At 42.1% G+C, this 123,393-nt stretch overlaps 7 protein-coding genes and 1 pseudogene across 20 annotated transcripts in view; 4 read left to right on the top strand and 4 right to left on the bottom strand.

Annotated features, from left to right (window-relative positions):
* The first annotated feature begins 8,637 nt into the window (after positions 1–8,637).
* LOC139421546 (pyridoxal-dependent decarboxylase domain-containing protein 1-like) lies at positions 8,638–22,661 on the top strand. Of its 7 annotated transcripts, none has more exons than XM_071172554.1 (24): positions 8,647–8,803; positions 10,206–10,282; positions 10,444–10,512; positions 10,661–10,741; positions 11,300–11,449; positions 11,527–11,716; positions 11,870–11,938; positions 14,618–14,696; positions 15,199–15,283; positions 15,394–15,442; positions 15,571–15,672; positions 15,874–15,999; positions 16,107–16,157; positions 16,837–16,917; positions 17,845–17,905; positions 18,107–18,177; positions 18,252–18,357; positions 18,590–18,761; positions 18,930–19,048; positions 19,197–19,318; positions 19,498–19,590; positions 19,707–19,803; positions 19,892–19,990; positions 20,143–22,661. In XM_071172554.1, exons 2-24 carry the CDS (start codon positions 10,206–10,208, stop codon positions 20,421–20,423), a joined length of 2,430 nt encoding a protein of 809 aa, XP_071028655.1. In that variant the 5' UTR covers positions 8,647–8,803; the 3' UTR covers positions 20,424–22,661. The 7 variants fall into 7 exon arrangements, with proteins under 7 accessions (XP_071028662.1, XP_071028661.1, XP_071028655.1 ...); XM_071172558.1 differs by lacking the exon at positions 16,837–16,917 and adding an exon at positions 16,468–16,512; XM_071172556.1 differs by having other exon boundaries at positions 8,664–8,803; positions 11,303–11,449.
* On the bottom strand, positions 13,545–14,231 carry LOC139422635 (uncharacterized; annotated as a pseudogene).
* A 1,215-nt stretch (positions 22,662–23,876) lies between the features above and the next one.
* LOC139421545 (eukaryotic peptide chain release factor GTP-binding subunit ERF3A-like) lies at positions 23,877–40,042 on the top strand. 2 transcript variants are annotated; one of them, XM_071172553.1, is made up of 15 exons: positions 23,912–24,006; positions 24,141–24,359; positions 26,295–26,342; positions 32,219–32,467; positions 32,857–32,890; positions 33,038–33,115; positions 33,230–33,410; positions 33,548–33,702; positions 34,002–34,142; positions 34,934–35,027; positions 35,347–35,427; positions 35,678–35,851; positions 35,986–36,075; positions 36,223–36,391; positions 38,826–40,040. In XM_071172553.1, exons 2-15 carry the CDS (start codon positions 24,167–24,169, stop codon positions 38,876–38,878), a joined length of 1,740 nt encoding a protein of 579 aa, XP_071028654.1. In that variant the 5' UTR covers positions 23,912–24,006; positions 24,141–24,166; the 3' UTR covers positions 38,879–40,040. The 2 variants fall into 2 exon arrangements, with proteins under 2 accessions (XP_071028653.1, XP_071028654.1); XM_071172552.1 differs by having other exon boundaries at positions 23,877–24,359; positions 38,826–40,042.
* Positions 40,043–43,066: 3,024 nt separating this feature from the next.
* LOC139422328 (transmembrane protein 238-like) lies at positions 43,067–44,192 on the top strand. Its single transcript, XM_071173524.1, has one exon. The coding sequence runs from the start codon at positions 43,067–43,069 to the stop codon at positions 43,589–43,591; it is 525 nt and encodes a 174-aa protein (XP_071029625.1). The 3' UTR covers positions 43,592–44,192.
* A 6,767-nt stretch (positions 44,193–50,959) lies between these two features.
* LOC139421544 (zinc-binding protein A33-like) lies at positions 50,960–55,060 on the top strand. The gene is made up of 6 exons (XM_071172551.1): positions 50,960–51,453; positions 52,396–52,491; positions 52,639–52,869; positions 53,013–53,035; positions 54,106–54,224; positions 54,378–55,060. Exons 1-6 carry the CDS (start codon positions 51,052–51,054, stop codon positions 54,917–54,919), a joined length of 1,413 nt encoding a protein of 470 aa, XP_071028652.1. The 5' UTR covers positions 50,960–51,051; the 3' UTR covers positions 54,920–55,060.
* An 817-nt stretch (positions 55,061–55,877) lies between these two features.
* LOC139421543 (long-chain fatty acid transport protein 1-like) lies at positions 55,878–69,443 on the bottom strand. Of its 3 annotated transcripts, XM_071172547.1 has the most exons (13): positions 68,923–69,443; positions 68,338–68,505; positions 67,742–68,136; positions 65,112–65,279; positions 61,433–61,502; positions 61,184–61,275; positions 60,912–61,021; positions 60,550–60,759; positions 60,197–60,323; positions 59,864–60,001; positions 59,536–59,700; positions 58,351–58,497; positions 55,878–58,202 (listed from the first exon to the last, which is right to left on the bottom strand). In XM_071172547.1, the coding sequence occupies exons 2-13, from the start codon at positions 68,502–68,504 to the stop codon at positions 58,045–58,047; spliced, it is 1,947 nt and encodes a 648-aa protein (XP_071028648.1). In that variant the 5' UTR covers position 68,505; positions 68,923–69,443; the 3' UTR covers positions 55,878–58,044. The 3 variants fall into 3 exon arrangements, with proteins under 3 accessions (XP_071028648.1, XP_071028651.1, XP_071028650.1); XM_071172550.1 differs by lacking the exons at positions 55,878–58,202; positions 58,351–58,497 and adding an exon at positions 58,540–58,616 and having other exon boundaries at positions 68,923–69,421; XM_071172549.1 differs by lacking the exons at positions 55,878–58,202; positions 58,351–58,497 and adding an exon at positions 58,743–58,854 and having other exon boundaries at positions 68,923–69,421.
* A 1,106-nt stretch (positions 69,444–70,549) lies between these two features.
* Positions 70,550–71,984, bottom strand: LOC139422327 (prostaglandin E2 receptor EP1 subtype-like). The gene is made up of 2 exons (XM_071173523.1): positions 71,067–71,984; positions 70,550–70,813 (listed from the first exon to the last, which is right to left on the bottom strand). The coding sequence occupies exons 1-2, from the start codon at positions 71,982–71,984 to the stop codon at positions 70,550–70,552; spliced, it is 1,182 nt and encodes a 393-aa protein (XP_071029624.1).
* Positions 71,985–96,520: 24,536 nt separating this feature from the next.
* LOC139421542 (adhesion G protein-coupled receptor E5-like) overlaps positions 96,521–123,393 on the bottom strand; it is a 78,660-nt gene continuing 51,787 nt past the window's right edge. The window contains exons 1-19 of one of the 5 annotated variants that reach the window (XM_071172542.1): positions 117,934–118,332; positions 109,850–109,927; positions 107,936–108,118; positions 106,544–106,696; positions 106,171–106,392; positions 105,726–105,854; positions 105,506–105,549; positions 105,298–105,402; positions 104,321–104,474; positions 103,949–104,068; positions 103,600–103,790; positions 103,219–103,380; positions 102,542–102,736; positions 101,973–102,190; positions 101,763–101,829; positions 101,573–101,664; positions 101,231–101,399; positions 100,816–100,917; positions 96,521–97,532 (exon numbers count right to left, since the gene is read on the bottom strand). In XM_071172542.1, the coding sequence (XP_071028643.1) occupies positions 97,491–97,532; positions 100,816–100,917; positions 101,231–101,399; positions 101,573–101,664; positions 101,763–101,829; positions 101,973–102,190; positions 102,542–102,736; positions 103,219–103,380; positions 103,600–103,790; positions 103,949–104,068; positions 104,321–104,474; positions 105,298–105,402; positions 105,506–105,549; positions 105,726–105,854; positions 106,171–106,392; positions 106,544–106,696; positions 107,936–108,118; positions 109,850–109,927; positions 117,934–117,964 (2,457 nt within the window). In that variant the 5' untranslated portion in view covers positions 117,965–118,332 and the 3' untranslated portion in view covers positions 96,521–97,490. Of the gene's footprint in view, positions 97,533–100,815; positions 100,918–101,230; positions 101,400–101,572; positions 101,665–101,762; positions 101,830–101,972; positions 102,191–102,541; positions 102,737–103,218; positions 103,381–103,599; positions 103,791–103,948; positions 104,069–104,320; positions 104,475–105,297; positions 105,403–105,505; positions 105,550–105,725; positions 105,855–106,170; positions 106,393–106,543; positions 106,697–107,935; positions 108,119–109,849; positions 109,928–117,933; positions 118,333–123,393 lie in introns of those variants that run through there. The other 4 variants (XM_071172544.1, XM_071172543.1, XM_071172545.1 and 1 more) reach the window with 4 other exon arrangements.

Raw genomic sequence — 123,393 nt, 5'->3', positions numbered from 1 at the left:
GCTGCGATTACAGCTGTAAGTCGCTTGGGGTATGTCTCTATCAGTTTTGCACATCGAGAGACTGACATTTTTTCCCATTCCTCCTTGCAAAACAGCTCGAGTTCAGTGAGGTTGGATGGAGAGCATTTGTGAACAGCAGTTTTCAGTTCTTTCCACAGATTCTCGATTGGATTCAGGTCTGGACTTTGACTTGGCCATTCTAACACCTGGATATGTTTATTTTTGAACCATTCTATTGTAGATTTTGCTTTATGTTTTGGATCATTGTCTTGTTGGAAGACAAATCTCCGTCCCAGTCTCAGGTCTTTTGCAGACTCCATCAGGTTTTCTTCCAGAATGGTCCTGTATTTGGCTCCATCCATCTTCCCATCAATTTTAACCATCTTCCCTGTCCCTGCTGAAGAAAAGCAGGCCCAAACCATGATGCTGCCACCACCATGTTTGACAGTGGGGATGGTGTGTTCAGCTGTGTTGCTTTTACGCCAAACATAACGTTTTGCATTGTTGCCAAAAAGTTCAATTTTGGTTTCATCTGAACAGAGCACCTTCTTCCACATGTTTGGTGTGTCTCCCAGGTGGCTTGTGGCAAACTTTAAACAACACTTTTTATGGATATCTTTAAGAAATGGCTTTCGTCTTGCCACTCTTCCATAAAGGCCAGATTTGTGCAATATACGATTGATTGTTGTCCTATGGACAGTCTCCCACCTCAGCTGTAGATCTCTGCAGTTCATCCAGAGTGATCATGGGCCTCTTGGCTGCATCTCTGATCAGTCTTCTCCTTGTATGAGCTGAAAGTTTAGAGGGACGGCCAGGTCTTGGTATATTTGCAGTGGTCTGATACTCCTTCCATTTAAATATTATCGCTTGCACAGTGCTCCTTGGGATGTTTAAAGCTTGGGAAATCTTTTTGTATCCAAATCCGGCTTTAAACTTCTTCACAATAGTATATCGGACCTGCCTGGTGTGTTCCTTGTTCTTCATGATGCTCTCTGCGCTTTTAACGGACCTCTGAGACTATCACAGTGCAGGTGCATTTATACGGAGACTTGATTACACACAGGTGGATTGTATTCATCATCATTAGTCATTTAGGTCAACATTGGATCATTCAGAGATCCTCACTGAACTTCTGGAGAGAGTTTGCTGCACTGAAAGTAAAGGGGCTGAATAATTTTGCACGCCCAATTTTTCAGTTTTTGATTTGGTACAAAAGTTTGAAATATCCAATAAATGTCGTTCCACTTCATGATTGTGTCCCACTTGTTGTTGATTCTTCACAAAAAAATACAGTTTTATATCTTTATGTTTGAAGCCTGAAATGTGGCAAAAGGTCGCAAAGTTCAAGGGGGCCGAATACTTTCGCAAGGCACTGTACTTATTAACACCCTTTATAAAACTGTACAGTCTAACCCTCTTCTTTATAATATGATAATATATGCCATTTATAAAGGCTACTGGTGGAAAACCCTTTCCATTCACTGACTCGTCGACAGTCATTCCGGTTCAGTAACATCCATTTGTTCTCTCTCTGCACTTTATGAACAGCCATTAAGTAAAATTAGCCTTCACTCTGTTTTTATTGCATGAGTTGTAATTGCTTAATGACAGATAGTCTAATGTTCTCTGGAGCTCTTGTAGTGATTAAGGCTGCTGCTCCGTTCACAAGTTTGTGTTTACTTATCTTCCTGAATCTATATTATATTTATTTCATCTACAAACATATAAAATATTTGCTGGATATAAGTTTTGAATATAGCTGCTACCACCCCCTACCTGCCTTTTTATTCTAAGTAATAATATTCACTATCTAAACGTCGTCTTCATAACAGACATCGATGCGGGCGTAGATTGTATCAAGAAGTAAAAAATGGGAGACTAGCGAATGCACTTTTCTTTTTCTTTTTTCATTGCTTGATATTTTGAGGGCTACTGTATTGTATAGAATTCGGGGGGTTGTTGGTCCTGTCTGGTATGAAACCAGCAACTCCCATGCTGGGCATGTACACTACTGTAGCTGCAGTGCCAAGAGGACTAGCCCTCTTGGCAGTGGCCGTAGTATGTGTATCACAGGGTTGCTACAATGTGTTTATTGAACTCTGCGCTACATATACTCTACAAGTATTATGATCAGTATTATTTCTAAAATTATCTATTGTGTATGTGTAGAAAATGATACAGAACTGTAGTTATTGTCTATAGAAATGCATTGCCATGGCATGGTTGCTCGCATGGCACTTTTATTTTCAAGGAAATGGCTATTTACCTTGTCTGGTGAATGTGGTGGATTGGGTTGGCCCAAATGGTATATCTACAAATAAATACATAATTTCAGGATTTTATTGCATGAGGATGCCTGTGCATCTCTGACTGTATATCTGCATTATATGTCAATAAGATGTACAAACTCTTACAGGTACAGATACTGTCATTCTGAAATTGCTACAAATAAAGCTATTTTCAAGTCATTTTTCTTTGCAGTTTTCATTTTCCATTCACTGTCTGTCAAACCTTTCCCACTTATAGGCTTTATTCTATTGACGTAACGAGAATGTTAAAACTTGCTGTATGTGCTCACCCACTGGGCAAACCACTTAATTTATTTATTTATTTAACCAGGTAGGCCAGTTGAGAACAAGTTGTCATTTACAACTGCAACCTGGCCAAGGTAAAGCAAAGCAGTGCGACACGAACAACAACACTGAGTCATTTCAACGTGGAAAATGTGGGTAATTTTTGGATGAGATGTTGATCAATGAGATTTCAACCATTATTGACCCGCTCAAAAAGAGAGCCAGAAGTTTGTTGAATTCACAATGTGTTATCACTATGCATTCAACCATCTAAAAGCACAACCAAATTCTAATGGAAAAACAATGTGGGATTTTTGGTTTAGTTGTCATCTAAATGTGTTATCACTGCACTTTCAACCATTGAAAGGGACAACAAAGTTGAAATGGAAACACAATGTCAGATATTTTGTATTTATACAGCAATGTGATATCACTGTGCTTCATCTAATAGCACAACCAAATGACCTGAATTGCAGTTGAGGTTACATTAAAGTACATAATACAAGTGATCAATGCTGTTTGAGATTTTGTGCAGATATTTATATTGTGGATCTCCACCTCCGACCTTTGCCTGCCATCTTGAAATTCTATGATTACATAATAAGACTTTTATAGTTATAGTACCCGCAAAATGTGGCCACCGTTACATTAGTCTGTATTACAAAAGTCATATCGAATTGTGTTAGGTTGAAAACGCAACTATATATCAACATTTAAAAGAGATTGTCACGACTTCTACCGAAGTCGATGCCTCTCCTTGTTCGGGCGGTGTTCGGTGGTCGACGTCACCGTTCTTCTAGCCATCGCCGATCCATTTTTCATTTTCCATTTGTTTTGTCTCGTTTTCCCACACACCTGGTTCTCATTGTCCCTCATTATGTGTTGTGTATTTAACCCTCTGTTTCCCCCATGTCTTTGTGTGGTATTGTTTATCTGTTTTGATGTATACTCATGTTAGTCTGGCTGCGCTGGGTTATATATACCCGTTTTGTATTTCGTGTTCATTGTGCCGTGTGCTTTTGGTTCGCCTGAATAAAAGGCTCTGTGTGCTACCAAATACCTGCACAGCCTGACTCCCTTGCAGCCACCTACGCATACCTGACAGATGTATCTAATGCTTGGACAGTTACATATGAGCCACTGCCTTAATTGTAGTATTTAACTTACATTTTTTGTTAAGTTGGAGACGTGAATCCAAAATAATTTAACTTATTAACAGGACTAAATCAAACTTTAAATGTCCTATTTAACTTAGATATTTGGTTGAAATGGAGACGTGAATCCAACATAATTCATTATTAACTTAAATTTGACATCAACCAAAGCATGAAACACATGCATTTATTTTTTATTATAACCCTGGTTTGAATTGAAACAAGAGCTGTTGATGACTTGACAAATTCTATATAGGCCTAAATAGTATCATTGACTTATAGAGTATGGTTATATTTTATTTGCTCTATTAAACCTACCCTTTGGATTGACTTCAATAGCAACGTGAATCTATTTAGTTATTAAGATATATCTCTAATCATTCTGATGATAGCATATTGGTAGTAGTCCGTGACAAAGCTAAGCAGGGTTGAACTTGGTTAAAACCCTGGATGGGAGATCAAATTGATAGCGGAAGATCAACTCTCCAGTAGGAGGTTGTGGATATAACATTGAAGATATGACGTGTTTCAAAGGTACAAATCTAACATACAGTATGTTATACAAGATTTGTCTGTTTAACATTTGTTACCATAAGGACAATTCTGTGGTTGAAACAGTTTACGTTGATAACTTTTTGTAAAAACAAATATTTTCCACATCACAATATGTTGACAAATTACATTGAAACAATGTTGATTCATCCAGTTTGTGTCCAGTGGGCAGAATCAATACCTGATACATGTGAGGTTGAGAAAATATTATACAATACAGCTTTATTGGCCATATGTTACAGCAAACAACAAAAATGTGTCTCCTGCTCTGTACATGTATGTGTACATCACCACATACAATTTGAGATGAGCACAGGGTCAAGCTGCAGTGCATCCATCCCTGGATGGAGAGTGAGGTTAAGGACCTTGCTCAAGGGCTCAACTGTAGGGGAATAGCTTGAGGATGTGAACCCAGCAACCCTCCAGTTGCCGGATCAATTCTTCCCTTCTTCCAGCACCCGGCCCGGGATACCAACTCAACACTTTTCGGCTACAGGTCCAACTCCTGCTGGGCTACCTATAACAGTTGAATGAACTTTGGTTCATCTGCATTTGCATGTTTTAACGTTGCAGCTATATACATTCCCCTACATATTTATTTAGACAGTGAAGATAAAACATTTACATTTAGCTCTATACTCCAGCATTTTGGATTACAGATCAAATGTCTTTTTATTTGAGGGTATTTTCAAACATATCTGTTTTACGGTTTAGAAATTATTGCACTTTATATATCTAGTCCCCTCCATTTGAAGGTGTCATAAGTATTTGGACAAATTTACTGATATTGTAATCAATTAACTTACAAGTTTAATATTTCGTCCCATATTACTAGGAGGCAATGACTACATCAAGCTTGTGACTCTACCAACTTGTTAGATGGATTTGTAGTTTTTTTTGGTTGTGTTTCAGATTATGTTGTGCCCAATAGAAATGAATAGTAAATAATGTATTGTGTCATATCGGAGTCACTTTTAGTGTAAATAAGAATATTATATGTTTATGAACACTTCTACATTAACGTGGATGCTGCCATGATTACAGATAATCGTGAACATTGCACACTCACTGGACACTACCCACACATACTTCCACTGACGCTCCAACACACATACACACACTAAATACACTCAAAGACACAAACCCCCCACACACATGCATATTGACGCCCCACATACACACACTGCACATACACTGCTTCTACTCTGTTATTATCTATCTTGATTGCCTAGTCACTTTTACCCCAACCTAAATGTACATACACTATACAGTGCATTCAGAAAGTATTCAGACCCCTTGACTTTTTCCACATTTTGCTACGTTACAGCCTTATTCTAAAATAGACGTTTAAAACATGTTTACCTCCTCAATCTACACACAATACCCCATAATGACAAAGCAAAAACAGTTTTTTATTTTGCAAATGTATTACAAATAAAGAACTGAAATATCACATTTATATAAATATTCAGACCCTTTACTCAGTACTTTGTTGAAGCACTTTTGGCAGCAATTTCAGCTTAGAGGTGGTTGTCCTTCTGGAAGGTTTTCCTATCTCCACAGAGGAACTCTGTCAGAGTTACCATCGGGTTCTTGGTCACCACCCTGACCAAAGCCCTTCCCCCCCGATTGCTCAGTTTGGCCGGGCGGCCAGCTCTAGGAACGTCTTGGTGGTTCCAAACGTCTTCCATTTAAGAATGATGGAGGCCACTGTGTTCTTTGGGACCTTCACTTCAATGCTTCATATATTTTTTGGTACCCTTCACCAGATCTGTGCCTCAACACAATCCTGTCTCGGAGCTCTACGGACAATTCCTTCGTTGTTTTTTCCTTGTTTTTTTCTCTGACATGCACTGTCAACTGTGGGATCTTATATAAATAGGTGTGTGCCTTTCCAAATCATGTCCAATCAATTGAATTTACCACAGGTGGACTCCAATCAAGTTGTAGAAACATCTCAAGGATGATTAATGGAAACGCACCTGAGCTCAATTTTGAGTCTCATAGCAAAAGGTCTGAATACTTCTGTAAATAAGGTATCTGTTTTTTGTATGTAATACATGTTGTAACATTTCTAAAAATCTATCATTATGGGGTATTGTGTGTAGATTCATGAAGAAAATGATCGAAAAAAATATTTTATCCATTTTAGAATAAGGCTGTAACGTAGCAAAATGTGGAAAAAGGGAAGGGGTCTGAATACTTTCTGAATGCACTGTATATACCAATGTATGTGGACACCCCATAAAAATTAGTGGATTTGGCTTTTTCAGCCACACAGCCACGCAATCTCCATAGACAATCATTGGCAGTAGAATGGCCTTACTGGTCAGTGACTTTAAACATGGCACATTCATAAGATGCCACCTTTCCAACAAGTAAGTTTGTCAAATGTCTTCTATGCTAGAGCTGCTAAGGTCAACTTTAAGTGCTGTTATTGTGAAGTGGAAACGTCTAGGAGCAACAACTGGTCAGCCGTGAAGTGGTAGGCCACACAAGCTCACAGAACGGCACAGCCGAGTGCTGAAGCGCGTAGTGCAAGAAATTGTCTGTCCTAAGTTGCAATGCTCACTAACAAGTTCCAAACTGCCTATGGAAGCAATGTCAGCACAATAACTGTTCGTCAGGAACAACATGAACTGAGTTTCCATGGCCGAGCAGCCGCACACAAGCCTAAGATCACCATGCGCAATGCCAAGCGTTGGCTGGAATGGTGTAAAGCTCGCTGCCATTGTACACTTGAGCAGTGGAGACGCGTTCTCTGGAGTGATGAATCACACACTTCACCATCTGGCAGTCCAACGGACGAATCTGGGTTTGGCGGATGCCAGGAGAATGCTACCTGCTCGAATGCATAGTGCCCACTGTAAAGTTAGGTGGAGGAGGAATAATGGCCAGGGACTGTTTTAATGGTTCGGGCTACGCCCCTTAGTTCCAGTGAAGGGAAATCTTACCGCTACAGCATACAATGACATTCTAGACGATTCTGTGCTTCCAACTTTGTGACAACAGTTTTGGGAAGGCCCTTTCCTGTTTCAGCATGACAATGCCCCCATGCAGAAAGCGAGGTCCATAAAGAAATGGTTTGTCGAGATCGGTGTGGAAGAACTTGACTGGCCTGCACAGAGCCCTGACCTCAACCCCATCAAACATCTTTGGGATGAATTGGAACACCAACTGCGAGCCAGGCCTAATCACCCAGCATCAGTACCCGACCTCACTAATGCTTTTGTGGCTGAATGGAAGCAAGTCCCAGCAGCAATGTTCCAACATCTAGTGGAAAGCCTTCCCAGAAGAACGGAGGCTGTTCTTCTGAGAAGCAGCAAAGGGGGGACCAACTCCATATTAATGCCCATGAATGAAATGTTTGATGAGCAGGTGTCCACATACTGTTGGTTATGTAGTGTACTTCTGGCACCTTCAAATGGGGGGACTTGATTCACAGTCCTTTCATTTCTAAACGGTAAAACAGATATATAGGAAAAAACTCAAATAAATGATAACAGTCTGTACTGTTGCCTCATGTTAAATGTTTTATCTCAAATTCAAAATGCTGCAGTATAGAGCCAAATTAAAAGTTCCAGCATTACTGTCCAAATCATTACATAGTAATATAATTACATACAAACATCCATATTCATTATTAGTCATCGTCATCTATTCTAGGGTACTACCACTGAGGTATAATAATAAGAACGTGTACTGCACTCTGGGAGAATCTCAATTGCATTTCTTTGATTATTCACTTCCCCTCCCCTTTGACCTCATCCAATTGGGAGTGGTTTCCACGAGATAACACAAATCTGCTTTTTGGTCTTAATTTAAGGTTTGGCATCAGGATTTCTGTGTTTTTATCAAATTATTTTTAAATGTAACTAGGCAAGTCAGTTAAGAACAAGTTCTTACTTACAATGATGGCCTACCAGAGAACAGTGGGTTAACCGGCTTGTTCAGGGCAGAATTACAGATTTTTGCCTTGTATCGAATTCCCGAGCTGACAGCAATTTTTCAGTTACTGGCCCAACACTCTAACCACTAGGCTACCTTCCATGGTTAAGGTTAGGTTTAAAATCAGATTTCAAGAAGATCAATTGTAAAATATAGCCAATTTGGACTTTTTTGTCTGTTTCATTCTCCCTTTGAAAACATCCTACTGTCACTGAATAATCACTTATATGTCTATGATAGACTGGTGCATTATGCACTAGGGTTCAATGAATGGAGGAATTAATTACTAGGCTATTTCAAAGTATTACAGGGACTCAATTTAACCTGCACTCACTGCCTGTTTGTCAGCTAAGCACCTATCAGCCAATCAAGATACACACAGCACCACATTGGTGGCGTAGCGATACGTCAGCTCTGCCAGCGTGGAATACGGAGCGCCAGTCCAGGAAGTTAACATTTACAGGAGTTAGCTGTTCAGCCGTCAATATTATAATATTCCCCACGTCCATACAGACTGGATAGGCGGCGTATCCTTTTCTCAAGCTTTTCAACTGTCTGAAGGCACCGCGTCACAAGGTAAGCACAAACGAGCTGTCAATCTCGGTGGGGTCCAAGCGGTAACGCTAGGCAAACTATGGCTAGCAATGCTAGTTAGGCTAACAGCACCAACAGCGGTAAGCCAGCTGTCATTGCTAAGTATTACGCGGAACTAGATGTATTTACTTTATTCACGCAATGCAATGTGGCATTTAACCCTTGCATGTCTTTATTTTTTCATGGCTTATGTCGTCAATTAAGAAGCTGCCACCTTCCATTCATAAAACAACTTATCATCGTGATGACGACGCTGCTAATTTATTATGGATGGTCACGGATAGCTGATTGACTAGCGCAGTTGCCGCGTTCAAAACATCTGGGAACTCTGAAATCTCCGACTTCATCGACAACTGAGAACGCGGGGGGGAAACGAGCTTCCGACGCTGTGTTTTAACATTTCAAAAGGTCAATAATCATCGCTTTCAAAACCGGTTTTTGAAACATGCTGATATGTCCCTTTTCATATCAGCAATAAATATAATAAAAATATACACTTACATTAGCAGTTTTCACATACCCACAAGATGTGTGTGCCTCCAGTCGACGAACTACACTTTCCACAGTTACGATTACACACAGATTTGGAGCATGCTAGATGGCTATTTAGCATAGGTGGCCACCTATATCTTGCGTAAACAAGTAATGCAACTTGGAGATATGGCTGTGTAGTATTTTCATTTGATATGGAAGATACGTTCCTTATGTTTCCAAAACCGTACGGCAAGCGATGCGTGTTATAGAGCAAGCGTCAGGGCTCTTAAACTCCCCTGGTCAGAACATACTTCAGTAGGCAGCCAGAGTCATCATGATCAAGGATGTTATTTATTGGTTAACAGACATTTACTGAAAGACAAATATCTAGGCAGATCATAAATATATTGAGTGGTATGTTGTAGAAGCAGAAAATCCGGTTTGATGAAATCAGCCAGGTAATCCAACTATTACATAACAGGTGTATCCATAACCACACCCATTATCATTTCAGACAAATTAGGGCCTTGAGGCACCACTGGTAATGAATAGAAGTTATAGTCAGACTGTATTTACTTTCAACTGCTTCTCCAGTCGCCTGGAATTGGCAATAACATGAGCTAGACTGTGGTAGAGTCTGTTACATCATGCTAATGTCAATATTTGACTAATGTTAACAATTAGATTGACCTCTTTACTATACCTCTGATCCACCTCAACGTGCAGTCCAATAGGTGACATAGGAGGGTAGAGGGAGGATTAGTGTTAAATATAAGGCTTTAGGGGGAGAGAGAACTGAAAGATGTGTTTTTAGCTAGCCTCTGGCAATGGCTCTGTCTAACCCTGAGATTGAATGAGGTATCCATCTGCTTTAGTGTCTTTTTGCTCAGTCTCTGACTTCTGACCGTAGATGATGGTCGACCCCACACTGGCTGAAATGGGCAAGAACCTCAACGAGGCCATGAAGATCTTGGAGGATGGCGGAAAGTGAGCTTTTATGAATTGGTGTTTGTTCATAAAGATGTATTGACGAGTATTACACTGGCTGTTAATGACACGCATCTCTTCACACACTGTATGTTAACACAAGTCCGATGCACACACCTGAAGGACTATCTGACTTGTTGGTTTTGTTTGTTTTTCTCCAGAGCATCAGATCCGGATGCAGATAGACGACAGTTCAGCAGGAGTAGTATCCCTGGACCCCTACAGGGAGAGTGAGTACAGTACATAGCCCTGTTTCTCACTCTCAAACTAGTATATTTCTCTGTCTCTCTCTCTCACACATACAAATGTGGATGTTATTTCACAGAAGTAATGAGTTCCCTCAAGCAACGCGTTGTGTGTTTTGTTCCAAACTTCCAGTGGGCAGGATGTGGCCAGTATACTCCAGCTGGTCCAGAATCTCATGCATGAAGATGAGGAGGAAGACAAGCCAAGCCATCGGTAGGTCTGACATTAAAACACCACTACTGAGAGCATATGTCAGTTGGAAGGCCATCTTAGAATTTTCTTATCTGTATAATAAGAATTTCCATGTGAACAATAATAAGTTGTTGATAATATCAATGAAAAATCTATCCGGTTTATTAAAGTTGCAACAGATCAGAGGCAGAGAAAAGGTCTATCTGGCCTCTTGGAGACAAGCCCTTTATATTCTAATCAGACAGTACCAAGTGCTCTGTAAAAAACCAGCCCAAGAGGCTTGTAGGAAGTCAAAACAAATTGCAGTGACATTGTCAGCTGCTACAGAATCACACCGTGTTTCACAGAATACAGTAATAATCAGTGTCCTTGTACCTCCAGTCTGGCGTCAATCACTATCAACAGAACCTTGCACAAACAGAATGTGAAAACATATAAATATGCTAAGCATTGTGTTAATCACTTTTCACTGTATATGAACTTTATTCATCTTAAATATTCCCAATACAATCAGTATAATACAGTTTATCAACATCACGTCTTTGTGACCTCACTTCCTGTGGGGGTCTTGTCCCCCAGCAGGATGCAGAATGTCGGAGAGCAGGGTCACATGGCGTTGCTAGGACACAGCCTAGCAGCCTACATCTCCGTGCTGGACAGAGAGAGACTCAGGAAGCTGATCACACGCATCGCGTCTGACACAACACTCTGGCTCTGCAGACTCTTCAGGTGTGTGTCTGGGTCTGTCTGTCGAGTGCGTGTGTGTGCTTGTTCCTGATGCTTTGCTAATTTTGATGTCCTGCCAGGTATGAGAGTGGCTCAGCATACTACCATGAAGATGACAGAGAGGGCCTGCTGAAGGTGTGTCGCCTGGTCATCAACACCCGCTATGAGGACTACTCCACAGAGGGCTACACTGTGCTCAACTCCAGACAGCCTGTCATTTACCAGAGCGCCACCTGCAGGCCTGGCCTGGGACAGCACCTCTGCAGCCAAGTAGGTGTAGAAGCAGACATAGAAACGCATTGCGTGTTCTTACATGAAGACACACAGACAGACCTTTTTGATGTTACTTTAGTGTTATAAGAGCAGATATTTCAGAAGTATGTAGATGTAGATTGACTTTAACACAAATCCTCTCTTCCTCAGCTGGCTCTGCCTCTGTCCAGCCTGTGCACCGTCCCCTGCAACACCATGTTTGGATCCCAGCACCAAATGGTACATCAGCCTCATTTAGATAGGGCTCATACAATGTACACTACATTACCAAAAGTATTTGAACACCTTATTCCAAAATGATGGGCATTAATATGGAGTTGGTCCCCCGAATTTGCTACCATTAGATATTGGAACATTGCTGTGGGGACTTGCTTCCATTCAGCCATGAGCATTAGTGAGGTTGGACACTGATGTTGGGCGATTGGGCCTGGCTCGCAGTCGGTTTTTGATGGAGTTGAAGTCAGGGCTCTGTGCAGGCCAGTCAAGTTCTTCCACGCCGATCTCGACAAACCATTTCTGTATGGACCTCACTTTGTGCATGGGGGCATTGTCATGCTGAAACAGGAAAGGGCCTTCCCAAAACTGTTGCCACAAAGTAGGAAGCACAGAATCGTCTAGAATGTCGTTGCATGCTGAAGCGTTAAGGTTTCCCTTCACTGGAACTAAGGGGCCTATTCTGAACCATGAAAAATAGCCCCTGACCATTATTCATCCACCAAACTTTACAGTTTGCACTATGCATTGGAGCAGGTAGCGTGCTCCTGGTATCCTCCAACCCCAGATTCGTCCGTTGGACTGCCAGATGGTGAAGCATGATTCCTCACCCCAGAGAAGGCGGTGAGCTTTACACCACTCTAGCCGATGCTTGGCATTGCGCATGGTGATCTTAGGCTTGTGTGCTGCTGCTCAGCTATGGAAACCCATTTCATGAAGTTCTTGACAAACAGGTATTGTGCTGGCATTCCATCCAGAGACAGTTTGGAACTTGGTAGTGTGTGTTGCAACCGAGGAAAGATCATTTTTAGGCACTTCAACACTTGGTGGTCCCGTTCTGTGACCTTGTGTGGCCTACCACTCCGCGGCTGAGCTGTTGTTGCTCCTAGACATTTCTACTTCACAATAACAGTACTTACAGTTGGCCGGGGTAGCTCGAGCAGGGCAGAAATTTGACAAACTGACTTGTTGGAAAGGTGGCATCCCATGACGGTGCCACGTTGAAAGTCACTGAGCTCCATTTTATACACCTGCTAGCAAAAATAGCCGAATCCACTCATTTGAAGGGGTGTCCACATTCTTTGTGTGTATGTGTATATATACATATGTGTGTGTATTTAAATTCAGCAAAAAAAGAAACGTCCTCTCTGTCAACTGTTTATTTTCAGCAAACTTAACACGTGTAAGTATTTGTATGAACATAACAAGATTCAACAACTGAGACATAAACTGAACAAGTTCCACAGACATGTGACTAACAGAAATTGAATAATGTGTCCCTGAATAAAGGGGGGGTCAAAATCAGTATCTGGTGTGGCCACCAGCTGCATTAAGTACATCTCCTCCTCATGGACTGCACCAGATTTGCCCGTTTTTGCTGTGAGATGTTACCCCACTCTTCCAACAAGGCACCTGCAAGTTCCCGGACATTTCTGGGGGGAATGGCCCTAGCCCTCACCCTCTGATCCAACAGGTCCCAGACGTGCTCAATGGGATTGAGATCCGGGCTCTTCGCTGGCCATGGCAGAACACTGACATTCCTGTCTTGCAGGAAATCACGCACAGAACGAGCAGTATGGCTGGTGGCATTGTCATGCTGGAAGGTCAGAATGAGCCTGCAGGAAGGGTAAAACATGAGGGAGGAGGATGTCTTCCCAGTAACGCACAGCGTTGAGATTTCCTGCAATGACAACAAGCTCAGTCCGATGATAATGTGACACACCCCCCCCCAGACCATGATGTACCCTCCACCTCCAAATCGGTACCGCTCCAGAGTACAGGCCTCGGTGTAACACTCATTCCTTTGACGATAAATGTGAATCCGACCATCACCCCTGGTGAGACAAAACCGTGACTCGTCAGTGAAGAGCACTTTTTTCCGGTCCTGTATGGTCCATCGACAGTGGGTTTGTGACCATAGGTGACGGTGATGTCTGGTGAGGACCTGCCTTACAACAGGCCTACAAGTCATCTCTCCAGCCTCTCTCAGCCTATTTGGGACAGTCTGAGCACTGATGGAGGTGTTGTGTGTTCCTGGTGTAACTCGGGAAGTTGTTGCCATCCTGTACCTGTCCCGCAGGTGTGATGTTCGGATGTACCAATCCCATGCAGGTGTTGTTACACGTGGTTTGCCACTGCGAGGACGATCAGCTGTCCGTCCTTTCTCCCTGTAGCGCTGTCTTAGGCGTCTCACAGTACGGACATTGCAATTTATTGCCCTGGCCACATCTGCGGTCCTCATGCCTCCTTGCAGCATGCCTAAGGCACGTTCACGCAGATGAGCAGGGACCCTGGGCATCTTTCTTTTGGTGTTTTTCAGAGTCAGTGGAAAGGCCTCTTTAGTGTCCTATATTTTCATAACTGTGACCATAATTGCCATACCGTCTTTAAGCTGTTAGTGTCTTAACAACCGTTCCACAGGTGCATATTCATTAATTGTTAATGGTTCATTGAACAAGCATGGGAAAGAGTGTTTAAACCCTTTACAATCAAGATTTGTGAAGTTATTTTGATTTTTACGAATTATCTTTGAAAGACAGGGTCCTGAAAAAGGGACGTTTCTTTTTTTTGTTGAGTTTATGTATTTAGGACACTGGGGTGCCTGTATGCGTACTACCTACCATACTACCCTGATTTTTAAATGGAAAACAATATCTTTCTCCATGGGTGTTTTGCTGTTTGCAGGACATTGCCTTGCTGGACAAGCTGATCAGAGAGGATGTGGAGACTGGGAAGCTTCCATTGCTGTTGATCGCCAACGCTGGTCAGTGGGGAATTCTATCACCTTTTTAATACAAGAAATGGCAGAGAACACACATCTACTCTTTAAAAGTGTTTTATTTTCTCCAAGGTTGTGTGCTTATTGAAAAACCTAGCATGGTGACACACTTTTAAAAAAAACGTAATTTTACTAGTCAGTTAAGAACAAATTAATTTTTTACAATAATGGCCTACCAAAAGGCCTCCTGCGGGGATGGGGGCTGGGATAAAAAATAAAATGTGTTTATGTATGTGTACACACATCACAACAAGAGACAACGCAACACGGAGACAGACCTAAGACAACAACGTAGCATGGTAGCAACACACACAGTTTTACACTCTAAAGTGAAACAATGTTTACCCCTTGACCAACCAGGATGTTATTGTATGACTTACCTGGTCAAATAAAGGTTAAATCAACATGTCAGTCCCTCTATCACTGACATATTGACCAAGACGTACTGCAGAGTGACTCAGAGCGTACTCGCTGCCTGTCTTCCCAGGCACCCCTGGGGCGGGACACACAGACAAGCTGGGCCGTCTAAAGGAGCTGTGTGAACAGTATGGCATGTGGCTCCACATAGAAGGGTGGGTAACAACATTACACATACTTGTAATACTTGTAATATGTCTTTAACCAACCATATTGGAGGGGTTTGTAAATGCTTTATAACTGCTTGGTCTTTTCTGTCTCTCAGGGTCAACTTGGCCACCCTGGCTCTGTGGGACGTCTCGTCCCCCGTGACGGCACGTATAGGATATGCTCTCCCATTCTGTGACCCTCAGAACTCTAAATGAATACACTGTAAGATGCCTGTATAGTACGGTAATGTAATATGTCTACTATGTGTCTTTGCCCCCTCCCCTGTCCCCAGGCGGCCACCAGGAGTGACAGTATGACCCTGACCCTGGGTCCGTGGCTGGGCCTGCCTGCTGTCCCAGCTGTCACCCTCTACAGACACGAGGACCCAGCCCTGGTACGCTTTCTCCTTTCTGTTCTCTCTTCTTTGGTATCCTCTCTTAACTCTCTCCCTGTCTGTAGCTGTAGGGCCTTTAAACTTGCATCCTTTCTTCTTGCCTCCCTTGAAGTTACTAGAGATATGATTTGATTGGTGTAAACTATGTAGTGTAATCTTTGGTTTCACCTATCCATTTGAGTTCTCTCTCTCCTGTCTTAGTCTCTGGCAGCCGGGTTGACCTCCAGTCAGCCAGTAGAGAAGCTGCGTGCCCTGCCTCTCTGGCTCTCCCTGCAGTACCTGGGCCATGATGGGATAGTGGAGAAGATTAGACACGCTGTAGAGCTCGTAAGTACCTTGGGTTAGTAATTACCATGTGGGTTAGCGATCTGTATTCATTTCTATCACCTTACTGCTAACAAACTGACCTGTGTTGTATCTCTTTTTGTCTGTAGAGCCAACAGCTTCTGGAGAAACTGAAGACTCTGGCTTCCATAAAGACTTCAGTAGGTCCACAACTTGCTGTTTAACTATCTACTACTATTAATGTGTGTGGAAAGCATTTATGCATTGAGGCTGTTCTAAGCAGTCATAAGCTGTTTATTGTATTTAATAACGCACAATGGGTGTTAACGAAGGCACTATAAAGCCAGTAGGGGGGGTCATATGATGAAGACCCCCAATATATGAACTTTTGCTTGTTGAGTTTTAAGATACGATAACTTAAGAAAACAATCATAAGATCACACTCAACTCGAACACACAACACACAGCTATAAAGATGCGAGCATCTGACGTCTGTTTTGTCATCATCAGGATGAGCTTGACTCTGAGATCTCTTTCGTCGATGCTTTGACTATGGTAAAGAAACAGCACTGAGCCTCGCTAACAGAGACCTCCGTCATACTGTCGCTAAATGAAGACCTTGTTCACAGGCATCAGCTCTGAGCAGATAGTGACCTTGTATAATCTGAAACAGAGTGTGAATATGATTGGCACATGTAGATTTTGAGATCATTGGAACGGTGCAGTAACTGCTGAAGTTGATCTGGTGAACAAGCAGAGTGTGTGGGTCTGGTTACTGTGTTGATGGTGGCTTTGAGTACCGTTTGTTGTAGTGAGTGTCGTGTGTAGGAAGTGTGTGTATACTGTGGATAGTGAGCTGTTGGGTTGCCTTGGTTACAGGGTGTGGTGTCTCTCTCTCGGATCCCGCCGATCTCAGGTGGCTCTCTACGGGACTTGCTGGGCTCTCTCATTCTGTCTATTGTAGGTGGGACCAACCCTCTTTCCCCTGCTTGCTCCCCCCTTTCTTTCTCTGTTTCACTCCGTACCTGACCATGTTTGTCCACCTGAATGCCCTGAAAGGCACTGTATTTGAGACACCGCTCAAATCGAGGGCATTAATTTGCTAAAACTGCAATCAGTCCACTTCCTGGTTCCAGTCCAATTATCACTACAGGCAAGTTTTAGGCACAGCAGAGAATGTCCTGTCCCCTCACCACCACGTCTTCACAGAACCCTGATGACTCTAAAGTTGAACTTTGGCCCAGGCGTCATCAAAGATGGACCTCACTGTGTTTACATAACTACCCTGTTAGGGTACAACAGTAACAATCCAACATGTCACTTCAACCTGTCAATCCTGCTATGGGTACTGGGTAGTACATACCCTTACTGTGAATTGTTAGAGGTGGGGAGAAATTACCAGAAGGAAAGTAGTATTTTCTGTGCTGAGATTTTCTCCAAAACTAACATTTACCCGACTCAATGATTTTATGTACAAAGTATACACAGTACATACAATAGAATGGTCAGTTGTGGATTTGTCGTAGGTTGTAAGAGTTAGTCATGTATATAAAGTCCATGGAAAACACAGACATGTCCATTGTGAATGGAAGTCATAGGCATTGACATTTATGCCCAAACATTTTACTTTAAAATTATTATTATTTATTTTTTAAAGCTGCATGATTTAACAATCTCCATGCAGACCACTTTGACTGCTCAAACAGAGGATGTGTGTCACAAACCCAGGCATCTCCATAGCATCACATCACACAGCTTCTCCGGCCCATTCTCACACAGTACACCTGTTTGCATGTTAATGACAACAGAGTTTTTTAAAGGTCAAAGGTTATGATCCTGGATGTGTGGAACCTCACCTGTGTGTCTCTCACCTTTCCTGTGCTGCAGGTGGAGGATGAGCTCAACTCTCCAGTAGTAGTGTTCAGGTTCTCCCAGGAGACCAGTGCAGGTGAGTGGTTAACACTACTCTTCCTGTTCCAACACATTTTCCTCAACTAACCAGGAACTCTTATTCAGCTGCATCCAACTTACTTGTAAGTTTGAATGTAATAATGCATTCAAATGAGTATCATGTAAATGTACTATGGGTTTGAATTTGGCATGTTATATGTAATGGGTCATAATGCTATGCCCTCTTCCCTCTACTCAGAATCCAGTGGTGGTTCTGTGGAGGGCTACTTTGCTGGAGAGAGAGAAGTGCTAGATTCCCTCAACAGATGGGTGAGCATTTGTATACAAGTGTAATGGGTGAGACCATGTTGGTTGGTTGGTTGATTGATTGTGTCTGCCTGTAGCTGTGTGAGCAGTTGGCACAGCTGGTGCCCGCCAGCGGGGTAGACATAGTGGAGTTGGAGGACGAGGGCACCTGTGTCCGCTTCACCCCTCTTATGACCGCCGCAGGTAACACACACACACACTCACCTGTAGGACACACACGCATCATAAAGAAAGGCACACACTCACCTGTCAAATAAACATTCACATGTTAGACATACCATAATTTGTATTACACACACTCACCTGTACAGTTAATGAAGAACACCTGATCATTGTCAGTCAGGCACAACTCTCCTTTTGTTGACCCTTTAGCTGTTGACCTCTGAACTCTGCCCTCTGACCTGTTCCTTCCCAGCCCTGGGGACCCAGAGGTGTGACGTGGATCTGCTGGTGGAGCGGTTGACTGAGCTGATTCCTGTGCTGAACTGTACGCTGCGTCTCAGACTGGACTTCAGAGAGGAGGTGTACCGCCACTCTGCCCTCAGTTACATAGAGGACCTCAGCTGGCCTGGCCTGGGAGCTGTCAGGTAGGAATATACTGTTATTCATTCAGTATTTGTATCATTAGTAGCTGTTTAATTACCATTTTACCATGCAATTTCATAGGAAATATGTGGTAATTTTTGTACAGTAAAATAATGTGCAACTGCAACCAAAATGTTTTGTGTAAAGCAATGTGACTTGTATCCACTCAGGTATGAGCCGAGGGTTGAGGAGCTGACCGACAGTAAAAGAAAGCTGGAGGTGGAGAAAATCAACAGTGAGCTGCTGGTGAAACTAGGGGATCTGGATGCAGACCTCATCTTCTCCACCGGTCAGTACTGTGCCTGTCCACAGCACAGAGCTCCTTTTATCACATCTGACACTCAAGGTTTCATTCTTCCCCTCAATTAAAGGAATGATTCAGACCTGGTTCTGCTTCTGCCTGCTTTACCTCTTAACTTCTCTCCCTCCATCCTTAGGCCTGGAGTTCGGACCCGAGAAGGACTGCATATTTATTGGCATGGCAACGGAGGACCTAGACGTGGCAGAGCTAGTGGATACGATAGCCGCCCTGGGGAGGGACATAGAGGAGAACGGCAGGGTAAAGCTATCTCCTTCTACTCTGTTTACCTACAGTCTGTCACTTCCTCCAACATGGCTGGTACTTCCAGATTATATAGATTTTTGATGATAAAATGTAATAATCTATGCAATACTACAATCCTATTGCATTGATTGAGTTGTAAATGACTATTTTCTTCTGTCCCATCTTGTCACTAGCTATTAGAGAACATGACAGAGGTGGTGAGGAAAGGCATCCAGGAGGCAGAGCTCCAGCTCCAGAAAGACAACCAGGACAAACTCATGGAGGAGGTGTGTGTGTGTGCGTGTTTGTATATGTATGATATTAATCAATGTTTTGTATACGTGCACATTTTATGGACTGATTTATATACATTTTTTTGCACCATCATCTCCCTCTCTCTCAGGGTGTGTTGAGACAGATTCCTCTGGTCGGCTCCGTGTTGAACTGGTTCTCTCCGTTCCAGAGCACTGTGAAGGGCAGAACCTTTAACCTGGCTGCAGGTACACAACTGTGTGTGTGTGTGCCTGCTCATAGGTTGCTCCTGTACATCTGCATTCCGATGGTATATTAAGTGACTGTTTCCCATAGGTTCCCTGGACTCCACAGAGCCCACCTACTCCATGAAGGCCCAGACAGGTGGGCTGGCGTCGCCAGAAACCCCTACCTCCTCTGCCAAGAGACTGCCAGGTATGGTCTCACAGAATCTATAGATGGGATATTCTTGTTCTTTCACAGTCATTCTCTTTTAAAATCAAGGGACATATTTTATTTATTAAAAATACTGGAAATCTAAGACTACTATTCTCTGATTCCTCCTCCTTTTCCTCCTCCACTTGCAGGACAGAGGCTGTTCCGGCGCGAGGGTGCGGGTGGCTCTGACTCCCACAGTGAGACCAGCTCCGTGGGCCAGGCTGAGGATTTCTCCAGGGAGAGGTTCCCACAACCCACCACACCGTCCCCTGTCCCAGACGAGGCGGTTTCCGTGGTCCCTGAGAGCCCAGAGATCCCCCAGGTGCCGGCTGAACCCGAGCCCACGCAGGAGAAAGGTGAGGTTGGTACACAAGAGAAGGAGAGACAGCCTGATGGCCAGGACGCACCAGTGGAGGAGACGGGCAGATAGGACAGCCCCCAGAGCAGGGTTATTTGAAACCAGCTCTGAAAGGTTCCAGGCCAGTCCAGCAGGTGTTACAGAGCAGGGATTCATTCCATTCTCAAATAATTCTCCCTTTCCTCTTTTCTTGACAACTGTCTCCTTATAGATCTAAAGGGACTGGAAACTGTGATGAGAGATAATTAGACAGCAAAGGCTTCACTTAGCCTACCAGAAGGGTAGGGATTGCTTTTGTCATTGTATCTCTACTTTATTTTTTCTTTCCAGTCCCTTGATGACTGGAAGAGGTCAAGGACAAAGGGAAGGAACCAGGTTTTCAGAATAGAATCCAGCCTTAGTCTCTAGGGTTGTGTCTGACTGTCTGAGGACTCGATCATTGTGGGTTAATAAATAACTATGTAGGAGTAGGACCTAAGAACTCTGGTCAAGCAGGAACTACACCTGAGGCAGTGAGTCAAAGGTGAAGGGTCGTCTGAGGACTTCCTGGTTCATGGCCTCCACTACTTCAGTCGGTCTCGTCATGGCCCGGAGGTAAAACAGCTTATATGCAAGCCAAGTAACGTGTGACTAACACTGGAAATAAAACCATTTTATTTTCTATGTAATGTATGCGCACCTATTTCTATCCACTCAATCACCATCATGATCAGTAAAACCAGATCTATATAGAGGGAAATATAGTAGGAAAATGAAAGCATACTGTGATATGAATTGAACGAGAGAATACACACACCCACCTGCTTCTGATCTTTAAACACACCCACAGTATATGTGCTCTACCCCAATAGACCCTCCACGATTTGTCAAACACCATACTGTTAATTTTTTCACATACTTGGGTCTGATTGGTGTTTTTTTAAACAATATAAATGTATTTTTTTAATAATATGACCAATGGGGATAACATTTCCTTACATTCACAAGCAAAGTCTTGCTTTACATGCATTCTGAGGAAATTGTTTTTTTCTTTGCCAAAAAATATAGTGGCTGTAAGTTATGTTGATGTTTCCTGTGAGAAATACATACTGTAGCCTAGTAGCTATTATAATGCCTAGACTGATGATAGCATATTTGCAGGTTAAAGGATTTGGTTTCAATGCAGGGCTGTTTAAAAAAATATATATATATATATTCAATTTGTTCTGTCCATTTATTACTGCACTACCTTATTTAATGTTGCACAGTATGTGTTAATCAACTTTTTCAATTCATTTATTTTTTAATTCTCAATAAGTCTATAATTTGTTGCAATAACTACTTTGATGAAGAATTATGATTCCTGACTTGAAATGACAACAATATTTCCATCCTGCTTCCATTACAATCTCTGATTTCACGTACCTTTTCTCTAAGCCCTTTGTCAAGGATCCAGTTTTATGTTCCTTCTATACCATTGTCTTCAAAACAGAAGTTATCTAGAGAATTGAACTATTCTCGACCTACAGCTCTAAGGGGGTTTACGACATGTTTTGTACACAGTTGTAATTATTGAAATGATAGGTGTTACATTCTCGTTGTCCAATCATATTTCTGCTATGGAGTCATAAAAATTGGGAGAACTTTAATGACCTAGGGTGTCAGTAGACTACAGACGTTGCAATGACTTTCAAATGTGATGAATCATTTGCTTATAAAACTGCTTTTGTATCCACTGTACAACACTGTGCCGTTAGACATTTTTCTATCCAAAGCAGACAGAATGGAATGAGCTTCTACTTTTTAAGTTTTTCTTAACTTAGGATGTGCACTTAACTTGAAAATACAACCATAATTGTTGTCTTCTGAATTGATACTATAAAGATGAGCTTGGTTCACTGTACTCTGATATAATTTCCATTTGTTGTATATCTGTTTAATGTCATAAGGCTTTGTTATTATGTCTTTATCACCTTACTTTGAGGACATTGTTTTCGTGTTCATTAAACATGTTACTTTTTATTCCGCTCATAATCAGCAATTCTGGTGCAATCTACTCATAGCAAAGGAGAAAAATAACTGATATTTGTTGAACCAGGAGCGTTATTTTTGATAACTAAATTAATGGTGTTTCTGAAGTGAAAATATTTAATAGATTAATGTGTTAAGGACATAGGTGGTTGAAGTACTGCGCTAGTCTCATTGAATGAAGTGCAATGCCTGTTTCTCAAAGATGTCTGAAAAAACACTGGTCAAATGTAATTTCATGGGATGGAAAGAGGGATGTATTGAAGAATCCAATCAGCTTTATTAAAACATGATCTAAAACAGTTTTGTGTCATCAATCATTTGCAGGGACTCTTTAATTTACAAGTCGAAGGTGTTAATCAAATTGTTAGTTCCCAATTTATTAGTAATTCCACAGTCAACATCATTGAAATCCTGATTTAGTACCAATGTCAGGTTAATGTGTTTCTCCTTGTCAGAAATATCCTATGGAATCAGTATGGGGAATTAAAGAACCCAAATACACACTGCAATGCTCAAACTTTTTCCTCAATGTTGTTTCGCCCTGCCTTCGTTGATGCACCGTTTTGTGCTGCTGGACATTGTGCTAGACATTGTCTCTCTCTAGTGGCAAAACTAGTACTTTGCACCAAGGCCTCAGCTGAACCTCAGCAGTGTCTTTACAGAACAAAATTATAAACGCAACATGTAAAATGTTGGTTTCATGAGCTGAAACAAAAGATCCCATGAATTATCCATACACACAAAAAGCTTAACTCTCAAATGTTGTGCACAACATTTATTTACATCCCTGTTAGTGGGCATTTCTCATTTGCCAAGCTAATCCAGTCACTTGACAGGTGTGGCATATCAAGAAGTAGGAGTATTTCTGTCTATAATAAAGTCCTTTTGTTGGGAAAAACTCATTCTGGTTGGCTGGGCCTGGCTCCCCGGTCACGTTAAATCCATAGATTGGGGCCTAATGAATGTATTTCAATTGACTACTTTCCTTCTATGAACAGTAACTCCGTAAACACGTTGAAATTGTTGCGTTTCTTTTTTTTCAGTATGGTTCACGTTTATTTCGATGGGAATGAAAATGAACTAAACTTGCTTATGTTACCTATGTGAATAGGACTGCAATGCCATTAGATACCCACTGTCGGTCAATAGAGAAGGCCTACACTGTGGAAAGAACTCAGAAACTCACAGATAGGCCTATACAAAAATATCCAATGATCGTTTGTTGCAGATGCACTTCCTAGATTTTTGTGCGAGATGTCAATTTGAGGTAATGAAATTTAAGTTTAAACGGGATACGTGTGTTCTGTAAATAATTATTTTCAGTGTTCAGACTGGCCTTTGAGCGTCTCCTGCAACGTTTGCCGAATCGGAACTAAAAAATGTTGAACCTGCAAGATGGGTCAGCAACGTTGACATAAAAAGTGTGCTTTCCGTGTGTATGGAAATGTAGTTTTCTCGCTTCCTCCATTACGTTCTTCCGAATAACGGCGACACCTGCAATGCACAGCATCTCCCAGTATGCAACTGGATGTCGCTCCCATCGGTTGGGGAGAGTCAGCAGCACACGAGGACTTGCTGGGAGTGCTGAGTCGAATCTTGCTTTCGCGTGTCCCTTTACCGAGAGAAACCGGCTATTTTATTGCAAGTAAATCGAACACATATTAGACATTAGAGAGGGGAAGTTTGATAAATTTTATAGGGTGACCTCAACAACGGGTTAATAATAGGGGTGGACACTAGCCAGTTCAGCAACTGCGTAACGCAAGTATTTATCCACAGTAGTGAACATCTAGCAAAGACCCACGATGGACCCGAGAGACGCTGCCCCTGATTCCTGGGAACAAGAGGATGATGTTGAGGCCCCGGTCGACGGGAAACTCGATTCCGAATTCGCCGCCCTCAACGTGAATGCCAAGCCGTTTGTCCCCAACATAAATGCCGTCGAATTTGTCCCGTCCTTCTTTCAGAAAGGCCCCTCGGAAGATCCTGATTCCGGTGGTAAGTTCGTGGTCACTCACGTTTGCGTTTGGCTAGATGGTTAGCTAGCTTGTTAACTTGCTAACTTAGTTAGCTAGCTAACAAGCTCCACAACACACATGCGTCTACACTTTAGAGACAGTGGCTAGTTAACGTTAACGGCAAGCATGAGTTACCAAATTAACGGTATTTAGCTAGGCTAGTTAGTTACCAACCGAACGTTAGTTTGTTAGTTAGCTAAGTTACTGTAACGTTAGCTGTATTCGGTAGATGGATTGTTAATGTCTTGTTAGTTTGTAGCTAATATTTTCGGTAGGTTTTAGCTAACTATAGTAACGTTATGTTTCTAGCCACTACTTACTAGCTAGTTGCCGGTTAGCTTGCTTTTAGCCAACTGTCGCCGACAGTGTCTATAGTTACATACGTTAGCTAATATTAACTATGTGAGGTTTTGGACATTCGAGGTTTTAGTTAACTAGGTAAAGTAGCAAACGTTATAATTTTAACAAATGTTAGTTACTGCCATAACTAAGTTAACGTTAGTTAGTCTATCCTATGTCAGTCGTGTGACAATGTGTACCTAACGTTGGTAAGACAAACGGTCCCACATTTGTTTTTACTGTCTACGTGGGCTATGTAGTCAGAAATGTCTAGCTAAGACTTTCTTGGCCAATTGTGCTTTTTTGGTCTATACCCTTCCCACAATGTAAGTTAGGATTTCAAGATATGTACCCAACTAGATACTGTAGATAGACAACTAGTAAATATTTGAACGGGTACAACCTTGCCCCTTATAAATTGCAAGACATGACAACTTTAGGAACTGGTAACTAGTGTTGACATTATTGGTGTGACGTGGACGATCTTTCTTTACATACATAAGTGGAAGACAAACTTGTGAACAAAGTGTCCCATTTGAGCAGACCAAGAAAACAGAAATAACTAGTCAGAGCCATTCATAGATGTTACTCTTTTACGTTTTGATGTAATGAAAATGAGCTGTGGCATGTTTTGGTCAGTTCTGCCAAATCGAATATGGAGAGGAATATGTAAGGTGCTTTGTCTTGAAACATAAATTACCATCCTTTCTAGAAAAGCTCTTAGGTCGTGGTGGTTATGCATGATCTATTAGGCAATACTAACTTGTAAGTCATGAGGGGATTCAAATCTAGCTATTTTCCCAGTCTGATTTTTGACCTGCGGCTGTTTTCTTATCCTTTCACCTCAGCTTACCTGTTAACCTGCTGAAAACTCCTGTACAGGCTTTCTGCTGTTGATGGACATCACCAATGTGTGTTTATACTAAAGATATTCAACCGCTCTTTAGGAAAATGGCAGCCCAGTAAAAGTATAGTAAACATCAAGCTGTTGGTGGGTTAACCTCTTCCGGTGGAGTGTTGTTGCGTATGGGTTAGCTGACAATGTCACAAGTGGTTGACGCTTCAATGGCGCAGAAGTCAGATGTTGTGATTCTGGATGGCCAGATGGCTACCAACAATGACAAGAAACTGCCATGTGGGGAATCGTGACTACTGTCAGCCAGTTTCAGCTTGTTCTTGAGACCATGTCTTGTGTTAAGGTGTTTTAACTGATTCCATGTTAACTGAAATTTGCTAGCTAACCAAGAACTGTAACAATGTATGTGAGATCACAAGTGCTGATTGAAGAACATTGAAGAAATATAGTTTACATGTTGTCAACAATCTAAGCCAACCCGTATGTTTTGCCCCATAGTTGCGCAGGCTTTGGTTGTTGCAAAACAACCAACCTGTCTATAGTACATATCGCAAACCAGTTTACTGGGGGAACTGGTGTTGCAGTTTGTTGGCCTCATAAGAACTGATGAGCGCTGGTCGGTAGATTTCACACCAATCCCACCTTACATTTTATTTGATGAAAAATGTCTGATGAAAGAAGCATTAATGTGAATACGCTCTACCTCTTTCTTTTTTTTAGCTGACGTTGAACCAGTTGTTGCCACCATGGAGGTCGCAGAAACTGCAGGTATGTATACGTGTGTGTTTTAAACCTGTGGTCATTTTGCTCTGTTCAGCATTATCCATGAATAGCTTAGCTAGCCTCACAATCTATGGGTCTGGCCTCTAACAAAGACCTCCGTAAATCCTGTCAACCCACTGTTCAATGTCCACCAAGCAACGGTCACTGGTATGAATCACTTATTGATGCTTGTGGGCCTCGGTCTTCTCAATTAGTAGTCACACAGTTCTGGCATGTATCTAGTACAGCTTCTAGAACACATTTTTGTGCACATTCATTGTTGGACACCGATTTGGCCGTTTTTTGTCTTTTTTTCTACACCTTTATTTAACTAGGCAAGTCAGTTAAGAACACATTCTTATTTTCAATGACGGCCTAGGAACGGTGGGTTAACTGCCTCGTTCAGGGGCAGAACGACAGATTTTCACATTGTCAGCTCGGGGGATCCAATCTTGCAACCTTAGTTAACTAGTCCAACTCTATAACCACCTGCCTCTCGTTGCACTCCATGAGGAGACTGTCTGTTACGCGAATGCAGTAAGCCAAGGTAAGTTGCTAGCTAGCATTAAACTTATCTTATAAAAAACAATCAATCAATCATAATCACTAGTTAACTACACATGGTCGATGATATTACTAGTTTATCTAGTGTGTCCTGCGTTGCATATAATCTGACTGAGCATACAAGTATCTGACTGAGCGGTGGTAGGCAGCAGCAGGCTTGTAACCATTCATTCAAACAGCACTTTCGTGAGTTTTGCCAGCAGCTCTTCGTTGTGCGTCAAGCATTGCGCTGTTTATGACTTCAAGCCTATCAACTCCCCAAGATGAGGCTGGTGTAACCAAAGTGAAATGGCTAGCTAGTTAGCGGGGTGCGCGCTAATAGTGTTTCAAACGTCACTCGCTCTGCATGGGTAACGCTGCTTCGAGGGTGGCTGTTGTCGTTGTGTTCCTGGTTCGAGCCCAGGTAGTAGCAAGGAGAGGGACGGAAGCTATACTGTTACACTGGCAATTCTAAAGTGCCTATAAGAACATCCAATAGTCAAAGGTTCATGAAATACAAATGGTATAGAGGGAAATAGTCCTATAATTCCTATAATAACTACAACCTAAAACTTATTACCTGGGAATATTGAAGACTCATGTTAAAAGGAACCACCAGCTTTCATATGTTTTCATGTTCTGAGCAATGAACTTAAACGTTAGCTTTCTAACATGGCACATATTGCACTTTTACTTTGTTCTCCAACACTTTGTTTTTGCATTATTTAAACCAAATTGAACATGTTTCATTATTTATTTGAGGCTAAATTGATTTTATTGATGTATTATATTGTAGTTAAAATAAGTGTTCATTCAGTATTGTTGTGATGGTCATTATTATAAATAAATAATAATTAATCGGTATCTGCTTTTTTTGGTCCTCCAAAAATCGGTATCAGCGTTGAAAAATCATAATCGGTCGACCTCTACTACAGACTCGAGTCACACATGCGCATTTGTCTTTGTAAGAAAACCGCATAGGCCTACACAATGTCTGAGTCATGTTTGCATATTGATTTTACACACACTTGCACTTTTATTTTAGTGATGATTGGGTAGTCGTGTGTTTTTCATTTAAGAAAATACAAAGTGTTGGTATTCCTGATTGTTCTCTCATCAGGTATTATGACTCATGATCATATATGGAATTGGTAACTGTTGGCATTTAATTTTCCGCTTTACCGAACCGTGACCCCAAAACTGCAACACCCATCTAACTGGGTTTGGTGAACCGTTGCAGCCCTTGGCAACAGCGATTTTAATATGCAAACGTTGGCTATTGGGAGGCAGAGTTCTTTATCGGTAATTATGTCGGCATATATCGAAAGATTTCATCACAAAACTCTGAACGTTTTGCGCCAATGCAAAGTGCAGACTACGTCTTGTGCTACAGCAATATGTTACAACAGACAGAGCTTTCATATATATTTTTGGAATGTTCGTTTCAATCAGCTTTCCAGAACTGAGGCAGAGAGACGAGCTACATGTCAATCAAATTGGTTGAGGGTTCAGTAAAGTGTGAGTAAAGCATAGTTTATTTCACTTTTGTATATTATCTACTTCACTTGCTTTGGCAATGTTAACATATGTTTCCCAGAGAGACTTGAATGTGCGTGTGTGTGAAATAAAATGCGCAGAACATGATTCGGCTCATTCGTTTTGAGAAGTTAGGGGCGGGGTGGAAACTGTATTTGTAGCCTCTGCCTATTTCATTTTCCACTTTACCCAAAAGCGTGCACTTAACCTTATGGTGAAGTATAATTAAAGTTTTACTGATGAAACATCTGCATACCAACCATTTGATCACAATCAGTTTCATGAGGATTTTCATTTAGATCTCGAGTTCTACAGTTTGGAAGTAGCCTGCAGTTGTCTAAAATGATGAACAGTAACCAGGTTTCCATCCATTTTTTATTATTAATGTGAGTAAGTACGTCGGTTAAATGTAGTGACAGGCCTGATGGGAGTAAAAAATGTAGGGAACTTTCAAAATATCGACAGACTAACTACGCTAGACAATGTGGGATCTTTTTGTTGGTTTAACTGAATTATATGAAATGTCGTGTGCGCAAATATTGATATAATAACCATCGTAAAGTTGGAGTCAGTTGATGTTTGGTCCTCCCACTACGACTCGTTGGGAAAGCATGCGGTTTCTGCCTATTAGACTACAGATTAAATAAGTTCTGAACTTCACAGGGTGGTGAAAGTAGAAGGTGATGAGCTTGATGCTCCTTTCCTATAAATATTAAATATTCTGGTGACATGATGATCGATGCTTGGTTGCCGTTTTAACAAATTTAAAATGATCTCGCTTTTTTGTCTAAATAATAATATCAGGTAGGCTATATGTGCTCTTTAGCCAAAAGCATGCAGATAGCGCTGTTGGCTAGGGCGCTCGTGCCAATTCCATAACGCAGGTTTTTGTGTGAGAAACCCATCAGTTGAAGATGTGAAGGAAACCCATTTAACTTGTACCGCAAAGGGTATTTTTATGTGCACGGTCATCACGCACAGCCTTATAGCTGCAAGAGGTACATTTGATGGAAACGTATCTCTGGTGGGGAAATGTGCATGTTGGTTTTTATACAGATTTGAGAATGTTAGCGTGAACCTGTGGCCACTTGGATGGTAATCGAGCCAGTGAGTGAAGTTTGGGGCAGATGGTGTTAAGACGCTGTAAAATGCAAAATGACTTCAGCCTTCCTTACTGTTGAGGTCTTACATCATTTACATTAGGCTAAAAGTTGTGAATGTGCAGGATGGAAGAAAGGCTTGCCAAACATGTCCAGGGCCAGGCTGCCTTGGAGCACTCACTGACCTCTAACCCATATTCTACTGCAAGTGTTTCCTGGTCCTGGGGACCCAAAGGGGTAGACATTTTAGTTTTTCCCCTAGCATTACACACCTGATTCCACTAATCAACTAATTTAACCTTTGTTAAACCTAAGTTAACTAAATGTGCAACCCTTTGGGTCCTCGGGACCAGGATTAAATACTACGGATTTCACTGTCTCATAGTTGGAATGATGAGCCATGCTCTCCAAGTGTCAGCATGGTCTGTCATCACTACTACGGTCTTTAAAGCCCGTAGGGTGCTGAATGATTACACTATTTCAGATGTTAAATGGCTTTTTCTAGAAATCAAAGAAGGAAAATTGTATCAATGTTATTGGAATGAACTCTGACCTTATTTGGCATTTTGTAGTTTTAGCTGTAAAATCTTGTCAAAACTGATGCCAGAAGTTTAGCTGTAGTTAACCATTAACAAGCTTTGTAGAACAATACCCTCATGGCTAATTAATATGCTCTAACTGTACTAGAGGTTGACCGATTATGATTTTTCAATGCCGATACTGATTACCGAGGACAAAAAAAAGACGATACAGATTAATCGGACAATTTTTAAAATGTGTGTGTGTGTATACACATTTTTGTAATAATGACAATTGCAACAATACTGAATGAACACTTTTATTTTAACTTAATATAATACATATGGGCTTTTGGATGGGTGTTCTTAAGGTGATTCCACAGGTTGGTGGTATTTTTTTGGTTTGGCCGTTGCTGACCCCATGCTTACATCTTTATCACAAATAAGACACCTTGCTTTCCCTGGTGCCAATTCCATGTAATAGTCCCACACTGGTGCTCTGCTTTTCTCTGCCATCTGTAAAACACACACAGCTCTGAAGTGACAATGACACTGAAGAGTCTGCTTAGAAGACAAATACTCTCAACTGTTTGAATAAAAATAGAGTTTAAGTTACCTGTGATGAATGTTGAAAACAAAAACTAATTTCTATATGCAGGAAATCCTATTTTAATAATGGACATGGTAAGAATTGACGACCAAAGTGCGAGTCATAATTCCCATGACACCTTCTAGCAAAATCTGAAAAGAGGTTCCTTCATTTAATCCATAGGATATTTTTGGATTCACTTAAAATAAGGTCTGTGTTTCGTGTAGGCTTACACCACCTTGCCAATTTTATAACTGTGTAGATATCCATAGGACAATGTAACTCTGATCAATATTGGCTAAATATAAGCGAAGGTCTTTTTTGTAGAGTGGATTTATGAAAATATTTTGACAAACGTTACCTTATCCTGGTGAGATTTACACGGGTATCAAAACGCTGAGGCGGTTTAAGCACGAAACACAGACCTTATTTTAAGTAGATCAAGACATTCTCTATGGAAGACATGAATGGTGAAATAACGAAGGAACCCCTTTCATGTTCAGCCGCAAGTTATTACAGGAATTATAACTTGTCGACTATTTCTCTCTAAACCATGTACCTAAACCATACCTTTGACTATTACGAGCCTACCACCCCTCCGTCAGACTGCTCTATCAAATATCAAATCATAGACTTAACTATAATAAACACACAGAAATACGAGCCTTAGGTCAAATCCGGAAACTCACCTCAAACAAAACGTTTATTCCGTTCCGTATTGTATCTAACGGGTGGCATCCATGAGTCTAAATATTCCTGTTAGATTGCACAACCTTCAATGTAATGTCATAATTACGTACAATTCTGGCAAATTAGTTCGCAAAGTGCCAGGCGGCCCAAACGGTTGCATATACCCTGACACAATTTCACCTTTATAATATTGCCTGCTAACCTGGATTTCTTTTAGCTAAATATGCAGGTTTAAAAATATATACTTGTGTATTGATTTTAAGAAAGGCATTGATGTTTCGGTACACATTGGAGCAACGACAGCCATTGATGGTTTTTTATAAGATAAGTTTAATGCTAGCTAGGAACTTACCATGGCTTACTGCATTCGCATAACAGGCAGGCTCCTCGTGAGGCAGGTGGTTCGTGTTGGACTAGTTAACTGTAAGGTTGCAAGAATGGATCCCCGAGCTGACAAGTTAATCTGTCGTTCTGCCTCGTTCCTAGGCCGTCATTGAAAATAAGAATGTGTTCTTAACTGACTTGCCTAGTTAAATATAGGTGTAAAAAAATAAAAATAAAATGCGCCCAAAAATACAGATTTCTGATTGTTATGAAAACTTGAAATCGGCCTTAATTAATCGGTCGACCTCTAAACTGTACTGTATGAGTACTCTACATCATTGCCAGCCTGTAGTGTAGCCCTAGTTAGATTTTCCCCTTTAAATATGAAAGGTTATGGCAAACTAATTACATGTATTTTATCTAAACTAAAACATTTGTGGAGAAACTTAATTTACCAAATTCTTAGCTACGGTGGTAGCTGTTTTCACATCAGACCTGAGACCAGAGGAATCTATTTTCAAACTCATATCATGATTATTTATTCCACACCACCAATGCTCTGTTCGGTTTGACCCTGGTCAGCCCCGGTGGAGAATGGTGACTCTGAAATGACCACAGAGGAGACATGGGACCTGAAAGGGGTGGAGCCCAATGAGGAAGAACCAGGAGGAGGGCCTGGTGGCGACGGGGGACCAATAGTTGTTGAGGAGATTCTGGAGGAGGAAGTCCTAGAGGAGGAGGAAGACGTGCCAATCATACCTAAAGTGGTCGCCCTCCCACCAGACGCGCCCAAGAAGGAACATGTGAACGTGGTGTTCATCGGTCATGTTGGTGAGTGGGGGCACATCTGCTTCTTTCTTCCTCTTTTTCATGGCTATTGCAGTGGTTTCACATACTATCACTTAGGTGTGTGGGTCATCTCGGTGTTGCTCTGTTATTTCTTGGGGTTTCATTTGGTCCAATAAAACATGTTTATTGGCAGCCCTATATAACATCCATGGTGTATAGTTGTCACTGTCACACCTGGATTGCTGATTGGGGGGTCTGTCAAAGAAACAAATCTAGGGGAAACAATGCTATTGCCTTAATAGGAAACGGTGGAAAACCAGGCAATGTTTTGTATTTATTTTTCATTTAATCAGCCCTGTTACAAGGCTAGACAGCACAGGCCATTTTGTATCTGCTCTCACCACTCCCTGTTGTCCCTCATCTCTCCCTAGATGCTGGCAAGTCTACCATTGGGGGACAAATCATGTGAGTATCTCTTTCTGTTGTGGTTATGATTCATTCAGTCCAATGGGGCTTTTAACACCTGTTGCATTTCTCACCACCCTTCCACTCTTTGCTCCTTCCCCCTCTCTTTTCATCACTCCCTCTGGTTATCCCCTTCCTCACTGGTAGGTATTTAACAGGCATGGTAGAGAAGAGAACTCTGGAGAAGTATGAAAGAGAAGCCAAGGAGAAGAACAGGGAAACCTGGTGAGTTACACTCTGCTTTTTACCAGGGTCTACTGCAAAAAGTATATGAAATGGCATGACTAAAGCCTGTCAGTATGACAAGGGTTTAACCCCCTCCCTTCCTCTGTCTGCCAGGTACCTCTCCTGGGCTCTGGACACTAACCAGGAGGAGCGAGACAAGGGGAAGACTGTGGAGGTGGGCAGAGCGTACTTTGAAACTGAGAAAAAGCACTTTACCATCCTGGATGCGCCAGGCCACAAAAGCTTTGTGCCCAATATGATCGGAGGAGCGTCGCAAGCTGACCTGGCTGTGCTGGTGAGTCCATGGTGTCATGCTTCTGTTTTTCAAGGTGTGTGTGTTTGTTTACTTGATTGTAAATACATTGTTTTGAAATCTACACAGCAATGTCATGGTTCCTTGAAAGATTTTCAATGTGTATTTCTCCTGCCTAGGTGATCTCAGCCAGGAAGGGAGAGTTTGAGACGGGCTTTGAGAAGGGTGGACAGACACGGGAGCACGCCATGTTGGCCAAAACGGCAGGGGTGAAGCATCTGATCATCCTCGTCAACAAAATGGATGACCCCACAGTGAACTGGAGCCTAGAGAGGTGCGCATTTACCACTTAGAGCACAGAAATCACACCAGGCTACGGGAAACTGGTAGTCACGAGTGCGTCCTCCAGTTTACATCAACAAGAAAACACCCATTACAGACAAGATGATCTGGCGATGGTCAAAGCCTAGGGTGGAACCCTTTGTTGATATAGGGTCTTTGTAGAACCTTAACGGAAATCATGCATACATTGACATCATTACAAGATTTACTCGAGAGTTTAACATTTATTCTCATGTATCTGAAATCCAGCTCAAGCCACAATTTATTTTTTTGTTTAACCTGAAACCTCAGGTACGAAGAATGCAAGGAAAAACTAGTGCCATTTTTGAAGAAGGTTGGCTTCAACCCGAAGAAAGACATTCACTTCATGCCCTGCTCTGGCCTCACAGGAGCCAACCTCAAGGAGCCTGTTGAGTCGTGCACTTGGTATACGTGAGTATCACCAGCTTTTACACTGCTGTTCATGGACTGTGTTCATTAGGTACGAAACGGAAGAAAACAGTCCAAAATGGAGAGGTACTATCTGTTCTTATCCAGTAAGAAACGCTCCTTTACTTTACGGAAAAAGCAAACCATGCAAGGAACATGTCAAACTAAGTATAGAATCAATCTTTAGGATGTTTTTATCATAAATCTTCAATAATCTTCCAACCGGAGAATTCCTATGTCTGCAGAAAAGCAATGGAACGAGAGCTAACTCTCTCGTGACGGTCCGTCACGAGCCTGTGGCACTCTGCCAGACACCTGGTGCATTCCCCTCTCATTCGGCCCCACTTCACAGTAGAAGCCTCAAACAAAGTTCTAAAGACTGTTGACATCTAGTGGAAGCTTTAGGAAGTGCACCATAACCAATATCCCACTGTATCTACAATAGGGGCTGAGTTAAACTACAAGCCTCAGATTTCCCACTTCCTGGTTGGATTTTTCTCTGTGTTTCGCCTGCCATATGAGTTCTGTTATACTCGCAGACATCATTCAAACAGTTTTAGAAACTTCAGTGTTTTCTATCCAATACTACTAATAATATGCATATATTAGCATCTGGGACAGAGTAGCAGGCAGTTTACTCTGGGCACCTTATTCATCCAAGCTCCTCAATACTGCCCCCCTGTCACCAAAAGTTAACGAAGCCACACGAAAGGTACTATAACGTTCCAGTGTGAATGGATTGAATATTCTTCTGACGCTACTGTCCTGACCTGTTTATCTCCTCTGTCTTCCAGAGGGTTACCATTCATTCCACATCTGGACAGTTTGCCAAACTTAAACAGAGCGAGCGACGGACCAGTCAGATTACCCATCGTAGACAAATACAAGGTGAAGACGACCACATTATGAAACCTTTTTTATTCTACTGCCATTAATATGGCAACCAACCCATTATATTTAAGTGTTTATTTAGATACGGTTGTCCTTTACATGACAGTACTTTAATGGTCAACAACTGTAGTGAGCCATGTCATTCGTACTGCCCACATCAGCAGCTACACTGTACATGTAACATCCTATTTCCTGGTAATAAAAAGCCTATTAAACCACACTAGTTTTTAACCCTCTCACACAACTGTAGAAGACCTTTTTCCTGACTTGGGTTACTTAATCTGGCCTCGTTCTACTGTTGTTCCCCACCCTATAGGACATGGGTACTGTCATCCTGGGGAAACTGGAGTCGGGCTCCATCAGTAAAGCACAGCAGCTTGTCATGATGCCAAACAGGGTAAGACATTCTCCAGCAGTCTGCCATGGAACATCCAACGCCCATCAGAGCATTAGAGCTATAGCTAATCCTAGGTAATGGGGTGGCAAGTATCTTAAGCCAGAGTTGTTTAGTCATAGGTATTTTTGTCTGTGCCACACGGTATCGCCCTCTTGGTTTTTTTTTTTTCATAAAGGTGTTCGCTCCATCTCTTATTATGAACGTGTGTTAATGGCTACGTGTCCCTTCCTCCTTCCATCCCTCCCTGTAGCACACAGTGGAGGTGTTGAGCCTGCTGAGTGATGATGTGGAGACAGACGATGCTTCTCCTGGAGAGAACCTGAAGCTGAGACTGAAGGGCATCGAGGAGGAGGAGATCCTGCCAGGCTTCATCCTCTGTAACGCTGAGAACCTCTGCCACTCTGGACGCACCTTTGACGCCCAGGTACGCCAGTCACCATGCCACCAGATACTAAGGCAGTTGGAGTTGGACCGTTGTCCTGTCTGAATGTCGCCCTAATGGTAAACATATTGGATTTATTGGTGTTTGTTTTTACTCTGTTTTGTGTGTTCTCACAGATTGTCATCATTGAACACAAGTCCATTATCTGCCCTGGTTACAATGCTGTCCTCCACATCCACACCTGCATCGAAGAAGTGCAAATTACGGTAAAGATACTGTCATAATGCCATAACCTTCAAAAGGAACCATCTTCATTTTGAATCTGCAATGTATTCCCTTTGAGCTGCACCTGACATATAGTGTTGTAAAGACCTGCCAGTATAGTTACTGTGATGGTTCCGCTCCACATCTAGGCCTTAATCTGTCTGGTAGACAAGAAGTCGGGAGAGAAAAGTAAGACGCGACCGCGCTTTGTGAAACAGGACCAGGTGTGCATTGCCCGTCTGCGCACCGCCGGAACCATCTGCCTTGAAACCTTCAAAGACTTCCCCCAGATGGGACGGTTCACCCTACGGGATGAAGGTACGGGGTCTGCTATCACTGGGGCTGTTAGTCGGCGGCAGGTAGCCTAGCGGTGAGCCCGTAAAGGAAAGGTCTCTCGGTCGAATCCCCAAGCTGACTACTTGAAAAATGGCAATTTGAGTAACCCTGATTACTTATGTAATTTGCTCTGGATAAGAGCGTCTGTTGAATGATGAAAGTATATATGTAAAATGTTAGTAGTCCCTAAATGGCCATGCTGGAAGGAACAAATGTAGTCCAAACTGAAACAAAGGTCATCATTGAAAGTAGGGCTGGGTGATATACCGTATTTTATGATATACCGGTGTTGATGCAGGGACCGACCGGTTTGGGTTTTTCTTTACCTTCTATACCGGTATTTGAATGTTTGGTTTGTTAAATGTGATACGCCATGTGTAATGTAATTTTATTTTTAAAATTTTTACCCCTTTTTCTCCCCAATTTCGTGGTATCCAATTGTTGTAGTAGCTACTATCTTGTCTCAATGCTACAACTCCCGTACGGGCTCGGGAGAGACGAAGGTTGAATGTCATGCGTCCTCCGATACACAACCCAACCAGCTTCTTAACACAGCGCGCATCCAACCCGGAAGCCAGCCGCACCAATGTGTCGGAGGCTACACCGTGCACCTGGCAACCTTGGCTAGCGCGCACTGCGCCCGGCCCGCCACAGGAGTCGCTGGTGCGCGATGAGACAATGAGATCCCTACCGACCAATCCCTCCCTAACCCGGACGACGCTAGGCCAATTGTGCGTCGCCCCACGGACCTCCCGGTCGCGGCCGGTTACGACAGAGCCTGGGCGCGAACCCAGGGACTCTGATGGCACACCCGGGAGGCCTGTAAATGTAATTTTTTATAAGTTACTTCACTACTTGTCATCTCTCTCCGCTCTTTCTAGCCACGCCCCCTGTCACTCAAGGAGCGTATTTGATGTTCCTCAACCACTAGACACTTGCGTTGAGTCTGCACGGTCAATGCAGCACATGCAACAATGTTGATGACAACGATGCTGTTTTCACTTTGATTCTTAATATAAATCCACTAGCGTTCTATAATGACACTATTAGTTTGTTTCTTACATCAGCAAACAGCTAGTTTGTCTTTTCGTAGCAAGTTGACCCTAAATCTTGTGAGACACTAATTGTTAGCCGCTAATGCCAATAGCTAGCTAATAAATGTACTGAGTAAGAGCAAACGTAGCTAGCTAATACAGCCTGATAATACCAGCGCTGGTGTAGACCAAAATCAGCATGTTTGTGCAACAGTATCATAAAGCACCCTAGGATCACTCACTACTCATAAAGCACCCTGGGATCACTCACTACTCATAAAGCACCCTGGGATCACTCACTACCCATAAAGCACCCTGGGATCACTCACTACCCATAAAGCACTCTGGGATCACTCACTACCCATAAAGCACCCTGGGATCACTCACTACCCATAAAGCACCCTGGGATCACTCACTACTCATAAAGCACTCTGGGATCACTCACTACCCATAAAGCACCCTGGGATCACTCACTACTCATAAAGCACTCTGGGATCACTCACTACCCATAAAGCACCCTGGGATCACTCACTACTCATAAAGCACCCTGGGATCACTCACTACTCATAAAGCACCCTGGGATCACTCACTACTCATAAAGCACCCTGGGATCACTCACTACTCATAAAGCACCCTGGGATCACTCACTACTCATAAAGCACCCATGGGATCACTCACTACTCATAAAGCACCCTGGGATCACTCACTACTCATAAAGCACCCTGGGATCACTCACTACTCATAAAGCACCCTGGGATCACTCACTACTCATAAAGCACCCTGGGATCACTCACTACTCATAAAGCACCCTGGGATCACTCACTACTCATAAAGCACCCTGGGATCACTCACTACTCATAAAGCACTCTGGGATCACTCACTACCCATAAAGCACCCTGGGATCACTCACTACTCATAAAGCATAAAGCACCTGGGATCACTCACTACTCATAAAAGATCACTCACACTCATAAAGGGATCACTCACTACCCATAAAGCACCCTGGGATCACTCACTACTCATAAAGCACCCTGGGATCACTCACTACTCATAAAGCAAATGTACAACTTTACTATTTTCAAAACTAAAAAGTAATTTATTTATTTAAATACAGTGATAGAATATTTTGGTCATATTGGCCAGCTCTAGATTAGTCTGTTCGCTGTTGAGTTGCATTTGTGGTGAAAAGTACTGTTGGTTGGGGAGTGGGGTAGAGGGGATGGGTCATTCATTGGGGTCCTAAAGAGGGAGAAAGTGTTGGAGGGGGTCGGAGAGTGGAGGGCCTCCACTTATGACGTTTTGATTTTAATTTAAAACTAGCCCATTTGGACATGAGTAGACGGGGGCTTTGCTGTTAACCTATGTCTCTGTCCTGTCCCCAGGTAAGACCATTGCCATTGGTAAGGTGTTGAAGCTCGTTGCTGAGAGGGACTGAAGCGGTTGCATGGGAGTCCCCGGTCATAGTCCGGCACCATGGTGGGGTGAAGAGTGGGGTCAGGGGTCATCGATGGGAACACAGGCGGCGGTGACGGCAACTCTGCTCGCGGCCCTACTATCTTCTCTCCCCCCTTGACCTATCGATGATCAGCTTAAAAAACTTCTCTGATAAAGAAAGCTGTTTTTAAGCAAATGAAAAACGAGATCAAGTACACACGAGTCAGCTTTCTCATATTGAGAGCTCAGCTATGCCATTTTGGGGTTAGGCCCTGCCCCCAAACCCATTCCCTCACACCCCTACTCTGGTCTACTCATGACCATAAAACACAATTGTTTTCTCTTCGTTTTTTATTTTTCTTCCATTGAACGTTTAAAATGGCAGCAGTTATATCTGTAACCAGACAAGGACCAGGATTTGCTTGTAATACAGAAAAATATATTATTTACAAAAAAAAGATGTTTGAGAATTTAACAAGTTGAAACCAAAATGTTATTATCTTGGTTGTATAAAGGGTTGAAAATATCCACTAACTTCCCAAAATTCAGAATCAGGGGGGAATAGGCAGGAAATCCAGAATCCTCCAGTCAGGATTTCTGGAAAACCTGGGAATTTTGTGAAAATTTAATGAATTTTTGCAGCCCTAGTTGTACATGTCTCCCATTGCTTTTACCCACTTTTGGTTTCTCTTATATGGCGTTCTGGCAGTGTGCATGAGCGCCTTCACATGTTATTAAAGCAAACTACTATGACAATAAATTGGAGAAGTGCTAGTTCTTTATTTGTGCTGTTTCACAGAAGTGTTTAACCATAGAGGAAATATATAATTAAGTTCACATGAAATTTCTAATTTTATCTTTATCATGCATACCAATTTTTTTTTAATCTTTGCCCTGTGAGAAAGATGTAATTTAGTAGAGCTGTTTCCTGGCACAAGTGTGTTCAAGCAGTCCTTTTCAAAGCCTAAAATACTTAATTTTAACCCATACAGAATGTACCCTACAGCTGGATATTTGCCTGTGTAATGTTGACCACTTGTGTACCTTTTGTACTGTACTAAATTACATGACCAGTAGGTGGCGCCTCTCTTCTGTCTTTAGAGTTTTACTCTAATGGATATTGTTTTAATCACAGATCAATGTAATAAATCAAACATGACTTGTATTTACTCTAACCTAATTATCCATACACAACTGACATCTGGACCCAATTAGAATGTCTAATACTCTCCCACACCATAAATGACCCAGTCTCCATAAGCATCATGCCCTTTTCAAACTTAAATTCTATCAATTTGTAACATTCAAATGTACAATATTCAATTGATTTTATTTGTAGAATTTGGCCATCAGGCCCCATCAAAAAAAGTCATGATGGCATGCCCTTGCCATAGCCCTTCCATCTGACGTCTTAGAATAATTTTCTGTTCCATTTTCCCATAATACATAGCCTAAAATGCCACGTGGGGAGAATATACTGTATGTAAACAGGGCACAAACTGGAGCAAAGCCGAGATCGTCATAACATGGTGGAGGGACACAGCGGGATAGGGAACTACAGGGTGGGGTCACTGTTCTGTGTGGGCGTGTCTTTGGCCATAGTAGTGGTTTTGACAGTCATCATAGGAGCAGCCAGCCAGCCTCTGACCAACACTGGGCAAAGAGCGAGATAACACAGGCGAAACGCCTAATGGTAAGTGAGGACATTGTTTTTTTTATGGTTTTGAATTAAATTGGAGATTACAGGATTTGATTGATTGTAAAAATGGGGTGGGATTTTTCCGTCTATTTTTATTGCAATTTTAACAAATCAAATCAGATCTGAAATGGTGAGTTCTGCCATGACAGATTGGTTGATAAAATAGTACATCTCTGAATGTATGTCTGTGAAGTATCAGTGCTTGATGAAGTCCTATACTTTTAAGTGGTGTCTGTTCTGATTTGTTATCCCTTCAGCACAACCCAAGGATGCAATCCACGGTGGTCACGGTGTCAGACATGGATCTTAAAACCAGCCGCACCAGCACCAGCCATGAGACCCAGGACACTGAAGCAACGACCCCACTGAACCATGTCCCTGACGGGGTCACCCTGGGCACTAATGTCCCCTGCTGGTACTACTTCACCAGGCCCATCCTGGCCATCCTTATCGGCGGAGTGCTGTTCGGCTTGGGCACGGCCCTCTCCCTGCTCTACTTCACCCAGGTGGGGAACGTGCCCTACCTGCTGGGTCCTGTGTTCCTTTCAGCAGGGCTCATGTTCCTGGTCACGGGGCTGGTGTGGGTGCCCGTGGTGAAACAGAGACTAGAGCACATGGCTCTGACCAAGGTCAATGGCAAGGCGCTCCAGGTGCACAAACAGCACCGAAGAGCCATGGACTCTTCAAGCTAAAACTATGTTGTTGTAGAGTAGGTTAACCGTGTTAGTGGGGTTTTCTCCCAATCTCTCCTTAATTCTGAAAAGCACACTTCCTAAAATATGTATAAATGTTTTTCGTGGGCAGGTGTAACATAACATAGATGGATTTGTATTTATTAAACCTTTATTTATGCAGGTTAGTCTTATTCATATAGATTCCATTTGGCAAGAGAGACCTCTGTGAAATGCACTGTTTATCTTCTGTATGTAGCTGTCCTCGATCTAGGCCCTAATACAAATATGGGATTGAATGACCTCGTCCTGTAAAAGGGAACATCATGTGATTGCTCTGTTGGGGGGTTTTAACATGATCGGAACATGGCCGTGCTGCTGCGGCCCAGGCTATACCATCTGTCTGTCTGATTGTGATCTGTAATAGTTGTTGTTTTTCCACCATAAACTGCTGTTTTCCTTGTAGCTGCTGTTGTAGTGGATTGCTAAATCCTTTAGAAACAGGATTACAGAGTCAGAAAATTCTACCGGACATTATTATAGCTGATTGTTGAAATCATGATGGACAGTTGGACACTGAGTGGTAGTGGGTGCACCCTCGCTCTGTCCCTCAATACTGCTGCTGGATTAAATGATCTAACCGTTTATGTTTCTGGGTCAAAAAGGCTGTGTCCATCTGGTCAAAAGCAAAAAAAATGTTTAAAGGAGGTGGGGCCAGTGGGATTTGAATTCGGTCTAAGTTAGCCAAAATGTTAAAATGTTTACCTAAACTTGAGATGTTAGGTTTACATTGCATTGTGCATTTGTTCATTCGATCATTCATGTAGGCTACTCTGATTCCATGTGATATCCAACCTTGTGAGAGCAGCAAGTCTTCAGGTACCCTTTACCCATCTAAATGTGTCATTTTATTTATCAACATAATGCAGCAATTGTGTAATAAATTAGATTTGATATACTAGTCTTTCATTTTCAATGTACAGTAATAAATTGTATGGGGGCACATGTTTTTCTGTACAAAAGACCACAAAGTGACAATAGGCCTACATGCCATTATTTAGCAGTCAGGTGAGCGGTTGGGTGTAATTACATTATACTAAGGCTGCAGACAGACAGTCCAAATCAGATATTTTTTTCCACTAATTGGCCAATCAGATCAGCTCTGATACGGATCTGTGAAAAGATCTGATGAGATTGGTCAAACGAGTAATTCGTGGAAAAAAGATCAGAATATGGCTGCCTGTGTAAACACAGCCTTAGAGGCTTTTGTGTCTGTCATTGTTTCTATAAATTAATCTGGATGTGAATAGATTTCTTCCATTATGTTCTTTAGAAATGAGGGAGAGAAACACGTAATGAGTCAAATGTTGTCCAGAATGTCATTCCACAGGTGAACAGACATTAGTGTGCCATGTTTGACGTCTCTGCATATTGGACTGATGACCGATATCTAGAAAATCAGAACCATCACGGCTCCTTTCTACAATGTATGTCACACATGTCCTACCTCCTTTACAGTATTAATATGGCTGGTGTCATGCCAGTATCCCGTCTACCCAGCCCTCCCTCACCTGTCTACGGCTACCACGCCCCACCTCTCTGTGCTGTGCCCTGTGCTGTGACACAGGAAAACCTGAATAGGGGCGAGCTTCCTCACCTGTCTCACCTTACCTGTTCAAACAAACGGCTCCGTTTGAAACTCTACCCCAACCGAATTCACTGAATTCCACCAGGAAACCAACCGCAAATGATAGTTAGAAAAGAAAAGGTTGTCTAAACAAAGTATTTGTTAGGCCTATCTCCAAGCCAATTTAGAGACATGGAGCCAACGTATCGCGGTCTAGGTCGCTGTTCCTGCGCCTTTTGGTTGGCAGTCTCCTTCGACATATTCGGGCTGCTCGTTCTTTTGATCGGTGTTTTTGCGGACATATTCTTCTATGACTTTTTAATCTACGCCGGGGCCATCATCATCTTCCTCAGCCTCGTCTGGTGGGTGTTCTGGTACACGGGCAACATCGAGGTCCCCCCGGAGGAGCTGGAGGATGACGTCGGGCTCTTGAAGAAGGAGCGGGGCATCGCAGGTGCGGTGAGGCGGTTATCCAGCCGTCTCTCCAACAGTGTCAGGAACTCTCTGCGGCGGAATGGAGGCCCCCCCCGCGGGGTCGCGAGAAGGGCAGGGACCGGGCTGTCTACGACGCACATGAGGGATGCCCCACAGCAACCGAAGCCCCCGCCAGTCGTATTGACGATGGGGCCGCTTGATGAGGACATGCACACGGTGTCTGCATCCGTGGACACTGACATACCTGTTCCGCACACAGCTACAGAGACCTCGGCCATATGATGCGCAATGCGCACAAGGTTAGCCTATTATTTCCAATCGGTCATTAAGCCATTTAGGCTATAGCCTAGGGATACATTTTGTTATTGGATAGGCCTAACTTTCATTAAACATGTGCATAGATTGTAGGTTTTATAGGCCAACTTCATTCTAGGCTATTGTTTTTGCTTGATAATAGCCCACAACTTTGATCCACAATTCAGTAGGCTATAATGTTCCTTAAAATAAAATTAAATGACAATGTGTTTCAGTGAATGAGGAAAGAAACTGTGTGATCTAATGGAAACGGACGTCCTTTATCTTTCTGTTAACCATTAACGTCATTGAATGGCAGTGCGCGCCTAAAGAGAAGCCCTGCTCAAACAATAAAACCGTTTCTGAGAGGGCGAAGTAGAGCTGCTGCTACATGAAACAAAGAAACCTAGGCTGACCAGTAATTGTCTATCTCAGGAGTTAGGACACATTTTTGACATCGATCTAAACTGATGTAAGCTACAGTATGACTGTATGTTGCAACTATGACATCATGAGGTGACCATATATTTTGTCCACCAGAAGTTAGAGGCTTGGCAGCACTGAACCCCATAAGGACATTTCACTTGTCCATCGCACAATGTTTACAAGTACATTTCGTTTTTAATATTGTCCTATGGGCTTTTTTCTTTGAAACATTTCGTTTTTAAAATCAAATTATGCTCCTCAGTGAGGACTTTTTGTTTGTTTTATGTTAATTTTGTGAATACTTTGTGGATAATTGATGCAATACTTCGATAATACAGAGATTTTTTCTAGCAAATATGTCAGACTTTCATTTTTAGGGCTAAGTGCTACTGAGAAGGTGCTTGTTGTGATCTTGACCTGGCACCTGTATTCTACATCCCTGTCCACAGTGGTGATAAGCAATATAGCACATTAACGACCTTTGTACCCTATGGATTTCCCTACCTTTATTTATACAGACATTACTTTTGTATGTCCATATGACTGCCTCATCATGCTTTATGATTCCGAAGGTGAAAACAAAACCTTTAACCTGTTTGTATTTCCAACTGACAATTCTCAGATTTTTGCCAAACTGTCAAACTTGTCCATTCATTATATAATCCACATAACTATTCACATTTCTTGTTGCTGCAGGATTATTTTCCTGCTGTAGAAAACTGGCTCAAATTAAGATTCTACTTCTGTAGGCTAACCTGCCAAATTTCAGGTGGCTGAAATTTTGGACATTTTACATATACTACATGATAGACTTTTGTATGAAGAAATAATCGCACAGATCTCAAATCATTAGTCACCAAACAAATTATCAATCACAAACAAACACTTTGTCAGTCAGCAACAGTGGCGACCTGTCATTCAGGGCAGGTGGTGCTTTTGAGCCCCACATTTTTAGCAAAAGAAAAGCAGTTTTTTGGGGCGGGGGTTGCCTATTTTGGTATTAATGTGTGTCACATATCAGTTTGTAAACAATGTAAAAAAAAAAATGAAATAATAATAATAATCATTGACTTAATAAAGTCGCATACAAACATGGTCTATTTTTTGCTCTCTGGAGTAAGGCAGCTCCAAAATGCAGATGTTTCAGCCTAGCTCAGTGCATTCTGTGGTGGTGGGGCAGCCAGCGGAAAATACGGAGCATAGGGGTTGGCAGTGTTCTCTAGTTGCGCCTTAATTTGCTCCGTTTTCTGTCACTCATGGGGACAATACGTCACAGCCAACTCTAAGCCCTTTGGGTGCTGCCATAGAGTTACATTAGAAGTGCCCATCCAAGAAGGCTCATGGTCATTGGCCACAGATAAAATGTCAAATCACGTTATATCTACAGTAGCTTTGAATGGACTGATCATGTCAACGTCATACTTTCAAAATCTTAGCTAGCAGTCATCATCATTAATCAAGTCGACAATCTACAGGGAAATCCTTTTTTATCCTTGTCATATGAAGATAAATAATAGCTAAAAACGTATTGGTACTCATCGGACAATGGACATAAACACTACACATCAAGTTGGAAATCACAAATTCAACAATGGTTTGGAAGTGATTTGGAAGGAATCAGTGGCTAACTGCAAGCATTACAAAGCAATCACTAGCAGGCTATTCAATGGAGTGGCTGTGTGGTCCCAAGTCTGGGTTTAAGGTTCTATTTTCCAAGCTTAAAATAAATGATAAACATTCAACATTGGCCATGCTGTCAATCCAGCATGATTTCTGCCGTGCTCAAAACAACTGTTAACTCGGAACTGAGAAATCTGACTTCAGTGAGTTCAAGACAAGTGGAAACTCTGGGGAAAAAAACAAGCTCCGACTGGGAAAATACGTTTTGAACGGTCATCCAACTCAGAATTGTTAGTCGGGAACTCGGGCCTCTTTCTAGAGCTACAACCTGAAGATCCCTGATGCGTTCATGATTCAACCTTGTTTTTTTCTGAGTTCCCAGTTGTCTTGATAGCACCATAAATCCAAAGAATGCCAGACTTTGATGACAAAATTTGCCCACAAATGACCCCTGCGCCACCTTCCTGTTCAAGTGAGCACAGCACAACAAGGTGAGTCCAAAAATGTATTGTATGCTGCTGCATAAATTATGTAATATGACAGGGAGATATGTATACTGTTGCTAAGAAAGTAATATTAAGTGTATGTTGTGTAGTAAGCTGTTAGTAACCCATGTGCCTCACCCTAATAATTTGGTCAATTTTCCCCTCTTAATTTCGCCTACTGTTCTGACTTGGTGGTGCACATGTAGCCTATAGCCTGTTTTAGAGAAATGTAATCATTGAATATTGGAAGAGCTTTCATCGTCTGGTTTATATGTCCCCTTTATTTACCCTATGGTTCTGACTTGTTGTACAGGGAGTACACTGTAAGAACAGCCCATGTTCTGAATTCTGTCATTGTACATTTCAAAAATAGTTATATTGACTATGTCTGTCCTAGCTTTCTCATTAATGTCTTAATTGAAATTACGGATTGCCTCTTATCCGCATGTCGTCCCCTTATGCCATAGTTTGTACATCTCAATTGTCAGTAGAAACCACATTTGTGTAAGCAAGTCAGCCATATCAGCTATGTTTTTTTTAAAGGCAGTAAATGAGGCTGAATGAAATGTTTAGCTGCCAGACAAGGCTCAGCTGATAGCCAGGTGTAGCAGTGGTAAGGTGTTGGGACTGCTGTTGGGACAGATTTATGTAGAACCTAACAGTTTGTGGGCTCAAGAAGAGGCAATGGGTTCAACAAGAGGCAATTATGCTAAGCTTTGGCATGGAATTCCCCTTCCTGAAACTATATCTGGCCTGCCAGCCATGTACATACCGAACACATACAGTGCCTTCGGAAAGTATTCAGACCCCTTGACTTTTTCCCCATTTTGTTACGTTACAGCCTTATTCTAAAATTGATTAAATCGTTTTTTCCCCTCATCAATCTACACAGAATAGCTCATAATGACAAAGTAAAAACAGGTTTTTAGAAAATGTTGCACATTTATATTGTCAGGCGTGTGCGTAATTGTGCTGAAGTGCACACTCTATTTCGACAGGAGAGATATACAGACGGACGCAACCGCATCCAACAAAAACTCCAGCCAACAAGGCAAAGTGTATAATGCGCAAAACAGTCACAACACATCAAATGTATACAAAACAGGCTTCGTGAAAATAACACGGGAAAAACGCACACACGCCTAGTGCGTTCAAAAACACGTAACACACAAACAATCTTCCACAAAGACATGAGGGGGAACAGAGGAATAAATACATGTAGTGTAATTGGGGAATGAAAACCAGGTGTGCATGGAACAAGACAAAACAAATGGATACATGAAAAATGGAGCGACGATGGCTAGAAAGCAGATGATGTCGAACGCCGCACGAACAAGGAGAGGAGCCGACTTCGGCGTAAGTCGTGACATATTGTGGAAGGACCACCAGAGGGCAGGCTGGACTCACGGATAGTAGCCCAACTAGGCATGCGAGTCAAGGGGACCTGAGACAATTAAGCCTAAAATAGATTTTTCTGGAGTTTGTATAATTTGATTTACACAGCACACAGCATGCCTACCACTTTGAAGATGCAAAATATATTTTCTTGTGAAACAAACAAGAAATAAGACAAAAAAACAGAAAACTTGAACGTGCACACTGCCCCCCCCCCCCCCCATTTTTTGCAGCAATTACAGCTGCAAGCCTCTTGGGGTATGTCTCTATAAGCTTGGCACATATAGCCACTTGGGTTGTTGCCAATTCTTCAAGGCAAAACTGTTCCAGCTCCTTCAAGTTGGATGGGTTCCGCTGGTCTACAGCAATCTTTAAGTCATACCACAGATTCTCAATTGGATTGAGGTCTGGGCTTTGACTAGGACATTCCAAGACATTTAAATGTTTCCCCATATACCACTCAAGTGTTGCTTTAGCAGTATGCTTAGGGTCATTGTCCTGCTGGAAGGTGAACCTCCTTCCCAGTCTCAAATCTCTGGAAGACAGAAACAGGTTTCCTACAAGAATTTCCCTGTATTTAGCACCAGCCATCATTCTTTCAATTCTGACCAGTTTCCCAGTCCCTGCTGATGAAAAACTTCCCCACAGTATGATGCTGCCACCACCATGCTTCACTTTGGGGATGGTTTTCTCAGGGTGATGAGAGGTGTTGGGTTTGAGCCAGACATAGCGTTTTCCTTGATGGCCAAAAAGCTCAATTTTAGTCTACTCTGACCAGAGTAGCTTCTTCCATATGTTTGGGGAGTCTCCCACATGCCTTTTAGCGAACACCAAATGTGTTTGCTTATTTTTGTCTTTAAACAAAGTCTTTATTCTGGCCACTCTTCTGTAAAACCCAGCTCTGTGGAGTGTACGGCTTAAAGTGGTCCTATGGACAGATACTCCAATCTCCGCTGTGGAGCTTTGCAGCTCCTTCAGGGTTATCTTTGGTCTCTTTGTTGCCTCTCTGATTATTGCCCTCCTTGCCTGATCTGTGAATTTTGGTGGGCGGCCCTCTCTTGGCAGGTTTGTTGTGGTGCAATATTCTTTCCATTAAAAAAAATTGATTTAGTGGTGCTCCGTGGGATGTTCAAAGTTTCTGATATTTTATATAACCCAACCCTGATCTGTACTTCTTCACAACTTTGTCCCTGACCTGTTTGGAGAGCTCCTTGGTCTTCATGGTGCCGCTTGTTTGGTGGTGCTCCTTGCTTAGTAGTGTTGTAGACTCTGGAGCCTGTCATAACAGGTGTATATATACTGAGATCATGTGACACTTACATTGCACACAGGTGGACTTTATTTAGCTAATTATGTGACTTCTGAAGGTAATTGGTTGCTTCCAGATCTTATTTAGGGGCTTCATAGCAAAGGGGGTGAATACATATGCACGCACCACTTTTCCGTTTAAAAAAAATAATTTTAGAAAAAGTAATTTTTTAAATTTCACTTCACCAATTTGGACTATTTTGTGTATGTCCATTACATGAAAAATTCTATTTAAATGACAGTTTGTAATGCAACAAAATAGGAAAAATTCCAAGGGGGATGAATACTTTTGCAAGGCACTGTAGATATTCACTTGGGCTGCTATTCAATGTCTCTATAAAGTTCACACTTGATTTACAAAGCTTGGAGTAAAATAAATGTCAGAGAGGTGAAGGCTCACAGGCCAGCGTAACCATATCTGAGCCACTGCGGCCTATTATAGATGCATATCGGAGTCCAGCTCTGTGGGAGAATGGAGGCCAACGCTTCCCCTCTCCTGGAGGATGATGATCTCTCCTGTGCTGTATGTAGAAAGGTCTTCTCTGCTCCCGTGGTTCTCAGCTGTCATACCTGTGGCTGTAGCTTCTGCAATCTCTGTCTGGATGAGTTCTGGGAGCAGCAGGGTTCTGAAATATGTCCTCTGTGCATTATCGACCTCCCTGGAGGTCCTCAGAGAACGTGTGAGGAACACAGGGACAAACTGAAGATCTTCTGTGTCACAGACCTGCAGCCTATCTGTGATTATCATTGGTCAGTTGACCATAAGGATCACAAAGTGTACCCAATAGCTGAGGCAGTGGTGGACTGCAAGGTAAGCTGCGACAGCAAATCTATTTAGTGTTTAAATCTATTCCCAGTGTAGGAGTTGATCCTTGTGGGCTAACTCCCACTACCCAAACTATTAGGTTACTATAATAATAGTTTCGGCAACCAGAAGGCACATTCAGCTAAATGCCACTAAACTTTAATGACTTCGTCCCCAATAAATAGTCCCTAAGTGTGCCCAAAAGTGTTGCTGTTCTGATGTTCCTCTTATAAAACCCATGATTCTGATTTGAATGAGAGCAGCAGGCACCAGAAAGCTGGACAGAACAACAAAATGAATACATTAAAGGGATAGTTTGATTTTTTAAAAGTTGGGCTTATTTTCAACTTCCCTAGGGTGTTGTTGTTTCCACCAAACCGTTTTTAAATGAGCTTGCTGGTTATTTAGTAACATTCAGAAACAACAACACCCTAGCTTGAAAATGAGCTAAACTTTAAAAAAAGCAAACTATCCTTTTAAGACATTATAGGTCTTACAAATGCATTACAACCACATCATAATGCATTATACCTGTAGGCTTTGGGTAAAGTGTTACCAACAAATGCAGGTTAGTAATTTACAGTGACTGAAATGGACTTATTTAGGACAAAATAAAAAAAATAGTAAATGATGGCCCATTTGTACAACAATTTAGTATTTAAAGACATTGCGGACCCTGGGCTGTTTTTAGGACAGGGATTTGTCAAATGTTAGACCCAGCACTTAGTCAAGGCTAAGTTGGACTGTGTAAAACTTTGCAGGGGTCAGTGGAGGGGTATTTTCTTACCCTCCTCCCTCCCACCTAATACATTCTCTCCTTCTATTAATACTCACCGTCTTCCCATCTTTTATTGGTTATTGTGTTTGTTCCCAGACATCCCAGATGGAGCGTATCATTCTTCTGGAATACGCTGGCCCCACCAGTCTTGGTTATTGTGTTTGTTCCCAGACATCCCAGATGGAGCGTATCATTCTTCTGGAATACGCTGGCCCCACCAGTCTTGTGACTTTAAATGATCAAATGATTATTGCATCACCCTCATCAAAATGTTATTGGCTGTATAAGGCAGACCCCCTGGCATCATCACTCTGACGTGCCAATCTCCACCTGTCCAACAACACTGATCTCAGAACACTGCGTCAATGAAATGGGACTATCACTCACTCTCTGGTCTTCCTCCAAAGATATCTGGTGGATAGCTGTGATTTATCATGCAGTGGGAGGTGTTTATTTGCATATCCACTACTCAAGCAGATGGAAGCCCTATGGACATATTCATTTCCTTTAAGCATTAAAGTTTAACTGAGGTAGACTCCAGAGATCCCCGGCAACAGCGGTGGGAGGAGCATAGTAACCTTATCTGACCCTGCTGCTGCTCCAGCCCTGTTTTAAAAACCTGACAGGCAGAATGACGTCCAGGCACCGCAAAGACAATCTCTCCTGCCCCCTCTGTGGAATTATCTTCAACCAGCCCGTTGTGCTCTCCTGCAGACACAGGTTCTGTAAAACATGCCTTCAAGACAGCTGGAGTACCCAGGACAGTGAGGACGACTGCCACTTCTGCCCTCTATGCTGCAGACGTTCCTCCATGAATGAGATTGTGGTAAACACCATTCTGGAGAAGACCTGCGAGTCCTTCAGGAAGGAGATGAGCAGCAGGAATAACCCTATGGGGTGTAAGGAACACGAAGAGACACTCTCACTCTTCTGTCTGGACGATCTGCAGCCCATCTGTGTTGCGTGCCAGACGTCGGAGGTACACAAGGGGCACAGGCTCTACCCCATTGGGGAAGGTGCACACGACTGTAAGGTAGGCGAACACATCCTTGGTTGTCTTCACTGTGCCGTCAGTGTCACTGTCACTGAATGTGTCACTCATCCTCCATACCCTCGCTCTTAACTTTGCTTGTCAGAGGGAAACTAACTTTCATCTGTACGTTCAGTCTCATCTAACCTCCAGCTGCCATCCTTTACCGCCCGCATTGTCAAATAACGCTCAAAACCTTCACAAGTTACTAAACCAGCAGCACTTCTTTCATCATGAAAAGGAATATATTACTTTTTTAGTTTTTTGTTTGACAGTTTTGTTTTGTAAAAACGTGTGTGTGTTATAGAAACCATCTTTGACACAGTGGGATGGTTAACAGGGGGGTTTGGAAAAGTCGATCATTCTATTAATACATTCATATGTTGGGTTGGTCGATGCTTGGGCCCCTGGGAGGAATGAAACCAGATCCCAGCTCTCTCAAGTGTACCCCTCTATGTTCCCCTCCTCCCGTGGCCAACCAGCTGTCTTTGACCCTGTTCTAGGAACAATAAACATTTTAATGTTAGAATTGAATTCTCAAAGACAACATCAACAGAGCATGGATCATGAGCTTCAGTGTACCTCAATGCAGAAAACTCCATATCCAAACTTTCTATACATTGTTCTGGCACGTTGACTTTCTGAATCTGTGTGTAGTCTTTTGTTTCATCATCGTCTCCACCCTCGCTGTCACTTAGTCACATGATCCAGACTCTGTTAATGTTGCCGTGGCATTAGCTAGGTCCAGCTATCAATTGATCTGGATCTTCCAGTCAAGGAGGTATTGAGAACCTTTACACTTGCAGCTGAATTCTGTGATGGGGCTGCGATGCAGAGGTACCTGACAGATGAAACCAACACATTGTGCTGTTGACAGCCTGGCTTATGGCCAGCCTGATCCTGTAGTATGTGTTAAAGTGTAAATATCTTGCCATTACATTCCAGGAGGAACTCAAGACCGCATTGACCCCATTGAAGGAGAAGCTGCAGCTGTTCAAGAAGGCTATGGTCGTCTGTGATCAAACGGCAGAGCACATCAAGGTGGGGTATTGTATTTCTAGCACTTTAGAAAGATTTTGTTTGTGTCCTTTCTGGTTCAATACATCTTCTAATGCTCATGGAACCCATCATCAGTAATGTAACCTGGGTTCATGGAGGGTTTCATGTCTTTAACATGTCTAATTTCAGAACCAGGTTGAGCATACTGAAAGGCAGATAAAGGACGAGTTTGAAACCCTTCGCCAGTTCCTGAGAGATGAGGAGGCAGCCAGATGGAATGCTCTGAAGGCAGAGGAGGATCAGAAGAGTCTGCTTCTAAAGGAGAAGATTGAGGAGATGTCCAACGAACTGACATCCCTCTCAAACACCATCCAAACCGTAGAGCAAGAGATGAGGTCTCCGGACATCCCATTCTTACAGGTATACACAGTATGAAGTTAAACCCTACTTACAGTACAAAGGGAATTCCCAAAGCAAAATAAAGACTAAAATATAGAAACATAACATGCATGTGGAATATTGTAGCTGTCCATCTAAAAGTGATACATTTACTTGCTTTTCAGAACTACAAGGATATCATCAAGAGGTAAGTGGAGTCAGGAATAGCCATTCATTTGACCCACGGGTTGATGTCATGAGCTAACAGCAGCAAAATACAAAAATAGACAGAGACCCATACTGCCTCACTATCATGTGCCCATAATATACTACTGAAAACAGTCATCTAGCTAGTGAATGTGGCAGACACATCTAAGGCTAATGTGTGTTTCCAGATTCAATTATTTTCTTAAATTAGGCCTAGAATCAATCAGATCAATCTTTAACCAGTAATAGGCGACACCTGCATTGCTGATGTTTTGGCGGTATCGAAGGTGTAACTGTGTTGGAGCTGTCAAAATGGTGAGCAGATGCTCTTGCTCATAGTTACAAAGCCACACCCCTCCCACTCACGTCGAAAGTTTAAAATGAGAAAGTTTAGGCAATATAGAAATAATGACACTCAAATAGAAAATCATAAAACTAAATAATGAGGATTTGTATCAGCCTAATTGAGGTGTAGATTACATCTCAAACTCCAGTATTTAAAATTGTAACCAAGGCAACTCCGTGCAGCCAATAGCAATGTCCACTTTAGGTGTAATGCCAGGAGCCGCTTGTGTATTTGACAGCTCTAACACAGTTCCACCTCCAACACCGTCAAAACAACAGCTATGCGGATGTCGGTTTAAGAGTAACTGATTGAATAGAGCTTTTAAAGGTAGACTCAGCGATATGAAGCAGGTGCACAAAGTAAACAGCATACAACAACTAAGAGCGTTGAAGCGCGAGGCTATACTTCTGAGCTGTTTTGGTAACTACCACGCTCTAGCAGCATGAAGCGAACCCATGCACATATAGATACTGTGTATGACTGTGTGAAAGTTGCATCTCGCTCATCGCAATATCTGCGGTGCTGCTCGTGGCAATGTCATTTCACTGAGTCTACCTTTAATAAAAACAGATCATCGTGTTAAAATGAACTTTACTTTGACACAAAATAGCAATAAATATGATACAATCAATCATACATCAATTTCAATTTCATGGTAAAAGAAGATATATTTTCGCTGGTATAATAGACAGGATTTGACTCATCACTGAATGTCGTCATTCCAGAACCTGGCATATGCCGCTGGATCCAAAGATTATTCCTGGAACTCTGATTGATGTGGCAAAGCACATGGGTTCTGTAAAGTTCAACATCTGGGACAAGATGAAGAGCATCATTCAATATAGTGAGTATTAATCAAATATGAGTCGGTAGAAGTGACTGTACTGTTTCCTCACAGGAAATAAAGTTATTCTATATATTTAATTTAATCTCAGTTCTGCTCTTTCTATCATCTCTGTCTTCCATTTGAGGCTCATATCTTCCCCTCTCTCCCCAGCTCCTGTGACTCTGGACCCCAACACAGCCGCTAGCTGCTTCATCCTGTCTGAGGATCTGACTGTGGTCCAGTGCTGCTCGCAGGTCTTCAAGCTCCCAAACAACCCCGAGAGGTTTGACATCAGTGCTGAGTTACTGGGCTCCGAGGGGTTCTGTTCTGGCCGCCACAGCTGGGAGGTAGAGGTAAAGGCTAACACATACTGGGTGGTAGGCGTGGCCAGCGAGTCCATCAACAGGAAGGGCAAGCACGTGCTGACGCCAGCCGAGGGCTTCTGGACTATACGCTTCCGCAACGGCGAGCACAAGGCGTGCACGGCACCGTGGGCGCCCTTGACCATGATGAGGAAGGAGCCTCAGGTCATCAGGGTGGTGTTGGACATGGACAGGGGCAAGGTGACCTTCTTTGACCCCCGAGAGAGGACGCCCCTCTATACGTTTACAGACCTCATCTCACCCCGGGTGTTTCCTTACTTCTGCACTGCCTGTAAGGAACACCCACTGAGACTGCTGCCCGTCAGGCTGTCTGCTGCTGTGGTGCTCTAGAGGGCTCCATGGGGGCTCATTACTAACAAGCAGTGGAGGCTCAATTACTTACAGACAGATCCAGTTGAGTTTACTACCTAGTCCACGATGATGAAGGCTGATCACTTGGGACAGTCTGGAATAAAGCATGTAATGGTCTTATGTTTGTGAGTATTATGTGTCTACAGATGATATACACTGAGTATACCAAACATTAGGAACAACTTCCTAATATTGAGTTGCACCCCTTTTGTCCTCAGAACAGCCTCAATTCGTCAGGGCATGGACTCTACAGGGTGTCGAACGCATTCCACACGGATGCTGGCTCATGTTGACTCCAATGCTTCCCACAGCTCTGTCAGGTTGGCTGGATATCATTTGGGTGATGGATCATTCTTGATATACACAGGAAACTGTTGAGCGTGAAACACGCATCAGCGTTGCAGTTCTAAACACTCAAACCGGTGACACTGGCATCTACTACCATACTCCATTTATCTTACCCATTCACTCTCTGAATAGCACATATACACATTTGTCTCAAGGCATGAAAGTCTTTCTTTAACCCATCTCTTCCCCTTCATCTACACTGATTGAAGTAGATTTAACAAGTGATTTAAATAAGGCATCATAGCTTTCACCTGGTCAGTGTATGTCATGGAAAGAGTAGGTGTTCCTATTGTTTTGGACAGCCAGTGTATGTCATGGAAATAGTAGGTGTTCCTATTGTTTTGGACAGTCAGTGTATGTCATGGAAAGAGTAGGTGTTCCTATTGTTTTGGACAGCCAGTGTATGTCATGGAAAGAGTAGGTGCTCCTATTGTTTTGGACAGTCAGTGTACATGTTGACTTGAAAGGTAGCAAGTCTTGAAATAGGTAGACCTGAAACTAGTTAGCAGCCCTAAAAAGGTACAAGTTTGTCCTAGAATGCCAGAGCCCTTACAACTCTGTTCTGAATCACAAAATAAAATAACACTGGTGTCTTTTATAAACCTTTATTTTGAGTTACACCTAAACAAATGTATGAAAATGGAGAGCTAGAATAATGTTCACAATCAATTCTATCTACAATATTACTCTGAGAAATTGCTTTATTACATAATAATAGGGCAACCATGATTGCTGACTAATTGACAGATTGTGAAGATATTGTTTAAATAATGTTCTTTCTTATGCATTGGAGTTCCCTAGTCAGGTTAAGCATAAAACCCCAATAGTTCCAGGACACACAGGGCTTCCACAGGGTTCCCACAAGGCACATAATATCAATGTGTGTGAACCTGAGTGGTCAGTCAGTGCATATCATCCATTACTTCAAACATGTTACGTAATCAGGTTTAGTTTTACATTTAAAAAATGTCATCTCGCAATCGAAGCTCCTACAGTTAGTGTTCGGAATAAGAGGCATGTTCAGCTGTGGCATGTTCTATCATACTACTAACACACAGGTAGCAACACCTCATCCAACATGGACACTCAAGTATTGCTAAAAACCTGTTCAGTATTTTGTTCTTTACATGGTGGCACACTACTATTACAAGGTTGGGAGCAAATAGCCTGGAACACAATCTTCAAGAGACTGGTATCTCAACGACTGTGGTCTATTCAGTCCCAGCTCTCATTTCCTTTACACTCTCATTGTAACAAACAGACAAATGCTGTCATTGTAACAGACATCCTGGTTTCATGTGAAAACTTGCTCTACTCTATGTGCATTGTAGTGTTGAAGGCTTGAACGTTTTCATTTGGCTAAACTAAGAAACAACACAAATGAAGGGGGAATGAAAAGGGGGAAAAAGCCCTCATCCAACCTTGTTATTGGACGTTATTGATAGTGTTAACACATGGTTTTGGAACAGTAAGGTTTTCCTATTGATTGATCAGTAGCCCTTCAGTCCCCTGATCTAGACTAGATCCAGGGAGAAACACTAATACATGGAGACTTCAGTAATAACACTGCTTTATAATGTGTTCTAAGCACAGATGAGCCTTTATAATACTATGTTATTTTTCACAAAATATGAAAATATCAACTGACAAAAAATTGCTGGATGTTTAGACAGGATCATTATGAGTTGATAAGACATTATAAGGGGTCATGCATGCTTATGACAAGTCTTACAATGCATTATAAAGGCATGATAAGGCTTTTCCACTCCAGCATATCACAGTCTCCAGTATCTGACACCTTGACAGTCACTTTCCTAAAGCCGGTGTGCACTACATGACTTTCATGATCCTAACATGGCTGAGCCTCTCGCACTAAACGACTGTCTTTCCTGTAGTATTTTGTTGTCTTGCCAACATAGTGGTGCCACACTAAACCATGTGGCACAGACAGGGCTCACACACTAAACCATGTGGCACAGACAGGGCTCACACACTAAACCATGTGGCACAGACAGGGCTCACACACTAAACCATGTGGCACAGACAGGGCTCACACAGTAGACCATGTGGCACAGACAGGGCTCACACACTAAACCATGTGGCACAGACAGGGCTCACACACTAAACCATGTGGCACAGACAGGGCTCACACACTAAACCATGTGGCACAGACCGGGCTCACACACTAAACCATGTGGCACAGACAGGGCTCACACACTAAACCATGTGGCACAGACAGGGCTCACACACTAAACCATGTGGCACAGACAGGGCTCACACACTAAACCATGTGGCACAGACAGGGCTCACACACTAAACCATGTGGCACAGACAGGGCTCACACACTAAACCATGTGGCACAGACAGGGCTCACACACTAAACCATGTGGCACAGACAGGGCTCACACACTAAACCATGTGGCACAGACCGGGCTCACACACTAAACCATGTGGCACAGACAGGGCTCACACACTAAACCATGTGGCACAGACAGGGCTCACACACTAAACCATGTGGCACAGACAGGGCTCACACACTAAACCATGTGGCACAGACCGGGCTCACACGCTAAACCATGTGGCACAGACAGGGGTCACACACTACAAGATTCCTCACTTGGTCGTGAGGATTGTCCATACCACCGTGTCTCGCAAAAACAGTTATGTGATTAGATTTAACATAGCTACAACAAGCTGTGGCTCAAAGCAGCCTCATAAACGTGTTGTGTAAACCCAGCTTAAAATAGTCCATCATCTCATAGAGCCATTCTACCCTCCACTATAGCACTGTGTAGCTCCTCATTCACAGCCTCATAACGCCCTGCTCTGGAGTTCAAAAAGTAAATCTGGTCGGTTGATAAGCGCGGATCGTATCCCTCCCTCTGCAACCGGGTCTTCTGGATTTTAAAGGTACCTAGGAGGAGGGAAACAAATAAAATAGGTCATTAATATATTTGATTATTTCTTGGAATGAGCATTAGACGTTTCCTGCAAGACCTTATAAAAAAATACAATTGATGGATATTTCACATTAGAATTAGCCTTGTGTCCAGTCCACTCACCTGTGGTGTCTACTTGTGGGGAGATGCGTAGGAACACGGGACGTGCGTAAGGGGGCAGGGCCTGTTGGACCTCTCGCAGGAACGCATCACAGTCAAATGTCCCTGTTGGGTCTGCGATGGCAGCCATCCCTGCCTTCCCTTCCACATCTACGAGGAGACAAACAACACGCCAACCTTTTCACAACACCATGCTGCAAAGTCTTCCTAATCACTCAACCTCCCTGTTGGGTCTGCAATGGCAGCCATCCCTGCCTTCCCTTCCACATCTACGAGGAGTCAAACAACACGCCAGGCTTTTCACAACACCATGCTGCAAAGTCTTCCTAATCACTCAACCTCCCTGTTGGGTCTGCAATGACAGCCATCCCTGCCTTCCCTTCCACATCTACGAGGAGTCAAACAACACGCCAGGCTTTTCACAACACCATGCTGCAAAGTCTTCCTAATCACTCAACCTCCCTGTTGGGTCTGCAATGACAGCCATCCCTGCCTTCCCTTCCACATCTACGAGGAGTCAAACAACACGCCAGGCTTTTCACAACACCATGCTGCAAAGGGCCAAAGTCTTCCTAATCACTCAACCTCCCTGTAGACTGGTCAATTTTAAAATGTATTTAACAGGGACAATGCTGTCAAATCAACATTTAAAAGGCCCAATTCAGCTGTTCTTACATCAATATCAAATCATTTCTGGGTAACAATTAATTACAATAGTGATATTTTTCCATCATTTTTAAAAAAAATAAACAAATTGCTTCTTTTTTTTTTTTTAGCAAAAAACAATTTCTCAAGCAAGAATTTTGCCTGGGAGTGGTTTGAGAGTAGAGGAGACAACTGAAAACTAGCTGTTACTGGCAGAGAGGTTTGGAACTCTTATTGGTCGATTAACTAGAATTACCACCTGGTGATGTCACCAGGCAAGCCAAAACTCCACCCATGCAAAACCAGCCGATTAGAAGTTCCTGTGTCGATTATATTTTCAACCAGCAACTATCAGGAAATAGCACTGGTCAATTTTGTTAACACTTTTACAGAGTTTGTTTCATCAGCTGTACAATGATACAAAACACATGAAAAACAGAATTTTGACTGCACTGGGCCTTTAAGTGGAGAGTAACTCCTGGTTTCAACTCCTGTCACTATCATACATGTAACATGGTGCACATAATGTGAACTTCATCTCACCTGGTACAGCTACCCCATACACAGCCACATCGGCCTGGCCCAGCAGACCACTCAGTGTTCCCTCTACCTCGGTGGTGGAGACGTTCTCTCCTCTCCAGCGGAACGTGTCTCCACTGCGGTCCCGGAAGTACATGTAGCCCAGCTCATCCATCACCAACACATCCCCTGGGAGGAGGCAGAGAGAGGTGAGTTGATGACACATTACATTGTGGTAAAGATAATAAAAAGATAATGACTGATATAATAGCATTAATTCCAAGTATGATAATCAAAATAAACATTAAATCGACAATTATTGTTTAGTCACACTAAGAGCCTGTGGGTTTACCTGACAGATATGCCGAGTCATTTTTCTTGAAGACGTTGTTGGCAATCTTCTTCCTGGTGGCATCCTGGTTGGCGTAGCCATCAAACCTCCGTAGCGGGTCCTGTTGGTTGATCCTTCCCACCAGCAGCCCTGGCTCCCCTGAAGAGAGGAGTCGTACATGGAGAGGTCAATCTATCCAAGTCTAGTTATGAATCCCTTTTTACATACATTTTTCACAACATGCTTTACAGTTACCCAGGTTAACATTCACACAGTTGGTTTTGTAAAAGTCCTATATTTATCGATATCGTGTCTAAAAATTTAGACTTTCGATATCGGTGCCCATTTACTTACCAGGACGGCAGGGCACACACAGGCCGTGCCTGTCCCTCACCAGCTCTGTGGTCTCCTCATCCACTTTCATGAGGCAGATTGGATACACATTGGGCAGGATGCGGCTGTTGAACCCACAAGCTCCCACCTTGTCAGTGGAGAAGACATAAAAAGTATTTGATACCACAGGAAGAGCCTTTTATGTAAATGTTATGTAAATAAGAAATAATAATGGCCCAAGAATAGATCATTGAGGTACACCACATTGTATTGTGGCTCTATAAAAGTTGCATTCTTTAGCAAAAATATATTGCTCTCTATTATTTACATACTGGTTGATTAAGGCAGTTGACAACATTACCCATGACCCCTACCTTGCCGTCCATGTTGGCGATGCTACAGTTGCATTCGGTGGCTCCGTAGAACTCCCCAACCTGGGCCACCCCAAAGCGCTCGGTGAAGGCCTCCCAGACGCTAGGGCGCAGCCCATTCCCCACCGCCAGGCGAACCCGGTGACCCTTCTCAGATGGCCGCACCGGCTGGGACAGCAGGTAGCGACAGATCTCCCCTATGTACTGCACCACCTAGTGGACGGATGGGGAACAGCGTAGACATCAGATTTAAATTCAATGCGGGTTTCAATCAAAAATCTTATAGCTGCACATCGACCACTCAAGAGTCAGGATGTTCTTCCTATGCTCATAGAAAAGGATACATAAGCTTTTTTTCTACTTACAGTGCAGTTGTGCTTGATGCAATCTTCCCAGAAGCGACTGGCTGAGAATTTCTTCTTCACCACCACAGTGAGTCCATTGATGAGACACTGGCCTACACCCATGATATTACCTGTAAAGGAGAGGAACATTGGACAGCCAGTGAGGGTGACAGGTTGAGGAGGAGAATCAGGACCACACTGTCAGACCAAACCAAATGACTGCTGAAAGACAGTGGAAGGTGATGGGACAGAAGCAAAAGATGGAGAGATGGATGAAGAGAAGACACACACACCTGCAGAGTGGTAGAGGGGAAGGCAGTCGTAGATGATGTCATCCTGGCGCATGCGGAAAGCATGGTAGCCAAAAGCAGCAATACGGTAATACCTGAAGATAGAACACCACAAAAAAGGATTCAATAATCAAATACATGAATGCAGTGGGTGCTAAGCTATGCTATAGCATTGGGAATTACTATACGCAGAAATACACCAGACAAGTGTCTCACAGCTGGATATTAGAATGCTGAGACTGAGAGACTCACCGACTGTGCACCACTATGGCAGCTTTCGGGAGTCCTGTGGTGCCTGAGGTGTATATATAGAACAGACGATCTGTTGGGGTTGGTGGTTGTGGGGGAGGATGGAGAGAGGAAAGGGTGAAGGATAGGGTGAAGAGAAGGAGAGGGGGGGAAATGGGAGGGTGGAGGAAGGATACAAGGAAGGGAGGTAAGAGGGAAGCAGGGGAGGATGAAGAGGAAGGGAAGGTTAAATAACATGACTGAAACAACACATTCTATTTACAACAGTGAGACTGATACTCACAACCACAGAGAGACAGGCGGTAACTGGTACCCATGCAAACCAAGATGCGGACCCCCACTCACACTGTCCTAAATGAGAGCACAGAGACCCCAGATATTTAGCAAAATCCTGGCATCTTCATAATACTCTCCGGGGTGGCCACTGACGGGGCTGCCCACTGATACACCTGAGACTGACTAAGCAATACCCTAGAGAAAGTTCCCCAAACCTCTCCTCGAGTACTCCCAGCCTGGTCCACTTATTCAATCTATTCCCGTTCTAGCACACCTGATAAAAATAAATAAATATATACAGTTGAAGTGGGAAGTTTACATACACTTAGGTTGGAGTCATTAAAACTCATTTTTCAACCACTCCACAAATTTCTTGTTAACAAACTATTGTTTTGGCAAGTCCGTTAGGACATCTGCTTTCTGCATGACAAGTAATTTTCCCAACAATTGTTTACAGTCAAATTATTTCATTGTATCACAATTTCAGTGGGTCAGAAGTTTACATACACTAAAGTTGACTGTGTCTTTAAACAGCTTGGAAAATTCCAGAAAATTATGTCATAGCTTTAGAAGCTTCTGATGGGCTAACTGACATTACTTGAGTCAATTGGAGGTGTACCTGTGGATGTATTTCAAGGCCTACCTTCAAACTCAGTGCCTATTTGCTTGACATCATGGGAAAATAAAAAGAAATCAGCCAAGGAATCAGAAAAAAATGTGTAGACCTCCACAAGTCTGGTTCATCCTTGGGAGCAATTTCCAAACACCTGAAGGTACCACGTTCATCTGTACAAACAATAGTACGCAAGTATAAACATCATGGGACCACGCAGCCGGCGTACCGCTCAGGAAAAAGATGCATTCTGTCTCCTAGAGATCAACGTACTTTGGTGCGAAAAGTGCAAATCAATCCCAGAACAACAGCAAAGGACCTTGTGAAGATGCTGGATATCCACTGTATTCACTGTAAAACGAATCCTATATCAACATAACCTGAAAGGCCGCTCATCAAGGAAGAAGCCACTGCTCCAAAACCGCCATTAAAAAGCCTCTGGTCTGTCCTCTGGTCTGATGAAAAAAATATATACTTTTTGGGCCATAATGACCATCGTTATGTTTGGAGGAAAAAGCGGGAGGCTTGCAACCCGAAGAACACCATCCCAACCGTGAAGCACGGGGGTGGCAGCATCATGTTGTGGGGGTGCTTTTCTGCAGGAGGGACTGGTGCACTTCACAAAATTGATGGCATCATGAGGTAGGAAAATTATGTGGATATATTGAAGCAACATCTCAAGACATCAGTCAGGAAGTTAGAGCTTGGTCGCAAATGGGTCTTCCAAATGGACAATGACCCCAAGCATACTTCCAAAGTTGTGGCAAAATGGCTTAAGGACAACAAAGTCAAGGTATTGGAGTGGCCATCACAAAGCCCTGACCTCAATCCTTTAGAACATTTGTGGGCAGAACTGAAAAAGCGTGTGCGAGCAAGGAGGCCTACAAACCTGACTCAGTTACACCAGCTCTGTCAGGAGGAATGGGAACAACTTAATGTGGGAAGCTTGTGGAAGGCTACCCGAAACGTTTGACCCAAGTTAACTTCTCTAGGGTAGGGGGCAGCATTTGGAATTTTGGATGAAAAGTATGCCCAAATTAAACTGCCTTCTACTCAGGCCCATAAGATAGGATATGCATATAATTAGTAGATTTGGATAGACAACACTCTAAAGTTTCCAAAACTGTTAAAATAATGCCTGTGAGCATAACAGAACTGATTTGGCAGGCGAAAACCTGAGAAAAATCCATTCAGGAAGTAAGATTTTTTGTTGTTATTGTATTTTTCTATTCAATGTCATTACGGTATCCATTGACTTAGGACTCAAATTGCAGTTCCTATGCCTTCCACTAGATGTCAACAGTCTTTAGAAATTATTTCAGGCTTGTATTCTGAAAAATGAGGGAGTAAGAGCAGTCAATGAGTGGACTCTGCCGTGTCACAGAGCTTTTTCATGCGTGCGACCGAGAGAGTGCCTTTCTTGTTAACCTTTTATATTGACGACATTATTGTCCGGTTGAAATATTATCGATTATTTAGGCTAAAAACAACCTGAGGATTGAATATAAACATCGTTTGACAATTTGGATTTTTTTGTCTGCCTGTTGTGACTGCGTTTGAGCCTGTGGATTAATGAAGAAAAAGCGAACAAACTGAGGTGTTCGGATATAAAGAGAGACTTTATCGAACAAAAGGAACATTTATTGCATAAATGAATGTCTTCTGAGTGCAAACATATGAAGATCATCCAAGGTAAGTGATTCATTTTCTCTCCATTTCTGACTTGTGTAACTCTTCTACTTGGCTGGTTACTGTTTGTAATGATTTGTCTGCTGGGCTATGTTCTCAAATAATTGTAAAGTATGCTTTCGCCGTAAAGCATTTTTGAAATCTGACACCGTGGTTGGATTCACAAGAAGTTCATCTTTAAACCTATGTAAAATAGTTGTATCTTTTCTGAATTTTTATAACGAGTATTTCTGTATTTGAATTTGGCTCTCTGCAATCTCACTGGATGTTGGCCAGGTGGGACGCTAGCAATGCAGTGCCTTAGACCGCTGCGCCACTCAGGAGGCCTGATATATCTAATCAAGGGCTTGATGATTAGTTGACAGGTTAAATCAGGTACGCTAGAACTGGAATAAATCAAATATATGGAATTGGCTGAGGGTATGTGAGGAGAAGTTAATTTGCCCTGGAGATAAGTTCATACCAACAACACATCATTTACTCAAAGCTCAGCTGACACCTGGAGCTGTCAATCAAAGCCACATCTGCCCTAGACTGAATCTGTGACACGCATACCAAAAAATAACCAGGACTGAGTAGAATACAAAATCACCAGGAAATTGGGATAGATCAATCATCTTAGGGAAAGAGCTTCCAATTTAGTCTTGGTAATTACAGCTCTTTGTCTGAGCGAGACAGTGAGTGACAAGGAAAAGTGACTGAACTGTTTTATTTCACTTGAAAAAGTGAGGATGAGAGTGGAATATTCATGCGGAAAACACTCCATGCACACAGATCCATTTTTTTCTTGTGGCCACATTTTACCCATCAGCTCTGACCTACTAAGCTGTCAATGTGAGATGGGTATTAGCTGATAGTTGTGGACTCTAGCTAAACTGTTTTACATATGGCGAGATACATTTTATCTTGTTGGAGACTGGACAGAGATTGTGAGGTATATGTTACCTTGGCAGCAAGAGAGCAAAGTAGTGTGTAGTATTATGGTGTTATACACAATATTACATTCTGAAATGCTTCAAAATAAGTGTCCAGCCACAGGTATCTATCTGTAAGTTATAGGAGACTGGATGAAGAATAAGATGTGTACGGAAGGAGGACACTCACCATTGAAGCTCTTGGGTGGGATGCAGGGAGGAGGGGGCAGTGTAGGGGCCGAGGCCAGGATATAGTCCAGATTCTGGGCAGACAGGGAGGCCAGACAGTCTACACTGAGCTCTCCTGTACAAAACCGCACCATCGACGGGCTCAGGGATGAGCTCACCTCCAACATGGCTGAGGAGACAAAGAAAGAGAGGAGGGAGAGATAGGAGTGCGAGAAATAGAGGAAAGAGGCAGAGAGATGAGGCAGAGAGAAAGGGGGAGAAAGATGACGGGAGAGAGAGGGATAGAATAGGAATAGAAGAGGGATAGGGAGAGTAGAGGGATAGAAGACGTAGAGGGATAGAAGACGTAGAGGGATAGAAGAGTTGAGAGAGAGGGATAGAAGACGGAGAGTAGAGGAGTGAGCCACAGGATATTTCAGAAGGGGACTTTCACTGGGAGAGTGAATACAGAATTGAAAGGTAGTTATCGATTAACTACCTGGTCAAGGGAAGAGACAAATCATAATTACAAGAAAGATTGTGTACTGATGCATTATGCATAGAATGTTGACAATAAAAGTGCAACAAAACAAATGAGCAGACAGAACATCACTGTTGACCCAGACAAACAGAAAGCAAGACAGAATACTGACATAAGCAGACGGAACACTGCTGCCAGACAGAATGTCGACCCACCCAGACAGAATCAACAGACAGAATTCTGAGATGGAATATTGCAACAGATCAGCAGGAAAAAAATTGTTGGAACGCTTTATAATGATAGTTAGATGTCTGGAAGAAGCAGATGCAAGACTGTTGCCAGACAGGTGTTCCACCCAGATGTACAGAGACAGAATTCTGAGATGGAATATTGCAACAGTCCATCAGAATATTGGAAATTATCTTTGGAATGCTTGCAAGAAGAAACCTGCATTGACTGATTTAGGACCAGTTTTGCTTTATAAATAATAATGAGTAAGAGGAGTGACCCGATCCTTGATCAGCACTCGTACTCCGAGACGCTTTGTGAATACAGACCCCAAACTAGAGGTCGACCGATGATGATTTTTCAACGCTGATATCGATTACTGGAGGACCAAAAAAAATCCGATACCGATTAATCGCCAGATTTTTTATTTATTTGTAATAATGACAATTACAACAATACTGAATGAACACTTATTTTAACATTATATAATAAATCAATCAAATCAATTTAGCCTCAAATAAATAATGAAACATGTTCAATTTGGTTTAAATAATGCAAAAACAAAGTGTTGGAGAAGAAAGTAAAAGTGCAATATGTGCCATGTAAAGAATCTAACGTTTAAGTTCCTTGCTCAGAACATGAGAACAAATGAAAGCTGGTGGTTCCTTTTAACACGAGTCTTCAATATTCCCAGGTAAGAAGTTTTAGGTTGTAGTTATTATAGGAATTATAGGACGATTTATCTCTATACCATTTGCATTTCATATACCTGACTATTGGATGTTCTTATAGGCACTTTAGTATTGCCTGTGTAACAGTATAGCTTCTGTCCCTCTCCTCGCTCCTACCTGGGCTCGAACCAGGAACACATCGACAACAGCTACCCTCGAAGCATCGTTACCCATCACTTCACAAAAGCCGCGGCCCTTGCAGAGGGGAACAACTACTCTAAGTCTCAGAGAGAGTGACGTTTGAAACGCTATTAGCGAGCACCCCGCTAACTAGCTAGCCATTTCACATCGGTTACACCAGCCTAATCTCAGAAGTTGATAGGCTTGAAGCCATAAACAGCGCAATGCTTGAAGCACAGCGAAGAGCTGCTGGCAAACACACTAAAGTGCTGTTTGAATGAATGCTTACGAGCCTGCTGCTGCCTACCACCGCTCAGTCAGATTGCTCTATCAAATATCCAATCATAGACTTAATAATAACACACAGAAATACGAGCCTTAGGAAAATTAATATGGTCAAATCCGGAAACTATCATTTCGAAAATAAAACGTTTATTCTTTCAGTGAAATACAGAACCGTTCCGTATTTTATCTAACGGGTGGCATCCATAAGTCTAAATATTCCTGTTACGAGCAAGGCGGCCCAATCTGTGGCACAGAACGCAAAAGAAGTAACACAATTTCCCTAGTTAAAATACATTCATGTTAGCAAGCAATAGTAACTAAATATGCAGGTTTAAAAATATATACTTGTGCATTGAGTTTAAGAAAGGTGTTGATGTTTATGGTTAGCTACACATTGGTGCAACGACAGTGCTTTTTTCGCGAATGCGATTGTTAAATCACCCGTTTGGCGAAGTAGGCTATGATTCAATGATAAATTAACAGGCACTGCATCGATTATATGCATCGCAGGACAAGCTAGATAAACTAGTAATATCATCAACTATGTGTAGTTAACTAGTGATTATGTTAAGATTGATTGTTTTTTCTAAGATACGGTTAATGCTAGCTAGCACCTTACCTTGGCTTCTTGCTGCACTTGCATAACAGGTAGTCAGCCTGCAACGCAGTCTCCTCGTGGAGTGCAATTTAATTGGCCATGATCGTGGCCAAAAATGCCGATTACTGATTGTTATGAAAATGGCCCTAATTAATTGGCCATTCCAATTAATCGGTCGACCTCTACCCCAATTTCCGAATCCCACCTACCACCAGCCAGCTCGGCTCCGAACACGATCCCTCTGGACACAGACACTCCAACACAGTGCAGGAGTGCATCCCTCCGCAGGTTGAAGTTGATGAGTGCTGCCTCCACCCCCACCTTGGCCAGGCCCAGCCAGAGGGCCACCTGCAAGGGCCGGCTCTCCATGAAGAGGGCCACCACATCCCCCGGGGCCCAGCCCTGGGCCAGAGCCCATTGGGCCACAGCGTTAGACAGCAGGTCCAGCTGGGTGAAGGTCCACGTCTCTCCTGTGGCATCGTAGATGAGGGCGGGTTTATTTGGGTGCTGCTTCACTGTCTGGGCAAAGATGGAGGGGATATTGCTGTTGCGCCGTAGGTGGTGCCACAAGGCTATCTTGACTCGTAACAACACGTAAAGGCCACTGGAAGGAGTACAGAGAGGGAGATTAGGGAGGGAATGTTACTATTTTACCATTACCTATAGTGATGATGACTAACTAGTAAAAGGTACATTTCCTGAAGAAAATGTGTGTGCCTGCTTCAGCAGTCTAAATGTGTTTTTTTATGGTAGTAGAAGTTGACGCAAGCACACTACATATTCTTAACAAATTAAAGGCACCCACTTTAGGTCTCTTTTGGCAGTACGGACTACGATGTAGAGGTACTTCCAACCACCTGTGCCCAGAAAGACCCCGAAGCCTGCTGCTAAGCTCCAGGACCAGGGGACCCCGAAGAGACGCAGCAGACCCAGCGATCCCAGAGAAAAAGAGGCACTCGCTGCATTGCGCATCCTAGCAGTGGAGAGGAGTTTCAAAGGGTTATAAGGGTGGATAAGTGAGCGAGACAGGCCTACAGCATGGTGTTAAAATTTAATGGCAGAGGGGTAAGGATAGATGGTGTACAACACGTGGCAGTGGAGGACAGAGGTAAGAGTGCTTTTGGACCAGTCTCTCTTATAAAAATGACTAACTTGACTGTAAATGACAACCTAACTTGACTAATTTCAACAGTGAAAATGTAAATATTTGTAATTAATTAAAATTAAATGCGAGGTAGCCTCGATCTTATAGCATGGTTTATAGGATTACATACTGTATAGTTGGTGTTTGAACCGTGATTTATTTGTTATTTTAGGCTGGCTAGTTAAAGTGCACTGTGCAAAAATGTTATCATATAATGCAGCGTTGTCTGTAGGCCTGGTCTCTTACCTATGATCATACACGACCCGACGACGAACTATTTGAGAGCGATGTCCCTAACCTTTCACCTAGTAACCGAGTATTCTTCAAAACGTTCAATAGCGCTTTAGCCACTACCAGGCTTGTATACAAATTAGAATCGCCACCACACGCTGTTGAGTTCGTTGCAAGGATAACATTTATCATTTGAAATATTGCTACATTAATACGTATCTAAATGTTACAACAGTTTAACTGTCACCGCACCAAATTGCTATTAGAACAACGCCTCTCATGTAACAATGCATCAATTTATGAACATCAAATACATAGCCTACGCACTCTAAAGAATTCCGAAACAGATTCACTAATGGAATGACTAGACAGTTAATCGATACTTATCTATTTGTAGTAGTCGAAATATAAGAATCACATTACTATGTACTCCATATTGAATGTTATTGCATTGCGACGACCCCCAACTGCACCGCCCAAATAGTATCGTCCATTCTCTGTGAACTCAGCCATTAGCTCCTCATCGAATTACCGACTCAATCCCATTGGCCGATGTTATGATGACGAAGGAGAATCCGCCTCTTGGCCCGCCTGTTTCAGGTTCACTTCATCTAGTTGACCAATGATTGCAAGTGTTGCTACATATTGAGACTATTAAATCACATTCAGACAAATACTGTTTACTGTATACAGATATCCTACCGAAACGATATATGTGTGTGATGCAAAAAGCCCTGATCTATTCTCTACTTTGTCATACAGAGGCTCTCAGGTAGGCTATACTTTCCTTATGAGTCAAATAGTTTTGACCTCTACAGTAGCCTAATTCGTTCTACAAATGTTGAAATTAAACTTTGTGAAAGAGCAGCTGTTTATTTTGAATCACAATGAAGCAATTCCATGCCTCAATTTAAAGTAAACATAAACATTACAACAGTCTGGTGGGTTACAACAAAGATTATCTATTATATTGACAAGATAGTCAAGTGGTCGATCTCACAATGGAAATACATGTCCTCAAAGATGGAATGCAGGTGCGGGAGGTGAGATCAGGTGGAACCATTCTAGCCAATTAGAGGGCAGAAAAAGCGTGCGAACAACAGGCATAACTGATATAAAGATATTGTTTTTCCAAAGTTGCCGAAATACCACGTGTAACAACCTAACCATTACAAAACGTATATTCGATCAAATAAGCCTCATGTAGCAAATGAGCAATTACATTTTTTTGTTGACCATATTTGACACTGGCATTGACCATTCAAAAATTCCTCACTTCGTGGTCTTATTTTCATGGAAAGATTTTGGACGGAGTAAACCCTGTCGCTTCGCCTCTTCTTCACTGTTTAGAAGCATTTCAACACAAATACAGTAATACAAATTAGAGACTGATACGCTTGCAGGTGTTTACAGGTCACTAAACTAAGTGAAACATCTCTAATGTGTTTATGAGTTGACCAACTCATGACTGCCAACTGCCCTTCTGCTATGAGGTCATGTCCACATTCTTGTACTGTAGGCCTATGCATCGATGTGCAGTATCTCAAACCTGTTTCACTTGGTGTTTTTGAGTTCTCTCTTCACTCAGTTCATCACAGAGAGTGTATCCACAAATGGGAATATCTTTACACACATTCATGGTTCAATGTAGTCCAATCCCCGGTCTGCGTGAGGCTGTAGTGCAGGAGCTGCTCTGTGTCAGGGTGGACCTGGAGTCTGGCTGGAGGACGCGGAAGACCCTGCGCAGCACAGCCCGTCTGAGCAGGATGTAGACCCAGGGGTCCAGGATCTGGTTCCAGGTGGCCATGCGGAGGCCCAACAGAACCAGCTTCTCTGACTGACGTACTGTGTGGCTGGAGCCTCGCCCGCCGCGGCAGAACTGACCCACCAGCAGAGAGATGGAGATCTGGTGATGGTGGACAGAAAAGCCACTATGTTAGGGACATAAAAGCCACTGTGGGTCATTGAAAGGCACACTGTATATGAGACAGGCCTGAATAAATGAGGTGAATATGTTGTATCCTACTATTCATTTTAGAAACACTTATGTGTCTGTGTTTAAACAAGCAAAAGCCTTGTCTACAATAAGCAGGCTACCAATGTTAAACCATCTACAGTATAAACAAGGTCAAATGTCAGTGGAGGCTCTAGCTACTCACTAGAAAGGGGCTCCAGCACACACAGGACACCATCGTGATCACTGTCAACTGGGCCATCATCTCTACATCCAGCGAGCGTAGGGGAGAGGAGGAGGTTCTTCCATATCGTCCTGGTGCTGCTGTAGTGTTTGTCCTGATGCCCTGGGAGCTGAGCCTGGCCTGCAGCAGAGCCAGCCCGCTCATGGTGTTACAAATCATGGAGAGGCTGAGCGCCGTGAGCCCCAGGCCAGAGAAGGTAAGGGCCAGGCTGGCGTCAGCCGTGGAGAGCGGCCCGTGGACTGTCAGAAAGCACCAGGTACCAGGGAATTGGGTTGTGTAACTACCCACGTCCACCAGGGGGAGCCCGGCCAGCAGCAGGGCTAGGGAGTACAGCAGGAGGACAGCCAGACGCATGTGGGCCACCGTGATCAGGGCAGAGTGGAGGAGGGGCTGGGTAATGCCCATACAACGCTCCACGGCCATGGCACTGCCCAGTAATAGAGGGCACAGGCCGAAGAACACCAAGCTGGCACCAAACAGTTGGCAGAACATCCCGGCAGGCTCGGTGGTGTCACGCATTCCTGCAGCCACCCTGTGCCTCCGACTCTGACCCAGGTGCAGATGGAGGGCAAAGGCACCAGGGATCAAATTACCAGCCAGGTCGGTTAGCAGTAGAGCCCCCACTAACAACAGGAACGGCGCTTTGGCCCGATGTCTGAAGCGTACATAGGACTTGGCCAGGATGCCCAGGGCGCTTAGGTTGGAGAGGCCACCCAGGGTCATGGTGAAACAGGACAATCCAAAGGAGGGAGGGTTGATGAGGGGTGGCAGTGTGGTGGCATTCAGGGTCTGGATGGATGGACAGGGGCAGGAGGAGAAGTTGAGCTCTGGGAGGTGATGGAGGACAGAGGGAGAGGAGGGGGCAGAGACTGTAGCCATGATGTCATAGAGGAGCAAGGAGTATTCAGCTTCAATGCCATCTGCAAAGAATGAGCGATATTAAGTTGAAGACTGGTTCAAATGTTTGTAAGCAAACAGTACTTGAGTATTAGATCTATGTAATCCAGCCTGGTCTCATAGACTAGATGTAACATAGTACATGTAAATCCAGGGCACACAAATGTGTATCATATGTTATGTTTGGTATGGGTACATAAGACAGATGATTGCTTAAGTTGGGATGGATGGGTGCGTGTATAACGCAAATGTCTAGCAACCCAAAGGTTCTGAGTTTGAATCTCATCACGGACAACTTGAGCATTTTAGCTAATTAGTAACTTTTCAACGACTTACTACTTTTTAGCTACTTTGCAACTACTTAGCATGTTAGCTAACCATGCCCCTAACCATAGCCCCTTTAGCTAACCCTATCCCTAACCTTAACCCTTTAACCTAACTCCTAAACTTAACCCTACCCCTAACCTAGCTAACGTTAGCCACCTAGCTAGAATTCATAAGATAACATACTTTTAGCAAATTCATAACATATTGTATATTTTGCACATTTGTAACATAGTTCCTTTTGCAAATTTGTGACATAATAAGAATTGTAATTCGTAACATATCATACGAAATAGGTGATGGACATCAACAAATGAATGCATACCATACGAAACTAAACATATACTAAATGGAGTGTCATGGATTTACGTGCAGAATTATACTAAATGCTCTGAGACCAGATTGTGTAATCAGATGTAATAGGACAGGGATGAGTACTGGCGTGACTTTAGAGACAATTTGAGAATCTGAGAGTCAGACTTACATAAGGCCATTGATCAGTTAATTTATTTTTATGTTGAATTGTCAAAATGAAATGTCTCTCCAAAGGGAAATTCATTTTCTGCATGACTACAACTTAGTACTAATTTAATTTAACAAAACTCCTAGATATCTCAAGTGCACCTGTGTGATTACGAGCATTCCCTTTGAGGCACATTGAGTGATTATGTGTCACAGGTGGTCTGTGTAGGACTCTTGAGGATTTTAACTTTGCATTAGAACAGACCCTGATTGCACTGAAAAGTCTGTAATGAGACACTAATGGAAACTTGCCTGGTGCTTCTTTGCCTCTGTGCCCTTTCAGGAACCATATCCAAACACTTACAGTGCTTTCGGAGAGTACTCAGACCCCTTGACTTTTGGTTACATTTTTCCCCCTCATCAATCTACACACAATACCCCAAAATGACAAAGCAAGAACAGGTTTAGATTTTTTTTTGCAAATTTATTATAAATAAAAAACAATATATTTACATAAGAATTCAGACCCTTTACTCAGTACTTTGTTGAAGCACCTTTGACAGCGATTACAGCCTCAAGTCTTTTTGGGTATGACGCTACAAGCTTGGCACACCTGTATTTGGGGAGTTTCTCTCATTATTTTCTGCAGATGCTCTCAAGCTCTGTCAGGTTGGATGGGGAACATCGCTGCACAGTTATTTTCAGTTCTCTCCAGAGATGTCTGATCAGGTTCAAGTCCGGTCTCTGGCTAGAGACCCGAAGCCCTTCTCTCCCGATTGCTCAGTTTGTCCAGGTGGCCAGCTCTAGGAAAAGTCTTGGTGCTTCCAAACTTTTTCCATTTAAGAATGATGGAGGCCGCTGTCTTCTTGGGGACCTTCAATGCAGCAGGCGTTTTTTTTTTTTTTTTGGTACGCTTCCCCAGATCTGTGCCTCGACACAATCCTGTCTCGGAGCTCTACGGACAATTCCTTCGACCTAGTGGCTTGGTTCTTGCTCTGACATGCACTGTCAACTGTGGGACCTTATATAGACAGGTCTGTGCCTTTCCAAATAATGTCCAATCAATTGACTTTACCACAGGTGGACTTCAATCAAGTTGTAGAAACATCTCATAGATGATCAATGGAAACAGGATGCAACTGAGCTAAATTTTGAGTCTCATAGCAGAGGGTCCGAATACTTCTGTAAATGGTATTTAGGTTTGTTTTTTTTGCAAAGAAATCTATAAACCTGTTTTCACTGTGTCATTATGGGGTATTGTGTGTAGATTGATGAGGAAAAATTATAATTTTAGGATAAGGATGTAACTTAACAAAATGTGGGAAAAGTTGAGGGGTCTGAGAGGGGTCTGAATACACCTCTCTGGGAAGAGGAAGGGCGGGGGTGTATGCTTCATGATTAACGACTCATGGTGTATTCATCAACATACAGGAACTCAAGTCCTTCTGCTCACTGGACCTATAATTCCTGCCATTTTACCTACCAAAATAATTATCGTCAGTTATAGTCACAGCTGTGTACATTCCCCCTCAAGCAGACACCAAGACAGCCATCAAGGAACTCCACTGCAAACTGGAAACCATATATCCTGAGGCTGCATTTATTGTAGCTGGGTATTTTAACAAAGCAAATTTGAGAACAAGGCTACCTAAATTCTACCAGCATATTGATTGCGCTACGTGCATGGGCAAAATCCTCGATCACTGATACTCTAACTTCCGCGATGCATTCAAAGCCCTCCCCCACCCCCCCTTCGGCAAATCTGACCACGATGCCATCTTTCTCCTACCGTCTTATAGGCAGAAACTCAAACAGGATGAACCAGTGATGAGAACCATTCAACGCTGGTCCGACCAATTGGTAGCCACGCTTCAAGATTATTTTGATCACACGGACTGGAATACGTTCCGGCCAGCCTCAGAGAACAACATCGACCTATACGCTGACTCGGTGAGTGCATTTATAAAGAAGTGCATTGGAGATGTTGTACCCACTGTGACTATTAAACCCTACCCTAACCTCGGCCTCCCGGGTGACGCAGTAGTCTAGGGCACTGCATCTCAGTGCTAGCTGTGCCACCGGTTCGCGCCCAGGCTCTGTCGCAGACGGCCGCGACCGGGAGGTCCGTGGGGCGACGCACAATTGGCATAGCGTCGTCCGGGTTAGGGAGGGTTTGGCCGGTAGGGATATAATTGTCTCATCGCGCACTAGTGACTCCTGTGGCGGGCCGGGTGCAGAACACACTAACCAGGTCGCCAGGTGCACGGTGTTTCCTCCGACACATTGGTACGGCTGGCTTCTGGGTTGGATGCGCGCTGTGTTAAGAAGCAGTGCAGCTTGGTTGGGTTGTGTTTCGGAGGATGCATGGCTTTTGACCTTCGTCTCTCCCAAGCCCGTACGGGAGTTGCAGTGATGAGACAAGATAGTAACTACTAACAATTGGATACCACGAAATTGTGGAGAAAAGGGGGTAAAATTCAAAAATAAAACCTACCCTAACCAGAAATTGTGGATGGATGGCGGCATTCGCGCAAAACTGAACCATGGAAAGAGGTTTGGGACTATGACTGGGAAGTCATCTCCGCAAGGAGATCAAACAAGTGAAATGGCAGTACAGGGAAAAGTATTTAAACGTGTTAACCCTTGCAAGACTGTCTCTTATTCATCCATTTACATTTGTGTGTATAAGGTAGTCGTTGTGAATTTGTTAGATTACTTGTTAGATATTACTGAACTAGAAGCACTAGAAGCACAAGCATTTCGCTATACTCACATTAACATCTGCAAACCATGTGGCTGGTGTGTTTATGGACATATTCAATCGCTCCCTATCCCAGTCTGTTGTCCCGACATGCTTCAAGATGGCTACCATTGTTCCTGTACCCAAGAAGGCAAAGATAACTGAACTAAATGACTACCACACCATAGCACTCACTTCTGTCATCATGAAGTGCTTTGAGAGACTAGTCAAGGATCATATCACCTCCACCTTACCGGCCACCCTAGACCCACTTCCGTATGCATACCGCCCCAACAGGTCCAATGACAACACAATTGTCATCACACTGCACACTGCCCTATCTGCCCTTCTGGACAAAAGGAATACCTATGTAAGAATGCTGTTCATTGACTACAGCTCAGCATGCAACACCGTAGTACCCTCCAAGCTCATCAGTTTACTCCAAGCTCAACAGCAGAGGGAGCACCCCGCTATCCACATCGAAGTGACAGCAGTGGCGAAGGTGGAAAGTTTTAAGTTCCTCGGCATACACATCACACCCACACATACAGTGTGACAACAGCACCTCTTCAACCTCAGGAGGCTGAAGAAATTTGGCTTGTCAACCAAAACCCTGACAAACTTTTACAGATGCACAATCAAGAGCATCCTGTCGGGCTGTATCACAGCCTGGTATGGCAACTGCACCGCCCTCAACCGCAAGACTCTCCAGAGACTAAACTACCTGCCCTCCAGGACACCTACACCACCCAAAAAAATCATCATGGACATCAACCACCCAAACCACTGCCTGTTCACACCGTGACCATCCAGAAGGCGAGGTCAGTACAGGTGCATCAAAGCTGGGATGAGAGACTGAAAAACAGCTTCTATCTCAAGGCCATCAGACTGCTAAACAGCAATCACTAACTCAGAAAGGCTGCTGCCTACATTGAGACTCAATCACTGGTAACTTTAATAAATGGATCACTAGTCACTTTATACAATGCCACTAAATAATGCCACTTTAATAATGTTTACATATGTTTACCATAACGCTGTTTATATAATAGCCTCAGATATGAGGTTTACATCTAATTGTTGTATAAGATGAAAGAGTGAGGATGATACTGTTTGTAAAATTGTGTAATGTGAATTTGGACTGTTTAATGAAGGAAACTCCAATTCCCTTTTGAGTTTAACTAAATCAGAGGACCGCCCATGAGCCCAGATAGGGTCGGGCATCCTGGGACAAGCCCTTTTCTGCAACTCCTGAATAAAACCCCAGCTTTGAGAAATTCTTACATAACATGTTTTTCTCCATTACGAGAGGACAAAGGTTACAGACCATGTTTTTCTCCATTACGAGAGGACAAAGGTTACAGACCATGTTTTTCTCCATTACGAGAGGACAAAGGTTACAGACCATGTTTTTCTCCATTACGAGAGGACAAAGGTTACAGACCATGTTTTTCTCCATTACGAGAGGACAAAGGTTACAGACCATGTTTTTCTCCATTACGAGAGGACAAAGGTTACAGACCATGTTTTTCTCCATTACGAGAGGACAAAGGTTACAGACCATGTTTTTCTCCATTACGAGAGGACAAAGGTTACAGACCATGTTTTTCTCCATTACGAGAGGACAAAGGTTACAGACCATGTTTTTCTCCATTACGAGAGGACAAAGGTTACAGACCATGTTTTTCTCCATTACGAGAGGACAAATGTTACAGACCATGTTTTTCTCCATTACGAGAGGACAAAGGTTACAGACCATGTTTTTCTCCATTACGAGAGGACAAATGTTACAGACCATGTTTTTCTCCATTACGAGAGGACAAAGGTTACAGACCATGTTTTTCTCCATTACGAGAGGACAAAGGTTACAGACCATGTTTTTCTCCATTACGAGAGGACAAAGGTTACAGACCATGTTTTTCTCCATTACGAGAGGACAAAGGTTACAGACCATGTTTTTCTCCATTACGAGAGGACAAATGTTACAGACCATGTTTTTCTCCATTACGAGAGGACAAAGGTTACAGACCATGTTTTTCTCCATTACGAGAGGACAAAGGTTACAGACCATGTTTTTCTCCATTACGAGAGGACAAATGTTACAGACCATGTTTTTCTCCATTACGAGAGGACAAAGGTTACAGACCATGTTTTTCTCCATTACGAGAGGACAAAGGTTACAGACCATGTTTTTCTCCATTACGAGAGGACAAAGGTTACAGACCATGTTTTTCTCCATTATGAGAGGACAAAGGTTACAGACCATGTTTTTCTCCATTACGAGAGGACAAATGTTACAGACCATGTTTTTCTCCATTACGAGAGGACAAAGGTTACAGACCATGTTTTTCTCCATTACGAGAGGACAAAGGTTACAGACCATGTTTTTCTCCATTACGAGAGGACAAATGTTACAGACCATGTTTTTCTCCATTACGAGAGGACAAAGGTTACAGACCATGTTTTTCTCCATTACGAGAGGACAAAGGTTACAGACCATGTTTTTCTCCATTACGAGAGGACAAAGGTTACAGACCATGTTTTTCTCCATTACGAGAGGACAAATGTTACAGACCATGTTTTTCTCCATTACAAGAGGACAAAGGTTACAGACCATGTTTTTCTCCATTACGAGAGGACAAAGGTTACAGACCATGTTTTTCTCCATTACGAGAGGACAAAGGTTACAGACCATGTTTTTCTCCATTACGAGAGGACAAAGGTTACAGACCATGTTTTTCTCCATTACGAGAGGACAAAGGTTACAGACCATGTTTTTCTCCATTACGAGAGGACAAAGGTTACAGACCATGTTTTTCTCCATTACGAGAGGACAAAGGTTACAGACCATGTTTTTCTCCATTACGAGAGGACAAAGGTTACAGACCATGTTTTCTCTCAATCACGAGAGGACAAAGGTTGAGACGATTGCTGCATCTTTTAACCATACCACGTGGTTAAACTCTTGGACTATCGATACCGACAGAATAACAACAAGTCTTTGATATTAATTACTAGTCTGCAGCTAGGAATTTGGTATCATTGAACGCGAAGAACGACAACTGCCGAGACATCCATTCTACAACAACATGAATGAATATCACTCTGAACTACCCACAACAGAGAGAAAGAGAGAGAGGACGGAAACTCTTCAACAGAAACTAACTTTTCAGCAGAGATCCCGACGACACACCTAGCGTAAATATATATATTGATTGCAGTTGTTCCCGAATGAGTGAGCGTTCATGTGCAAAGGATTAGCATTTCAATTGTTATAATTATCAACTGTGCGTTGTCTTCTCAGTCGACCCCCACTTCCCTTTTGTACAACAAGCCGCCATGCCGGTTTTTAGCCCACTAGGGCACATTCTCCTATCATTTCTTGTAACCATTTTTACTTTGTTTGTTTGTTTATGCATTTCTGTGAATGACTTAGTTAGTAAATAAATGATTTAAGACAATTGATGTATGTATGACTCATGTTGAAGACTGGGTTCGTGCAGATAACCAACACTTTACGATGGTTGGAATGAGACTAACGTGAGGTAAAGTAAATAATTAATTCATTCAAAGACTAATTGATCAGATATAAAATATCTGAAAAGTTATATTAGGAAATTATAACTTTGTAATCCAAATATTCTCCTTGGTGCCCCGACTTCCTAGTTAATTACAGTTACATGATTAATCAGTTTAATCGCGTAAAACTAATTACAGAGAATCTTTGATAAAAACTAGAAGTCTTCATTTAATGATAGTAAAGACACGACACACATGTATATACTGTATTTTATACCATCTATTACACCTTGTCTATGCTGCTCCACCATCGCTCATCCATATACTTACATGTACATATTCTCCTTCACCCCTTTAGATTTGTGTATTAGGTAGTTGTTGGGGAATTGTTAGATTACTTGTTAGATATTACTGCACTGTCGGAACTAGAAGCACAAGCATTTCGCTACACTCACATTAACATCTGTTAACTATGTGTATGTGACAAATAAAATTTGATTTGATTTGAAAGCACTATGTATGCATAGTTACACACACCAGGCATGCACGCACACACATCGAACCCGATAACTTCAAGCCTGCCCTCAAATCTTTGCCTTAGTGTCACTCTGCACTCTCCAGGCATACATATCCCTTTTTCCAAGGTCCTCTAAGAGCACAGATTCTGTATTTGTCGTGACAGAAATGACACATGACAAGACCCATGGGGCACCCTGGGAGCAGATAGCCGTGCGAATGGGTGATGATTACTCATCATCACAGAACTGAGTACTAGTTTCATGGTTTGGCTGATAAAAAAGAAAGACAAAGTCTCACACTCTAAATACTGTATGCTCCCAACAATTGAATGGGTTAACCTGATAACCAAGGATGATTTTTGGGGTCTGATTTAAGTGACAGCTGTTTTTGCTGAATAGTTACAGGCCAACAGACTGGTTTGTGGAGGTTGTTTTCAGCCCTTGCTTTGTGTATGCTTAGTCCTTGAGTAATGTTAGTCTTTTCCTGCACATCCTAGTCTCTTGCAGGGAGCATCGGGCCACATTAATTAATTGACAGACCAGTTAGAGAGATTGTTTCCGTTCCATTTATTGTAAATATGGACAACCAAATACTTTACGAGTAACTTTGATGCCACCTCTATACATCAAAATAACAAAAATATATCTCTTTAAAAATAAAGTGGTTTATAAGGTCACAATCCTACAATGACGACCATGTATGGCAAAGAAGTAAGATAGAAGGTTATCTCTCCAAATAAATGTACATTTTTTATTTTATTTAACCTTTATTTAACTAGGCAAGTAATTTAAGAACAAATTCTTATTTCCAATGACGGACTAGGAACAGTGGGTTAACTGCCTTGTTCAGGGGCAGAACAACAGATTTTTACCTTGTCACCTTGGGGATTCGATCCAGCAACCTTTAGGTTACTGGCCCAACGCTAGAAAGGACAACCAAATATGACTAAAAGTAAGTTAGATGTTCTCCATACATAGAAAACACACAAAATAGTTTATTATTTAAAAAATATATGCTTTTGGTGGAAAAATACAAAAATGTGGATCGTTCAAGTGAATCAATTTGGCTATTTCAGACAAAATATGACTTAATTTCAAATGTGTATACATGACATGATATTTTCCATCACGTGTTCATGCTTGTGATCCATTTTGATGTAATTTTCATTTTATTTCACAATTGTGTTAATACACATACCATTGAAGCCCAATGTTGCATTTTTGCAACGTTTCCAGAAAAATGTTCTACAAACTTGAAATTCAAAAAAATAATGATTTTCATAATCAAAGGCCTATTAAAAGTATTTCTGAAGGGGAATCATTTGCATTTATAATTTTTAATTTTGATATATGCTTGGGTCTCAATGGGTTAAAGAAAGAGAGTGAAAAACAGATTGCTTACAGGGTACTTCTGAGCAGCTCAGAACAGAAAATTGATGCAGGGTTATTGCTCTGTGCCCGTAGTCAACACTTGAATGAGAAAATTACTGATCTCATCACTGAACATGGCCAGCACTCAAGTCTTCATTCATTTCCTCTAGTCTGCTAGTATAGCTGCCCAATCCACTTCATCCATGCTAGCCTGACAGAGGATAATGATGTTTCACACTCATGAGCCAGCTCTTTTCAAACAGCAAATTACAAATTGCATCCTTCCTTACCTTTCCTTCCGTCTGCTGGGGTAAAATTACACCTGGCACAATACAGCAAAATGACATCTCCAGGTGGGCATAGGAATAATCAGTAACTTTGTAAACTTGCTGGATAGCTTTTCTCACTGTACTCCTTTATCCCTCTTTCTTTCTGCTGCAGTTTTTTACACCCTCTCTGTCACTCCCCTCCCCTTCTTTTAGAGGCTTCCTTGCCAATGGAGGTATATCCACGGAGGAACCAAGGTGAATATAAAGCTGAACATTTCAACTTGAGAGAGTAAAAGTAAAACTGACAAAGAACCTCCCTGATTATAAGACCACAGGCTTCATGTTAGTAGAGGCATGGCAGTGACAATGACCTAAGACGAGCCATTAGTCGTCATGTCATCTGAAGTGAATACATTGTTTCCCCTTGATTCTCTTTACTGCGTTGTGCTCCTGTTTGAATCACAGTACACAAGTGCTCCCTATCAAACCTAACTGCAGATGCAACCATGCTATAACAACTGCAAACACATCTCCTCCCCTCACAAACTTGAGAAGAGCAATAGTAGCTAAAATACATATGAAACAGATGGGGGTTCAAATATTATGTAGGGTATTTCACTTACTTTCAAAGACATTTTGAAGTAACTATTTTTATAGTTTTTCTTTGAAAATAGAAGTAGTTGAATATTGGAATGTATTTAGAAATACACTATTTAATTAACATAATACAAAAATCCACATAAAAATCATTACATTTAGAGATATCTGTTATTTTGCATGTCTCAATCCAACATATCTGCCTATGTGGTCCTTCCGCATCTGCAGTGGAAAGTGGCAGAGCAACCGTGCTGTTTGTCAGACCAGGAGACATCCCTAAAAAAGGTCTTCTCACGAAACCGTCTGTAGCTTCTGAACCGTTTGGGCTACAAACTAATATGACGCCACTGTGAAAGGGTAGACTCTTCTGAAGGTAACCCATACAAATTCATGGAAGTATGGAGGTAGTTTTGTGCCAACAAAAATAAGGGGTTAAATATGTGTCCAAAAAAACAGATATCTCCTAGATATAGGACAGACACTTCAAACCGTATTTCTTATGATTTCTTTTTTTACTCTCTTTTATTTTATTTTTGAATGTGTTATTCAATGCGTTTCTATGAGCTATAGTAGTAAAGGCCAAATTCAATATTTTATCAAATCATTTTTTAAAATATATTTTATATATACTTTCAACAATTCTAAATTAAATAGCTAAATGATTCATAGTATGACCATCTTAAAACAATTCCATATGTTAGCTTAGTAACCCCCTCCCCCATTTTGATTGATGAGAGAACAGTAAATGAGAACCTAATTGTGGCATAGTGAATTAAAATAATTGAACCAATGTTTTGAATATTTTATTAAGCAATTGCATGCCTAGTGCCAACATGATTATTCCCGAGTTAATCACACTTACCTTACACAATCAATCGGGCATGGTTCTTCATATGAATGTCACTTTGTGGAATGATACAGAATGCAGGATTGATGGATGAGGTGTGAAGGTCTTACCCATCCGATACCCAAATCAGCCTCTCGTCTGCAGCTGTGCCAGCATGGGTCTGTCAAACTCAATTCTGCAGGCAGAGGAGCACCGTCTCTTCTCTCATTACCATAGTCCAGTCACTGAGACACTCATTGTGACACTCGTTTCCTCTCTTTCTCTCTGAGTCTATATCTTCTCTCTCTCTCCACTCTCTCCCCCCCTTCCCACCACTCTCTCTGACTCTTTTGTTGCTTTTATCTGATCTTCGCACACAGGACCTGCATAATCTTCTCTCTTAGCCCCTCTCTGGGTGTCTGAGCCCTCCTACTGTCCATCTATTTATAATTCTCACATATTTTCTCATGTTTTCTCTTTATCACAGACATCATCACCAGGATGTTCTGCCTAATAAAGTCTCTTGTCTGTCTGTAATAACGATTATAAGTAACAGTTGGGCTGCAGGGGGTCAGATGTGTGGCTGTGTGGTCCTGTCACCTTTTTGTCTCCACTAATAATTCTAATTGGTTTCAGTATAAAAAGGCTGTTAAGTAACATATTAGATACATTTTTCATTCCAGTCTCTTCATAGCTGCTCAGTCAATTTTCTAAGATACAATATCATTTAGGGAATAATACAGATTTGTTTTAATGCTAATATTTGAGTTGTTTCACAGTAGTACTATGTGAGGAGAAAAGTTCAAAGATAAAATAGCTTCTTCATGGAACTTCATGGAAAAATTTTTGATTGGTAGATATTAGATAATTGGTAGACAATTACATTTCAAAAGGAACTGTAGAGCACCCATAATTAAAAGTATAAAATATCAGATAAAACAATTTGCAAACATTCAAAACCACCTTCAGACCATTTCCTAGACAGAACAGATGTATTTTTATTAATTTTTTCCACATAAAATCTTTAAATGTTTTGTTAATTTCTTTACAGGTCTGGTAGGTAACATAAAGATAAGGCAAGGTAAACAAAACGGTACAGTCCCTCTACATTCCAGCTGAATCTCTTGGTGATAAAGCCATTTAATTTCTCTTTGTTTTCTGTCCCTGAGTAGCAGTCTAGCTCAGAGGAACGTGATGCTGTCTCCTCCTGCATGCACTTCAATTGGCTGTGCCTGAGAGGATTTTGGGTGAGACGCAGCGGTTCCATATTCTCCACCAGTCTCCAAGGCACCTGTGGGGAATCCTGAGAAAGAACAACAAAACAAAACCAGTTAGCATAGCAACAAAAGACAGAGCAGCAGAGAGAGCCACTTGCTTCAGTCAACTCCTGACTGGGGTAATCATTTGAGCTTACAGTTAATTATCCTACCTCCTTCCGTGAAGTTTAGAAATAAGCAGTGACCTTGAATGTTCAACCTTAAAGGAGCAATCTGGAGCCAGCTGTAAATGAACAAACCTCTTTGTTAATGTTTTAAAACCTCTTAAGGATCCAACTTTTATTTTTTTTTATTTTTTTATTTTCACCTAAATCTAACTGCCTGTAGCACAGGACCTGAAACAAGGATATACATATTCTTGATACCATTTGAAAGGAAACACTTTGAAGTTTGTGGAAATGTGAAATGAATGTAGGAGAATATAACACATAGATTTGGTAAAAATGATTTTCTTTGTATTTCTTTTGTACCATCATCTTTGAAATGCAAGGGAAAGGCCACAATGTATTATTCCAGCCAAGACGCAATTTAGATTTTGTCCACTAGATGGCAGCAGTGTACCTGCAAAGTTTTAGATTGAGCCAATGAACCATTGCATATCTGTTTAAAATGTTGTATTAAGACAACCCAAATGTGCTTAATTGGTTTATTAATACATTTTCAAGTTCATAACTGTCCACTCTCCTCAAACAATAGCATGGTATTATTTTACTGTAATAGCTACTGTAAATTGGACAGTGCAGTTAGATTAACAAGAATGAAAGCTTTCTCCCCATATCAGATATGTCAATGTCCTGGGAAATGTTCATGTTACTCACAACCTCATGCTATTCATATTAGTCTACGTTAGATTAACCGTCCCGTGAGGTTGTGGGGACACACACACACACCAATCCCGTAGAGGTTAACTAAGGATTGCAAGGATTGCCCTGCGATTTGGGGTATATAAATCAAATAGGTGTATCCAATTTCTGCTGGCTTTATGATTGGCTTAAAAAGCAACCCATCTATTTTCTACACACTGACGCTTTTTTAATTGAAATGGGATTCTATCTTGTTGGTGCCCTGTGGTTGTTGTTGCTGGCGCTGCTGAAATTCTTGATGCAAGGAGTCACTTGCCCACATCTCTGGCATTATTCATCCAGAAACTTGTAGTGTATAAGAGACATCCATTCCATTCAGTCCTGCCCTCCATGTGTTCACCCACAATACAGCACGATTACTTTTTGAAAAGGTCTGTCCCACTGGGCACCAACTGGTTGAATCAACATTGTTTCAATGTCATTTGTCAACGTATTGTGTCAATCAAACAAGACATAACAGTCACATGATTTGCACAGCAAAAAAACATGAGCAAGTAGGGAGGGATTGATACAGCAGTTCAAGATACAACCATTGAGAGATAATATTACTACCCAACAAAGGTATTTGATGGTGGAGATGCACTAAAGCTTATGTAGCTGAGCCATGCCGCTTAGCTGTGGACTTCTCTAGAATAACAATGTTTAAAAAAGGATACTTTCCAGGAATATTGAAAATAAGTATTTGGATCAAACCACTTTTTTTTTTAATTGCATTTTTGGCAGCAGTTATGGCACACATGAACAATTTCATTGAATGTCAAAATTAATTCCTAGTAAAACAGACGAGGCAACTTATATACATTTACCTCTATCAAGGTTTGAAGAAGGTATTTAATGTATGTGCAGAGGTCAGAGACCACTGAGCATTCCCAAAAACACATGTACAGTATCTCAGCATTCACACCCTTCTTTTCCCCCCACATTTAGTTGTGTTAGAGCTTGAATTAAAAATATGTGTTTTGTCACTGGCCTACACATCGTATCCCATATTGTCAAAGTGGAATTATGTTTTCAAATTTTTTAAACAAATTCATTAAAAATGAAAAGCTGAAATGTATGGAGTCAATACATATTCAACCCAGTTGTTATGGCACGCTTAATTACGTTCAGGAGTAAGAATCTGCTTAACAAGTTACATACTAAATTGCATGGACTCACTTTGTTTGTAATAATAGTGTTATACATGATTTTTTGAATGACTACCTCATCTCTGTACCCCACACATACAATTATATCTAAGGTCCCTCAGTCGAGCAGTGCATTTCAAACACATATTCAACCACAAAGACCAGGGAAGTTTTCCAATGCCTCGCAAAGAAGGGACTTATTGTTCATGGGTTAAAAAAAGCAGACATTGAATATCCCTTTCAGCATGGTGAAGTTAATAATTACACGTTGGATGGTGTATCAATACACCCAGTCACTACAAAGATACAGGCGTCCTTCCTAACTCAGTTGCCGGACAGGAAGGAAACCGCTCAGGGATTTCACCATGAGGCTGATGGTGACTTCAGAACATTTACAGAGTTTAATGGCTGTGATAGGAGAAAGCTGAGGATGGATCAACAACATTTTAGTTACTCCGCAATATTAACCTGACAGAGTGAAAAGAAAAAAGCCTGTACAGAATCCAGAACATGAATCATGTTTGTAACATGGCACTAAAGTAATACTGCAAAAAAATTGGCAAAGCAATTCACTTTTTGTCCTGAATACAAATTGTTATGTTTGGGGCAAATCCCATAAAACATATTTTCTGTAACGGTTCTCCTCGTCATCTGAGGAAGAGTAGTCAAGATCGGACCAATGCGCAGCGTGGTATGTGTCCATGTTAATATTTAATAAATCAACTGAACACTAAATAACAAAACAACAAAGAGAGTGAACGAAACAGTCCTGTAAGGTGCAAACACACAAAACAGAAAACAACTACCCACAACCCATAGTGGGAAAACAGGCTGCCTAAGTATGGTTCTCAATCAGAGACAACGATTGACAGCTGCCTCTGACTGGGAACCATACCAGGCCAAAACCAGAAATACAAAACATAGAACAAAAACATAGAAAAAAGAACATACATGTGAACATACAACAACATGCCCACCCTAGTCACACAATGGCCTAACCAAAATAGAGAATAAAAAAGCCTCTCTGTGGCCAGGGCGTGACATTTTCAAGCATAGTGTTGGCTGCTTCATGTTATGGGTATGCTTGTAATCGTTAAGGACTGGGGAGTGTTTCAGGATAAAAAATAAATGGAATAGAACTAAGCACAGGGAAAATCCTAGAGAAAAACCTGGTTCATTCTGCTTTCCACCAGACACTGGGAGATGAATTCACCTTTCAGCAGGACAATAACTTAAAAGACAAGGCCAAATCTACACTGGAATTCCTTACCAAGAAGACAGTGAATGTTCCTGTGTGGCCGAGTTACAGTTTTGACCTAAATCTACTTGAAAATCTATGGCAAGACCTGAAAGTGGTTGTCTAGCAATGATCAACAAGAAATTTGACAGAACTTGAAACATATCGAAAATAATAATTGGCAAATATTGCACAGTCCAAGCGTGGACAGCGAGTTACCCTGAAAGACTGTAATCGCTGCTAAATGTACTTCTACAAACTATTGAATCAGGGGTGTGAATACTTGTGTAAATTTTATATTTCAATATTTCATTTTCAATACATTTGCAAAAATGTCTAAAAACATATCTTCACTTTGTCATTATGAGGTATTGTGTGTAGATGAGTGAGAGAAAAAATCTATATAATTCATTTTGAATTCAGACTGTAACACAACTAAATATGTAATATGTCAAGGGGTATGAATACTGAATCAAGAGTGCAACCGTTGAAGATACAGTATTATCATCCAAGTTTTATTCAGAAGTGACAATATGGTGTATAATTATGAGAACATTGTTCTACATCACCTTCCAGTTGACCTGTTCTCCAAATTATAGGAGCTAACTGTTCCAGATGGAAGTAACCGCAGGTGCACTTTTTTCGGTCTAGTTAAGTTTGAAAGAGAGAATGGAGACCAGGCCAACAGATTTGGGAGTATTCAAAAGAGTCTCATCCAGGGGATGTGTGGCGATAAGGGAATCCCAGGTACTCCGTAGGCTTTTAGAGCAGAGCGGAGCCTAAGGTTAAAAAAAAGAAAGAAGGAAGTCCCTGGGAGATTATATAATTATTTGAGGTCTTGAAAAGTTTGAAGACCTGAATTGTCAAATAAATTATTTCAACTAGACCATTGACGAAAAAAACAAGGGTTTTGAGCCTGATAAGATTATGCTATTATTCCTGTGAAAAGGGAATGAGATCATGAGATGTCTATTGGCCTGTCTCCACATCCTGAGACCCTGATAACCTCGATTATTAATAGCTGGGATTGACTGTCGTCATGTTTGCTCCTCGGATCCTCTCCACTCAAAGGTTCACCATCTCCGCCTCGATCCACCGGCCACTTCCAGGGCTTTCGAAATATAATTGAAAGGCAGTTAAAACCATTCATTTAAAGGAACGGTTGACTTGCTACCTTTAACCCTCAGGATAGAAATTTAAACTATCCTTCCAAGATTATGTCATCATGGTCACAGGAGGAGCCGAGTTTTCTACGGTGTTCATCCAGGGACAATAGAAACAGGCCATCCTGTCCCCTCCTCCTCTCCCGCCGGAGCCTAGATTATCGAGGGCTGAATGACATAACTGTCTTCAGCCTTCGAGATCCTGCAGGGAGCCAGGTTTTTCACTAAGTTGGACCTTCGTAACGCTTACCATCTCGTGCGCATCAGGGAGGGGGACGAGTGGAAGACGGCGTTTAACACTCCGTTAGGGCACTTTGAATACCGGGTTCTTCCTTTCGGCCTCGCTAACGCTCCAGCTGTCTTTCAGGCATTACTCGTTTACCTTCGATACCTAACTTGGATCCCGCTAAGGTCCAAGCCCATCCGTAATTTCGGTCAGGTGGCAGCTCCTCTCACAGCCCTTACTTCTCACAGTCCTCTGACGACAAGGTCCACCCATGCGCGTATTTTTCTCATCGCCTAACCGCGAACTGCTCGCCATCCGGTTCAATTTCCCTTCAAGTTAGCCGGCCACCCTGGCGTTCGGGGTACGCTTGCTTCCATTCGCCAGTCCCTTTAGATTTTGTCACCGGACTTTGGCACAAATCATCATCGAGAATGTTTTCAGAATTCATGGCCTTCCGTCAGACGTCGTTTCGGACAGAGGTCCGCAATTCACGTCTCAATTTTGGAGGGAGTTTTGCCGTTTGATTGGGGCTTCCGTCAGTCTCTCTTCCGGCTTTCACCCCCAGTCTAACGGTCAAGCAGAACGGGCCAATCAGACTATTGGTCGCATCTTACGCAGTCTTTCTTTTCGTAACCCTGCGTCTTGGTCAGAACAGCTCCCCTGGGCAGAATACGCCCACAACTCGCTTCCTTCGTCTGCGACCGGGCTATCTCCTTTTCAGAGTAGCCTCGGGTACCAGCCTCCGCTGTTCTCATCTCAGTTCGCCGAGTCCAGCGTCCCCTCCGCTCAGGCTTTTGTCCAACGTTGCGAGCGCACCTGGAAGAGGGTCAGGTCTGCACTTTGCCGTTATAGGACGCAGACTGTGAGGGCTGCTAATAAGCGTAGAACTAAGAGTCCTAGATATTGTCGCGGTCAGAGAGTTTGGCTCTCCACTCAGAACCTTCCCCTTAAGACGGCTTCTCGCAAGTTGACCCCGCGGTTCATTGGTCCGTTCCGTATTTCTCGGGTCATTAATCCTGTCATGAGATGTCTATTGGCCTGTCTCCACATCCACTCCATTACGGTCCTGAGGAGAGGATTGTTGGACCCATTTGGAGACAGAGAATAAGTCTTGTAGTCGAATGGGTTTTATTAAAGCCTCTTCGATGGGATGCCTTGTGGCTTGATTAGTAAGGATCGCACCGTAACACATCCACTCCAAAATTGTTGGTAAAGTAATATAATTGAAAGGATCCAGAAAAGTAAAGTAATATAATTGAAAGGTAGTTAAAACCATTCATTTAAACGGTTGACTTGAGGATAGAAATTTAAACTACAAGATTATGTCATCATGGTACCGAGTTTTCTACATAGACAATCTGTAGAAACAGGCCATCCTGCTCCTCTCCTCTCTACTTCTACCTAACTTCCCCTCACAGTCCCTTCAATTTCCCTTCAGTCCCTTTAGTTTGGCTGCTCAGCTTAAATATTCCTCACTTATCAAAGCCCTGCCATTTCCAACCAATCAGAGCACTTGGAAATGCGCCATTTGATTAGGTGTTCAGGAGTCTTATGGCTTGGGCGTAGAAGCTGTTTAGAAGCTTCTTGGACCAAGGCTTGACGGTCCAGTACCGCTTACCTTGCGGTAGCAGAGAGAACAGTCTATGACTACGGTGGCTGGAGTCTTTGACCATTTTTAGGGCCTTCCTCTGACACGGTCTGGTGTAGAGGTCCTGGATGGCAGGAAGCTTGGCCTGGGTGATGTACTGGGCCGTATGCATTACCCTCTGTAGTGCCTTGCGGTCGGAGGCCGAGCAGTTGTCATACCAGGCAGTGATGCAACCCGTCAGGATGCTCTCGATGGCGCAGCTGTAGAACCTTTTGAGGATCTGAGGACCCATGACAAATCTTTTCAGTTTCCTGAGGGGGAATAGGTTTTGTCGTGCCCTCTTCACGACTCTCTTGTTGTGCTTGGACCATGTTAGTTTGTTGTTGATGTGGACGCCAACGAACTCTCAACCTGCTCCACTACAGCCCAGTCGATGAGAATGGAGGCGTGCTCGGTCCTCCTTTTCCTGTAGTCCACAATCATCTCCTTTGTCTTGATCACGTTGAAGGAGAGGTTGTTGTCCTTGCACCACACGGTCAGGTCTCTGACCTCCTCTCTATAGGCTGTCTTGTCACGGCTGTGCTTCCCTTTGTAGTCTGTAATAGTTTGCAAGCCCTGCCACATCCGGCGAGCGTCGGAGCTGGTGTAGTATGACTCAATCTTAGTCCTGTATTGACGCTTTAACTGTTTGATGGTTTGTCGGAGGGCATAGAGGGATTTCTTTTAAGCTTCCGGGAATAGAGTCCCGCTCCTTGAAAGTGGCAGCTCTACCCTTTAGCTCAGTGCGGATGTTGCCTGTAATCCATGGCTTCTGTTTGGGGTATGACCCCATGTTGTAAGTGTAATGCCATTTCCCATTTATTAATGTACATGTGTATATTGCATAGTTATACCCCTTAACTAACACTGTTTACATGTGTGCATATATTTCCCTTATAGAACCACAACAGTGAGATTTGACGTAATTTGGATTATCACACATAAAGAACTTTGAGGGTATCAGCTGTGTCTGTGTGATTGTGTTGATTACCAAGTGTTCAGTATGGGCCTCAACATCATGTTCTGACCGGACAGCACTATAGTGGGCAAAACCAAACCAATCAGTTATAAGTACATAGCGGGTAAGGGTATTCACAGCCAATGCTCAGAAGGGTGAGGGAATACCAGCCAACCGTTTTTACTCAACACTTGTATAAAATATGTTGAATTTCTACTTTTGAAACAACGTCAGATCTTCAATCTTATACCCACTATAAGAAACAAAAATAGTCTAGAAAGCACCACCTACTGGACATTTCTACAGCTATCCCTTTGGCCTCCTTTCCAGAGATTTAACAGAGCCCTGCTTAGATTTTATATTTGTCACTGACTACCACCAATGTGCTATCAAGAGAATGATTATTGAGAGATCTCTTAATAACTAAATAGATTCACTGTTGCTATCAAAGTCATTCCAAAGGGTAGGGTTAACAGAGCAAATGAAATGTAACCATACTTCATAAAGCATAACCATCAATGATACTATTTAGGCCTATAGCATTTGTGAAGTCATCAACAACTATTGTTTGAATTCAAACCAGGGTTTAATTAAAACTAGACAATACATATAGGCATAGGGTTTCAAGCTTTGATTGATTTCAAATTTAATCTACAAGTTAATAATTAACATGTTGGATGCATGTCTTTTCTGCAGCCAAATGAACTTATGACCTTATGGGTGGAATGTTATTGATATTTTAATAAACATAAACCATTTTTAAAGTCCGAAAATCTGGAGTTTCTTTGTCGAACCGTTTTGTTATATTTCAGTCTTCTGTGATGTACAGCTGAAGTCGGAAATTTACATAGACTTAGGTTGGATTCATTCAAACTCGTTTTTCAACCACTCCACAAATTTCTTGTTAACAAACTTTAGTTTTGGCAAGTCGGTTAGGACAACTACTTTGTGCAGTATACAAGTAATTTTTCCAACAATTGTTTACAGACACCATAAACATCATGGGGCCATGCAGCCGTCATACCGCTCAGGAAGGAAACGCGTTCTGTCTCCTAGAGATGAACGTACTTTGGTGCGAAAAATGCAAATCAATCCCAGAACAACAGCAAAGGACCTTGTGAAGATAGTGGAGGAAACCGGTACAAAAGTATCTATATCCACAGTACAATGAGTCTGACATAACCTGAAAGGCCACTCAGCAAGGAAGAAGCCACTGCTCCAAAACAAAGTCAAGGCATTGGAGTGTCCATCACAAAGCCCTGACCCCAATCCCATAGAAAAATTGTGGCCATAACTGAAAAAGCGTGTGCGAGCAAGGAGGCCTACAAACCTGACTCAGATACACTAGCTCTGTCAGGAGGAATGGGCAGAAATTAACCCAACTTAATGTGGGAAGCTTGTGGAAGGCTACCCGAAACATTTGACCCAAGTTAAACAATTTAAAGGCAATCTACCAAATACTAATTGAGTGTATGTAAACTTCTGACCCACTGGGATTGTGATGAAAGAAATAAAAGCTGAAATAAATCAGTGATAACAGTGATAACACGTTAAGTTGTTTTATAAATAGAAAATACAGTATCTGACATTGTATTCCAATTTGAACTTTGTTGTTATTTAAATGGTTGAAACCACATTGATAACAGATTTTGATGACAACTACACCAAAAATCCAACATTGTTTTTCAACTGGAATTTTGTTGTGCTTTTAGATGGTTTTTAGATGGTTGATAACACATTGGGAATTTCCACACACTTCTGGCTGTCTTTTTGAGTGGGTGAATAAAGGTTGAAATCTCATGGATCAACGTTTTAACCACGTTGAAATTATGAAGGTATGCCCAGTGGGGTGGTTGTGTTCCATCTGAACAGATGAAAAAATTAACAGCAGAGAGAGAAATTAACAGCAGAGAGAGAAATTAACAGCAGAGAGAGAAATTAACAGCAGAGAGAGAAATGAACAGCAGAGAGAGAAATGAACAGCAGAGAGAGAAATTAACAGCAGAGAGAGAAATTAACAGCAGAGAGAGAAATGAACAGCAGAGAGAGAAATGAACAGCAGAGAGAGAAATGAACAGCAGAGAGAGAACTGAACAGCAGAGAGAGAAATGAACAGCAGAGAGAGAAATTAACAGCAGAGAGAGAAATGAACAGCAGAGAGAGAAATGAACAGCAGAGAGAGAAATGAACAGCAGAGAGAGAAATTAACAGCAGAGAGAGAAATGAACAGCAGAGAGAGAAATGAACAGCAGAGAGAGAAATGAACAGCAGAGAGAGAAATGAACAGCAGAGAGAGAAATGAACAGCAGAGAGAGAAATGAACAGCAGAGAGAGAAATGAACCGCAGAGAGAGAAATGAACAGCAGAGAGAGAAATGAACAGCAGAGAGAGAAATGAACAGCAGAGAGAGAAATGAACAGCAGAGAGAGAAATGAACAGCAGAGAGAGGGAAGTAAGTGCTTCTGTATTCCTATCCGTCTTCTGTTCTGTATGGGACCCCTGGCCAGGGGAATAGCACTAACACAAAGGGCAGTTGGAGTTGGAGAGAGGGATAGAGGAGGATTGGAGAGAAGGGTAAATACAGGGAGATGAGAAGAGAGAAAATTGGGGTTGCAGGCTTTGATAATGACCTTCATTCAATGATTTATATATACACTCTAGATGACTGACAGGGGGCGCTGTTTTGAGCCTATCTTGGCACTCCCCCACCATTGTTACAAATATTTTGTAAGCTAAAGAAAGGCATTTATTTATGTCTAAAAAATGCATTTATGTCTTGTTTTTGCCATGTTTATTATATTATAGACACCTTAATGCATAATTTGAAATGATTTTATGTGAGCTAAACATAAACATTTAAAATTGTAAAAATATGTTAATGCATTGTCCTTAAAGTATCCTTTTTCAGAAGGAACTGCACTTACTGTCCCCACTACAACAACAATGACCAAAAGCGCCCTCTAGTGGCCTCGTGGGTGGAAAGTTATGAATATTTTTCATGATTTAATAATGAATAAACATTATTTCAAAAATCCCTCTTGAAAATCCAGTGTTTCTATGTCATTGTGTTAACATTTTGGCAACGAATAAATTGACTTCTAAAAAAAAGTGCAAATATTCTGCGCAGAACATTATGCACGCACATCCGGTTTCTACAGCCTTTGACCTTTACAACAATGTATAACATGTCCTATTCGGCTGAAGTATTATGACATAGCAGACATAGCATGTAGGCGTATCCCTCCCTATGCAGTGATTTAGCGTGTGCCCGTCACACAACACAGTATTGCACACGGCTTGTATGCTGTGCTTTTGTATCTATCTGGTAAACAATTGGATAGGTCTTTGTCATTCAACAGTGCCATATACAGTCTATCCTTATAGTATTTCAGTCACATATACATGGCCAGTACTGCTCATCCTCCACCAAAATGATTTGACCCTGACAGTTGCTGTTCAGCATGGAGGCTTGTTTTGGTGGAAGACGCATTCAAGCAAGCAAGGGATGGCCTTATTCTATTGGGTATACACTTGTAAGTAGCAACATTGGATATGTTTATTGATTATTGGTGTTATTGTTATAGCTAGAATGTGTAGTTATTGCTGTAATTGTTAGTTACATAGTGCATTCAGGATTCATAGAACGCCATTGTATCCGGTAACATAAGACACATTATAATATGAACACAAAGTTCAGATTGAAATATATTATGTAACAAAATGTGTCTGACATGTACAGTGCCTTGCGAAAGTATTCGGCCCCCTTGAACTTTGCGACCTTTTGCCACATTTCAGGCTTCAAACGTAAAGATATAAAACTGTATTTTTTGTGAAGAATCAACAACAAGTGGGACACAATCATGAAGTGGAACGACATTTATTGGATATTTCAAACTTTTTTAACAAATCAAAAACTGAAAAATTGGGCGTGCAAAATTATTCAGCCCCCTTAAGTTAATACTTTGTAGTGCCACCTTTTGCTGCGATTACAGCTGTAAGTCGCTTGGGGTATGTCTCTATCAGTTTTGCACATCGAGAGACTGAAATTTTTTCCCATTCCTCCTTGCAAAACAGCTCGAGCTCAGTGAGGTTGGATGGAGAGCATTTGTGAACAGCAGTTTTCAGTTCTTTCCACAGATTCTCGATTGGATTCAGGTCTGGACTTTGACTTGGCCATTCTAACACCTGGATATGTTTATTTTTGAACCATTCCATTGTAGATTTTGCTTTATGTTTTGGATCATTGTCTTGTTGGAAGACAAATCTCCGTCCCAGTCTCAGGTCTTTTGCAGACTCCATCAGGTTTTCTTCCAGAATGGTCCTGTATTTGGCTCCATCCATCTTCCCATCAATTTTAACCATCTTCACTGTCCCTGCTGAAGAAAAGCAGGCCTAAACCATGATGCTGCCACCACCATGTTTGACAGTGGGGATGGTGTGTTCAGGGTGATGAGCTGTGTTGCTTTTACGCCAAACATAACGTTTTGCATTGTTGCCAAAAAGTTCCATTTTGGTTTCATCTGACCAGAGCACCTTCTTCCACATGTTTGGTGTGTCTCCCAGGTGGCTTGTGGCAAACTTTAAACGACACTTTTTATGGATATCTTTAAGAAATGGCTTTCTTCTTGCCACTCTTCCATAAAGGCCAGATTTGTGCAATATACGACTGATTGTTGTCCTATGGACAGAGTCTCCCACCTCAGCTGTAGATCTCTGCAGTTCATCCAGAGTGATCATGGGCCTCTTGGCTGCATCTCTGATCAGTCTTCTCCTTGTAAGAGCTGAAAGTTTAGAGGGACGGCCAGGTCTTGGTAGATTTGCAGTGGTCTGATACTCCTTCCATTTCAATATTATCGCTTGCACAGTGCTCCTTGGGATGTTTAAAGCTTGGGAAATCTTTTTGTATCCAAATCCGGCTTTAAACTTCTTCACAACAGTATCTCGGACCTGCCTGGTGTGTTCCTTGTTCTTCATGATGCTCTCTGCGCTTTTAACGGACCTCTGAAACTATCACAGTGCAGGTGCATTTATACGGATACTTGATTACACACAGGTGGATTGTATTTATCATCATTAGTCATTTAGGTCAACATTGGATCATTCAGAGACCTCACTGAACGTCTGGAGAGAGTTTGCTGCACTGAAAGTAAAGGGGCTGAATAATTTTGCACGCCCAATTTTTCAGTTTTTGATTTGTTAAAAAAGTTTGAAATATCCAATAAATGTTGTTCCACTTCATGATTGTGTCCCACTTGTTGTTGATTCTTCACAAAAAAATACAGTTTTATATCTTTATGTTTGAAGCCTGAAATGTGGCAAAAGGTCGCAAAGTTCAAGGGGGCCGAATACTTTCGCAAGGCACTGTACAGTATCTTGAACCACATTTAACTAAATAAAATCAAGCTACACAGATACAAAATATTTTAATATTTTATTGAATTCAAATATTGCATGGCAAATAAAGTCTAAAACAGAGAAGTTACAGTACAGTGGTAAAAGCATGCCATTTCCCAGTAAAAAAAACAATAATATAAATGATCTTTGCTAAGAAAATATTTACAATGATTTTCATTTGTCCTTATTTGACAGGATGCACACCTTACTAGAAACAATAACAGTCATGATCATGATTCTTGTACATATTTTGGTTGATCTCTTTTAAAATTGAGATACAATTGTAAAACTATATACACAAAATATACATTTCAATCTGACATGATTTCAATCTGACTCTCACAACTCGACCTTTGATGGTTATGTTTTAAACAATAATTGTTTTAATAAAACCATGATAGTTTATGACAATTTTTTTATATTTTGTTGCTTTCATCTGTTTATGTATTTTAAGATCAGAGAAAGTACCTGGATAATGCATAATGTAATAATCCAGTTGTCCCTGGTTAAACCATGCAGGACTAGTCCACTCTTCTACAGTAGGAGGGGGGTTTCTCATCAGCATTACATAATCCAAAGAATTTCAAGGTTGGAAAAAGACACATGAAACTGTGAATAGGAAAATCAGTGTAAAACAATAAAGAACTTTTTTATCGTTACTCTTTGGAGTTAGCTTAAAATAATATCCAGGCCAGCCCAATGAAAAAGTACAGTAATATTTACAGAATCTTTAAAAAACGTGCACAATACTGCTTAAAGAGAAATAAAGTTGTCACAAAAAAAACAGACATCCACCATCCCATCAATCTATCCTGGTCCTTTTGTGCTCTTTTGGCAAGACAGCACAAACAGATCTCGGACCAGGCAAGCATTAACTTATGCCTGTCATAAAACAAGGGTGATTATGGTTTTATAAAACTCCCAGGTGTTGCTAGGAGGTCACGAGGTCAGGCATCATGGGGTCATGTCCAGCAACCAGCGCCCAGCCCCCTAGATCTGAGACTCTCCCGTGTTCTGTGCGCTCTTGGATGTCTGGGGGACACAGACAGAGAGAGGGCAAAGACAGACAACAACATCAATCAGTTGCTTTTTGATCAGACTCTCATCACAGTCCTTCATTATTAATGCACAAGTGGCTCTGCTGTCTCTCTCTTTCACCTGCCAGACAAAATGCTTGACTTAACACCTTCCTCACCCACCTCATTATCTTTAGGGACTATCGGCTCTGGCCCAGAATCACACGTCTGCCTATTTTATGGAAATCATCAAAATCATTTCCTCCTTTGTTGTGCTTTGAAAGGTTTTTAAAATTGCCTTTGAACAATCTCACTTGAAGGAAATGACTAGACTGATCACACCTCTGCTCAGGCCTGAACATGATGTCCCAAACCATGGTCAGTAATGATTAAATGAATGGACTGATTCATTAAAGATGTCTCTGGATGGGGAAAGAAGTGAGAATTTTACAATGCGCTGTAAAACTAATATTCCAAATTGGCCGTTAACCTGATAAGAGGGTGCCCTCTGAGACATGGAGATTGAAGTACTCAAGTTTGGATGTTTGCACATTTGACTTGTATCTAAATATTCTAATATGCTTATATCCTTTGTATAATACAGTAAATGTAATATTTTATGCAGAACTTTAACTTGCAGATCAGCCTTAATAATATTACAGATTCTGGGTTCTATCAAGCAAATTTGTCTAATTTCTAATCCCCCTATTATTATTATTATATTTTTTCAGCACTATCAATCCTCCCCTGATTGGAGAAAACTAACGGCCAACAATACTTATTCTACTGCTACTCACAGCTATCTTCGCTCACATATACAGTACACTCTAATCTTAATTCCAACCCTCCGTTGTCCACAGACTAACCCATCTTTCCTAGTACAGTACCATTTGACTATTTCCTTTTGCAATACATCCTTCTATTTTACTGTGATGGGTCTTGAACCTCTCTATTTGTACCCTTTCTACCAAGATTACTCTAAAGATAAATACTTTACCGAAGAGTGTAATCATATTTCAATATCGATTTATCATGGTTTTTCAGATCTCCTAACAGTACAGTTTGTAGGTCCATCTGAACAGCGATATGACTTACAGTGGTTTGTGAAAGTATTCACCCCCCTGGCATTTTTCCTAGTTTGTTGCCTTGTAATTAAAATTGATTTGTTGGGGGTTTGTATCATTTGATTTACACAACGTGCCTAGCACTTTGATGATGCAAAATATTTTATTTGTGAAACAAACAAGAAATAAGACAAAAAAAAACAGAACTTGAGCATTCATAACTACCCCCCCCCCCCCCCCCCCCCCCCCCCCCAAAAAAAAAGTCAATAGCCCGCTTTTGCAGCAATTACAGCTGCAAGTCTCTTGGGATCGGTCTCTATGAGCTTGGCACATCTAGCCACTGGGATTTTTGACCATTCTTCAAGGCAAAACTGCTGCAGCTCCTTCAAGTTGGATGGGTTCCGCTGGTATAGGGCAATCTATAAGTCATACCACAGAATCTCAATTGGATTGAGGTTTGGGCTTTGACTAGGCCATTCCAAGACATTTAAATGTTTCCCCTTAAACCACTCAAGTGTTGCTTTAGCAGTATGCTTAGGGTCATTGTCCTGCTGGAAGGTGAACCTCCGTCCCAGTCTCAAATCTCTGGAAGACTGAAACAGGTTTCCTTCAAGAATTTCCCTGTAATTAGCGCTATCCATCATTCCTTCAATTCTGACCAGTTTCCCAGTCTCTGCCGATGGAAAAACATCCCGACTGCATTATGCTGCCACAACCATGCTTCACTGTGAGGGTGGTGTTCTCGAGGTGATGAGAGGTGTTGGGTTCGCACCAGACATAGCGTTGTCCTTGATGGCCAAAAATATCCAGGCACTTACACAGATTCTAGACAGGATAAAGGGCTTTCTCAAAATCTGCTATAAAGATTAGACCTGGTTTCCCTGCATTCCCGTAGTTTTCAATTATTTCTAGTAGTTGTGTAATGTTGTCTCCAATATATATTCCTTTTAAGAATCCCGTCTGATCGTGATGAATAATGTCTGGTAGGACATTTTTAATTCAAAACATTTTTTTGCATTTTTTTTAAAGATACTGCTTTGTACTGCCTTCCTGGCTCCTGCTTCAGTAAGAGAGTGATCATTCACTCTTTCTGTGTCCGACAGGTGGCAATTCATATACGATTAATTAAAGCATAATAGTAGTGGATCTTTCAGTAGTTCATAAAAAGTTGAATATATGTCTATTGGAATGCCATCAAGGTCAGAGGTTTTTCCCATCTGAAAGAGTCAAGTGCCAACCATAGATTGTCCTGTGTAATTAGGCCTTCACAAACATTTTTTGGTGTCTGAAATAGTTTAACATGATTTTTTGGGAGAAAGATATCACAAAACTCATTGTCAAATGAGGTTTGAGGGACTTGACAAGAGCTTGTTTAAAATATGTTTATCCTTTTGGTGAGAAGAATGTATCCATCTTTGTAACTTTTTCCTTAGGTTATTTTTGGTTGTGTTTCTATATTGAAGGTTTATGAAAAATTTGGTGCATTTTTGGCCATTCTCCATCCAATTTGCTCTGTTTTTTTAGATAAGTTAAACACGATTTTCTCATGAATAAGTTCCTCAAACTCCTTTTACGTTGTGTATAGATTATTCAGTGCTTCTGCAGTACTAGCTTGATTAAGCCTCCTCCAAGTCTATCTTACGAGATCCGGGTTTCTGAGCAAATGTCAGTCAATTCCAACGTGTCCATAATATTCATAATCTCTATGAGCACCAGAGGGTGATAGTTCGTAGTATGATTTCCTTTACAGTCTACTGACTTGTAGAGTCTTAAAACTGTAAGTGTTATTTGTATCTAATTAGATTAATATAAATATTTTCAAAGAAGTTTGGATGGTCATTATTCGGTCCATATAAATGTATGAGCTATGTGTTTATCATCAAGTAGTATAATCAAAGCAATCCATCTTCCTTGAGGATCTATTAAAACGTATTAAGATCTCAAGATCTAGAATTTCTTAGTACATGACAGAAATAGATTTGACCATCCCATTCTTTTTCCATGGGCAGTTCGTCAGAATATACTTAATGACTTTCCTGCAAACAATAAATATGGTATAACTTTACCTCGCAGAACTTTACCTCGCAGAACTTTTATGCAGAACTTTTAAGCAGAACTTTTCCTCGTGTTCGTTGTCACTCAAATTCAACAGTGTTGGAGGACATGTACTTACATCACATTAAAGGACTTTCTGCTCTCTTAGATATTGGCTACTCAATTAGTAAGAGATAATACCTGTGATTTGCTGTTGCTTGACTGGTTGGAGGAAAACTCTGAGTACTTCGTCTTCTGTTGTGCACAGATGCTGTCCAGGATCTTGCCATACTCTTCTCTCACCTACAAGGTGCACAAGAGAGCACTATGAGCAAAGACAGTAGAGAAAGCTGGTCAAGCAGGGGTGGGAGGAAGGGAATAAGTAGACCAGAACCAGCTGTTCATTCCTCCATTGTTCCTGTCTCTGTAAGTAGGCGTTCCTTCTCTAGTGTGACCATGTTTGAGCATGCGGTAGAGCATGCTCATGAGAGAGAGGGAACGGCCATTTACATAGACAGAACCTTGACCATTTATTTCAATGGTAAACAGCTTTTATGCATCATCTTAATTATCCACCATAGTTGTTATGAGTCGTGACGTATGAGTCGTGACGTACCTGTTTAGAGAGCAGGCAGTGCATGAGGAACACTAGGACCCCCTGCAGACTGTTGAGGATGGTGAACAGGTACGACATGGCCAGCGTGCTTTCCTCAAACTGGAAACAGCCAAAGATCCACATGGTGCCCAGCACACACAGCTGAGCCACTGAAGTTATGGTGAATGCCCTGCAGGAGGCGACAAACACACAAAGTTAGATCGAGAGCCTGGGTCACAACATGTCATTTTACAGTAAGGCCTGTTTTTCCCCCCACATGTTCTGACCAGGAAAAACAGTGGTCCTTTGTTATGGGCTATAACTCAGCCTGTGTGAGAATTGTCCATTTCTTTGCCGGCTCACTTGATTTTGCGGAGTTTGTCAAGGTCAGGGTTCAGGCTGGAGAACTTCTGGGCCAACTTCCACACTGTGATGAGGAAGAAAAAAACATTCACCTAGGAGGGGAGAGGGAGATAAGTAGAACTCTAACATGACACAAAACATTGTAAGTAGGAGTGATGAAACTATTCCACCTTTCATCTGTGATACGCACCATGATGATGATACAGACAGGGCCAAAAAAGCTCCAGATGAATCCATCCTCAAGGTTGAGCCAGCAGCTAAAACACACAATGCACACATGAAGACACACGAATACCTGATCTCTATAGTACACAACAGAGAAGGACAGAGAGTCAGACAAATATATAGGGAATCCAGTCAGGAGATGATACTGTCAGGGATCAATGTAGTGGTCACTCACTGGCGCTCTGTTCCGTATCCTTTGGCGTTGGCGAGGGCAGAGATGGCGACGATGACAGCAGGAACGCCGTAGCCCCCCGCCATCATGTAGAGGGGCCTGAAGGTGGTGTTGAAGACCAGAACCACCATCCTGAAGAGCTGCACTCCCTCCAGACACATCCAGCAGAACGCCGACAGGAAGAAGAAGTGAAGCAGCCCAGCCACCACCGCACAACCAGCCTGAGGAAGAGAGGGATGAAGAGAAAGGAAATAAAGGGGTGAGGGTGAGAGTGATCGAGAAAACGAAATGACATATACTGTAGATAGTGATAAGGTTCACAATACAATAAGTTACCCACAACTGAACACACAATCGTTGCATACATTAACATTTCTTCCTACTAAAACATTGTTCTCACCACCCACATGGACAGAGTACGTACGCCATATGTAAATGTTACACACATTGTCACATCCTCTGACCTCCCACGCCTAGAAAAGCTCAGTGGAGTTTTCCTTATTCAATCTTGTTCCCGAGGGCAATTCTGCCTCGAGGGCAGAGCATATGTGATTGGTTGGATGCAAGCTTACCTGGCTCTCGGTGCGTGAGATGCCGACGAGGAAGATCAGGTTGGCGATGAAGAGGCTGAGGCAGAGGTGGAGGTGGATGGTATTGCGGGTGCTCCGGATGGAGCGGATCAGGGAGAAGGTGAGGATGCAGATGAAGAGACACAGCAGGGACAGGGACAGGCCCACCCAGGTGATCAGCTGCAGCTGGAATGTGTCCTGGAGGGAGGAATAGAGGCGAAGACACGTCACCATATAGTCACAGCAGTGGAGGCTGCTGAGGGGAGGATGGCTCATGATAAAGGCTGGAATGGAGTAAATGGAAACCATATGTTTGATGTATTTGATACCATTCCACTTATTCCACTCCATTACCACGAGCCCCAGTTAATGTGTCACCAACCTCCTGTGAGTCACAGTGACTGACACAACTTTCATGCATGTGTCTTATTATTATAGACAACATACCCCTGGAGAAATAATAATGGACCCCTATCTAGCCAGGCAAGACACAGAACTAATTTAAAACAAAAAAATCTTCATGGATTCACTGTTCTCAAATGAATGCAAGCTTTTTAAAAGCCAAACGATCTCCTATTGCACAATTACATAGAAAGTGAAATGAAACTATTAGAAAGGCATTGTTCCTGCTCTATCTTACAACAGAAGTACAGCCAGACTAAGAGAGAAATCCCCCTCACCTTGAACTCATAGAGAGCCATAAGAACAGCAAAGCTGCTGAGATGGTAGCAGGAGCACACAGTGTGGGTGGCATTGGACTGCACCAGGAAACAGCCTCGATCAGACCAGGTCCCTTCTCCCAACTCATCCCAGTACACACAGGTGTAGTTCCCTTCATCTGACTGGGAAACAACATTCATAATTACCATAGAAGAGAGGTAGAAAAACTATGTTACTCCAGGACACTTCACACAGTGACCATCCCAGAAAAAGCAAAGCAGGTTCACTCAGATGTCTGCATAGATCTTGAAATATATTGCAGCATATGAAGAAGATTTGATACTGCCACCTTCACATAGACCATAATAATGGGATAGAGGGGTAATGCTTCTGCTCCTCACCTCCTTCAAATGGGAGAAGGTGAATGTGACTGGCTCCTTGAGAAAGGATGTGTCCTTGTTACTCATGGTGGCCGTCACCACTTTGGAGTTGATCTGAAAGCTGTGGCCCTCCTGTGCCTGCAGCCCTGAGAAGGAACGGTTGGTGGATGTCTCCAGACCCTTATAGCTGAGCAGGGACACCGTTGCAAATCCTGAGAAAGCAAATGTTTAAGTCTAGGAGTTTGTACACTGTGTACATTCATTTCACATTATATCATTACATTATAAAGATAGGTTCTGATGATTGTGGTGGGATTATGATGGCAGTGTTGAAGCTGATCATGAAGATGAGGATGATGAAGATGGTAACCTGGGTAGGAGGTGTCTCCAGCAGCAGTCTCCCAGTGGCTGTCTAGCTGAGCGTGTGTAGAGGACAAGGTGAGGGGCCCCTGGGGTGAGGAGGCATTTCTCTGCACCAACAGCTCCACCTCTGGAAGCAAATACATTCACATCTTCACAAACAGGCCTACAGTAGGTGAGATGTTACAACTCTCAGAATGGTTATCTGCTAGAAAGGCAGACTTGTGCGCAGGAAATTATGCAATGAAATGTGACAAATGAACATATTCTACGAAGGAAGTTAGAACAACTTGTCTTCCGTTAGGTGGCTTCAAAAGCTAAAACAATCATGGCTGAGTTTATGTTGTCTGGACTCATGGCTGAGTTCAGGATGTTCTCCTACCGGTGTGAGTTTTGAACCTCCTGGTCTCGGGGTGTTTCAGCAGAGGTCCTATAATTCTCAGAGCAGTCTCTACCAGGTCCAGCAAGACACTCACTTCCTTGTTATTTTTCAGAGGCCCGCCAGACAGGAGCCTGTCTATAGCAGACAACAGAGTCTACAGAGACAGAGAGAGAGGTGGGGGAGGAGCGGTACATAGACACAGTCAGAGAGGCTGAAACTTGTATTTGTCACATGCACAAGAGCAGTGACATTCTTAACTTGCAAGCCCTACGCAACATTGCAGTATTCAATATCAAAATAGTAGAACTGATCAAATAAATCAATGAAATAAAACACAAGAAATAAGAGAAGAAGAAAAGAAGAAGAAGAATGTTATGTACAGCAGGGTCAGGGCCAATTCCGAAATGTACATCAAATCAAATGTATTTATACGGTCCATCAGCTGATATCTCAAAGTGCTGTACAGAAACCCAGCCTAAAACCCCAAACAGCAAACAATGCAGGTGTAGAAGCACGGTGGCTAGGAAAAACCCCCTATAAAGGCCAAAACCAAGGAAGAATCCTAAAGAGGAACCAGGCTATGACCAGTCCTCTTCTGGCTGTGCCGGGTACATGACTATATATTTGGCATACACTAACCACAATGCTATGTTTAGAAGTCATACAGCGAAAGGAGGCTAGTTTCCATTATAAGCTAGAAGTACCATCAGTCGTTGTTTCCCTGCATGTATCCTTTCCTTAATGTGTGTGGGCTGAGTTGGAACCTGCATATGTCAACCTCTATGATGGATGCCTGGGTTATAATGAGCCTCAAATATAAGTAAGAGGGCCTCAAATATAAGTAAGGGCCTCAAATATAAATAAGGGCCTCAAATATAAATAAGGGCCTCAAATATAAATAAGGGCCTCAAATATAAATAAGGGCCTCAAATATAAATAAGGGCCTCAAATATAAATATATACATAAGGAGTAGTACCTCTAGCAGGGCCTCTCCATCGACTTGTTCTGCTGTATTACTCTCACTCAACTCCAGACAACTGGTCCTCATCAGGGCTACAGCATCCTGCAGACCTGGGATGACCTGAGAATGAGGGATGAGTAGAGAGAGGAGAAAGTTAGTCTGTATGTTGTTCTGCAGATACCTGTAGGTGTGAATCATTACACTGTATACTCATGTGGCTTACCATCTTAAGATGCTTCTCGCTCGCAAACGTGTCACAGTTCAACTCTGTGGAAAGAGAAGAGATGAGTGAAAAAGGCATCTTAAATGAAACTATTGATGAAACTATTGATGACAATGAAATTAAGTGATGACAACTTGATCATGCAGTGGAAGTATTGCAATTCGAATGTTGAAACAGCTCCATCTCAATGAGAATGATGATCTATAAATGTGATTCTCACCAGTACATCTCCCCTGCGGGTCTCCGTAGTTGGTGAATCCTGCATGGCACGCACACCGATGGCCACCGTTGGTGGCATTATGGCACGTTCCATTCCCTCCACAGATAAACTTATTTATTTTACACAAGTCTACAAAGGAATGACAGAAAGCACAGGTGACATTTTCATAACATGTTCAGATCTACCTAAAACCGATCAATTCACATAATATCAATTACACATTCTGGTCATAAAGAAATTAGTATCTGGTGCTTCATGAGGAAGAGGAGAAATTGAACAAAATACATCAAGGGGTATAGATAAAAAATAAAAAATAAATCTTAAAATTCCCAGCTTTTCCCCAAATCCCAGTTGGAAGATTCCTGGAATTAGCAGGAAATCTGGAGGCCTCCAACCAGGATTTCTAGAAAACCCATCCAGGGTGATAATACAATTCCTCCCATACCTTTAGCACCTTGAGCATCCTCACTGTCTGTGGTTGCTGTCTGGTCTGTGGTGGCTTTCTGATCTGTTATTTCCTCACATGATTCTCTATTCCCTGTGAATTGAGCTTTGCCAGACTTCAGGCCAAACCCTGGATTGCAGACACAGGAGTAGTTGCCTGATGTGTTGACGCACTGTGCATGCTTCCCGCAAATTGTGATGTTGTCCACACACTCGTTTCTATCTACATGTGGGTAAAAACGACCATTAGGAAAAGGAAACTCTCACCATTTCATACAGGATGACATCCTGTATATGCCTGATATGCTCTCTGGTTGTACTGTACACATATTTTGATATTTAGTGTTAATCCCTAGTTTTCTTTGGCATCTTACCTTCACACGTGACTCCTTGGCCAAATATAAATCTTTCCACTCCAGTACTGGTGACAAACCCCTCATTGCAGATGCAGAAGTAGGACCCTAATGTATTGTTACACTCTGCATTGGGACCACAGGTGTCCTTATTCTCCAAACACTCGTTGATGTCTTGAGACACAGAGAAAGGAATAGTCAGTCACACCTCAAATGCAAACGTAGAATATACACTGAACAAAAATATAAACGCAACATGTAAAGTGTTGATCCCGTGTTTCATGAGCTGAAATGTTGTGTACACATTTGTTTACATCCTTGTTAGTGAGCATTTCTCCTTTGCCTAGATAATATGGCATATCAAGAAGCCGATTATACAGCATGATCATTACACAGGTGCACCTTGTACTGCGGACAATAAAAGGCCACTCCTAAATGTGCAGTTTTGTCACACAACACAATGCCACAGATTTCTCAAGTTTTGGGGGAGCGTGCAATTGACTTCAGGAATGTCCATCAGAGCTGTTGCCAGAGAATTTGTTTATTTCTCTACCAAAAGCCACCTCCAATGTTGTTTTAGAGAATTTGGCAGTACTTCAAACCGGCCTCGATCGCAGACCACATGTGTGGCGTTGTGTGGGCGAGTGGTTTGCTGATGTAAACATTGTGAACAGAGGTGGCGGTGGAGTTATTGTATGGGGAGGCATAAGCTACGGACAACGAACACAATTGCATTTCATCTATGACAATTTTAATGCACAGCGATACTGTGATGAGATCCAGAGACCCATTGACGTGCCATTCATCAGCCGCCCTCACCTCATGTTTCAGCATGATAATGCACAGCCCAATGTCGCAAGGATCTGTACACAATTCCTTGAAGCTGAAAATGTCCCAGTTCTTTCATGGCCTGCATATTCACCAGACATGTTGAGCATGTTTGGAATGCTCTGGATCGACATGTACAACAGTGTGTTCCAGTTCCCGTCAATATCCAGAAACATTCCACAGGCCACAATCAACAGCCTGATCAACTCTATGCAAAAGAGATGTGTTGTGCTGCATGAGGCAAATGGTGGTCACACCAGATACTGACTGGTTTTCTGATCCACAACCCTACCTTTTTGTTAAGGTATCTGTGACCAACAGATGCATATCTGTATTCCCAGTCATGTGAAATCCATAGATTAGAGCCTAATTTATTTATTTCAATTGACTGATTTCCTTATATAAACTGTAACTCCGTCAAATATTTTAAATTGTTGCATGTTGAGTTTATATTTTGTTCAGTACAGTATAGTCACTATAGCGAATAAGTGTATGGATTCCAAAATTGCAGCAGTGCTGTGATCTCTGGCCAGGACTGCAATGTATGTAAATGCTATAAGGTAACTAAAAAAGAGAGTTGTTTACCTATACATTTTTCAGGTGAGTCAGCTGTGAAGTTAATCCGCTGTGATGATGATCTGAACCCAAGACCACACTGACAGTAGAAGCTTCCATTGGTGTTGATGCATGCTGCATTCTCACCACAGATATGTGGTGTTTCAGTGTCATTGTTATAGTCCTCACTAGGAGGATTACACTCATTCTCATCTGGGGTCAAAGACAGAGGCATTGAGAAAGTGTGAAGAGAGGTAGAATGGTTGGGGAATGGGAATGGTCATTCAAAATGTAAGAGAGATATACAGTTGAAGTCGGAAGTTTAAATACACCTTAGCAAAATACATTTAAACTCAGTTTTTCACAATTCCTGACATTTAATCCAATTAAAAATTCCCTGTCTTAGGTCAGTTAGGATCACCACTTTATTTTAAGAATGTGAAATGTCAGAATAATAGTAGAGAATGATTTATTTCAGCTTTTATTTCTTACATCACATTCCCAGTGGGTCAGAAGTTTACATACACTCAATTATTATTTGGTAGAGTTGCCTTTAAAATTGTTTAACTTGGGTCAAATGTTTCGGGTAGCCTTCCACAAGCTTCCCACAATAAGTTGGGGGAATTTTGGCCCATTCCTCCTGACAGAGCTGGTGTAACTGAGTCAGGTTTGTAGGCCTCCTTGCTCGCTTTTTCAATTCTGCCCACAAATTTTCTATGGGATTGACATCAGGGATTTGTGATGGCCACTCCAATACCTTGACTTTGTTGTCCTTAAGCCACTTTGCCACAACTTTGGAAGTATGCTTGGGGTTATTGTCCATTTGGAAGACCCATTTACAACCAAGTTTTAACTTCCTGACTGATGTCTTGAGATGTTGCTTCATTATATCCACATAATTTTCCTACCTCATGATGCCATCTATTTTGTGAAGTGCACCAGTCCCTCCTGCAGCAAAGCACCCCCCCAGCATGATGCTGCCACCCCCGTGCTTCACGGTTGGGATGGTGATCTTCGGCTTGCAAGCCTCACCCTTTTTCCTCCAAACATAACGATGGTCATTATGGCCAAACAGTTCTATTTTTGTTTCATCAGACCAGAGGACATTTCTCCAAAAAGTACGATGTTTGTCCCCATGTGCAGTTGCAAACGGCAGTCTGGCTTTTTTATGGCGGTTTTGGAGCAGTGGCTTCTTCCATGCTGAGCGGCCTTTCAAGGTATGCCGATATAGGACTCATTTTTACTGTGGATATAGATACTTTTGTACCTGTTTCCTCCAGCCTCTTCACAAGGTCATTTGCTGTTGTTCTGGGATTGATTTGCATTTTTCACACCGAAGTACGTCCATCTCTAGGAGACAGAACGCGTCTCCTTCATGAGAAGTATGACGGCTACGTGGTCCCATGGTGTTTATACTTGCGTACTATTGTTTGTACAGAGTAACGTGGTACCTTCAGGCGTTTAGAAATTGCTCCCAAGGATGAACCAGATTTGTGGAGGTCTACAAGTTTTTTTCTGAGGTCTTGGATGATTTCTTTTGATTTTCCCATGATGTCAAGCAAAGAGGCACTGAGTTTGAAGGTAGGCCTTGAAATACATCCACAGGTACACCTTCAATTGACTCAAATCAGAAACTTCTAAAGCCATGACATAATTTTCTGGAATTTTCCAAGCTGTTTAAAGGCACATTCAACTTAGTGTATGTAAACTTCTGACCCACTGGAATTGTGATACAGTGAATTATAAGTGAAATAATCTGTCTGTAAACAATTGTTGGAAAAATTACTTGTCATGCACAAAGTAGATTGCCAAAACAATAGTTTGTTAACAAGGAATTTATGGAGTGGTTGAAAAATGAGTTTTAATGACTCCAACGTAAGTGTATGTAAACTTCCGACTTCAACTCTATATAGAAGATATAATACAAGACAGACATGTACATACCAATGCAAATTTTCCCATTTTTAGAGAATCCTTTAGGACAGCCTGATACATGTTCCATCAGCAGGGCAAGGTGAAGAGCTGCAGAGTAAGCAACAGGCAGATTCTACAATAAGTTGTCCCATTATCGTATGGTCAGTGCTATCCTGGATACTTGGAACATCCCTACCCTAAAGCCTAACCTTAACCTTAACCCTCACCTTACCCTAACCTTCACCCTTACCTTTTTACATTTCAAATTCAATATGGTAGGGACGTCCCAAGGATCCTGGATAGCACAGAACATTAATGGTATTGGGGGAGTGCCCTGAACATGTGTAATATTGACAAGTACATGACAAAACTACTTGTGTAGAACCAACCTTTGACTATGATTGTAAGGTTGTAACATGAATCAGTTGGAGAGGGTTCACACACAGACACTTGCAGCAATAATTTGTAAAGGTTTAAAAGGTTTATCTCTCTCTGTTTAAAAAGGTATACCCCCTATCTGGATTTCAGCAGATTGTTCCTACGGCAACTGTGCTCACAGGACATGCCCATAATAACCCCTGAATTGCACACGGCTGTCCGGAGGTTCACACCCATTTTTACCAGGAAGCCATCACCTGGCATGGGACTGTGTGATAATGACTGTAAACCTCCTCAGTCTGTATGATAGTACAGTGCCTTGCGAAAGTATTTGGCCCCCTTGAACTTTGCGACCTTTTGCCACATTTCAGGCTTCAAACATAAAGATATAAAACTGTATTTTTTTGTGAAGAATCAACAACAAGTGGGACACAATCATGAAGTGGAACGACATTTATTGGATATTTCAAACTTTTTTAACAAATCAAAAACTGAAAAATTGGGCGTGCAAAATTATTCAGCCCCCTTAAGTTAATACTTTGTTGCGCCACCTTTTGCTGCGATTAGAGCTGTAAGTCGCTTGGGGTATGTCTCTATCAGTTTTGCACATCGAGAGACTGACATTTTTTCCTATTCCTCCTTGCAAAACAGCTCGAGCTCAGTGAGGTTGGATGGAGAGCATTTGTGAACAGCAGTTTTCAGTTCTTTCCACAGATTCTCGATTGGATTCAGGTCTGGACTTTGACTTGGCCATTCTAACACCTGGATATGTTTATTTTTGAACCATTCCATTGTAGATTTTGCTTTATGTTTTGGATCATTGTCTTGTTGGAAGACAAATCTCCGTCCCAGTCTCAGGTCTTTTGCAGACTCCATCAGGTTTTCTTCCAGAATGGTCCTGTATTTGGCTCCATCCATCTTCCCATCAATTTTAACCATCTTCCCTGTCCCTGCTGAAGAAAAGCAGGCCCAAACCATGATGCTGCCACCACCATGTTTGACAGTGGGGATGGTGTGTTCAGCTGTGTTGCTTTTACGCCAAACATAACGTTTTGCATTGTTGCCAAAAAGTTCAATTTTGGTTTCATCTGACCAGAGCACCTTCTTCCACATGTTTGGTGTGTCTCCCAGGTGACTTGTGGCAAACTTTAAACAACACTTTTTATGGATATCTTTAAGAAATGGCTTTCTTCTTGCCACTCTTCCATAAAGGCCAGATTTGTGCAATATACGACTGATTGTTGTCCTATGGACAGAGTCTCCCACCTCAGCTGTAGATCTCTGCAGTTCATCCAGAGTGATCATGGGCCTCTTGGCTGCATCTCTGATCAGTCTTCTCCTTGTAAGAGCTGAAAGTTTAGAGGGACGGCCAGGTCTTGGTAGATTTGCAGTGGTCTGATACTCCTTCCATTTCAATATTATCGCTTGCACAGTGCTCCTTGGGATGTTTAAAGCTTGGGAAATCTTTTTGTATCCAAATCCGGCTTTAAACTTCTTCACAACAGTATCTCGGACCTGCCTGGTGTGTTCCTTGTTCTTCATGATGCTCTCTGCGCTTTTGACGGACCTCTGAGACTATCACAGTGCAGGTGCATTTATACGGAGACTTGATTACACACAGGTGAATTGTATTTATCATCATTAGTCATTTAGGTCAACATTGGATCATTCAGAGATCCTCACTGAACTTCTGGAGAGAGTTTGCTGCACTGAAAGTAAAGGGGCTGAATAATTTTGCACGCCCAATTTTTCAGTTTCTGATTTGTTAAAAAAGTTTGAAATATCCAATAAATGTCGTTCCACTTCATGATTGTGTCCCACTTGTTGTTGATTCTTCACAAAAAAATACAGTTTTATATCTTTATGTTTGAAGCCTGAAATGTGGCAAAAGGTCGCAAAGTTCAAGGGGGCCGAATACTTTCGCAAGGCACTGTAAATGGGTAGTCAGTCCATTGTGGTAATGGGTGGAGAGAAGAGGCAGCAGTAGTGTGGAATGTTGTGGTCACAGAGAGAGTCCTCTAAAATGACGTGTAGCCACTGTTTAAGTTCCACTTTTATGGTGCTGTCTGTTTCACTCTAACTAGTAAAAAATATTAAGAAAAAACGTTTTTTAAATAGTGTAACTTTTCATTGAGGAACCATCTGTCAAACAATGTTCTCTGATACAGTAGCTTTGTTCTCTCCCTTCACAACCCTCCATTTATCCTTTTCCACTCCATCTGCCAACCAGACTGACACTAACTTTCCAGTTGCTACCATTGAACTGAGTAGCAGAATGGATCTACCGTGTTTTCCCTCCACAGATAACTGTTTTGCCAGAGTGTGACAGTTGACATCATGGCTTGTCATTATTCTACCCTTAGTTGCCTCTCAAGGCTTATAATCTATTTCCCCTTGCATAGCTTTCAAGATGGCGCTGATAGACATGGTCGCCCTGTTCATGGCTCCGTTGTATGTTATTTCTCACCTTATTAGCTCAGAACGTCCTTTGCATTATTACATACAGCCAGAAATAACTTTAGAATATTAGAGCGGCGGTAACTTTGATCCTTTGTTTTTACCCCCCAAGGCAATTCCACTTATCCCAGTGACTGCTCTAAGATGCTGCTGGTGGAGGCGTTAATACCACCCACTGCTCCCGAGTATAGTACTCGCTAATGTTCAGTCCCTGGACAATAAAGTAGACAAGTTTAGGGCGAGGATCTCCTTCCATACTGTCCCCTTCCATACAGCCAGCTGTACATCGCGAAGACAGGAATAAAGAACTCTCCGGGAAAAAGAAAGGCAGAGATGTATGATTAACTACTCATGGTATGATTGTGGTAATGTACAGGAACTCAAGTCCTTTTGTTCACCCGACCTAGAATTCCTCACAATCAAATGCAGTCTGCATTACCTCCAGAGAGAATTCTCTATGGTCATCATCACAACCGTGTATATTCCCCCACAAGCTGATACCATGACGGCTTTCAAGGAACTACACTGGACTTTGTGCAGACTGGAAACCGCATATCCCGAGGACGCATTTATTGTAGCTGGGGACTTTAATAAAGTAAATCTGAGGAAAACACTACTGAAGTTTTATCAACACATCGTCTGCGTCACGCGAGCTTAAAAAACTCTCGACCATTGCTACTCTCCCTTCTGGGAAGGCTACAAGGCCCTCCCACGCCCAAATCAGATCACGCCTCCATCCTGCTCCTCCCTTCCTATAGGCAGAAACTAAAACAGGAAGTAGCCATGGTAAGGACTATTAAATGCTGGTGTGACCAATTGGAATCCATGCTTCAAGATTGTTTTGATCACGCGGACAGAGATATGTTCCGGGTTGCTTCTGTGAATAACACTGATGTATACACTGACACGGTGACTGAGTTCATTATGATGTGCATAGGGGATGTTGTTCCCACTGTGACTATTACGACTGTGGATAGATGGCACCATTCTTGCAAAACCACCGCATTTGACCATGCCAACGTGACTGGGAATATAGTTGAGTACAAACAGTCCAGTTATGCCCTCTGTTAAGGCATTCAAACAGGCAAAATGTCAGTACAGAGACAAAGTGAAGTTGCAATTGAACAGCTCAGACACGAGACCTATGTGGCAGGGACTCCAGACAATCACGGATTTTAAAGGGAAAACAAGACGTCTTGCTACCTGACAAGCGAAACACCTTTGCCCGCTTCTAGGGAATCACAGCGCCGTGGACTGTAAGCTCTCGTTCTCTGTGGCCTACGTGAGTAAGACATTTAAGCATGCTAACGCTCGCAAGGCTGCCGGCCCAGACGGCATCCCTAGCCGCATCCTCAGAGCATGCACAGACCAGCTGGCTGGAGTGTTTACGGACATATTCAACCTCTCCCTATCCCAGTCTGTTGTCCTCACTTGCTTCAAGATGTCCACAATTGTTCCTGTACCCAAGAAAGCGGAGGTAACTGAACTAAGTGACTATAGCCACGTTGCACTCACTTCTGACATCATGAAGTGCTTTGAGAGGCTAGTTAAGGATCATACCTTACCTGACAGCCTAGACCCACTGAATTTCGCATACCGCCTCAATAGATCCACGGATGATGCAATCACCATCCCACTGCACACTTCCTTATCCCATCTGGTCAATGACTTATGTAAGAATACTGTTCATTGACTACAGCTCAAGCTTCAACACCATAGTACCGTCCAAGCTCATCATTAAGCTCGGGGCCCTGGGTCTGAACCCCGCCCTGTGCAACTGTGTCCTGGACTTCCTGATGGGCCGCCCCCAGGTGGTGAAGGTAGGCAATAACACCTCCAGTGCACTGATCCTCAACACAGGGGCACTACAAGGGTGCGTGATCAGCCCCCTTGTGTACTCCCTGTTCACCCATGACTGCGTGGCCACGTCCGTCACGTTCGTTTGTAGATGACAAAACAGTGGTAGGCCTGATACCAACAATGACGAGACAGCCTACAGGGAAAGGGGTGAGGGCCCTGGGGGAGTGGTACCAGGAAAATAACCTGTCAATCAACTTCAACAAAACAAAGGAGCAGATTGTGGACAGCAGAGGGAGCATGCCCCCATCCACATCGACGGGACCGCAGTAAAGAAGGTGAATATCTTCAAGGTCCTTGGCGCACACATCACTGACAATCTGAAATGGTCCACCCACACAGACAGTGTGGTGACAAAGGCGCAACAGTGCCTCTTCAACCTCAGGAGGCTGAAGAAATTTGGCTTGGCCCATAAGACCCTTACAAACTTTTACAGATGCACCATTGAGCGCATCCTGTCGGCCTGTATCACCGCCTATTACGGCAACTGCACCGTCCGCAAAGACAGGGCTCTCCAGAGGATGGCGTGGTCTGCCCAATGCATTTTATTTTATTTGATACTTCTAAATTCTAAAGAATTTGACATAAAAGGTTTCAGCCATTGAGACACTAACTAACCAAATGCACCTAAAGAGGGATAGTTAGCTCACCTCAATTAGCCACCCCTTGCAACGTGTCATCAAAGACTTCCTGTCTTCTTCACAGCAGTGAGAAATCACACTGAATGTTAGCACCTTGCTGTGATGTCATGGCAACAAGGATATTTTTTTTCTCTCAGAAAGTGTATGTGTGTGCATACATGTGTGTGTTTTTGTGTTTGTGTGTGTACATGCACATGTGTGAGTTTCAAAGACCATATGGGTGAGGGGTGTGAGTGTTATCAGACTGTGGGGTGCTTCAGGGGAGATCACAGAGTATAGATTAGAGGTCGACCGATTAGGACCAAAAAAAGCCGATACCGATTAATCGGCCAATTTTACTTATTTGTAATAATGGCAATTACAACAATCCTGAATGAACACTTTTATTTTAATATGATATCATTTCGAAAACAAAATGTTTATTCTTTCAGTGAAATACGGAACCGTTCAGTATTTTATCTAACGGGTGGCATCCATAAGTCTAAATATTCCTGTTACATTGCACAACCTGATGACAACATTATGACAACCTTATGTCATAATTACGTAAAATCCTGGCCAATTAGTTCTCAACAAGCCATGCGGACCAAACTGTTGCATATACCCTGACTCTATGTACAATGAACGCAAGAGAAGTGACACAATGTTTCTAGTTTAATATTGCCTGCTAACTTGGATTTATTTTAACTAAATATGCAGGTTTAAAAATATATACTTCTGTGTATTGATTTTAAGAAAGGCATTGATGTTTATGGTTAGGTACGTTCGTGCAACGATAGTGCTTTTTTTGCAAATGCGCTTTTTTAAATCATCCCCTGTTTGGCGAAGTTGCCTGTCTTTGTTAGGAAGAAATGGTCTTCACACAGTTCGCAACGAGCCAGGCGGCCCAAACTGCTGCATATACCCTGACTCTGTTGTACAGAACGCAAGAGAAGTGACACAATTTCCCTAGTTCAAAGAAATTCATGATATCAGGTAATATTAACTAAATATGCAGGTTTAAAAATATATACCTGTGTATTGATTTTAAGAAAGGCGTTGATGTTTATGGTTAGGTACACATTGGTGCAATGACAGTGCTTTTTCTGCGAATGCGCTTGTTAAATCACCCGTTTGGTGAAGTAGGCTGTGATTCAATGATAAATTAACAGGCACCGCATCGTTAGTCAGCCTGCCACGCAGTCTCCTCGTGGAGTGCAATGTAATCGGCCATGATCGGTGTCCAAAAATGCAGAGTACCGATTGTTATGAAAACTTGAAATCGTCTCTAATTAATCGGCCATTCTGATTAATCAGACGGCCTCTATTATAGATACCACTGTTAATAAAGGCCAAAGAACAGAGTCTAGGATGAAGAATAGGGAGAGTGTCTCTCTCTGGCGGTCTCTCTGTCTACTGCTAATACCTCTGAATGTGCTCCTTCAGGCTTTTAGTCCTCAGATTCCCAAAAGTAATTCAGTGTTATGACAATGGTCTGTCCTTGAGGTTCCATTCAGTTCTGATGAGTGTCATTGTTTCGATATTAAGAGCTGTGTCCCTATTGCTCTGTCTTACTCAATGAACCAGTAAAAAGTATAAATGCTAATGCCGTAAAAGGGAGTCCACAAGGAAGCAAGACAGATCTATTAGCCACATGTAAAATAGTTGCAATAAACTGAACAACTCAACAATTTCAACAGGCTATTAACAGGATTTTAAATGGATTCCAACCGTTGCACACACAATGGCACGTGGTGTAAAGTAGTTAAGTAAAAAATACTTTAAAGTACTACTCAAGTAGAATTTTGGTGTATCTGTACTTCACTATGTATATTTTTGACTACTTTTACTTCACTGCATTCCCAAAGAAAATAATGTACTTTTTACTCCATACATTTTCCTTCACACCCTAAAGTACTCATTGCATTTTGAATGCTTAGCAGGACAGGAAAATGGTCCAATTTACACCCTTATGAAGAGAACATCCCTGGTCATCCCTACTGCCTGGCGGACTCACTAAGGACAAATGCTTTGTTTGTACATGATGTCTGAGTGTTGGAGTGTTCCCCTGGCTAACCATACATTTTTAAAACAAGAAAATTGTGCCGTCTGGTTTGCATAATATAAGGAATCTGAAAGGATATATACATTTACTTTTGATACTTAAGTACATTTAAAACCAAATACTTTTAGAGTTTTACTCAAGTAGTATTTTACTAGGTGACTTTCACTTTTACTTGAGTAATATTCTATAAACGTACCTTTAATTTTCCTTAAGTATGACAATTGGGTACTTTTTCCACCGCTGACTCCAACATTCCACTTTACTTAATAAAATTTTTCAGTTGTTCCTAAATGTAGTTTCAAATTATGTCTAATGCAATCTGAGAGTAGCCTGGTCCCAGATCTGTTTGTGTTTGGCATGTGACCATGACCATAGGGGTTGTAAAGACAGTAAGAACAGATCTTGGAGCAGGCTAAGCTGAGAGGTGTTCAACCCTGTAGTGACCTCCTTTGGGACTCCGATCATGATGAATTGCCAATGAATTTGCACGTTAGCATTTCAGGCAAATCCTAATTTAAGTCAAATTAACACTTAGTTATGCTTTGATATCAATGGGAGACTAAGTGAAAATTCAATTCAAGTTATGATTTGCCTCTTCAAGTCTTTTACTTTACTCTTCATCTAACCATCCCCGACCAAACATAAACACTGTCTGATTTAGTGCTTTCTCTAAAAAACACACAACCTTCTCCATGGTAACATGATTTCTGTGTAAACAGTTTACAAAAAGGACTCACCCAGAATCAGGAGATGCAGTCTGCCTGTCATGGTGAAGAATAATCTCACTATCTCTTCTATGAGAATCACAACGCACAAGATTAGACCAGGGCTGAAACTCTGCCCCTATCTGAACGGTCTATTCAAAAGTGTGATAAAGATCCGTCTTCTCTTCTTCTCAGGAGTTTCTCAGGGTTGTTTTACTGAAGAAAAATGGCACCCGTATCCATCAACTCAGTCAAGCTTCTGTCTAGTAGATTGAGTTCTGCTGACATCACCAGATGAGTGAGAAAATGACAAGTAGTCACTGTGCTCTCATCACTTGCCTAGAACTCTCTGTCTCTGACTCGCTCTCCTTCTCTTCCACCCTGTGTGTTTGACTGTGGTGGTCTGGGCTGTGTCTGGCTCACTGACATACTAAGAGGTTTCTGGGCAGAGCTTCAGTTGAGCCGCTGGTGTTGAGTCACGCCCCTGAGACAGTGAGGGGGGGAAATGAGGTTGGAGAACGAGGAGGGGGGTTTTTCAACTGCTGCTATTGATTTGTTTTTGTTGATCTCTGCTCTTTAGGGTTCCACGACAACAACACAACCTAAACTGGCCTCTCTCTCTCTTTCTCTCTCCAATTTAAGGGGCTTTATTGGCAAGGGGAACATTTGTACTCTCTGTTTAGGGCCAAATAGCATTCTAGTTTGCTCAGTTTTTTTTGTTAATTCTTTCCAATGTGTCAAGTAATTATATTTTTGTTGTCTCATGATTTGGTTGGGTCTAATTGTGTTGCTGTCCTGGGGCTCTGCAGGGTGTGATTGTGTTTGTGAACACACTCTCTCTCTTTTTCTCTCCCCAAAGGAATGGAGACATTTCAAATGTCATATTATAGATATATACTGTGCTCTATGTCTTTCTATCTACAACCTTGTTTTCCACTTCCTCCACTCTATCAGACTGTATGGTCTAAATTGAATCAGACATTAAGGAGTCTGGGTAGTGAGACTGTTCATTGTTATACAGAACACTGCTTGGACACACTCCCATAGGCTGTGGTTGTCTATTAATGGTGGTGATGACAAATATATGGTTCTCTCCTTTTCGTCTTTGAGCAGATGGCGTCTGTTCATACTGATAACAATGTAACAATGTAGTGTAATATACAAAGCTCCCAGTAGAATCCACTAACAATGGACATTAAAAACAAGTCATTTTCTTTCTGGGAACTGTGCGTAAATCAAATATTTTGGTTTAAAGTAAATGTTTTATTTTAAACTTTTATTTTAAATTTTTTTAAGTATAGGACAGCACAATTTAGCTTTTGAATGACAGAAAACAGAATAGTCATCCACACAAACCACAGGATTAGAATGTGTGGTTTATTTGGTCCACACAGAAAATGCACATTCAACATTTTACTCAAAGGAACAATATCATCATCGCTGTTGTGTCACAATCATAATCAATTTCTTTAGGATTTTAACTATTAATGCCACTATTCTATTTCTTAAACATTCGTTGTCATTCTATAACACATATTCAACAGTATATCAACTGTACTTCTGCTAGTCTTGCTAGTACAGTTATGATTTGTCTTAGAAGAGGAAGAAGGAGGGCTGAGTGCAACGTGGCGTTTCTGACAACGTTATAGAGACACAGTGTTCTTTTTGGTTATGGTGTTGTCAACACCTTAGTGGCACGCCTCACCACTGTAGACACTTCATTTGATGACAGGAAATGCGGTTGAGGAAATATAGATGAGCTTTGTAATTGACATAAATTCATTGAAAACCCAGACTAACACACGGTTATTTTAACAGTATTCCACTTTTCATGTAGCCTCATTTTGACCTACCTATAAGGACACAGTGCGTGACCCAGATGCAGACACGGGAGGCAGATGATTTGAGTCTCTGATACTTATTAGTTTCCAAGGGGCAGGCAAGAGAATGGTCGTGGACAGGCAAAGAGATCACAATAAGGTCAGAGTCCAGGAGGTACAGAGTGGCAGGCAGGCTCGAGGTCAGGGCAGGCAGTATGGTCAGGCAGGCGGGTTCAGAGTCAGGGCATGCAAGGGTCAAAACCGGGAGGACTAGCAAAAGAGAGAATAGAAAAAGCAGGAGCACGGGAAATACACGCTGGTTGACTTGACAAAACGAACTGGCACAGAGAGACAGGAAACACAGGGATAAATACACCGGGGAAGCGACACCTGGAGGGGATGGAGACAATCACAGATCAGGGTGTGACACATCCTAACCACCAATCAAGCAACATGATGGACTATTTTACATCTTATCCAGAGCAATTTACAATTTACGCAAAAAACAAATGATATAGATTTACCAATAATGGCTGGTGATGCCAAAAAGGCTTTTGACCTTCTTGTATGGCCTTTTCTATTCAAAACTTTAGAAGCTTTGAACTTTCCAGCAAAAATAATACATTTAAAAATATATATATTATATAAATGTCCTAAAGCAAAAAATGTACACAAATACTACATAATCGGATGAAACTGCATTAGAAAGGGGCACAAAACAGGGATGTCCTCTCATTGGCAGACGCCATCCTGATATCCTGACATCTTCCAGAGAGAGAGAGAGAGAGAGAAGGCCAGTTTAGGTTGTGTTGTTGTCATGGAACCCTAAAGGGCAGAGATCAACAAAATGACTAGGTAACAGGAAATGCATTTATTTCCATGACAGCATTAAAAGCAATTTTGGATTGACCAATGTAGATATTTTACGGAATCTTTTGGACATCAGAGTAATGTTGAGGGAATCCTATTTCTGTGAGAGAACTATATTTATATGATCTACAAAACCTTGCAGAGAGCCAATCCAACTATCCAATCTCTTTAAAAAGTAAACTAATGGAACCAAGACTTAAAAATAACTGATATTGCTACAAGATGGAGGAAATATTGGATACTAACTAATGCTAATGGGTCCTTACCTCCCATCTTATAACTCTTAGCTCCCAATAAATGTATATAGGGTCTGTTCATACAAGTCTAGCTCTGTCTAATTTGGGTCTTGGGGTGAGGACATTTGGGTGACGGGTGGGAACGGCCATCTGGAATAAGCCAGTGTTCCTCGCTCCTAAACAATAGCACAGGCATGGAGCTCTGGTGATCTGTGGACCTAGTGGTGACAGACAACTGGCATGGCATGGCCTTGACTAGATTCGTTCTGGTGCCCAGGGAGGAGCAGCAGTTTTACTGTACTGTGACCCTAGTGTGACTAGAATCTGACCTGGGCAAGACTTTAGTGGTGCCAACAATGGATCAAAGAATTCATCAAGATTCCTAGTGTGGGTCTGTTGTACGTACTGCCCGTAGGCGCCAAGGATTCTTATGGTAGTGATGAGTGAACTCTGGCTAAGTTACACTGTCAAATGATACTGTGAACTAATGCAGAGAAGATTAAACAGATGCAGTTTTGAGATATTTGAGCAGGTGGGGCATGGCATGGCCTTGACTAGATTCGTTCTGGTGCCCAGGGAGGAGCAGCATTTTTTGCTTTAGGACATTTATATAATATATATATTTTTAAATGTATTATTTTTGCTGGAAAGTTCAAAAAACATTTTGAAAAAACATTTTGATAACCTACCATTTATACCTTACAAAATAATCACTGCCAATAATTCATCTAGTGTAGCTCATTTCCCAACAACTTTCTTACAATACATAAAAACACAAAGAATCGCTTAGTGGGCAGATGTACTTCCTCACAGTCACAATGAGTATGTACACAAAGCCTGTAGTTCTTATACATAGGATTACAACAGTATTTAGCCTGCTGTACATGTTCTGGACCCTACTAGAAAAGAAGTGGAACACAGATGTATAAATAGTCCACCACAGACTGTATTCAGAGCTGACGTTAAAGCCAGTCAGTGAGACTGGGCTACAGTACCAAGGAAAATAAACATTTTCACTAAATACACAAAAACCCTAAATCATGTCAAATGTCATGTCAGATTAAAGTTCGCCCCTCTGTTTAACCCTTTGAGTTTACCCTTCTTGCTTCATCATATTACCCAAGACTTGGAAAAATGGGCACGTTCACCATAATAGCCTGACTGATTGTAATGCATAACCACTGGGCACAGGCATCAGTTCAACGTCTAGTTTGGATTTACATTTGGTTGAGCTGTCAACTATTGAATTGAATGTGAATTCAACGTGAAATCAACTACAAATTTCACCCTGTCATCGGTTAAAAGTTAGGTGAAAAAAATACAGAATTCCCTTACGTTGATGAATTTTTGAAAACCCAATCAGTTTTTTTTGGTTGAAATGACATGGAAACAGCGTTGATGCAACCAGTTTTTTGCACAGTGGGTAAGTGGTTTGTCACTGATCTTGGAGTGGTTTTTATGGGTCAATGTACATTCACTTCACAGACCAGTTTATTCTGTCCCAAAGTTCCTCCTCTAGCCATTCAACACACACAATTCCACACAGTCCCGTTATATGCTAGCGAGCCAATCACAGGCCAATGGATATGATCTTGGCACGGTTCCAGCTCATCCTGTTGTCTCCTCACCCCTTTTCCTGTTCCTGCAGATGATGAATAAATTAGACACATGTTTGGGCTTTATTTCGGATCTATTTGTTTTTTATTGAGTTTCTTTCTAAAGGCTCAAACAATCGAGACAGCCCTCAAACATGGGCTGCCTGTCTCAACTACTTCCTGACCTGGACCAGACCAGGGGCCTGACTGGAGCCGGCACAGCATCTGGAGAGGAAAGGGTTGTGTTCATTAGGGCACACCCCATGAAATCGTTTTGCAAACGGAAAATGAAAACAAGTGTTTTTGACCCACATAGTCACATAAAATATAAATAATATGACATACTGTTCAAATAACATAACATACGCAAACTGTTTTAGATTGAACAGAATCAATCAAAAGTCATTACAAGATAACAAAATGATCTAATATCTAGTGTAGATCATGTCTTCACAGCTCACTCTGTGACTTCCTTGCTCTCTTACTCTACGCCTTTTATAAAGCAGAATATATTTAACTCAACCCTGAAAACCACCCTCTCATAACCACATCCCCTTATAAAACACAAGCTGTTGCTCTGCAACCAATGAACTGTTGCGTTGCAAACATAAACAGAACTGTCAAGCATTACGGGGTGGCAGGGTAGCCTAGTGGTTAGAGCGTTGGACTAATAACCGGAAGGTTGCAAGTTCAAACCCCCGAGCTGACAAGGTTGTTGTTGTCTGTTCTGTTCTGTTCTGCCCCTGAACAAGCAGTTAACCCACTGTTCCTAGGCCTTCATTGAAAATAAGAATTTGTTCTTAACTGACTTGCCTAGTTCGAATCTCCGGAGCCCCTGGGGAGCCCACTGAATGCCGCTCGTTCCTCACCCAGTGTGATATTGTGTTTTCTCTCCAGCCCAACACTTACTCCAGGAGCACTGCTCGTATCGCCTACGTCATATCTCTCCTTTGAGACGCTACCTTTAACCCT

This window comes from Oncorhynchus clarkii, chromosome 12 (assembly GCF_045791955.1).
Source record: "Oncorhynchus clarkii lewisi isolate Uvic-CL-2024 chromosome 12, UVic_Ocla_1.0, whole genome shotgun sequence".
Taxonomy (NCBI): Eukaryota; Metazoa; Chordata; class Actinopteri; order Salmoniformes; family Salmonidae; genus Oncorhynchus; species Oncorhynchus clarkii.
The sequence above is the reverse complement of the archived record's forward strand: the minus strand, read 5'-3'. Positions and strand labels throughout refer to the sequence as shown.

Bases quoted from the DNA above. Each gene is read 5' to 3' on its own strand.
- LOC139422328 (XM_071173524.1), top strand. From the start codon at position 43,067: ATGGAGCCAACGTATCGCGGTCTAGGTCGCTGTTCCTGCGCCTTTTGG.
- LOC139421545 (XM_071172552.1), top strand. From the start codon at position 24,167: ATGGACCCGAGAGACGCTGCCCCTGATTCCTGGGAACAAGAGGATGAT. The intron at 26,343-32,218 runs GTATGTATACGT...GACCCTGGTCAG, and splicing joins GGAGGTCGCAGAAACTGCAG to CCCCGGTGGAGAATGGTGAC. The intron at 33,703-34,001 runs GTGCGCATTTAC...CTGAAACCTCAG, and splicing joins GTGAACTGGAGCCTAGAGAG to GTACGAAGAATGCAAGGAAA.
- LOC139422327 (XM_071173523.1), bottom strand. From the start codon at position 71,984: ATGGCTACAGTCTCTGCCCCCTCCTCTCCCTCTGTCCTCCATCACCTC. The intron at 70,814-71,066 runs GTGAGTAGCTAG...CACCATCACCAG, and splicing joins TGTGCTGGAGCCCCTTTCTA to ATCTCCATCTCTCTGCTGGT.
- LOC139421544 (XM_071172551.1), top strand. From the start codon at position 51,052: ATGACGTCCAGGCACCGCAAAGACAATCTCTCCTGCCCCCTCTGTGGA. The intron at 52,492-52,638 runs GTGGGGTATTGT...GTCTAATTTCAG, and splicing joins AAACGGCAGAGCACATCAAG to AACCAGGTTGAGCATACTGA. The intron at 53,036-54,105 runs GTAAGTGGAGTC...TCGTCATTCCAG, and splicing joins TACAAGGATATCATCAAGAG to AACCTGGCATATGCCGCTGG.
- LOC139421543 (XM_071172547.1), bottom strand. From the start codon at position 68,504: ATGCGCAATGCAGCGAGTGCCTCTTTTTCTCTGGGATCGCTGGGTCTG. The intron at 65,280-67,741 runs GTAGGTGGGATT...TTGTCTCCTCAG, and splicing joins CGGAGCCGAGCTGGCTGGTG to CCATGTTGGAGGTGAGCTCA. The intron at 60,324-60,549 runs GTAGGGGTCATG...TCCACTGACAAG, and splicing joins TCGCCAACATGGACGGCAAG to GTGGGAGCTTGTGGGTTCAA.
- LOC139421546 (XM_071172554.1), top strand. From the start codon at position 10,206: ATGATGGTCGACCCCACACTGGCTGAAATGGGCAAGAACCTCAACGAG. The intron at 16,918-17,844 runs GTAGGTGGGACC...CCTGTGCTGCAG, and splicing joins GCTCTCTCATTCTGTCTATT to GTGGAGGATGAGCTCAACTC. The intron at 19,591-19,706 runs GTGTGTGTGTGT...CCTCTCTCTCAG, and splicing joins AGGACAAACTCATGGAGGAG to GGTGTGTTGAGACAGATTCC.